Source organism: Prinia subflava, chromosome 8 (assembly GCF_021018805.1).
Source record: "Prinia subflava isolate CZ2003 ecotype Zambia chromosome 8, Cam_Psub_1.2, whole genome shotgun sequence".
Taxonomy (NCBI): domain Eukaryota; kingdom Metazoa; phylum Chordata; class Aves; order Passeriformes; family Cisticolidae; genus Prinia; species Prinia subflava.
Genome location: NC_086254.1, coordinates 7925565 through 8047460, shown reverse-complemented (window position 1 = coordinate 8047460; position 121896 = coordinate 7925565). Strand labels below are relative to the sequence as shown.

The 121896-nt window shown below is 44.6% G+C and overlaps 7 protein-coding genes across 16 annotated transcripts in view; 3 read left to right on the top strand and 4 right to left on the bottom strand.

Annotated features, from left to right (window-relative positions):
- Window positions 1-2460: 2460 nt before the first annotated feature.
- LHFPL7 (LHFPL tetraspan subfamily member 7) lies at window positions 2461-57441 on the top strand. The gene is made up of 3 exons (XM_063402774.1): window positions 2461-3198; window positions 13295-13433; window positions 56027-57441. Exons 1-3 carry the CDS (start codon window positions 2911-2913, stop codon window positions 56251-56253), a joined length of 654 nt encoding a protein of 217 aa, XP_063258844.1. The 5' UTR covers window positions 2461-2910; the 3' UTR covers window positions 56254-57441.
- A 2265-nt stretch (window positions 57442-59706) lies between these two features.
- Window positions 59707-63428, bottom strand: SPATA22 (spermatogenesis associated 22). Its single transcript, XM_063402266.1, has 8 exons — window positions 63386-63428; window positions 62841-62969; window positions 62062-62116; window positions 61835-61930; window positions 61119-61422; window positions 60671-60800; window positions 60227-60324; window positions 59707-59898 (listed from the first exon to the last, which is right to left on the bottom strand). Exons 1-8 carry the CDS (start codon window positions 63426-63428, stop codon window positions 59707-59709), a joined length of 1047 nt encoding a protein of 348 aa, XP_063258336.1.
- Window positions 63429-66183: 2755 nt separating this feature from the next.
- ASPA (aspartoacylase) lies at window positions 66184-72674 on the top strand. 3 transcript variants are annotated; one of them, XM_063402759.1, is made up of 6 exons: window positions 66184-66584; window positions 68435-68630; window positions 69794-69887; window positions 70300-70407; window positions 70978-71087; window positions 71603-72674. In XM_063402759.1, exons 1-6 carry the CDS (start codon window positions 66406-66408, stop codon window positions 71813-71815), a joined length of 900 nt encoding a protein of 299 aa, XP_063258829.1. In that variant the 5' UTR covers window positions 66184-66405; the 3' UTR covers window positions 71816-72674. The 3 variants fall into 3 exon arrangements, with proteins under 3 accessions (XP_063258829.1, XP_063258828.1, XP_063258827.1); XM_063402758.1 differs by having other exon boundaries at window positions 66189-66632; window positions 68438-68630; XM_063402757.1 differs by having other exon boundaries at window positions 66195-66632.
- Window positions 72675-72814: 140 nt separating this feature from the next.
- TRPV3 (transient receptor potential cation channel subfamily V member 3) lies at window positions 72815-91649 on the bottom strand. 2 transcript variants are annotated; one of them, XM_063402755.1, is made up of 18 exons: window positions 91246-91649; window positions 87254-87376; window positions 84738-84842; window positions 83104-83190; window positions 82260-82417; window positions 81797-81973; window positions 81472-81612; window positions 80997-81277; window positions 80206-80382; window positions 79405-79563; window positions 78985-79086; window positions 78364-78437; window positions 77586-77751; window positions 77045-77111; window positions 76456-76727; window positions 75959-76071; window positions 75297-75367; window positions 72815-74843 (listed from the first exon to the last, which is right to left on the bottom strand). In XM_063402755.1, the coding sequence occupies exons 2-18, from the start codon at window positions 87370-87372 to the stop codon at window positions 74749-74751; spliced, it is 2364 nt and encodes a 787-aa protein (XP_063258825.1). In that variant the 5' UTR covers window positions 87373-87376; window positions 91246-91649; the 3' UTR covers window positions 72815-74748. The 2 variants fall into 2 exon arrangements, with proteins under 2 accessions (XP_063258825.1, XP_063258826.1); XM_063402756.1 differs by having other exon boundaries at window positions 72815-73575.
- Window positions 91650-100557: 8908 nt separating this feature from the next.
- Window positions 100558-111314, bottom strand: TRPV1 (transient receptor potential cation channel subfamily V member 1). The gene is made up of 17 exons (XM_063402743.1): window positions 111208-111314; window positions 110538-110568; window positions 108719-109034; window positions 108019-108185; window positions 107577-107729; window positions 107079-107219; window positions 106330-106628; window positions 105547-105723; window positions 105176-105340; window positions 104802-104897; window positions 104427-104497; window positions 103868-104033; window positions 103076-103142; window positions 102347-102663; window positions 101686-101813; window positions 101315-101430; window positions 100558-100876 (listed from the first exon to the last, which is right to left on the bottom strand). Exons 3-17 carry the CDS (start codon window positions 109018-109020, stop codon window positions 100707-100709), a joined length of 2535 nt encoding a protein of 844 aa, XP_063258813.1. The 5' UTR covers window positions 109021-109034; window positions 110538-110568; window positions 111208-111314; the 3' UTR covers window positions 100558-100706.
- Window positions 111315-111372: 58 nt separating this feature from the next.
- SHPK (sedoheptulokinase) lies at window positions 111373-121180 on the bottom strand. Of its 5 annotated transcripts, XM_063402746.1 has the most exons (9): window positions 120969-121180; window positions 119647-119788; window positions 117222-117405; window positions 115928-116080; window positions 114748-114923; window positions 114439-114639; window positions 113339-113577; window positions 112585-112662; window positions 111374-111391 (listed from the first exon to the last, which is right to left on the bottom strand). In XM_063402746.1, the coding sequence occupies exons 1-9, from the start codon at window positions 121134-121136 to the stop codon at window positions 111389-111391; spliced, it is 1344 nt and encodes a 447-aa protein (XP_063258816.1). In that variant the 5' UTR covers window positions 121137-121180; the 3' UTR covers window positions 111374-111388. The 5 variants fall into 5 exon arrangements, with proteins under 5 accessions (XP_063258818.1, XP_063258816.1, XP_063258815.1 ...); XM_063402748.1 differs by lacking the exon at window positions 112585-112662 and having other exon boundaries at window positions 111373-111391; XM_063402745.1 differs by lacking the exon at window positions 111374-111391 and having other exon boundaries at window positions 111427-112662.
- A 327-nt stretch (window positions 121181-121507) lies between these two features.
- CTNS (cystinosin, lysosomal cystine transporter) overlaps window positions 121508-121896 on the top strand; it is a 6901-nt gene continuing 6512 nt past the window's right edge. Inside the window, exon 1 of one of the 3 annotated variants that reach the window (XM_063402750.1) lies at window positions 121508-121645. Coding sequence is in view for 1 of the 3 variants with exons in the window: in XM_063402752.1 (XP_063258822.1) it covers window positions 121528-121896 (369 nt within the window). In the remaining 2 variants the exon portion in view is untranslated. The other 2 variants (XM_063402752.1, XM_063402751.1) reach the window with 2 other exon arrangements.

The window sequence follows — 121896 nt, the reverse complement described above, 5'->3', positions numbered from 1 at the left end:
AACTATTCTATACGGTTTCTGCATAATGAAGGGAGTTATTTAATTGGCACATAACCTCAGAGACTGCTAATAGACGAAAACATTCCAAAGATGAGCAAATTGGAAAGGATGGGATGACTTAGGGAACACTAAATTAACATCTTCTGCCAAAAATTTTGCACCTAGTCCTCTTGGGTTTCAGGGTATACATGGCAGTTGAACAAGGATCCAATGATTTACACAAGAGTTTGATATGCATTACCTCCCCTGGGCTGAAATTTTCTCTCATTTTTGGGAATTCAGAAGAGCTGAAGCTCCAATCCAGAGCTGCTCACTCAATCTTGGATCTGAACTGGAAGTGTAAGTGACAGCAGGTGCTGGAATCTTTAGCAGAACATGACAGTTTAATTATCTGAGCAATCAGTTAAATATGACTTCAGGACATGGGTTGGCCAATGTCAGAGAAGCTGAGGGACTCCTCCCTAAATTAAAATATTCAAATAATAATAAAAAAAGCTGTTTAACTGCTTGATTATTCCCTCTCCACAGCTCAAAAAATAAGTAAACTTTAATATTTGAAAAGATCTGATTGGAATGATCATGTTTGGACAGATATAATAAAGCAGAACAAGACCACGATCCTGGGATTCTCTCTCATATATAGAATTCTCACTACTTTGAGAATACAAATACCAAAAATTATATGAGTAAGGACTTTAACAGCTGAGATCTTACTCTGGAATAAATGTCCTAAACACATCAGGAGTCAAAGATGTCTTTGCACAGAAACTCACAGCACCTTCAATTAGAGACTTTTGGTTTTCTGCTATTATTATTATTATTATTATTATTATTATTATTATTATTATTATTACTACTACTACTATTATTATTACTATTAATGGGAAAACAAGTGTCTGCATGCACAGACAAAATTCCTGGCAAATTTGGCTATGGCTGATCTCAGTCCATGAACCCTCATGGGAATGGGAAGACTGGTACCTGTGCTGAGCATTTCAAAGAAGGGAATTCTCCCACGTCCAAAATTAACTGCTTTTATTAAAACATTGCAATCCCTCCCTGTCTCCTTCCACTGAGCACATTCCCAGGGAGGGAGGTTTGCTCCTCTGTGCCTGGGCACAAGCAAGGGGTGAAGAGTCTCTGTCTGTTTCTCAGTGGGTGAGTTAAAACTGGAGGTTTGAAACGTAAAATTTGGCTTAAAAGGTAAAAAAAAGGTTCACTCCCAGCACCAAGAGCTGTGTTGGTGACCTGCTGTGCAGATGTGCTGGACAGCAGAGCTCTGGGAAGCAGCACTGAGCAGGAGAAAGCAGAAAATCCCCCCCTCCATGTCCTGAGCTCTTCCCAGCCCTGCCAGGGGCTGCTCCTGCAGGAACGGAGCCTTTTCTGCAGGGCTGTGGAGCCACTCGGGAATTATTCCGAATTAGAGAAAGCAAACGGGCTCGTTGGCACCTCCACTCTGCCCAGATGGCATCGCCAGGCTGTGTGGGGCTCACCTCAGATGACCTTTCTCCAATCCACAGTGTTTTCCCCAAGTTCTTGGCCATTTTGTAGCATCATAAATATCTGAAAAATATTATTCTAGTTTAACACCATCTTCTGTTTCTCTGTTCTTTATTCCCCACGTTTTGCTTTTCTAGACGCCTCAAGGAATACAAGAAGCGATGCAGCACATGACAGCAGCCGGGTATTTCTTCAAACCAGGGATATGGGCGATAAAACAAGGCTGAGTGTGATTTTACCCCTTCAGAACTTTCCTGAAGTCACAGGACGAGCGGCATCCGCGGCATTTCTAAATGCAGGACACAGGCACACCCCCCTGAAGCCAGAACGCTGCATCCAGACAGAGCCGCAGCGTTACCGGAGGCTTTGCCCGTGAGTTCAGCTGCAGGAGCGGATGATTCGCCTTCGCTGCCACAGCACTCCGGGCGCACACCAGGAGAGGGTGCCAAGCCCCCGGCTTCTGCTCCCGGGATCCGCACGGGCTTCCCAGGACTCGGAGCCCTCTCCAAGCCTAAAACACCAACCAACGCACCCTGCATCTAAAGAAAAACCTTCTTTTTTTTTTTTAACCAAAAGCTGCCTAGATGTCTTTAACTGTTCCAGCGCTACCGGCACTAAGTGCCCGAAACCTGCCGGAGGACATTAGCGCAGGATAAAGACCTTTTTTTTTGCTTTATTTTAAAGGGGAGCTAATTCTTTATGTGGCTGATGGACGTGGGACCGCTCGGGGAAACAGCTGAGCCCTTGGAGATCGAGAAAACCTGTCAGATCTGCGAGGCACAAACATAAGACATCAATCCGTGCTGCACAGGCACCGTGAGGTTCAGCAGGAATAAAACCTGATCCGTGAAGTTTTTAGCATGACTGTTATAAAAATCCATCTGCACTGGGAGGCGCAGCTTTTACACCTCAAGTAAGCGCAGGCTCCCGGGAAGCCGCTCTGCCTCCAGCACCTTGGAGAAACCTGCGGGATTAGAGGATAGCGCTGCCCGAATCCGGGACCTCCCTGCCACGGAGGGTTTAAATCCCCCGCGCGGTGCCACCCGCGGAATTCCCGCACCCCGCGCTCCCCACGCGTGTCTCCGTCCGGGAGAGCTGCGGGAGCGGAGCCGCAGCATCGCCGTCTGCGGGCACGGAGGAAGGCTTAGAAACACCGCCGAGAATTAACCGCAGGAACACCCCGACTCATTCGGGGCCGCTGCTCGGCCCGCAGCGGGCAGAGAACGGCGTGAAACGCCCCAAAGCGCGCAGGTGACCCCGCTCCCCCCGCCCGCCGCGGGTGTCGCAACCGCGCCCGTCCTCAGCCGCGCCCCGCGGGGCGGGCGGCGCAGGGAGCGCGCAGGGAGCGCGCAGGGCGCGGGCAGCGCTGCCGGCCCCGCGCCCGGCCCCGCCGGCCGCCCCGCGCCGCCGATGCTGTCGGTGCCGGTGCCGGTGGCGGGCGCGGGGGCGGCGCGGGGCGCGGGCTCCCTGCCCCGCCGGCGCACCATGTGCAGCGGCGTCGGCTGCTTCTGGGCGCTGCTGTCCGCCGGCCTCCTGGCCGCCTGCGCCGCCGCCTTCCTCTCGCCGGCCTGGCTGCTGCCGCCCGGCCGCGCCGCAGCCGGCTTCGGCTTGCTCTGGCGCTGCGCCGGGCCGCCCCGCGGCTGCCACGGCTCCGCCGGCCCCGGTGGCTTCGGAGACATCCCCTCCGGTTCCTGGCAGGTGAGCGCCTCCCCGCCGCGGCACCCCCCACCGCCTCTGCCGGGCTCCCCGGCATCCCCCGTCAGCTCCCCGACATCCCGCCTGCCCTTCCCTGGGCTCCCCGGCATCTCCCATCACCTCCCCGACATCACCCGTGTCTGCCCCTGGCTCGCCGGCATCCCTCATCACCTCTCCGGCATCCCCCCGCCTGCTTCGACCTCTCCGGTATCCCCCATCACTTCCCCCGCATCCTCCCCTTGCTTGCTTTGGGCTCCCCGGCGTCACCCCATCACCTCCTGGCATCCCTCCAGACCCGCTCCAGGCTCTCCAGAATGTCTCTGTCCTCCTCACGTCCCTAAGATCCTCCTGTCATCAGCCCAGCGTGCCTTGTCCTGTCTTCCAGCCCTGCTCCAGCATCCCTATCCCGCCCAGAGCATCCCAGGCATCCCCTGCATCCCCCGCGCTGCCCTCGAGCATCTCCTGCATCCCCGGTGCTCCCTCCAGCATCCCTCTCGTCCTCTGCGTCCCACCCGTCTGAGCATCTCCTCAGCACCCCTCGGGTATCCGGTGGTCCCTGAGGGGTCACGTCCCTCTTTGGGATGCTTGGCTGTTTTGGGGTGCTCCATGGAACCCCCGTGTGTTCAGTGCTCAGTGCGGGTCCCGGCCGTGGCCCCGGCAGTGCCGCGGGGCTGACCCGGCCTCCCCGCCCTGCCGGGGCCCCGATTCCCCGGGCAGGCTCCTGCTGGGTGTGCGGGAGGGACTCGGGGGAAGCTGGAGAGGTTTCTGTGCTTCACGGCGGGGCTCGGAGCATCATCCGCCGGCTGAGTTTGCAGGGAGGTGGCTGAAACTGCTGCTCCTGGGACACGTGGGTCCAGGAATCGAGCTGGATGTGGGGCACAGTGGCTGTCCTCCTGCCCGGCCACCCGGGGTGATGCCCTTGCCAGGTTTGGGGAAGGAAAGAGGCCCAGACCTCCCCGCTGGCCCCACGGGGCCCGGGGTTGCTGCGGTGTCCCGGGGTGACAAAGAGCCGCCCGCCGCACTGGGTGTGTACAGGGACCGCACAAAGCCCGGCCCCGGCATCCCACCGCCCGCTTGCCCCCGTCCTTTCTCCCTCCTCTCCCTTCATTCTGAGCTTCTTACCCCGAGGCTGTGAGTGTGAAATCCCTGCCTCTGCTCGGAACACGCGAGCTTGGACTCGCTCCAGGTCGCAGTGAGGGGATCCCCAAAGCGGGGCTGCATCCCCGGAGGTCGTGGCTGTGCCGGGCACAAAGGGTGTCAGCAGCTGGATTTCTCAGCCTGCCATGGAGCTGCGCTGTTATCTCTCCCAGGACACAAGGTCTGCGTGTGGTTGCTTAAATCCCCTCACGGTCCTTAAAACTGGCATTAGAGACAAATATTGTGAATTACAAAGAAAAGAACCAGCTGTATAAACTCCTTCCTATTTATATAAAAAGGTGCAAAAATGCTCTTGTTTCCATGGGCTGGCCTTTGTTCAGATGTTTTTGCAAATATGATGTAGATAAACACTTCCAAGTAATAACAAACTTTAAAGATAAGAACGAAGCTCAGCAATGACTCATTTGAACAAGCTTCAGCCTCTGAAAACACCGAGATCCAGAATATAATGTAGCACAAAGTCCCTGAGTTCCTGAGCTTGGGCTGAGAAAGAGATGAATAATCACAGCACCGAGGGGAGTTTGCAGGGCATTTTGGTGACACGTCCCTGTCACCTTTACTAATACCACCCAAATAATTAATGAACAACCAGTGCAGACTCTCAGAGGAGAGTGCTCACTTGCCAGCTTTGCCATGATGAGGGGGAGAATACCTGTTGTGATGGTTGTTTGATGGGCTGGAATATAATAAAATAGTCCTGACAGCTTTGCTGAGGCTGGCGACAGCTTTGGCGTTCTTGCATGAGCAGCCTCCGAGCGCGCACGCCTCGGTGCTCAGCACGGGGGGAGCCGAGTGCTGGGAACCCTGTCCACGAGTTCAAGCAGGAGATTTCTCTCCGTCTTGGAGACATGGGGAAATCGCGGCCCTTTTTTCTTTGCTTTCAGAGCCGTGACACTCATTTCCAATCTTTCCAGCGATCTGATGGGCAGCTCTCTCTTTAAATGAAAGCCGAACGTGGACAGGAATCTGGGAGCTCCTGAAAAGAGCCTCCAGCGTTTGCTGAAGTGCAGTTTGCTGGTAGCAGGGTGGGAGCTGGAGCTGCCGGGGGCAAAGGGACCTAAAGCTGATGAGGGGCTCGGGAGCTCTTCTAGAGCAGAGCTGGTGGCACATCTGGGGATGCTGAGCACACTGGGGAGGGTGCTGAGTACACTGAGGAGGGTGCTGAGCACACTGAGGATGCTGAGCACACTGGGGAGGGTGCTGAGCACACTGGGGAGGGTGCTGAGCACACTGAGGAGGGTGCTGAGCACACTGAGGAGGGTGCTGAGCACACTGAGGAGGATGCTGAGTACACTGAGGAGGGTGCTGAGCACACTGGGGAGGGTGCTGAGTACACTGAGGAGGGTGCTGAGCACACTGGGGAGGGCGCTGAGTACACTGAGGATGCTGAGCACACTGGGGAGGGCGCTGAGCACACTGAGGATGCTGAGCACACTGAGGAGGATGCTGAGCACACTGAGGAGGATGCTGAGCACACTGAGGATGCTGAGCACTCTGAGGAGGGTGCTGAGCACTCTGAGGAGGGTGCTGAGCACCCTGGGGACGGTGCTCACCGCAGCCGGGATGTCCATCCCGGGGGAACACTGCTCCTTTTGTTCCTGGGTGCAGGCTCGGTGCTGTCCGGTGTTCCCCGCTCCAATGTGCCGATTTGTTGAAGGGGTGGGGAGAGCGTTCAGTCCTGCAAATGATCGTTAATGCCAGTTGTGTGTGCACTTGGGGGATTATGTTAATCATGCTACAAATGATGCTTTGAATCATGTCTGGAGGTTAATTAACATGCCTTTCTTCTCTTAAGAGGGCCTTCATGTCTGCTTAGAGTTGCTGGCTTTTTTCTGCTTCCTTTCATAATTACTTTGCAGCTCTCTAATATCACGGGTACCTTTAATTTAACCCTGTCAGTGCTGCTGGGGCTTTGCACTGAGCTCAGCACCATGATAGTTATTTGATGGGGTGGATTATAATAAATATCCCTGATGGCTGCAGATGTTGTGGACAGGAGACCTTGCAGGAGCTGATGGAAACTGGAGAGGATTTGGCTGGAGCCAGAGAGGAGAAAGGATGGTGATGGTGATATTGCCCAGCCAATTTGTGAGTGAGGCCCTTGGGATCTGTTGTAGGATGAGTTGGAGCTGTGAGGGCTGGAGAGGGACATTCAAGTTGTGCAGGATCCCTGGGGAGAGGGAATTGCTCTTGGGAGGCCAGATAGAAAAAACAGGAGAACTTTTGAGCTGTGAGTGGTTTCATTGCATCTCACGACTTTCTTTTCTTTTTCCTGGTGCCAGATCACTGTGTACGTGCAAAATAGTGCTTCATCCTCAGCTAATTTATTTTCTCTTTCAGTGGGAGCATTTGGCTCATGGGTTCCTGTCTCAGTGCTGCACTTCCGAAGCTACTGCTGCCACATTTCAAATTTCTATTTTTATTTTTCCAGATAGTCTCCAATTATTTTCAGGCTTTGCCAAGCATGTAATCTAAAATAACAAAGAAGCTGATCAGCCCATGATATTCAGGTTAAAACCACAGGCACTATTTGCCTATGGAGCCAGTGATGCCATGCTGGAGCAGAGCCCAAAATAACTTGCTCAGGACGGGGGAGGCTTTGCCCAACCCCAGCAGTTCCATGAGTGGGTCTTTCCTGGGTTTTAAAGCAGGACTTGAAAAGATTCAGCAAAGCTTAGTGACAGTGCACAATAAACCTGCTTACCCTTTTATTAAATCTTCATTGCTGGTTTCTCACTGCATCAGTTCAGCCCTGGGTCCCTGCTGTCACCTGGGGTTTGCCCACTGGGGCCGGGTTTGCAGAGTATTATACTGCAGCCCCAATCCCAGCCAAAAAGCACATGGGGTGCTCGTGGAGATGGGAAGAAATCTGTCACTCTGGAAAATCTGTCACTCCTCTTCTAGCACAGGCTCTGGAATTAGGGAGATGTGCATTGTGACCCAAGCAGGGACTCCTGTGTGTGCTGGCTCTCAGGCAGAGCCTGCTCTGCCTCCAGAGTTGTGTATGAGCCCAGCACATTAACTTGGGATTATCAGGAAATCAACTTTTAGCTCCTCATCCTAAGAACTTCCCAAGAGACCAGACTCTGCCTGCCAGTCCATTTGATTTTTAATTGCGCTTACACACCCTTGGCAGGGTTGTAAGCACTAAGTGTAAGGAATTCTTGACATCACCACCTTCATGCACATTACCCTAGAGCAGACTTTATCTGCTTTCAGCAGCCACCCAGAGTTTTCTGACCTACATTAAACAGGACTGAAAATACCTGGTGTTGGGGAAACCTGTAATTCCTGGGCTGTGGCTCCACATTTCAGTGCCCAAGTCACACACCAGCACCAAGACTCACTGACCTGCTCTCAGCTAAGCTGGGCTGAAAGAGGTGCTGAGACAGAACCAGCTTAAGGCTGGCCTGTGGGAGGTCAAATTGATTGAAAATGCAGGCAGGCTGCTCTCAGGATTAGTTCTGTCCCCTGCCCTCAGAGGGAGAGGGAAGCTGCTTTGCATGAACAAAGAGGTGGTGTCAGCCCGGGGCTGCGGGGCCAGGGGCTGGGCAGGGCCCGGGGCTCAGCTGAGCCGTGGCCACTCCTGGCAGTGCTGGTGAGGTCACACAGGGCCACCTGCCCACACACCCTCCTCAAAGAGCAAATCCTGACCCTGCGCCTCGGCAGGGGCATCCTCTGGGCACACCAGAGGCACTCTGGAACGAGCCTTGCATTTCCCCTCTGCAGGGCCCAGAGCAGAGTCTGGCACAGGCTGGCAGGGACATTTTGGCAGTGGGACATCCCCTCCATCCTCTTGAGGCTGCAAATCCCTCTCTGTCCGGGCTCCTCCTCTGGCTTTGTGAGGAAAAGCCAGATGGGCGAGCTGTGACCCGCGGGGCATTCCCTGGCCACGGCGACCAGCCCGGCTGGGCTGCCAGCGCCAGGAAAGGGCTTATCCCGGGGAAGGATAATGACAGAGTGAGGGGAAGGAGCGCTGAGCGGGTACCCAGCACACTGCACTGCTTGCTGCCTAATTAAAATTTCATTAAGTTGGTTCGAATCCCTTGATGGAGGTCACAGGCACACCATTGATGTGCTAATGTCTTACTTTCCCTCTTTTTTCTGTCTTTCACTACTATCCATCATCCTCTTAGATAAAGCAGTGCCATTAGGAACTGCTCTCCAGCATCCCCAGATGCAATGGCACCGAAAGAGAGACAGCCATAATTCATCAGACATATTATCTGTCTCTTATTTTCTCTCTAATTAAAAAAATGCCCCCCCCCCCAATTGAATCAGTTTGGGCATTAACCCCTCTGGTGTTCTGTTGAACATGCTGGTGAGCTGGGCATTGGAAAAGTTGCCTGGAAGGCCAGGCCTGGCTGAGCTTTGTTTTAGTGGAGGTGGAGCTGAATTTTGTGAGATACCCCCTGTGCATGTGGTGGTGTGGGCAGGTCCCCATTCACCAAATCCTGCATTTGAAGGGGAACAAATGAGGGCTGGAGCCTCTTTTGCATCCCAGCTCAGGGAATCGAGCCATCGGTGGCATCACACCCGGAGCTCTGCGTCCCTGCTGCTCTGGGGATGGGAGAGCAGCGGGCACTTCCCAGGGAAGAGCAGATAGGCAGGAGAAGCTCTCAGATGGTGCCCTAAGGAAGGGAATTGCCGGGAAGGAGAAGCCGAGGATGTGTGGGATCCTCTTCCTGGCCGTCGCTTTAATGCCGCCCAGATGGCGAATGTTTGTTTCTGTGCCTCGTGTGGGGGAAATACGGACGAGCTGCGAGGCTCCATCCGCCCACCCCGGCACGCAGCGCTCCCAGGTGGAGATTCCTGGCTCTTACCGAGATCCCCTGCCCGAGGAGGGGGAGAGGAGGCACCTGCCCACACCTGCATCGGCCTCCTGGGTGCTGCCAACATCCCTGCAAACCCCAAAGCTCAGGCCCCCACCCAGCACCTCCATCCAGCACTGATTTGGTTTTTTAACAAGGTTAAAAATCTTGGTGTCCGTTTAGTTTCTCCTCTGCGGGTGCAGCACGACTCAGTTTAACCCCAAAACATATTCCCATAAGGAAGATTTGATCCCACAGAGCTCTGATAGGAAAGGGTTGCATTTAAAAATGAAGATGGTTGGATTGATTTTGCCACCTCTTCTCTTACAGTTGACTTTGCAGTTTTTCTCCAGCTCATTTGGGGTTTCTTAGATATTTGCTCTCAACAGATACCCCCAAAAAGCCAGGCACACTGTGACCTTCACTTTCCTTTTCCCACTGAGCCTGTGGCTTTATTTCCCAGTTATTCAGGGCATTTATTTTCTGTCCCCATATCCAAAGATGCTGAAGCACCTGAGCAGGGCTGGAACAGCCCAGCAGTCTGTAACCTTGCCCTCAGCCTGCTGGTGGGTACCACAGACCCCATCCAGGATGGCAGCTGCTGGGGGTGGTCAAGTGCCAATTAATAAATTGCATTAATAAACTAATGTGCATCATGACCCAGTTCATAGTGATGGCAGGAGCTTTGCCAGGCTGGTTTATCTCTGCTGAACAAAACACCAGGTACTGTTTCTCAGCACTAAAACCTGGACTGCAGAGTTTCTTTTCCCTTCCTCCTTCCTGCTTTAATGCTGGGTTTCAAAGATGAGTTAACTTTTAAAAAGTTTTCATTAGAGATATTAAGGAATTCTTCCCAGGACGGCCATTATGTGACATTTTAATTTTGATTTTTCTGATGAATGAAACAACATCTTCAGCAGATTTACTGCTTAGTGAATGGCCCAGCCATGGCATGTGTCAGACCTGTAAAACACTAAAATAACAGGCAGGGGATTGTTGTTAATCGGAATTTATTACGCTACATAAAGGCATATTTACAGTCCCACCAGGGGACCATTAATTTGTTTGGGGATAAACAATTAATCTCCCCGGGAGTGGGAGCAGAAAATCTGACACGATTTTCTGTCTTTTCCCAGCGTGGCAGGGACAGGATTGCTCACAGCCTCCCTGGGGGCATCAGCAATGCCCGGGGATGGGCAGCCCTGCTCCTCCCTGGCAGGGTTTGCTCTGGGAGCTCTTTACTGGGATAAATGGGCTTTTTCCTGCCCTGCCTGAGCTGGGCTCTCAAGGCAGCCTCCCTGTTATTCCTCCCCACCCTGTCTATTTTTGGGTTTCAGCCTTTGCATCTGTTTCCTGCATCCTCTGCTTTCTGCTCAAGATGCAACAGGCGCAAACAGGGAGGAGAGAGGGAGGCACTGCACAGTGGCAAGGAGGGAATTTCAGCTGCTCCTCTTTGGTACCTTTGCCCCATGGACTTCTTCAAACTTCAGCCTCTCATTTCTCTTTGAAAGCAGCTTTTTGAATTTTGCAAGAGCAACTCCAGTACAGGGCAGGAGCACTTGGGATAATTCCCAGCTGAGGCCCTGGAAAGGTTATGACAAAAGCGAAATTTCTGTTTTCCAAGAGCACATGAAGTGTTTTGGCAGGTAATGCCAGCACACACCCAGCAGAATGTGGGTGCCAGGCAAAGGGCAGTGGTGTGCCCTTTTCTACTGTCACCTATCTGGGGACAGCTGTGCCCCTGCCACCCCTTCTGTCCCCAAGGGCTGCCTGGCAGCTGTTCAGTGGCTCAGCATTCCTGGCCCACATGGCAGAACCCAAACCTCACCATTTACCTTCACCTATTGCCCAGAGGAATTTTCTCACATTTATTCCCAACGAGACCTTTGTTCCCTCTGCCAAGGCCTGGCTGGATCTGGTGGGGTTTTGGCCACCCCTGTGCACATCAGGATGCTGCCAGCCCTGAGACCCCTCAGTCTGGTTGCCAAACCAAGCTCCCAAACCAGACCAGCTCTTCTGCCAGTTTACCACTCATGCACCCATCCTGTTTGTGCCTTTTTCCTGTCACTTTGTCCTGAAAAAGACTTTCACACTTCTCCATGGGGATTAACAGTCTGAGCAGCTCATCAGCTGTTTCCAGCAGGAACTGTGAGTTTTTAGGGGATTTGAGCTACTACAATTAAGGAGAACCTAGATCATTAAAAATAATATGCTTCACACAAGAGAGGAACCAGCCTGCTTCACAAGACCCCTTTCTGCTGAAAAATTCATTGCTCTAAATAATTAATGGTCCTTGCAAAGGAGGATGGTTTTGCTGGGCGGAAGGTGAAATGCAGACTCCAGGCAGAGGAATCCATTTTTTTTTTGTTATGAATCCAGATTTCCTGGCCATGCTGCTGCAGTGGGGGAGAAGGGCTGTGGCTGCTTTCCCCATGGGGCCCCAGGCTGGGATTGCAATGGGGTCATCCATCCCATCCCAAACCTATGGGTCCCTCCTGGTGTAGGGATGGGGCAGGGGACTCTGCTGGGGATGTCCCAACCTTGTATCTCAAGCTCTGAAGCAGCACTTGTCTGCTCAGTCTGCTCAGGTCCCAGTGGCTTGGAAGGCTCTGGAGAGGAGCAGATATCCCTGCTGGAGCAGCCTCTCCATTTCTCTGTTTGCACTGCTGCTCCTTTTGCATTGCACGTCAGGAATTCATTTATTGCTGGGACAGCATTTGCATTGCTCAGTGCATAAATAGGCTATAAATAAGATGCTGATTTCTAATCACTGCACAGCCCCAGGAGAAGCACTCACACCAGGGTGTCAGGTGCTGCCCATGCTGCCCTGGCCTGTCCCTCTGCAGCACCAGTGTGTCCCCATTGGAGCAGTGACAGGACCCTGCTGTGTCACCAGCACCAGCCAGTCCAGCTGCTCATAACTCAGCAGTCAGAAACAGAGGTAGATGCAGGGCAGTGCCAGCCCTGTGGGACAGCAGCACTAACAGGAGGGGGTTTTCAGCTGTTTGGATCCCCCATTGGCATCACAGGGTAAATCCAATCCCTCTTCCCCTGCTCAGCCTGCCTGTGCTTCCTGCAGAGTCATTTACAGGTAGCAGACTGTTTGTAACCTCTTTGGTGAGGGGAGGTAAATGGAAACCTGTACTGAGGGTTATTTCTGCAATAACCATGGCTGCTCAAAAGCTCAGATAGAGGGGAAAAAATAATAAAAAAAGGAAACTGTGCATTGCTAACCAGAATGTGTCACCAGGACAAGAGGGCTGGACAAGGGTGGAAGTGGGACCTGACCTCTCAGAGCAGCTCCCACACGGGTTATAAAAGCGAGGCTTTTCAGGGAGATGGGAGTGAGAGCTGCCTTGGAGCTGCGCTGCTTTAGGCGGGTGTTGCTGCAGGGTGACTCACCAGGGACAGCAGCATTCCCTGGAATGTGCTGGGGAATGACAGGAGAGCTGGGACCGAGGTGTCCTCCCGCTGTTTGAGGCTGCCAGGAGCTGGGTGCTGGGGGAGGAGGGCCCCTCCTCACTGCCCCTGCCGTGCCCCTGCCTGGGCTGGCACATCCCTGCTGTACAGAGTCCCACAGGCTGCCAGGGCCACCCCGCTGGCAGAAGCAATGGGGACAGGAACAGCAGCAGTGCAGTGACTGAACAGCTGTACCCAGGGGAGAGCTGGTTTGCCAGGAATTAGTGCTTTTCCCAGATTTTAGGCTGCTGGGGGTGGGAGCAGCCTGCCATGTCAGCAGAGCTGCAGTGAGAGCAGCAGTGGGATCCCCAAAATCCCTGCTCATTGCCAGGCCTGCTGAGGCAGGTGCTGTGATGAGATCCATGTCAGCACTCAGCAGAGGCACTGACACATCAGGGACATCTAATGGCACTTGTCTTAGGACGTGGCCCTTCATGCATGTCAGACACCTGAAATTGTCACTGTAGCCCCAGTGCCAGGAACCCCTGGGAGCAGGGGATGGCTGAACCTCGGGCTCAAGACTTAACTGTGGACTGAAGCAACAAAAGGTGGAAGGGAAAAGTTGGGAGAAGCTGCCCATGCCAGGGCTCCACTCCCCGCTTGCAGAGGGGGATTTCTGGGGGGCTGTGGTGCTGGGGTGACCTCTCTGACAGCCCCGTGTGTCCTTTCAGACCAGCGCCGTGCTGTGTGCGGGCGGCTGTGCCCTGCTGGCCCTCAGCTCCCTGCTGGCCATCGTCGCTGTCCTGCTGCCCGGCGGAGCCTGCGAGCGCCGAGTCTGCACCCTGGCTGGCTACATGCAGACAGCAGCAGGCAAGTGATGGGGCTTTGCTCTTTGGGCTGGGAAGAGGGGGTGTCCTTTCGTGGCAGCTTGGAGCTCAGCAGCAGGAGGAGCTCGCAAATCCTAAGCAAGGGTGGGAGAAAAGCAAGTGGCCCTTCTGTGATTGCCTCCTGCATTCGTCATAAAAGCTACTGAACATCACCTCCAAGCAGATACACAGCAGAGCCTGGGCTGCAGGTCCCACTCACTGCCCCCAGCTCAGGATGTTGGGTAGGGCAGGGGGCTGTGGGGGAGATCAGGCTTTCTGCTGGCAGGGTGCTGCTGCACCTCCTGGCATCCAGTGGGTGCTCCCTGTGAAGTGTCCAGTTCCATCTTTGTGGTTAAGCTTTTGGAAGGATTCCCTGAGCTTTGTGCCTGAGACAGGGGTTGCCCAGCCTGTCCTGTATCTCCCCCAGGCTCCCCAGGCAGCCCTGGGACGCTGCACCCACTTAAAATTCCATTGCAATGGCCTGTGCTTCTGCCTCGGGGGAGTGCTGTGCAGAGGGAGAGGGCAGGAAGCTGCACAAACCCCACCCGAGATTTGTCACCCCTGCAGGAGCCATGTCCCTGAATGTTGGACCAAACCTCCCCAGCTGGACACGAGCCATGACAGGAGATTAATGCCCGTTCGTGTCTGTGCCCGAGAATAAACTCCTTTCCTTGGAGAAATTCTCAGGGCCAGCCAGGCTTTGTTCTCTGCCTGGAAGCATTCAAGCTGCTTTGGGGGGAAATCCTGTTACACACTCTCCTCTCCAGGGCTCATCCCATGGGATCTGATTTAGGACAGATGGAGCAGGACAGATTTTAGCCATGGCTGCTCCAGCTCAGTCGGGCTGTGGGTCCACAGAGGCAGCTGCTTGTGCCTGTTCCCCTTCTCCCAGTCTGGAGATTCCCATCTCTGCTGGCTGGTGGCCCATGGGTCCCCTGGGTGAGGGACACAGGCTGGAGGAGCCCATGGCAGCAGATCTGGGTGCCTGGGGGTGACTCGGGGTGGCCTTGCAGGTGATCTCCCCTGCAGGCGATATTTGGGGTAGAAAAGGGTAACCCCACATTACCTTTGTCTGGGGGGTGGCACAGCTCTGTTGTGTCTGGAGCAGATAAAAAGCAAAGGATTAGGAGGAGTCCCTGGAAAGGAAACTGTGGCAGATAAATACAAATGAGGCGCTGCGAGGGGTTCTGGTAATATTGAACAGGCTGTAAATAAACTGTAGGCTCTAAGCGTTATTGACAAATGAAAATTTACTGGGGACGTTTGAGCAAGCTAATGGGTTGCTTTAAACCCTGGCATTGCCTGCTAAGCATTTTGTCTTGTGCTTTTTAATTTTGTGCACTGTGGATTAATTCCCATTCAGAGCCAGGCAGCCCTGAGTCAACAGAATTAAATGGTTTAATGTATTTGGATTCAGAAATGCTGCCCCTCCATAATTTCTCTCCTTGTTCCTCCCTCCCTCCCAAGGAGGAAGCTTTTCAATAGGAATCAGCTGCAGCGAGGTGACAGGGAGAGAAACTCCTCCCCAAAAATCACATTATCTCAGAGAAAAACAGGGATTTTAGGATAGATGAAATTATATGGGAGGGAAGGAAAGCAGAACAAGCCCAGGGGGTTTGGTGGAGTAGCTTTCTGATGGGGGTGGGGGGCAGCTCTGCCAGGGGGACCCCTTGAGATGCTGGCAGAGCAGTGGGGTTTTGTTTCTCTCAAATCCCAGGTTTCCAGGTCCCACAGTCACTTTTTCTATGTCTGACCAGACATTTTCCCACTGAAATCCAAATTTTGCTCTCATTTTCCCATTTCACAAAGCCAACTTGAGGTATTCTTTTAGAGCACCAAAGGTATGAGTAAATAAGCTTAATTCTATAAGACATTGAATCAGGAATCCAATGTCCTAATGAAGAGCCAGGTGCATTCAGCCAGGAACACAGAACACGCCAGGAAGTGCAGGAGCAGAGGGACCAGCAGAGCCAGAATCAGCCCCACAGGCTCTGCCCTGTCTCAGAGAGATGCCCTGAGCTGCACTCACATAAATCCAGGTGCAGAGGCCAAGGATTGATCCCTGAACCAGACAGGAGCCAATCCTGAGAGCAGCCCCACAGCAAGGGCAGCCAGGCTCAAGCTACAGCTTTAACACTTCCCTGCTGTACATTTGGAGAGCCAAGTTGTGCCTTTTGCAGCTCCAGAAGGGAGGAAGGTAAAAACCTCAGGCAGACAGAGCAGAGCACTAATTACAGATGCAGACAGGCCATCAGGGTTCAGGGCTGGGCTAATTGCCACCACACTTTGAAAACATGGGTCATGATGCCTGCACCCACTCCTCAGGAAGAAACCCGACAAACCAACATACCCACACAAATGACAAGAGGATGATCCCTAATGAAAGAGTTCATGAGCAACAGGGAGAGGAGGCAGGATAAAGGAACATTTGCTCAGGTCTCACACACTGCAAAGTCAAAGCTGCCCCAGAAAGATTAGACATGGGGCTCACTAAAATGAAATTTCTGGGGATCCTTTCTCCCAAACCTGCATGGCAGTGCCTCCAAAGAGACTGAGGTAGCCAAACTGACCCATTTATGTGTGGGGTGCCCCAGTCCTCAGCTGTGACCCATTGCTGTTGCTGGAGACTGGGGCTGACCCCAGGGACAGGGAGGGCAATTGGGGGCACAGCTGAAATCCTGCCAGTTGTCCTTCAGCAAAAGCCTCTTTGCTGAGGTTTTAAAAACGGGAGGTAATTCCAGGAAGAAATGTCTCCCACTGGAAGGGGCTGAAAGGGAAGGACAGGGAATGTTCTGCAGGGCTGATTGTGCCTGTCCAACCTCCCTGGTGGCTGCCAGGTGCTGGTCAGGGGCCCGTGGTTTAGAGCTGGACATCACAGTTCATCTCTGCAAGGCTCCCAGAGCAGTTTTGCAGTGACTGGCAGTGGGGAAGCTGCTGGCAGCTGCTGGCACAAGGCCATCACAGAGTGTCAGGCACTGGCTTCACCCACGGGACCTGTGGGTGACGCCCCGGGGAGCCCCAAGGCTCTGCTGTGAGCTGTCACAGCCTACACAATCCCCAGCAGTGTCACTGTCACTGTCACTCCTTCAGGAGTGTCCTGAACCTGGAGGAGCTGAGAGCCAGAGCAGCCTCTGACAGTTTCCAGCACGGACTGTGCTCCACGGCCCGGAGCATCCTCACTCCCATGGGAATGGCCTTCCCAGGGCAGTGAGGCTTGTGACTGATGAAAACTGAGATTGCAGCCGAGGCTGAGCAAATCAAAGAGAAAATCTGGGCAGATTTCTGCTTTGGGGGCTTGTGGGGCTAAGGGAAGGATTATGGGTGTGATCTAGGATTAGGCTGCTGGTGACCAGGCTCCAGCACTGAAGCTGCCTCCATCTGCTGCCTAGGAACAAGTCCTCACAGGCAGGATGAGCAGCCTCCCTCATCCCAAAAACCTCAATAAAGCCAGGACTGTGTTGGTTTTGGGAAGCTTTTCCCTGTGTGCTGTTCAGGGCTCTTGCTTTGCTGGCTGATCCAACCCAGCAGTGGCCCCACAGCTGCCGATGCTTTCCCTGGTCTCTGTGGCCTGGCAGGAGGAGGCTGCAGAGCCTGGCACCTCGGTGAGGGCACAGGAAGCCTTCAGGGAGTTTTGCTTTCACCCCACACTGCTCTCTGTCCCATCAACTCACTGCTCAAGACAAACCCAGTGCTGAGGGCAAATGATCCTGCCCTGCCTGTGCCTTTCTAAGGTTCTTTGGGTTTTAAAGAGCGATTTCCCAGCATCGCCACGACAGAATCAGAACAGTCACAAGACTCCTGCAAGACAGGCAGAAACCCACAGTTATGCAATTCCCTCATTTAGCCACACTGTAATCCCAGGTCTCACGGTAGTCCCAAGAGCTTCTTCCTGGAAAATTTGATCTCCTGTATTGTGCAGCCAAGATCTCTCTTACTGGCAGCAGCACGATGGCATCACAGAGATGGCCTCAGCTTTTGTCAGCTAAGCAGCAGAGCAAAATACAGGAGGCCTTGTCATTTTTGTCTGTTCTTTAGACTCTGATCACCCAGTAAGAACACAGAAAGAGGGAGAATTGTTCATTTTCAGATCAGTGTCAACCTTCTAAGTGTATAAAAATGGCTTGTGCCATTCCCAAGGGAGAGCAGCAGGATGGGTGGGAGGTTTGGGGCAGCCTGTGGGCAGCAGGATCACAGCAGGTCCCTGGCCAGGACGCTGTCCCAGTGTCACAATGTTATTTAGGAAGGCAGGACATGATCCTTCCCCCTCATTGCACCTCCCGTCCCTCCCTTCATCCCAGCCCACCTCTGGGATCGATGGTGCCCTGTTTCTCCCAGCTTGTGCAGGCTCTGAATGGCAAACAGCACCATCATCTGCATCCCTATTGATCCCTCAGACTCCTATTGATCGGCCTGGTGACACAGAGGTAATGTGTAATTAGTAACTCAGATAAAAACAGCACCAGGAGGGAGCTGCCTGGCAGCTCCCATCTTGGCCGGTGTGTCCATGGAGCAGCACACAGAGGGGTCGCGGCTGCCTGTGTTGAGTCACTGAAACTCTTCCCTTCCCTGCAGCCATCGCTCCCTGCGAGGTCTCGGGTCCCTCCCACCCTGCCCCTCGCCCAGAAATCCAGATTGGAATACTGGCCTGAGGAGGGCACCCTGCCGAGCATCCCTTCCCAACGCACTTGTGGCACGGGCGGCTGTGGGGATGCTGGAGAGCAGCGCCCAAGGGTGCTGCAGGACACGCTCCTGTCCTGGCTTCGGTGTCACAGCACACAGAGGGGCACAGCTGGAGCAGACACCTCCCCCAGGCAGGGCACAGTTTGGGGTTGGGATCGACACTAAAAATGTTCGGGAATGGCCAAGGAGAGGAGGGTGGGAGCCGTTCCCAGCCCGTGCAGCCCTGCCACCCCTCCCGCGGAGCCCGAGCGGGGCGGACCCGCTGCCGCCTCCCTGCCGGGCGCTCCTGCGGCTGCCGCAGCCCGGGAGCCCCATCCTGTTGACGCCGAGGGTTTTTGTCAGGAGACATCCTTGGGATTCGGAAGAGGAACTTGGCAGTGCAGGCAGGGGGGAGCAGCGCCCTGTTGTCCAGGCATTGCTTTGATTTTAAATCACCCTGAGTTTCCCTCATCCCTGTTTAAAAATAGCATCTTGGCTTTTATCGCAGAGCCCACGCCGTCCCTCTTCTTGTGGCAGTAGCTTCTTGAAAAACATGCTCAGTCCTGATGCAGTGACACTCCTGGATGTGTTCAATCATCAGAGCATCATTAAGAAAAGGTTGCCATAAAGCTCTTTCCCCATTTAGGAAAGGGTTCTCAAAACTTCAAGAGAAGATTCCAAAAATAAGCAAAGTCCGGTCTTCCTGCAAGGTGCAGCATAAAACCTGAGCCTGGATGTGTCCAGCTGCTGAATTGCAAGGGCAGCTTGTTTGTCTTTCTCTGGAAAGAGCAGTGCTCCCATCACAGCTGGGAGCAGCTGCAAGATCCTCCTCACTGCTCAGGGCCCCGCTGCCACCCTCACCCTCTCCCCTCCACATTTCACATCTTGTCCTTGCAATAGAGACAGCACTCACACCCTGGGAGCCCTGATTCTGCCCCTGGTGCAAGGCTTTTTCCACCCTGCTTTCTTTAATTACATTAGCAAAGTCAAAAAACTGCCTTTGGCACGTTATTATTCAGTCAGTGAACTCTCACTAATTCCTGACACAACTAATAAATATCTGAGGGTACGAGCTGGAGAGGGGCTCGGTCACAGCCCAGCCTGAGAAATGCTCACTCCACAGCCAGTACTGCTCAGGCCTGACTTACCTATGCTCTCATTTTGTTCATTTGCACTGATGCAAGTCCTCTTCTGTTACATTTTTTGCTAATTTCCTCCAGAATTCAGCTCAGTAAAAGCCACAACCATCCTGAGCCTTGGGCTGGTTTGTCCTGGAGCAAGGACTGCCCTGAACCCTGTGGAGATGCTGGGCACCAGCACCAAGCCCAGGTGTTGTTTTCCATCACTCTCTGTGTGCTTAAGAATTTGATGAACTCCTCTGTTAGAAGCAACAATTGACTTTTTTTCCATTTACCTCCCAGCTGGGAGGTGTTGCCTGGGAAGATGTTGCAGGGGGGGAAATGAACTTGTCAGATCTGCAGATCGACAGGCATGAAAGTGGAACCACAAACATCAGCTTCAGCCTTTCAGGAAATTTTTACTTCTGCTGAAACAGTAATTTCTCTGTGCTCACTCCAGCGCATACATTCCAGTGACAGATCATCTTGGTTTGAGAACAATTCCATGATTTTATTTCCAAAACCCAAGATCTTCCTCGGGGAGCCAGGCCATTAAACACAGCAGAGAAAGCAGAGGGGCTGGCAGCTCTCCTCACAGGCAGGCTCCCTGCCACAGGTTAAGTGCAGATCAGCCTTCCCCAGGGCTCCAGCTCGTTTCATGCAAGGTGCAGAGCTGCTGAAGGAGAAGGGGCCAGACCCTGGCTGTGCTGCAGAGCAGCTGAGCCCTGCTCCACCCCAGTGACAGACAGAGATTCATTTCCATCTGACACTTGGACAGGTTTCTTTGCTGGGTTCTCAGCGTGTGATTCTCTCCAGGTGGGTTTTGCCACTTGGCACAGAGCTGCTGCCTCGCTGCCTTTGCCCTCCTCCAGGCCAGGTCCCAGCAGCAGCAGCGTGCCTGGGCTGATGCCAGGAGCAGAGCATTTCTCAGTAGCCTCATTTAGAGAATAAACCAGCCATGTCCTTTCATTGGTTTCTTGGAGAGGGGTAATACATTTCCAGTGGCATCAGTGACAGAAGCAATATTCTTTCATTGCTATCATCAGAAAAGAGCAGCTTTATACTGCAAGAAAGAACTATTTCACTTGTACAAAACATATTTTTTATTCCCTTAAACCTGGGGAAATCCTTGTCATATTAATATGTGTCTGAATTGCTTCTCTTTCAACAGTTCTCCCAGGGATTTGAGCCTAGACCAGTTATTGCACTTGGATGAAGTAACAGCCCATAAAAAAGTGTATTCTGTAAATAATAACAGTGCTTTGTAATAAATGGAAACTACAAATAACAAGTGCCACTGGGACTCCAACACTGCTGCCCCTGAGGAAATACAAGCCCCAAGGAGCCCAGCACTGTGCCAGAGCCACGTGTTTCAGATGGGAAAATCCATATTTCATATGACTCCCTCTGCCTGTGGCTCTCCCCTCAGTTTACAGGCAGTTTGCTCCTTCTGCAATGCAGGACATTTACCTGGATTCTAACATTTTCAAGTCACCAGGGTGGAACTCGTGGGTGTTACCAGAAGGCTCCTCAAACCATGTCTTCCTTCTTGAATTTTTGGTGAGGGCTGGCTTTGATAATTAAACTTTCATGAAGTTTAATTGAGCTTGTTTAGAGAACCACTGCAGGAAAGGGTCCCCCTTCCCTTGCAAGTTCAGGTTGCGTAATAAACCAGATCCTGCAAAGCTGGAGAGCGTTTATCATTTAGCAGCTGTCATTAGTGGCTGCCCAGCCTGCTTGTGGCATGCCCACAGTGCTGGGAAGGATCACGTCCTCTTATCTCCTTGCTGTGTAATTACGTGTTCAGCTGAGGTTTCTTTCCACAAACAGTTTTTCTCCCATTCCCCCTCCTTGCTTAGCTCATGTCTGATGGCTGTTGCTGGGAAGATGGAGACAGATCCCTGCAACCCTCCTGCAGGGCCACCTAAATGTCCTCCTTGCTGTGGGGAGGGAGCTCAGAGCTGAATTTCATGCATCCTGAAGCAATTGTGTAGACACCGCATCATCTTTATTGACTCATCCATCTGCACTGAGCTCAGGGTGTAATGCTGAGAAAAAAGCCTCCCTGTCCTCTCTGATGCTGGCAGGGAGCTCAGCACTGTCAGATCAGTTTGCAGTTCAGTCTGCTCAGGGATGCATTTCAGGGAGCTTTGCTCAGCCCCAGTTCCCAGCCACCTCTGGCAATGCTGGACTGTTGGGCCTGTTGCTGATACCAATGTCAGCAGCATGGGGACAGTCCCTGGCCTTGGGGGGACATGTCACAGTTTGATGAGCAGGTTGGGTGCTGGCTGTAATTTAAAATGCATCTGAAAGTGGGGACAAGGACCTGTCAGGACACAGAGGAAGCCAGTGTATAGAGAAGCCATTACCCATCTGCCAACACCAACATCCTGCCCCAAAACTTAAATGTTGATATCAAACTTAGGGTGAAGCAGTGAGCCCCCCAATGCCTCAAAACCTGTTTTGCTGAGATTACATGAAGCTCATGTAGATCCACCTTGGAAGTCATTGCCTGGTTGGCCCAGCCTTGGTGAACAGTGATTTATCCAGTGATAAATCTGGGTGGCAGCTGCTCACTGTCTTTTGTGTCACAAATTGCCCAGGCAGTTAAAAACTGCTCTCTGTGCACCAGCTTTAGGAGCAGGGGTGCAAAGAGAGAGGATTTCCCAGAGAAAGGAGCAATGAAGATCTGACAAATGGGTCTTTCCAACACCTACAGTCCTGGCTGGCTGTGGGACACAGTCCCCCTTTGGTGGGACACGGGGCCTTTCAGTCCCGCTTTGCTGGCTCTGATTTGGCTCCAGTGTCCTGGATAACTGGGAGGTGGTGCTGGGGAGCCAGCCCTGGGAACAGCCACAGGAGCAGTGGCTCTGGGCCAGATCCACTTCCTTTTTGCACAGCCTGACAATGCAGGGAGTCTGGCAGAGGTCTCTGTCCTCCTGTGGGCACGTAGCACAGCTCCCAGGCGAGCTCTGCTTCGGAAATGTTTTGCTCTGCCTTCCTGTCTGAGCCTGTGCTGAGCCAGATTCCTTTGCTGGTAAGGAACAGATCTGCTCAGAGGAGAAATTTACCCTGCACCGAGTGTAAACACAGATGGAAACGTGCTGGAGCCCTTTTCAAAGTCAAGGGAGTAAATCTGTTTAAAAGGCTGAACATCTGGGGCAGTGAAAGGGCAGGTGGAGCATTAACCCCGGAAAGGACAGTGGGGCTAAGGCAGAGGACACAACAGGAGAAGTGTCTAATTGGAGAAATTACCCCAAAGAGAATAACAGAGAGGAGAAAGCCTCCTTTTTGGATCTTTTTAAAGACTCCTGAGTTCTTTGAGCCCTGTGAGTTGCACCCCAGGCACTTTGGATGGAGCAAGCAGGTCGGCTTTTCCCCTGGACTGATCTCATCTGCCTCCTCTAAGGCAGCATGTGAGGGATGCAGCCCCACGTGTCCTCCAGCAGCTGGGATTAAGCAGGATTTTACCCCTGGTTAGGCAGCTATTGCTGTGCTGCAGAAACCCTGGAAGGACAGACCTGGCACATTCACCCCAGTGGGAATCACCTTCAGGATGGTTTGATCAGCTCTTGTGCTCCAATCCAGTACATTTTCCATGTTCTACAGTAACAGCACTCCTGAACAAAGGCCTTGGTCCTGCAGGGCTTTATTCACTTGCCTAACCAAAGAGCTAAAAACATGGCTAAGCCTTGGATGGCTGAGAAAATGTGAAATTGGGTTCTCCTCCCAGCCATAACCTTGGCAGAAGCAGAGCTCTGGCTGCTAAAGCCCATGAAATGAACAGCCCCTGTTACTCCTGATAGGGGTATAAAATTATAATTACTGGAGGAGCAGTTTCTGATTCAGTGAAACAAGGATCTTCTCCTTTTTGATTGAATTACTCCGTGGTTATTCCTAGCAGACTGGAAGCAGATGGCAAGCTCTGGCCAGGCGTTTAACAGCCTGAGTTATGGCACAGAGGGGATGGAGCTGAGCTCCAACCTGCTGCTCCTGCCTTCCTGCTTGCCTTGGGTCCCCATCCTGGTATATTCCCCAGGAAAGGAGAGACTGGAGGCTGGGACAAGATGGTTTGCAGCAATGATGGAGATGTGCAGCGTGTCCAGTAGCAGAGGGCTCGTTTTGCAGCTCAGGTGGCAGCACAGAAATGCAAAAATATTGTTTCTGTAAATCCAGTGCTGCTTTGGCCCGGGTAGGCACATCTTGACAGCAGTCCCAGTGCACTGTGTCAGGAGCCTGTGGCTCTGGGAGGGGACAGCCACCCTTCTGTCACACAGGAAAGCTCCCCGTCCTTCCAGGCCCAGGAGGAGGAGGATGGACCAAGGCAGACAGGCCCTGGGCTGGGCTGGAACAAACACAGCTGTGTAATTCCTGCCTCACTGCTCCTCCTGCCCCCGTGTATCTTGAGCACATCAATAAAATCAAACAGGCTATTAGCAGCACGGGCTGTTATCAGCCATGGATGGGCACCAGGCAGCCATGCAACCTGCATGTTATGAAGTGCTGCTCCTGCTGCTGCTGGGGCTGCAGTGATCATCACATCTCCTCACAGCTGGGCACACCACAGCTTTTATGAGCTACCCTACATCGAAGGCCCTTTCTTTTTAAAGATAAATAAACATTTCTCTCCCTTTCTGTTTATTTAATGGCATAACAGCCAGCTGATCACTAGGTGAGACACCAATCTTGTTGCCGAGCTGTGCTTACTGCATTGTCTGTTTGATTATTTTTATTGAATAAGCAAATGTTCTCTCGGAGCTCTGAAGTCCTGATGAGGGAGACTCATTTTCTGCTGCTGTGATCTCTTTGTCACGGGTGGGTGATGTATGAAAAGGAATTGCAAATGGGTGTTTACAGCAAGCAGAGTCACAGAACAGCCCACTTCAATTTCTGCTATCTGTCGGAGGCTGTTGTTGGCCATGGTCAAAATTAATTAAGCAGGAAGGAAGAGAGCAGGGAGGCACTATGCATCCAGTCCTGACATTGAAATATTAATGGTGAGCTAATCAAGAAAGAGTATCTATGAATATCTAATCAGCTCACAGTTTGCAGTTTTACTGAAGCAGTGAACTTCTGGGCACAGCCCTTTGCAGGAGGTGTGGGGAGGGGAGGTGGGAGGGCTGCTCTGATCGCTCTATCTGGGAATAAACAAAGAGCTCCTGCCTGTGACAGGGGCTGAGGGACGTTTTCCTTCCACATCTCACATCCCTGCTGCCACTGGATGCTGTTGCATCCTTCCTGCTGTCACCCACAGCAGGCAGGCCAGAGTGTCCCAGAGTGTCCCAGTGCTGTGTCCCTCCCTCCCCAGTGCCAGAGGCCACGTGGAGGGCTCAGCTCCTCCAGGACTGAGCTGCAGCATCTGTCCACATCCAGGTCTTGGGAAAGGCTCAGAACATTGGGAAAAGGCTCAGAACGTTGTACCTTGGACACACAGCCTGGCCCTCTCCCTCCATGCCTGGTACAGGACCCCAGGGGAGGCAGCAGCTCTGTCCCTGTCTCTGCTGCCAGTGTGCTCCCAAGTGGAGTTTCCAAGCTTTTCACGGGCAAACAGGAGGTGATGTTTGTGCTGCAGGGCCAGGGTGCACTTCAGACCCCTCAAGCCCAGTGCCTGCTCAGCTGCTTTCTCCCACCCACCACACAAGCAGGGAAAAACAAGAGGAAACAATCCCGTGGCAAAGCTGGGCCGATTCCAATCAAAGCCACAAAGTAAATGTCGGCGTTGGGTGCCAGGAGTCGTCAAGCATCATTTCTTTCTTCAGTGTCAGTGTAATGAGGGCTGTGGCTTTGGAGATTTCTATTGCTGTGTTTCTGCAAACAGTTCCCTCCTCTAACCTCTTGGAAATTGGATTTTGTGGGGCTGAGCAGTTTGTGTGCAGCAGATAGCAGCAGGACTGATAAGCAGAAACCTGTTTACACACTCACTCTCATCTAATGCTATGACTGGGCAGGCGGCTGCCTAGATTATTTTTTTAATTTCTTTTCTTTTTTTTAAACACTATCAAATGTAATCTTTGTTGGCTGAATGTTTTGCTGCTTAACTGGGAGAAATCTGAACTAGGCAGTTTTAACATGTAACAAACATGAAAATGATGTGAGGAAAAGGATAAAGGTAATTAAGTAAATCTTAAATGGCACTCAGGAAGAATCAAGTGGTGATCAGGAGGGAATAGAAAACCTACAGTGTCCTGTGTGAGGTGATATTTCATGTGCTGCCAAGGGAATAGGGACTGGATACAACTCCAAATGCAGAAAGGAGGGAGTCCTGGCACGTCGCTCTGACAGCCACAGGAACTTTCTGGGAAAGGAAAAGCAAAGCAGATGGCATCAGTTGAGAATAGTGGAAGGTACCAGGGATGTCCAGGGAAATGATGGAGCCCTGTGGCTGCACCCATTGTCTGCGGGAGGGAGAAACCCCCTGACTGGGGTGTGTGGGTGCTGCAGTGCCCAGCTCCTGGGGCTGCTGGGGGAGCCAGCAGCAGGAATTCTCTCTCTGCAACGTGCTTCCCTCCACTGCTCCGGTATAACCCAAATCTGTCAGCCTTTAGGGCTTGCTGAGAAGGTCATCTGTGAGCATGGCTAATTATTTCAAGCAAAGCAGCAGGCTAATGCCACTAACCTGCTCCCAGGGACTGAGCTCTGCCCTGTGCCTCGGCTCCGTAGCTGCACACAAGCTGCAGGGAATTGGGGATGCATGGGGGTGTGTGCAAAGCTCATGGATATAAACAGATCCCACTGGCATGTACCTTGAGCACAGAGAGGGAAATTCACATTTTTCATAGCCGATTCATTCAGTTGTCATGAAAATGCTGCTCCAGCCAGAAGGCAGAATCTCTTCTTTCTGCCATTTAATTTTCTTTAATCTGCTCTTGACATTTATTGAAAGAAGTATTTTACCCACATCAAAGGCAAAGATTTCAAAACATCACATGGAAAAGAAACTGAAGGTCAATCCAAGTGAGGAGATGGTGGCTGACATGAGATGAAAGGCTCTGACTTCCACAAGGAAGGTCTGTGCAAAACACGAGGCCACGCTGGCCTGTGCTCTCAGGGCACTTCATTTGCACCCCTGGCAGGAGCTGCAGGTGCTGGGCTTTGTGTGTTGGACACCTCCAGCAATTCAAGCAAGGCTGTGCTTAATACAAACAGGTTCAAAAATAAAAGATGTCTTGATAACACGAGTTTTCAGAAGGCTCTTCATGGGGGTGAAGCATTTCCCGTGGCTCTGCCCAACGCTGGCCCAGCTCTCTTTGCCTGGGGCAGAGCTGGGCCCTCCTTTGCCTTCGCTCTCCATGAGGGAGTGGTGCTGCTTCTCACATCATTAACTGAGCCAAAACTCTTGAAAAACTGAACAAACTGCTGAAAGTGCATCCAGCAGAGGGGCCAAGCCTGCAAGATGCCTCTGGATGTGTGGAACATCCTGAATGCCAATACTGAAGAAAGATGTAAAACGTAAAAGATCCTCAGAAAACTTCATTTAGTTTTTAGTTCATTTTGCATGGATAGAGGTAACAAGCTGACAGAGGTTAATTTATAGCTTGGTTGTATGCTGATTGCAAAATACACATTTCCAGTCAGCCACCACGAGTAAATCACTTTCCCACTGGTTCTCTTGGCATATAAAAGAAATTTCTCCCTTCCCGACATTTAAAAAAAATCCTAATATGTTATACACTCCATGACTTTATAGCATCTTTAATATTTAAAAGGCTAGAATCTATAACCTCAACCTTTAACAAATGTACAGTAACGTGATAACAAATTTGCCTCGAACAGCTGCTATCTTGGTACCAACTGGCACGAGGAGGAGGGAAGTAATTGGCTTGTTTTCAGATAATTACCATAATTGTAGTGACACCATTTGGATCACATCTAACTGCGTTCCTGCTGCAAGTTGGATAATTTAATAATTGGCAGAATTTAGACTGACAGTAAAGGTAAAGTCAGCATATGGTGGGGAAGCAGCAGGCACCTCCCTGCACCTCTGGTACAGGCTCTGCTGTTGTTGCTGTAGAGTTCAGCAAAATCTTTTGGGTTTGCTGCTTCTCTCGAGCTCTGCAACGGGGCCACATCTTTGCTCCTTTTCTGATGCTTGCCACGATGAGACCACGTTTTGCACCTCTTGAACCTTTTGATTTGAGATCAATCAGTTCAGTCCACTCCTGCCCAAATTACTACTTCCTTTGTGCTCTGGAGTATTTTTAGCTGTCCTAGTTCTGCTGGGGGCTCATCAGCACTGAAAGGGGATTAAACCACGGTCAGGTGCTCCCAGAGCAGAAATGCCTTTCCCAGAGGGTGAGCCCAGGCTCCCCGGAGCAGGGCTCACTGCCCTGGCTGGGGCAGGGGAGGGAAGCTGCTCCTCCTGTGCCTTCCTGTCCGTGCTGCTCGTGGCCAGCGTGGAGGGGACTGAGCCCCTCCTGTGCCTGCGGTGCTGAGAGCTGCCAGCCCCAGCCCCAGGGGCTGCAAGGTAAGGCAGGAGTAGCTGAGGACACTGGGGAAAGACAAGGAGGCGTCAGCTCAGCTGGGCACTTCTGCCAGGAGCTGCCAAAGGAGCAGAGCCCTGAGCTCTGCCCTGCAGTGCCTGTCTGTGGCCCTGCCCTGCCTCGTTCTGCAGGGCAGAGCTGAGCACAGCTGACAACAACACTGAAGTGCCCACGGGCAGGGGGCTGCTGGAGCTTCTCCAGACCCCAGATGAGAGATGATCCTAGGGTGCATTTGCTTGTTTTGTGTAGCTCTTCTGCTTTCCCTGGGCTGAACCCAGACCCAGGAGTATTTTCCACAGGTCCCAGTGGGTGAGGGGACTGGGGATACACCCTCAGCTGAGGTCTGCAGTGGGATCCTGGGGGATCTGTCAGAGATGCTGGAGAGAACTTTGGCACAGAGCAGGGGAAGGGCTCATCTCTGACAGACCTCTCTGCCAGGATGAGGTTGGAATCTCCATCCCAGACTGGGCACACACCACCCTGGCACAGGAGGGAGGGAGGGGGGATGACTTAAAAGTAAATCCCCAGGTTGTGGTGGGTGGTCTCCAGTGCAGTGCTGGGAAGGAGTGGGAGTGTGTGCTGCACCAGGTCTGGGATGCCTGGGAGCAGCTGCTGATCCCCACACATCCCTTCTCCCTGCCCTGCACACAGAAACTGCAGGGTACCCGTTTCCCTGCAGCATTCCCTCCCCCTCTGTGATTTATTGCTGCCAGGAGGCTGTGCATGTGGAGGTGGCATAAATCTCACCCAAAAGAGAGCGAAGGAGGAAATTTGCATTCCCTTTCTCACTGGCATATTGAATGCAGCTTTCCAGTTCACTGCTGAAACCCTGGGCAGGTCCCAGGCTGAGGCACTTCCCTCAAGGTAAAACAGGGCCAGCACTGGGGCTTCCTTCCCTGCTGGAGGAGGCTCCCACAGCCAGCAAAGAGCAGCTCCTCCACTGCCCAATTATCCCCAGATTAATTTCCACCCACTCCTATTTATATTTTGTGGTACATAATTCTGTAGTGTTTGCAGGCTTCAAGCATTCATGTGCTCCCCTTGTGCTGATCTGCCAGCAGCCACAAACCCTTTCCCCATTCAGACCTTCCAGTCCCCCAGCTCATTCCTGTGTCTCACCCCCCTCCCTCCAAGTTGCTTCCATCCAGACTGACAGTCCCTGTGCTGGAGTTAAAATCCCCCAAGCTGCTGCTGGAGGCTACAGAAAGCAATTAGGGAGATTACAGTCAGAGCATGGTCATGCTGCTGCAAGGGTCTGGATGTCCTGTCACAAGCAGGCAGCCTGGACTAAGAGGCTTTCAAGTAACAGAGCATAAGCAAACAGAAAAGCCTGGCAGTTGTTGTCTCCAAGACTGCATTTTGCCTGGAAGTCCATCAGTGTTTTCCTGTGTCAACACTAAACTGGATACAGGGCAAAGCAAGAAATGCAGATGAGCAAGGTGGATATAACACATTAATCAGAGGCAGAAGTTGGAGGCAGTCTGCAAACCTCTGCTCCTGCAGGGGCTGACAGCTGTAAATAGCATATTGAAGCCATGGAGGAAGTAAAGAATTAATTACAGTGCCAAGACCCAATCCCACTTCCAGCCACAGGCAGCATTTATTAAGATCTCACTGAGGCAGGAAAGATTGAACAAGGGACTCAGGGGACTACGAAGGGGAAAAGAATTAATCAGTTTGTCTCAGGAGACTTGAGAAGTCAGATTAAATAAAAACTGGAAGTAAAATGAAAGGGGGAACAAGTTGGTTGGAAAGCTGGACCTGTTTGAAGGAGAAATTCTGGAGTCATAGCTGGGAGCAATCCCAGGGGCTCCAGTCACCCACTAAAGAAGCTGGAGAGCTTTAAGCACAAAGGCTGAAAGTTTGCCTTGACATTTTAATAAGTTTAAAAATGTCACTTTAGGCCTCTTCCTTCCTTTGCCCGGCAGAAGGAGGCCAGGAAAGGCATCCCCAGCTCTCCCAGCTCTGATCCTTGCTCCAGTGCATCACCAAGGAGCTCAGATTCCCCACATCCCAGGGGATGGATGTGGACCTGAGAGTTATTCCCCAGCCTGCTGAAACTCCCTGACAGCCAAGCAGGGCAGCAAGGGAAGCTGCACCCAGCTGAACAAATAGAAATCCAAATCCCAGAAGCAGCACCCTTATAGGAACATTTTTGTCCCTGCCCATTGTCAGCCCGGTGTTTTCCATCACAATAACATTCAGTTATTTATCTTCTAAAGTGTACAACATTTTCTTCCCCCTTTTGTGCTGTTGCTTTTCTGCCTGTCCCTCTGGGAAAGGTCACTGGGCTTCCACATTCCTGCTGTGTAATGAGCTGTGACAAACGCTGGTGGCCAGGCCGGGGTCACAGAGTTTTAGAGGGACTTGAGCAGCAACATCACAAGGAGGGAGCCTGTCCCCAGCTCATGAATGGGTGTCCCATTGCCCTCCGTGCAGCTCAGTGGCACAAACTCCCTGGAAGCCACATTAGAGACTTTTGTCTTATTCTTCCCCCTCAAAAATCCCAAGCCTGATATACCCAGACATAAAATAATCCTGTAATCAAGGTAAAGAGTGAATTGAGGAGCACACTTTGTCCTCCTTAGTAAGTTTTCAGGAAACAGGAAAGCATTCCTGCTTTTCTTGCATGTCCAGAAAGAAGCTGTTTTGAGAAAGCCCTTATGGAAATGCAAAGTGTATATCCTACAGCAAGGTTTCTTCAAACTCCAGCAGCTTTGATTCAGCAGGGAGACACCAAAGCCCTGCTTGTTGCAACAGAAACAGTTTCCAATAAAACTGCAGTTTAGAAAGTTCCTGACTTTATCACATCAGTCTCTTTCACAGAAGTACAGGTCTGTGCCTACTTTTTTAGCAAACTTCCAGATTACTGGAATATACTGATTACATAAAGCACAGACACTCCCTTAACAGCTGCATTGGGTAATAACCCCTAACATCAGAAAGCATCACAGCAGGATGGGGTTTGTCCCATGTTATACCAAGTAAAAAAAAAGGTATTTTCTGCTGATTCTATGGTGTTATTTCCTGGAAAAACCACTGAACACTGTTTGCTGGAGTTTAACATGCATGAATGATGGGAGGGAGGGATGTGCACTGCATTACAGCTCCTGTAATTTTGAAAGCTGGTGCTCTAAAGCTGTGTGTGCACCCCAACTCCCCAGTGTCCAGTGGAGGAACAGCAGTGGCTGTTCCTGCTCCCTCTGACCCACAGCACAGGCACCTCTCTGTGTGCAGCCAGCCCCTTTCCCTGACCTCAGACTGAAGGTGAACAAACCACCAAGCTGCAGGCAAGACCTAAAACACCCCACAAGTCACCAAAAGCAAAGATGTCTCTCTCCCAACCAGTGTGTAATGTTTCAAACCAAACCAGCCAAAGAACTGGATGTGGAACTGGTGCAGAAATAGATTCTCCTTCAGAAAATGAACAAAAAGGATGTTTGCTGGGGGATATAGATAAGACAGGAAATTAGAGGTAAAATCTGAAAGCTGGAGATGGAAGAGCCTCTCTGAAGCACCTGTGCCTCCCGGGGTCCCACGAGGCCCCAGTTTCAGTCTCTGGGCTGTGCAGTCCCTCCGTGTGCTCTTCAGAGCTGGTGCTGCCCAGTGACACCTCACACCTCCACTGTTAACTAACCCAGAAAAGACAAAACCTTCCCATCCCTTTCCAGTCAGCTTTTCCAACGTGGTGGTGGTGAAAGCCTTGATGCATCTCACTTTAATGTCCCAAGGGCTTATCGATGGATCCCAAAATTAGATCAGCAGACCCCAGCAGGCTCAGGAGTCTTAGCTAGGCTTGTTACCTTAATGAAATGCTAATTGCTGCTTCTGCAGACTAAAAAAGTGCCTTTGGTCCTACAGCAGCTTCAGTTAAGCAGTGTTAATTGCCAAAGCTAATTATGTTGCTGTTGCTCCTAGATACTGGTTCAGGTTAGGTCTGTAAACAATAAACCCATAGTCAGAGCCCTCGGTGCTTTCTGTGCAGGTGCTGGGCAGGGAGCAGGGGCCACATCCTGGGCTGATGCCACACACAGGGGACAGGGCAGGACCAGGGAGGTGACAACCTCTAACAAGAGACCTCACAGCAAATCTTATTCCTAAAATTTTTAGGATTTGCATTTTGAGAGAAAATACTAGGACAAAAAAGGCCCCAAAAAACCCCAATCTTTCCTCACTTCCATTAGTACAGGTTTGATTCATTTCTTTAACCAGCTGTCCTAAAAAAGCCATTTCTTCTGTGATGTAAGTGGAAGCCAAGGAGCAAACAGATTTGTGGTTCACCTTCCCAAGGAAAAAAATCCACTCCAAATGCCTTTTTGGTTGTACATCCCCCATCTGTTCCATTTATGAAATTCCCAGCTGAAAAGGTGCATTATGTCAATTAAACCACCAGAAATTTCCAAGATCTTTCTGAAAAACCATGAAGATAAAATATTTGCTGGTTAGAACAGCCTTGGATAATTGCTCCAAAGGGGTTTCACTTTGCCAGGCCCCTTGGAAACCATTGCTTTGGGACTGGAGGCAGAAACAGCTCTGTGTCAGCAGCTGTGCTGCCATTGCAAAAACCAGGATGGACCTTCCCTGGGACACTCCCAGGGCAAACAGCAACGGCCTGGGAGAGCCCCAAGGAAAATTCTCCTGAGTTTGGCAGTGCTGCTTTACTGCTCTGCTCCTTGTGCTGGACAGGAGCAAAACAAAGCAGGCAGTGCTATAGGTTGTTATTCCAGAAGGAACTTTACAGAATCCTGCTTAGGGAACGTGCAGTAAACCAGCTTTTATCCCAGATCCAATTAACAGCTGAGTTACGGGACTCAAGTGAAATAAAGGGCAGTGAATCTCCCAGACTATTTACATGATTTATTAGAGCACGGCTGTCTGCAGGAGCGGGCGGCCGCTTTATGTTTAATTTATGAGGACACGAGGGGGTGAGGGCTCAGTTCCCAAGCTGTTGGGGGGTTCCTACCCCAGCAGTGCTGAAATTCTCCTACAACAGAGGCACTGGCAGGTCCTCTTGCTGCAGCACTGCTGGCTGTTCGTGCCATGTCAGCCACGGCTTCCCGACCAGGCTTGGCAGAACTGCTGCTGGAAAAGCATCATTCATTTCCTCTCACTTCTTTGAAGGTTTATCTGGAGCGGAGAGCCAAAGCTCAGACATCCAGAGGGAAAAAAATAGATGAGTTCCCAGCCTTGCAGCTGAACTAGCAGCAAGGGGCAATGCATGTAGTGGGAGTTTCTGTAACGAGCATGGAGAAGTTGGGACTGGAGTTTTCTCATCTCCCTTTCTGAAACTTCCCCTTCTAAGCATCTTCCAGGCCAGAAGAGGAGATTTGAGCTGACAGCCTTGGAGGAGCTCCACCATTTGATGTTTGTATGTTTGTAGAGGAAGCACAGAAGGATTTTCAGTGACAGATGAAATCTGCAGTCCTTCTAACACACCAGCTAAAGAGATTTTGTCTCTTGAAAGCCAAACTAGAAGATGTTTGATACCAGGAAACTGAGTGTTGTGAGAAAATTAAAGTGTCCATGGTTTTCTCCCAGTGCAATCAGTATTCATGTAAAATAGCTGCTTTCCCTGTCTTACATAGCAATGCAGTAGTGAGACCAGCTGCTGTTTCATTTTTCCCCTTATTTTTCAGAAGTAGCTGATACACAGCCATAGGAAAATACAGTCACAAGTAATGTGACTTTCTCGAAGTGTCTGTTTTCAAGAAAAGTGTTTTTTCTGTGTGTGGTGGGCTGTTTTTAACACTTCAATGGTGTTCTGAATAGCTGTTAAGATGAGAGGCTCCTATGCCATGTTGTATCAGTATCACAAAATTGGGTGCTCCTGAGGGAAGGAGCCTAATTAGGATTATTATTTATTGCTAGAGCAGCCTTAGATTTGGCAAGTCCTCTCCCAGCAAGACTGTGTTCACTCCTAACATATGTTGTTTGGATCCATCATTTGAACTCAGAAGCTAAAAGTACTTTTTCTCTAATGGGTAGAGATGCAAGCTCTCCTCCCAGTCTCTCCAGGAGGTGGAAGGCTCTCCCGGGGGTTGCCTTTTTCTGTTAAGTGTTTCTCTAATGGGCTTGGAGAGAAGCAGCGCTGACACCGAGCAGAAGGAGCAGAAATCAAGAAGCAATATAAAGCTTCTGTTCCCAGCCACCTTCTCGGCTTCTCTGTTCACCTTATGCACTCAGGCTGATCTCTGTAAGAAAAGCAGGCAGCCGGTCTCCGGCAGGACTCCCCGGGCAGAGGCACTGCTGCTGCAGAGAGGGCTCAGCCAGGAGCTCCTTTCCATCCAGCCTGACCCAGGCTGCCAGCAGGGAAGCATTAGGGGCAAAATGTTTCCTCTGGCTCTTTTTCAAAAGCCTGGAACGGACACAGCCCATTTTACCATCATACTTTAGGAAGAAATCAGCAGTCAGCCCAGACCAAGTTCTAGAAAAGTCAGTGCAACATTTCAGGGTTTCGGTTTTACTGAGTTATCCAAAGGTTGGCAGCCAAGTAGCAAGTGTGAACAAACAGCCATTAACACTGTTGTTATTATTATTATTTACTGTCCTCAAGCATCCAGTACTGCGGGAGGGAGGAATAGGCTGGCACTTGTCCTCAGAAACCCACAGCTGAGATTTAGTCACAGCAAAACAAGAGCTCCTTCTATCTGCACCACACCTCCCTCCCCTCAGTCACAGTCCCGGGGAGGTCCCAGTTTGAGGACAGCGCTGTCACTGGCAGTAATTAAAGCCATAACACGAGGCACAGGTCTCTGCTGGGCTGTGCACGGGGCAGGGTTGAACCTGGCTCAGCCCCTCCTGGTGCTGAATTTCCCTGTGGTTTGTGTCACAGCAGGTCTGGTCAGCACATCCCTGGGCAATCACTGGGCTCAGACAGGTAGTGCCATGGGCTGGCATGGTCTGATGACTTGTGATCACCACTCCAGACTTTAATAGCCACGTACAATTTTGATAACCAGCAATTGCTTGACTCAGCTCCTCTTCCTCCCCCCCTCCAGGCACTCCCAGTTTGCTCCTGGGAGTTCGTGGCTCTTCTTCCCCATCAAGCTCCCCCCAGCCCTGCTGACAAACCCATCTTTAAAAACTGTGTCAGCTGCGAGGATGCAGATGGTCTCATTTGCATCAAACAACTTTTAAATTATCATTCAAATTAAATTAAATTGAAAATGCAATGAGCTGTTCCTGTAGAACTCCACGCACAAAGAAGAGTTAATGAAGGTCACATTTGTAACCAGTGAGGAACATTTAAACTGTATCATGCTTGGCATGGGATGCCATTAGAATAACATGCCTTTCTAAATAAGGATGAATTACTCTTAAAGGCCTTGTGCAGGGTTACAGGCTGCTCTTTGGGCCCTCTGTAGTTGAAAGAGGAAGGAGCAGAGCACCAGCAAAACTCGTTGGCCATGGGGGTGAGGCCCCAGGCACCAGCCTGGGCCATCAGGTCCTGCCTGCTCTCCTTGCCTGGAAGCAAAGCTGGGCACACCTGGAAAGGCCAGTGGAGCTCAGCCCAGGGAGCTGATTGAAAGATGCAATCCCCATGCCTCTGGCTGTAATTGCTTCATTTACACACACAGAACTGGGTGTCTTCTGCCTTGCTCTGTGTTTGCAGCCATTGAAAAACTGCCCTGTAATGGTTTGGGTGACATCCATCATCTTCACGGCTCTGTGTTGTCACAAGGGTGTCACAGAAATGAGCCATGCCCGGTTCTGTGTGCTGAGATGACAAATGTGACCTGTTTGGCTCCTTGGGAGGCTTCCCAGGGACCAGCTCCTGCTCTGATGCCAGGCTGGGCTCCAGTAAAACCCTGGGTGAGTGCAGGAGCTGAGCCCTTCACTGAGTGCCCTGAATCCAGGCAGCCACAGAGCAACAACCTGAGCGAGCCAACACAAAGCAGAAATTTGTATTTATTCTTCTTTCCCTCTCCTTTGCACGATCCTGCACCTTATCTGCACCTGCTGCAGGCCACATCACGTGTTTCATCTCAGGAGATGAAGCAGCATTTTGTATAGGGAAGTAAACAGCAACATCCCAAATGCTCCTTAGCAACAAAGCTCTGGTTTTTACACGGGCTCTGCTCCACACTCAGGTGCAAAGTCAGATGCTGAGAGATCAGAGAAACCTGTGAAATGGAGAGTAATAATTGGCACAATTTTTGTCATCTGCAAAGGCTTAAGAGCTGTTGGTTCACTACAGCAGTAGCCTGCTGTCTCAGAGAAGAGCTAACACCTGCCATCAAAAGGGGACTGAAGTGCTTTGCTTTAAATAGCTATCGAGGGTTTAGTTGCTTTGAAGTGACTGAGTGCATCCAAAATCTTAGAAAGCAACTGTTCTGAAATCCACCCATCCCCATTTCTGCCATTATAACAAAAGCAGTCAAGTCACAGCTGAGTGCAGCTTATAATTCCTTTCAGGAGGAATCAGCAGGTTCAGTTTCTGAGCTGAGGACACTGGGTTGGCCCTGTCTGCAGAACATTCAGCAATGTTCAGCCTGTGCTTACTCTGAGCAGAGCATTGCTTAAATGTTTTTCCTAAAATCTCATAACAGTTGTAAATCTGAGGAAAACCCTTCTGATCCCTGTGGATGATGGTCTAATTTGTTATCAGCACAGCTGAGAACAAAATCTGGACCTGAGTGTTCTACTCAAAGCAAGCTTTTGTGTGATGACATCTGAGAAATTGCAACAACTGGAATTAAACTATTTTACATAATCCATTCATAAGACAGAGCTCATAAATAATAGTAGGAAAACAAAATGTCAAGCCAAACTGATTTTTAAAAAAAGCTTGAAAGCTGCCTTACAAATGAGTGGCACAATAGTAGCTCAGCAGTGAATGGTGATTTACTCTCTGCTTTGTAAACCAATTTATTTATCAATAGCTGGAGTTCAAAGATTATGCAAAAGTTAACAAAGTCAAGGATATTTGACTACCAAGAATGTGTCACACTGCTGCCTGTATGGATTCAACAAAGGAATTTAAGGCTTTGTCTTCTTCCTGATAACTGCAGAACAGCTCTGCAAGAGATGAAGACTGAGCCTGGCCACTGAGTTCTCCTGCACAGCATCCAAGTAAGAGGAGCCTTGGCACTGTCAGTTCATTTTCTCCTCAGAATCTCCACGGGCAGGGAATTTTCCCTCTTAAGATGTTCCATCAGAAACTGCTGATGCAGAATCCATCAAATGCATTAAAAGTCCATTAGGTCTGTAAGGCTGCTGTTTGTTTTCCTGTGTTGTCTGAAGAATTTGGAAGGCCACAAGCTGTACGTTGCCTGTGGCAGATTAGCCTGTGCTGGCAGGCTGTGTGCTCTGGCTGAATATCCTGTGTGCAGTAGGGATGTGTGGCCTCAAGAGATGAGGGGATGCAAGGTCCTTTCAATCTGCCTGTGCCACACAGAAACAACAGCAGTGGGAGACACTGCAAATGAAGCCCAAGAAGTTTAGCCCAAAATAACCACATCATTTTGCATCAAATGATTCTGTCTGAGATATTTGCTCTTTAGTCAGTTCTGAACTGCACATTCTTCCCTAAAGCTGCATCAACAGGTGACACTTTGCTCAAATTATAGCTAGATCTTCATTAAAGTCTGCTGATGGTACTGAAAATCCACATAGGATAAATGTCCTGGAGCATTTCATAAACTTGTATTAATTCATCAGTTCTAACTTACATGCAAAGGATAATTTCAGGTAACACCCTGAAATAGTTATTTCTAAGATAACACAAGGCACAACAATTTTGTGCAGCCCAGGATGATCCAGGGGATTTAGGCAGGGCAGGCTGACAGAGACACAGAATTAATCTTTGCAAACTGATGTCAAGCCAAGTGGGAAGTTTCAGCCAAAGCTTGTTCCAACAAGTGACGTGCAGTGATTCTGATGAATCCTCACGACACCCTGTTGAGAATTGGTGATGTTGTATAAACATGCAGCATCTTGGAGTCTTGCAGAGAGCAGGGATGCACCTGGCACAGCACAGAGGTCAGAGCTGAGTGTCTGAGACGCTCGTCTGGTTTGTTGCAGCCTCCTGGGAAATTTGTTTGGGTTTGGTTAACTTGACTTTTAAATGTAGGCATCCTACGGAAGGAAACTTCCCTGAATGACAAGTCTGATGTAGTTTAACAAAACCATTTTTGAAATGCAGAGCTCCAAACGTGATTAAAATGCAGGTTTTCCAATGTATATTTCATCAAGGCTAACCATGAACAATCCTTTTTAAGTATTTCCTTTGATGGCTGGCTGTTTATTTGGATTCAGTGAATGCAGGTTTGGTGAAAGGGGGTGTCAAACAGGTCAAGAGGCGAGACGGACACTGTGCCCTGGAAATTCAAGCTTTTATTATCTGGTCTCCACGGGATTTCCTTTCCTACATGGAAAAATGTGTGGTAATGCCATAGCAACAACAAAGGAACAAACGTAGCAGGACATGTCTCTGCTGTTTAAGGCTTAGTAGACTGGATTTTGTAAATGACTGCATTTCCAGAACGGTTATTTTGCTTAGAATAATATAAACAATGAGAAGCTGAACTAAAGGCATAAGAAATAAGGATGAACAGCTTTCCATCTTCTCCTTGAGGATTTTGTCTGTAAGGCAAAAGGAGCCTCATAAATATTAAGGACGAGTTGAAAAATCCTCATTTTAATTTTAAACTGATTCCTCTTCCTCATCTCCTACCACACTTACAAAGGATTCATCCTTAAGCCCCACGATAAACTCCTCACCCTGTGTGGGTAAGCACAGATGCAGAATCCTGCACGTATTCTCTGCCAGCCAGTTCCCACAGACAAAATCTGCTGCCTGCTTGTTAGGCAGGGAGGCTTTGCTGAAGGATTCAGGGTTAAATGGCCCTTGGGGACTGGGATGTCCGTGGAGATTCACAAAACGGGAAGAGAGGGCAGCACTTTAAGGATGGGCAGCTCCTGGTGTGGAGGTCCTGCTCCCAGATGATCCTGCTCCCTTGCCCTGTGTGCCAGCAGGACACACAGCAAGGCCATAATGCACTTTTTTCCCTAGGGATTTGCTCTAGGATGCCACAGGAATGCATGGCTCACCACCAGCTCTCTTGAAGCCCCATGCAAACAGCAGATCAATATGATTTATCAAAATCAGTTTATAATCACGACACTGATCTGTCAGTCAGCAGCCCCAGAGGAAAGTTTTTGCAGCCCTCCCAGACCCTTTAAGATCCTTGACATCAAATGTGAGGCTTTCTGAGCTGCCTGCTGGCCTTTGCTGTGACCTTGCTCTCACAAGTCATTATTCTGCACACAGTGGGCCCCGACAGCAGAGCCCATCAGCACCTGCCATGGAAGGGCTCTTGGCTAGAAACTCCCAGCCTGGCTGTTGTATTTCAAACCAGCTCTTTATCACAGGAGACCAAAGCCACACCAAGAAAAGATCTAAGGAGGTGTCTGTAAGAAAGAAAAAAATCCCCCCATTTTGCCCATTTTCAGGACAAATGGGTAACTATAACCACCTTTCATGGTTATTCTGTTTTTGCTGGAGTAGATCTCAGCCTGGGTTGCAGTGCCTTCATTGGCAAATCTGCTTTCCATACCCATCACAGGCTCTAAAAAACTGCACCTCTGACCTCAGGCTCTGCCCACTCACCCACTTTCATCCTGCCTCTGATTTCACTGAGTGTCTTTAAAAGGAGTAGCCAAAGTTGGGCAGTGTCCAGAGCCATCAAAAAACCTAATGGGGAGAGGTCCCAGCACACCTCAGTAATTAACATGAGCACAACTGACAAACACACTGATAGGGCTTCATCCAAAAAGCTCCTTCATAAATAAGAGCTGCCCTAATTATATGAATTCTCTAATAGTTCAATACATGCTGAAATCGTTTCAGTAGGCAGAAAAAGACATATCATGAGATTAATACTTAAACAGATTGGAAACATCTGGCTTTGGAAAGTGGATTGGTTAGACAGCAGCTTTTGCAGGGCTTTGCAGGGTTATTTTCCCCTTCGGATTAATCTGCTCGACTACAGAATAAGTATTTTTCTGACCTGCCAGCAGAGACAATATTAATAGTTTCTAATTCTTTAGTCAGCAGAACAGTGGGGTGAAAGCATGCTTGGGATTGGCTAGAGTGGAGTCTTTATGATCCTCCAGCACCCCTTTAAATTCTCCTTCTGTCACTTGCAACAAAACAGGCACTTTTTGGTATGGAAAACACATGGCACACAAAGCAAAAGGAAAAATAAGCCTGCCACCTCTAAAGGCAGAGCTGCACTCAGATTTATGGGGTTGTGGCTAACGAACAGAATAACAGCTGATGTCTTTTTATGGGTGATTGGGAAAAAGGAAATGTATTTCATATACCATTATGTACTATTACACAATGGTTAGTCATCTCAAAGAGGTATTAGATGGACTTTTTTTTCATTAAAATGCCATTAACAATTGAAATGGGTGGGAGGAGCCATTGGCTTGGTAGTGGTAAATGACCTGATCACAGGTGAGTAATAATAATTGTGCATCAGCAATGATCAGTGCCAGCTTGACAGATAGCTCAGCTTTGACCAGTAATATTTGGCATCAAACCTCATTTCTATGCACCCAGCTTCCTGCATTCTATCTTTATCACCCAGTGCATTTTCTTTTCTGAGAGCAGGCTGATTGCTACTAATCTCCCAGCCTGTAACCTAATGCTCTCTCTTTAAATGAAGTCCCCATATTGTTGATAAAGAGTCATTGTGTTCGCTTATCTCCCTCCTCTCCAGAAGTGATAGCAGCAAATCTGACTTCTCAATTAACCTGTGCTGAATTAGAATCTTTATGATCAAATTGGTGGTTGTCATTTTTGGGGTTTTCTTTGGGTTTTTTTGTTTTGGTTTTTTGTTTTGTTTTGGTTTGGTTTTTTTTGAATCTGGACTGCTTGAAACTCAGAGGGAATTAGGATTTGTGTATCTCACCAGAGCCTCTTTCTGTGTGTCAGATTGCTGTGGTGTACACAGATGAGAAGCCATTTTCCTGTCATTCTTACAAATTGCTTCTCTTCCTGAAATTTTCGAAGGAGGAATGAACGTGGCATTGTGTTGCAGGGAAAGCAACAGAAATGAGATCATTTACCCCATGGAAAAATAATGGATGTTCCACAGATGTAGCAAGCGAAGGAGAGTACGGCATAGATCTGCCTGTGAGACAGCAGCCAGACCCTCTACAAATTCATTACAATTATTACTTCAAATGTATTTTTCTAGGATGCAATGTTACACACTGGCATGTGGGAATGAAGACATTCAAAACTCAGTATATTTATGTTGTCTGTATATTTTCCAAACCGTTCTTTTCAGATTAAAGTAATCTGTGGCTCGCAGATGCCACATCCCATATGGGAATCTCATCAAAGGTTGGGGAAAAATTGAATGAGTCAAGAGAGGCAAGAATTTCCAACCAAGCTGGGGGAAGAGGCTCATGGGCTGCTGGGCTGGGAGCACTTCCAGCCCTCCAGCCTTGACACTGCACCATCATCCTGGGCTTTCCTTTGCTCTGCTACACAGGGATCTCTGCTGCAGGGACATCCTTCTGCTCCCATGGCAGCTTTAGAAAGCCTGGTGTTGGAAACTGTCTTCCCTGAATGTCTTAAAGCAGGGCTTAACCTGGCTTGCTCAAATTCCTTGGCGTTTGACATAGATAAACCAAGGTTAATTACAGAATGTTTAATTAGAGACTGTATCTAAGATCATCAAAATGTCTCCTACTTTAAAAAGCACGTAAATCTCATTAAAACATGGATACCTAAGAAAAGAGATTTAAGAGGCTAAATGAAAGCCCTGTCATTACTGCTTCATTTCCTTGCTGCTGCTTGAGTTTTGACGGGAAGGGCACTGGCAGATGATCCTACCCTGATTAATACAGTTCCGTTGAAGATTTCACCTATAATTATCCCCTGTAGGAACACAAGGACCTGGCCAGGTTTAAATCAGCATGCCTCAGATATCTCCTTTATTCACCACGTAGATACTTCAAATATTTTTCTTGTTCAAACAGGGATGTGTAGCTGTAGTTCTTCTAGACTCTGTTTACCTGCTCTGACACAGAGAGGTTGGTACCAATCAAATTTTCCATCTCTCCACTCCAGATTAAAGCACAAATCAAAACTGATGCCATAAAATAAAAACTGGTACAATGCAAAAGTTGTGCCAGAGCACACACTTGCACTGACTCCCATGCAAGATGTCCTGTAAAACTCCAGCTCAGGAGTGCAGACTTTTCCTGAGAATACTCCTTTGCCAAAGATTTCAACAAATGCTTTTCCTCTTTCCATCCAATATTTATGTTTTCCTTGTTAAATTCTGTTTAAATCCCCATTATTTCAGGACAATCTTGTAATGTTTGTGCAGTATTTCAGAGCACCTCTCAGTTTTAAAAGACATTAATCTATGATAGTATAAATAAGAGGCATTTTTAGGGAAGTCCTTGAGTCATTTTGCTGTAATGACAGCAGGGCTCATTGAACAGCTGCAGCTCCTGCCCAGCCTGGGGACGTTTGCAGTGCCTGCAGTTTGTGACAGCCCCAGCGTGACCCTGGAGCACAGCAGGGACAGCAGGGGATGGAAATCGGATTGCAGAAGGAGCAGAGAGTCAGAGAGCAGCGCGGGCACTGCCGCGGGTTCTCCCTCAGCTCCCGCCCCTGGGCTGTGCTCAGCAGGGTGACACTGTCCGGGCATGGCAGCCACGGGCACTGCACGGAAATGCCACAGCTTTGTCCAGGGTCTCCCAAGCACTGCTGGGGTGGCAGCACCTTCCACAGGGGCACATTCAGCTCTGTGTTTCAGCTGTGCTGGTTTGGGGAGTTTATCTCACCTGGCTGTCAGGGGCAGGGAGATCAGACTTGCTGTGAGGGGCCCTGTCCTCCTCCTGCTGGGGATGCTCACCGCTGAGAGAAGCCCCCCAAGCACTTGTTCAGTGTGGTGAAAGTTCAACTGCTTATGCTACAGAAACAAAATATTCCAGTGAATACATCCAGGCACACTGGGGTTTGATTAGAACTTCGTAATTTGCCACTGGACAATCTGGAGCGGGAATTTGTTTGCATTTCACAAAGTCCAAGGGGTTATATCCTCCCTGAGTCACCGAGCACAGGTGAACTTTTATAAAATATTGTTCCGTCAGCCTTCCACCGTGTGTGTACAGAATACCAAGCTCCCAGGCTGCTGAATTAAAGCTGTAAATTTGAGCTGTCAAAGCCAAAAGATGTTGGAGCAGGCAGCAGGTACCTTTATGACATTTCCTTATTACAAGCACTGAGATGCAATTGTTCATGGAGGGCATTAAATCAAATTGTGGACGGAAGCTGTGACAGAAACCCCCCAGGTTCCTGCCTTACCACAGGCACTGCAAAGTACTCACAATTAACCTGCATGGCTGGAGAGCTGCAGAGGGGAGATGCTTTTCTTGTGGATGGATTTTGCCATCCCAAATGTAACTGTGCACTGTGACACAGACCAGTTGTAATTACCTTAATGAACTGAAGCCCGTGGAGCAGCTATTCCATCAGGGACAGCATCTCCTGCACTGCCCCCTTGGCAGTGGTGCTCCACTGAGCTGCATCCTCCTGAAATGGCTTCAGGCTTGGAGGAGCAACCACTTTGTTCAGAGACACAGGAGAAGGAGGATGGATTGATAAAATTAATGATGCCAGCAGGGTACCCCTGTGCTGAGCAGGTTCTTTGGCTGTTGGTTGTCTCTTACATGACCTGCAGTAGATCAGCAGGGGCAGTGACCCTGGCAGGAGCTCCTCTGTCTCCACTGAGTGAAAGGTTTGGGGTGGACACGTCCCTGGGGACAGCAGAGCTCAACCTGAGCTGTCAGAGCCATTCAGCCAGGCCGTGGCTTCCCTTAGAGCAGTTTACAGAGCTTTGTTGTTGATTGTTTCACTCATTGCTTCTTTGTAGTCCATCAAATTTAATTCTGTCCGTGGATGCAGTAATTACACATTCCTGGTTTTATGAAGGGCTAATAGACCACCTAAGGCTTTGTGTAAATTAGTTAATGTTTCCTCCTGCAATGCTGCTGTTTGTCCTGCGTGGTGCTGGCAGGTGCAAAATGTTCCTTGCAGAAGCATATGGAGAATCACTGAGGTACAGCAAATGCTTATGGGCTTTCCAAGGACAGGGTTAAAGGATTGTGTTCTTTATGATATACATGAGCACAGGGTTTATTTTTTATTTCTTCTGTAGCCTGAAATGCCCTAAAATTGCTGCTGAGAAAGCAGATACCTCAGAGAAAAAATATTCTTATAAGGGACATGGAGGCAAAAATAATAATTTTAGGAGGTGCTTAAGCCAAATGGGAATGGTGACAGTGAGCAAACAGCATAAAAGGAGCATGGAATATTGGCTGGTTTGCACTGGAACACAAACTTGTGGAGCAAAGTTTTTAGGCTGGCTGCATAAAAATTAAGGATTCTTAGGGAAAGATAAACTGGTGTTTTCAGATATTAATCTAGTAGTCACACTGCAAGAGAATTGTGGTTCTTTGGCGATATCTGGGGCTAAACCCTGGCCTAAGGAGGTCTGGGCAACATTTCTGTTGACTCGGTACATGCAGGATTTCATTCTAATTCTTTAACTGTTTTTATTTCCTGTAAATAATCCCGCCTTGAGCTGAGGAACATTTTTAAGTGAGGGTTTATTCCTCAGCGCTTAACTGTAATACATTAATAAATCAGTAGCCAAACTAAATAACTACTGGTTTTTGATTATATTTCAGCCTTCTCATTTATTTCTGGTCTTCCTCTTCCTCATGTTATGCTGAAAACCAGTCCAAAATCCATTTTCTGGCAATTCTGAGATGCCCATAAGAAGGGTAACAGATACTCAGCTCTCCACCAAGCAATCCCTGCCTGTGTTCAGGCAGTTGTGAAGGCAAAAGCACAGCATTAGTTCAGCTTTAGTTCCCTTTCTGCTGATCCCATGAAATTGAAAAAGCAAGGGGAAAAATACCAAAAGATCCCATCCCATTTTCTCCAGTTTAAAGCAGTAACTATCATGTTATGCAAAAGCCTGAGGTAAGCCTCAAAGCTGGATCTCTTACATGGCAATTTCCTTGAAGAGTTGTTGGATCACATTTTTGTAAGGGTTTCTTCTACACACGAATATTTTATTGCATCTGTTTATCCCAGTAACCTGGAATTCATTTATCTGACAAAGATATTTCCACAATGAGCTTCCAAACACACAGAGGAAAAATATGACACATCTGCTTTTAGTTTGTCCTTTCTGTGGCTAATTTAAAAATGAACACTGAGGGAAATACGTGTCAGGCACAGAGGATTCACCTCATTACTAGCAGACTTCCAACTCAGAATAGAAAATAAAATCTGAAATAAAGATTTTAAATGACACTGCAAACTTCTAGATGACAACAGCTGTGCCAAACCACAGAATCAAGATAGCTCTGATAGAGTGGGGGAAGGATTGCAATCAGTAGCAGCTTCTGGGGTACTGAAAAACAGGCAGGGATTGAGATCAGCTGGTGAAAAATCCTTTCAATTTTCCAACTTGTTCCCAAGTCTCCTGCACAGTGATCAGATACAGCAGCTGAGGCCTCGTGTGCTCTCCTGAACTGTCTAAGCAAGCAGCAGAAATGTCTTAATTTGGGAGCTCAGTGCATTTAGAGTCTCTAAAATGGATGTGGGGCCTCTTTCTGCCTTTATCAGACAAACCCCTAATGGAACTGGGACAAGAGAAGTGCTGCTGTGTCCTGGGCTGTGCTGAGACATGGGGGGTTATTTCTTAGAGGGAAAATGAGTTAAATGAATGGAAACTTTTGGCCCTTGATGGCTGATGTGTGCACTTAGGGCTCATCATTTGCCCTGCCCAGATGCACATCACTTCTGCCAGAACAAATGAGTATTTTCCTGATTAATCAGGAGCCCTCAGGGAACTGCTCTTTCTGTACATATATTATGATCATTAAGGAGCCTGACTGCCCTGTTCTTGTTGCAGGCTGTGGGAAATGCAAAGCAAATTGTGCAAACTGTGCTCTCTTTATTGGACACATTTCTCTGTATCTCTTGCACTAATGGTGTAATTCAGTATCCTGAGATGACAAATGATGTATTTAAGTTCATTTTCCCATGCTGCCCCATAAATGTTATTAACTCAAACATTTAAATGCAGGAAGATGGAGCTGCTGTGGGGTTTTTTGGCAGTCCTGAAGGAAGCCCCTTCAGCTGATAAAAAAGAAAAGAAAGAGATTCTGATTTGCAGTTTCTTTACATAAAAATGTATTCAGGGAAATATTGGCATCTTATCACTACAGTTGGGGTCTTAAGTAGTTCATTTATTAAGAAAGTACAATGTTTATTTAAGCATTTCAGCTCCCTTAAAAAAGAAAATCTAGAAAATAAATAAAGTTCAATGTCAAAAAATCCACAGCAGAACTATTCTTCTATTAATAAAACAATGGGAATAATACAGATGTCCTTGAGAGTAGCTCTTTCTTGCAGAGATAAGGTGGTGATTAATGGGAAATTTGTTCTTGCCAGAGGTGGCTTTCAACAGTAAGTAAATAAATAGTAGGATCCCATTCTTGCAGTCTACCTACCATAAATATTATTAATCTGGTAATAGGAAGCTGTAATCCTGCTGGCCATTCAGAGGTTAAGATTCTGAAAACACCCTTGCCCCTAAGGTTATTTTGTTGATGATGTCATTTATATAATGCCACAGGAAAAAAAAAGAATGGCATGGCAACCAATTCAATTCAGTTTTAAAATAATTTCCAGAATAGAATGCTTATTTCTGAAGGTGTCACTGGTCAGAATCAGCTAAAGAGTGTAGCCTCAAGGAATGGAAGAGCCTTTATGAAGCTGGGTTTTAAACCTGAGGGAGTGCTGGAGCAAATTAATGTGGGTTATGTCCAGTGGCCCAGGTGCTGCAGCAGCTGGAGCCCCCTAAGCACTCAGTGGGAAGCAGGACATTGCCAAAAGGCACCAACCTCCTGCAGTTCCCCTTAGCCTGGAGTTACATGCACAGAGACAGAGGATTTCCAATAAAACCTAAACCAGAGATAGGAAAAACCCCTCCTCCACATAGACATTCAATTGTCTGCATGGTTTATTTATGAATTTTGAATTTCATGGGCCAAATTTATTAACTAAGTTATTCTGTCAAGAAATATAAATGATGATCATTTGTTAGCTGCACTTCTTGAATAACGGTATCAAAGTGTAATAAAATTATTGAGGGGATTTATTAACCTGATGAAGTAACTCATTAAATCCTTCAAATGCATTAATGAAGGAGGAAGTGGGGGCCTTTTGGTATAATTGGAGATGGGAAATTGCACAGCTGGGCCAACCTGATAAGAAGGCTCAGATATCCAAAAACACTTTGATTTAGCTGGTAAATTTGGGGCATTTCTATCACTACGCTGGATTTCAACATGAGTTTTCTAATCTGGGTAGCTCTGCATCAGAACACAACTATTTATATTTTGTTTTACTACTTTCTTCTAGAAGCTTTGGACTAAATTAAGCTCTTGTGTGAGACATGGCTGGGGTTCTCTAAGGCTGATCTGTCTGCTGCTAACTGAGGGTGGCTGGACAGGCACAACCAGCCCAGGACAGTTCTGACCAGGTTTTAAGAGGACGTTGCTCAAAGTTGCTGTGTAAGACTTGGTTAAAGAGCACAGGGGTCAAACAAGGCTGAAGTTAAACCATCAGAGGTGCTGTGCTGATTCATTTGCACAAACAGCCATCAGTGACAGCAAACCTTGCTCAGGGAAAAAAACCAGCTGGATATTAGAAGAGGGTGGGAGAGAATGGATCAGAGTGCCCCTGAGGATCAGTGCTGGATCACTGCTGCATTTCCAGGCAGCTTTCAGTGAAGCAGCAGTTGCTATCCCGTTTCTGCAGAGAGCATCTGGCTCGAGCCAGAGCTGACTCCATTTATGATGTTTTAAAACCACTGAATGGGTACCTGCACTGTTCCAGTGTGCAGCACTAAATCTCCCAAGCACTCAGGGAGCACTGCCGGAGGTGCTGCTGGAACCCACCTCAGCAGGGCAGGGGCTGCACGTGGCTGCAGCTGTGCAGCACCTGGGCTGTGGAGAGGAGCTCTGGAGCAGACAATGATTTCCAACATTGCTCGTGGTGTGGCTGATTTATGGTGGGCTGGAATCAGCAGCATGAAATGAGGGTTGTTACAGAACTGTTCTTTATGATCAGGGGGTGGCACGTGAGCTTCTGCTGACTGATGACATTCACAGGACTAGGACATCTGAGAAACAGAAAACTCTGCTTTCAACCCCCTGTCAAGCAGTTTTTATGAGGAGATTTGAAAACATGCAATTTGTGTCTTCCTGGTAGTTCCTATGCCCTGGGAAAACTGAAGCTGGTCTTTGTAGCTTAAATCAATTAGGAGAGGGACGCAGGATGTCTTTTTTGTTTTCGGCATGTATTTTTCATGGTTGCATTCCAGATAAAACACTGTTGTGTCAGGGATTCTAATCACCTTTCAGCCATATATGTAAAATACATGTCTCTGAAAGAGGTAATGAATGTGATATCCCCGAGGCTTGGAGACTGCTGGGATGTGAAGTGCAGCTGTAATGAAGGGAGACGTGGGCATTATTCTCAGACCTCCCACCACCACTGCCAGTGTGAGAGACAAGGTAGAGAATGGGCAAAGTCAAAATAAATTCACTGTATAACGCTTTACAATAAGGTCACCTCTGGTGGAAGGCTGGTATTTAATGGCCACCAGCTTCATTATAAATCTGTTTTCATCAGTGTCTGCTCTGCTTAAATTGTGAGTCTTGGGAGAGGTGAAAAGATTGATTTAAAACAGACCTGTGGGCTGAGCAGGTGGGGAGGAGAAGGGAGCAAATATGTCATGTGGAATCATGACATTTCAGGTGATCTACACATCACTGCCTGTCTTTTGGACCTCAGCCCCTGTTCTAAATAGCAATTTAAGAACTTGGATTTGACAGGCAGAGCAGGAGCCAAGACCTGCTGCAGGCTGGGCAGCGTCTCCCCTTCCCAGGTGAGCTGGCTCCAAAGGACAGACAATAAAAATGAGTTTGTTCCCTCCCTCCTCCAGCTGCACGTGGACCAGGGCTGACACTGTTCCTTTTGCTAGGGAATGCATCAGATGCTCGGTGGAAGCTGCTCTTGTTCTCAGCCAAAAGATCACAAGAAAAAGCATTAATTTAAATTTTCACTCATCAGTTTCATTCCCCGCTCGTGCTGAAGAACGTAGCAGTTTTGGCAAGGATAGGTTAATTAAGAAGAGAAGCAGAGTGTTTGCCACCCTGATTTCTATTTGTAGAAATGTGCATTGCTTAGAAAATGTGTACCATGTTATGTTTACCTAAAATAGAACAACTGAAATATGCACTTTTTATTAGCACTTCTTAACTGTTGAATAAAATGTGACACAAAGATAAGGGAGCACAGGCACGATACATTCTGAACATGCTGCTCTCAGCTAAAGAATCCAACACTTAAATATGTCAATATTACATTATTAGTCTGCTCCTGTGTTTGCTGCTCTGAGAGAGATGAAGTGAGCATGACTTAAATAATTTCCTCAAAAAATAAATAGAAAATCTATGTAATTATTGAAGCAGTACAAAAGAAGAAAATCATAATGGTTTCCAAATGAGAATGCATCTGACAGTCCTCATTTTTTAGCTCTCTGACTCTTGTAAAATTTCATGTAGCACACTGCTATTTTGAGAAACATTAGCTCTTGTCTCTCTTTTACAGTGTGCTAAAGAGGCTGTATTTCTCCTAACCTTGCAGATGACAAAATGCACTCCTTCACCACAGTCTACACAGTGCTAGATCATTTCAGGCTTCTCAAGTAAATGACACGCAACTCTATAACTGTGTGATTAGGCCCATAGATTACCAGATTACAGCCATAAATCTTCACCACGGCTACCACTCACTTGGCAGAAATAGTCAAGTTTCATCATTTGTTCTCATGTAGAAAACACGCTGTGAAATGCAGCCTCAAAGGTCACCGGGATGGCATTTCCTTTTGTGGCCCTTAATAAACTTGCAGCTAATGCAGTAATTACCAAGCCCAATTACCTCTGTGATGGCTTCAGAGAATTCCTTTTCCAAAGTCTGGATAGTCAGATTCCACTCCCTTCGGTTAATAAGTAAGATAGATTCAGCTATCCCTACAATTGTTAGGCATTTCTGAAACAGGCTATTTGTAGAATGAGGGAGTTGTGCCAACAGAACCTGAGTGGGGTATTTTAGTGGCACTAAAAGGATTTGTGTAAAAAAGGTGCATAGACACCCTTATTTTAGTGCTAGCTTTATTTAAAATAAAGTGTTCCTACTCTACCTCAGCTAAATCCAAATAAACTGAAATGGAAAACATTTTGACATACACATATTTCCCCATAATTTTGTATGTACATACATAAAAATACAACCTCCTGTATCTGATGCAGTTCCCTATCTTGTGAGCTGGAGTCACAGACTCAGCATTTCTTTAAACACAGAGTTTGGAGACATTGCACAAACGAACCCATTCCCTTTGTTAGCTACAAAGGGCTTTGACAAGCTACACAGCTCTCGTTATAACTACATTTATATTACAGCTGCTGAGTGCTAACTTGTGAGTTGCACTATTTAGAAAAGCCAGAAAAGGAACTGCTATAATCTACTCCTTTGGCACCAGTCCAGCACTGATAGCAGCTCCTCAAATCACAACATGTTTGACTGAAATGATGCCAGTGGAACAATTCTTTACAAAAAGAGCTAAAGTGTGCTATGTTAGAAGTGGCTGTGCCATTATTAGGAGTTCCAGCTCTTTATTCACTTACAAAGGAAGACAGCTACATCTTTATACCAAGCATATGGGCATTATTATCCATTTTCCTGCTATTCCTTTTGGTTTCCTTGGAGGGAATAATTGCTAGGGCTGCTTCCAAGGGTTTGAACTCCAGGTACCTGACATGCACCTGCCACGAGTTCAGCAGAGCAGAATGGCATTTAACAGTGTCCCTGCTTGCCCCATCCTCCAAAGTTCAGCTGTTGTAACAGTGGGATTTTAGTCTGGTTGTTTTTATCTTTGAGAGGTCACTTTCCTGTTTGTTTTATTTATATGTAATAGGCATTTAAAACGATGCCTGCTAATTTTAGATATATTTCAGCTCTCCCCAAATTACTCTGGGTAATTCCTGCTTTCCTGAAGTAGTCCAAAGGAAATCACTAATTTTCAGATAAGCCCAGAATTCCATCTTATTTCTATTTGAACACTGATGTGCAGCTATCACTGACAAAACCCTTGGATCCTACTCAGCACTGTTTTCAAGGGATAGATATGGAAGAGAAATACAGGTACCACATTTTTGTACAAGGGAATTGATCCACAATACCCCAAATGGAGAAACCCTTCAGGAATGCTACAAAAACATTTGCTTGGGAGAGTGCTGGGAAGGATTGGGTGCAGGGAGCCAGGGCAGTAGGACAAGAGGGGATTTTTGGAAGATGCCTGCCTGTGTTTCTGGCTGCCAGGTTTTCCTGTTTGCTGTTTGTATTTCTGGCTTGGTGTTAGGCTGTCTGTGGCTTTTGATCAGCACCTGCTTCCTCATTTAAGAACATGTAAGTAAAATCACATAAACATAAAGAAAAGCTGTAGAGCAGGTAATAAAATCATTAAGTGAATCAAATGTATGAACCTGAGAGGAATTGTGTTATTCCAAGTCAACTGATTGTGCGTAGGAAGAACTGCCAGGCTTAATAAGAGAGATAATGGATTATATGTAAGAGGAAACTTTGTGATGAGATGAGTGAAAATTGCTTTGGTAGATTAAGCTCTGTCAATAAAAATCTTCCAAGATGTAAGACTGTGACAATCTGTAATAGGGTTGGAATAATACCCTTGCTTGCCTGTGTTTCAACCCTAATTCCAATGATTGTCTGATATGTCCCCCAAGCTTGCAATTAATCCATCATTGTCACAAGCATCAGGAATATAATACACTCCTAAAGTAAGCAAATTAAATTTCTAAGACAAACTAATCTTCTTACAGCACGTAATTTCAGGAAGAGATTTCATGCACACAGCATATTTCACAACTACACATCACCTAAACATATTAACAAACACAATAAAATAAAACAGGGGTTTTTTGTTCTCTGTGAGCCACCTTTGGATTTCCATCCATTCCAACATTAGTATGGAAGGACAAACATAAGCTCAGCCCAGTTTAAATGTTCCTGCTTCACAATACAGAAAACGATTCAATTCCTGTGTTTCAGATGTTGGAGACTCCATCAGTCTTGCCAAAAGAAGTGGAATGGAAATAGCCTTTTTTGTCATGGTGTCTAAGAGTGTTGTACATTGGTGCCCTCTGCACACACTCCAGAGAACTGCATTGCTTTGCCTTGGTCTAAGATCAACCTCAAATGGTGTGAGAGATTTAAATAATTAAACAGTTGTACAGGAGCTTAATGAAATGAATAAACCATTGCAATGACAAAGAGTTATATATTATTAATTTTAAAATAGCAGAAAATGCAGTTTTTCCCAACTACAAATGTCATTGATTGAGTTTTTTCACCAACAATTTACATTTTTTCCTACGAAAATCTCTGTTTTCTCTAAAAAGAAATGTCCTCCTTTCAAACAATACCTTATTCCTATTAAAGTTATGTTATTTAAAAACCTACTTTTTAAAAATAGAACCAGACCTTGGTTAGCAAACCCTTCAGAGAAGAAACTGCCATTTACCATCTGGCTGTAGGACACCAGAGAAGCAAAGAGGATGAGGGTGAGGCTGTAACTGTTTGGGATTAGAAAGTGGAAATAAAATATGACTTACTGGTGAACGAATGTGCTTGGCCTTGTCTCTGGGCTGCCATCAGCAGTGGCTGTGAGTTACTGCAGGGCTCAGCTGGGGAGAAGCCAGCAATGACAAAAAGAACAAACACCTGTGTGGCACACAATAAAAAAAGAGCACTTTTTAACCAGACTTCATCGCTGATGGGAGATTAATCGAATTAAAAAAAGAACACCACTATGCATTTTGCCAGCAAGTCCCCTCACAGCCCGGGGCTTCCTGCTGCAGAACAGACCCAAATCCCTTGTCTGGCCTCACCCCGTGTGTGACAGCGGGACCGCCCCGCGCAGAGCGGTGAGATGCGCTCGCCGCTGTGCGCTGACACCTTTGAGAGTGATGTTTGTTGTTGGAAAGCCGAGCAGAGGCGTGAGTGCTACACGAGGAGCCGAAATGGAGCCCCACGGTTTCTTTGTGTGCTGTCCCAGCTCGCTGTGCTGCTGACAGACAGCACCATTAAGCAGTCATTAGCACCGTGCCTGAAAGCTCGGCTTGTGCCGATAATAACGGGGCTATTCAATATTTGGAGCCTTTGTAAGAAAGAGGGCACCTAAATGAGAATAATGAGGTCACTCTATGACATGCCTGAGGATATGAAACCATGGGTAACTTTTTAGCCCGTTTGATATGTGAACATATACATTCAGCTGTGACGGATTATTTCTAGCCTTGGAAAAAAAAATAAAGCTGCTTCCATTAAATCACACCACGCAACATCAGCACCAAGTGGTAATCAAAACACTGTAAAACACAGCCTTCAAAACAATACTGTGTAACCCAGTCAAAAGGAAAACATCTATGGAACAGATACGTGAAACAGAGCAAGGGGTTGAGACAGTGTTAGAAAAGCAGTGAAATTTAACCGTTAGGAAAGCATTTTATGACCGAAAGGATTGTTTCCAATTCTGCATGTATTTTCATCGAATGAGATGCCATTTTGGCTCTGAAAAGATGAACAAGCTGAAATTTTAATTTTAGCCCTTCCTCTTGCTTAGAGCCGTGGCTGTTTCTTGTAAACCTGGCTCACTTTCCCAACATCTCACAGGTTTTGCACCCCGGGGCTATTTCCAGATTCCCGGGGCAGTGGAGCAGCCTGGGTTGCAGCAGGGCTGTGCTGAGCAGCCCCTGTGCACCACAGGCTCTTGGGCAGCCCCTGGTCCACGTCCCACAATTGCACAGGTCCAGGGATTAACAGGGTTTAGTTCATGGTTTTCATTGCTGTTTAAAAGTCTCCCTTTTTTTTGAGTTACTTCCCATGTTCCCGCCACCAGAGGAGGTGCTCTGGGATTTTGCTGAGTGTGCAAGAGTGTCATGTGGCTCTCTGGGGAAAGCTCAGTGACTTTACTGAACAAGAAGACAGAATCATGGAATGGTTTGGGTTGGAAGTGACCTGTAAAGGTTCCCCTGGAGCAAACAGGGGTGTCTGCAACTAGCTAAGATTGCTCAGACCCTGCTCAACCTGACCTTGGGTGCTTCCAGGGATGGGCAGCCCATGCTGGTGATTTACCACACTCATCAGGAAAGATTTCTTCTTTCTATCTACTCTGAATCTACCCTGTTTTAATTTAAAACTATCACACCTTGTCCTTGTCTGGTTTAGCTTCATTTTTCCTGTCTTTTCATTCTATATTGTTTTTAGGGGTGTCACACACGTGCAGTTAGGGAGATCTGCATTACAGAACTTGGTATTCAGCTCCAGCGTGTCTGGTTGCTGTCAGGCCCTAAATGCAGGGACACAGCAGCCGAAATCTCAGATCCTGCTGCAGGATCAGGAATTGTGAGCCTGGCTCGGGATGCTGCTGGTGCCGGGAAGGAGTTTTCCCTTAGTGGTTCTTGTAGCAGCACCTTTCACCCACCTTGTGCTGTGCAAGAGGAAAAGGCCACAGCAACCACTGCAAAAATATCCCTGAGGTTTAAAGGAAAGAGGGTGGCTGCTGGAGCAGGTGGAACTCTGGGCTCTCAGCGTTCTGCCTCTTGGCAGGCAGCTTCTCTTTGTACCCATGTGAGATACCCAGAGGGGAACAGACTTTGCTGCTGCTCCACTTTCTCTCCTTTTAATTTCCATTTTCTTCATCTTATTGTTTTCTACAAGGGATTAACTCAGCTGTTCCATTTGGACTAGCAGGAAAGGTTTAATTCAAATTATTCAGGGACTTGTCAGGCTGTGTGTTAAACTTTTTGACTTCATCTAGCCCTCAAGCTCATTAAAGCGTTTTTTAATTAAAAAAGATTAATGAGTGATTGCCCTTTTTTAGTGGATACTTTTAAGATTAAGCCTCTCCAATATTATAATTGGAGTAATATGCATGTGCCCTACCTGAAAGGCAATCACAAACACAGAGAACAGCATGTAGTGTTTGTTTTATACTCCTAATGTTTCATTAGATGTTTGCTGGTTATGAATTATCTATCAGCTCAAACATAACTCTTAATTCTGGTTGCTTCTTGAATCACTACCCTGAATTTGAACAAAACAATGTCCTGGAAAAAGGGGAAGAGAGGAAAAGGGACTGCTCCATGGTATCTTTTTAGTACATAAAATAAAGCCTGTTAAAATAGAGGTTTTAAATACAGTGGTAATTGATTAGCAGAAGGGATAGAAAAGAAAATACGGTTTCTCAGTGCTCTGTCAAACAAAAGTTGTAACCCCTCACGCCAGCCTGGCTCAGCCCTCTTCTCTTCCAAGGTGGGCAGAATCAGGTTCCAAGAGCTGCTCCTGGAGGATTTTAATGCATCTTTATCTTACTCATGAGTTATATCTTGGGCAGTCTCATTTTCAAAGTTGGAAAAGTGGCTCTGCTCTTGATTCAATTACCTGCATATGTGGATATTTGAATATCCATGGATTCCTTAAAGACTAAAATCTGGGAAGTTCTATTAAAAGCCAGTGCAGGGTAACTGTCAGGAGGCAAGCCTGGATTTCCAATGTCAAGAGACATAAAATAAATAAATAATCAGAAGATAAATGGTGTTTTTCAGTTGTTCAAATGCAGGATGTTTTAAACAATTTGGGTTGGTATTAATGAGTCTCACATCATCAGAACCTCATCAGCAGAATCTGAAAAACTGTATTTGAACTCTTTCATTGGAAGTTTCTATTTGGCAGAACAAAGTAATTGTTTGTCTCAAGCACAAAAATGCTGTTGAGAAGAAAGTGAAGCTGCTTTGGAATCTGCCAACTTAGGAATTCTTCTCCTCTGGATTCCATTGTATCTGAACCACCTTACTTTTTACATGGCTCCTAATTTGGATCACAGCGTTTCTGAAGTTATTTAATGGCAAGAGTTCTCATGAAAAAAATCCCAACTTGCTGCCTTGTGACACCACTGCTGTCCATAAGAGGTAATTATGAAAAGGAGGATAATGAGCCAATCACAAGGGGGTTTTATGAGCTATGACTTTTTCCATTGATTTTAATATAATATATATATTTGCCTTGCTAAAATAAGGATTCTTTTTTTCCAAAGGAATTAATGTTTGATAATAACTGGTGTGTATTTTTTTCTCCTCTCTAGTGTTCATAATGGCTTCTGGGCTTTTGGTTTACCCTTTTGGTTTCAACTCTGCTACTGTGAAGAGATTCTGTGAGAACTCAGACATCTACTATGCAGGAGACTGCCAGATTGGATGGGGGTACATGCTGGCAATTGTTGGGGTCATGTTGTCTGTCTTTTTACCATTCTTTGCAAAATATGCACCAAAAGAGCACATATCTCCAACTCCAATACCTACTATTTTATAGTATTTGATTACTGTTTAAGAACAGAACATTCCTGTCTACAGTAATGGGCAGAAATTCTTAAAGCACTTCCAGCTGGCTGTGTTGCTAAAGAGAGGAGAGGAGATGGGGAAGAGAAGGTCAGATTGACAAAGACCAAAAGTGCATTGAAAGTCTTCCGTAAGCACGAGAGCAGCGAACGCTCTGGAATTGGAATGGGATCAATCTGCAGCCTTTACACTGCTCTAAACAGATAATGGCATCATGCCTTAGACAAAACAAAAATCAGTTTATCCTCGAAACATCTGTCTACCTCCCAGTTTCTTTGGTGTCTCAAAATTGTGAGTCTTAAAGGCTTCGATTCACTTTTGATATATTGTGAAATGTCAGAACTTTTACGAACCCGGTAACTTTAAAATCAATAATGATATTTTGTTACAATTATTTTGATTAGTGAAAAAAGCACCTACTAGTAGCCACAGCCTAAAATTAAGATTGATAGCTAAAAAGAATTGTATACAAGAAAAAAGTTTCTTTTTAATCTATATATATTAGCAACACCTGCATATTGTAAGTTCTGGGCACAGTTTTTACTTCTGCTCTAATTGCCAAGATACAGAGCCATCTTCATGAAGTCTTGGGTAAAATTGAAATTTCTTTTTTTCCGAGACCTCCAACCACTTCCAAAGGCTTCATGATGATTTAATATTTTAACAAAAGGGAAAAAAAAACCCCCTAAGAATTTGTTTTCAGTATTTCTTAAATTATAATTCTAGGTAGACTTTAACAAAATGTTTTGAACTATGACAACTGTAGATTTTGGGTTTTGTTGTTTAAGGCTGAAAATTAAAAAAAAATATCTCTGTTTACAAAAATGTCTGTGCCCAACGTCCTTCTCTGTAGTGATCATACAAGCCAGAATGAACTAATTCCAGTGGTTCCATTGCAATTCAGAGTCCAGACTGTAAAACAAAAAAGTGAAATGCTATTGAACGCGACTAGCAAAAATCGGATGCTGTGTCAGAATTACAATGGCCATATTTCATTAGTCTGTATGGAAATTTTGTGAGGTCTGATTTCCACAATAGCACTGAATTCATTATTATCAAGCATTGAAATAAGTGCACTTGATTGCCTTAAGCAAAAGAAACATTGGGTTCTAATCTCACACCACTGTTGTGTTTTGCATTTAAAATAAAAATTTAATTCTAATTCTATTCTCATCTTTTATTTTCTATTATTTATTAAAAAGAAAAATCACATAGATTATATTTAATTCAGAGCTGTACTTCTTAGTTTTGTATTTTGGCACAAACAAGGTGATCAAATTTATTATTCTTCACTTAGCTGAGTCCAACTGAGTTGTGAATTTTTATTTTTTTTAATGGAAGGGGTACATGAAGGGACAGACAGAGACATGTTGAGGATGTAGACGAAAATGCAAACAGAACAATCACTGTGTTATTTTAATATACATCAAAGACTTGTGCAGTCTTGTTTACATTCCTCACCCTTCTAAACTTCAGTGGAACGTTGCATTGTTTTCCAAAATAATTGTCCTGTTGCTACATTTCCATGCACTCTAAAAGCAAATTCTGCATACAAATTTAGCAAGTTCTGAAAATACAGATTCCAATGCAGAATTAAGTGCACTGAGAAAGAGAGCATGAGTACTCTGCACTTTTGCTCACAGGGACTGGGAAATTAAATCTTCCAAATATTTAACAGAATAGGTTGAAGGAATGCCCTAAAGTAAGAAGAATAAACTTCAGTCACTTCTGTATATTAATGTGCTTTTCAGTGATGTCTTACACTTTTTTTAATGAATGGCTGAGATTGATAATTTTCATGTAAGAGTCAGAAAAGTGAGGAATAACAAACAACATGCAAAAAGAAAATAATCACCACAAAGTAGAGAGACAGAGATGCAGGCTTTTCTTTCCTAACCAACCTGTGCCTTTACACTAGAACCATTATACAAGACAGGATCAATATGGTCAAGGAAAAAAATCACCCAACAACTGAAAAATGTTGAGTAGTGTGTATAAACTGTATTGAGTAGGGTTTTTTCTGTTTTGTGTAATGTTTACGACTGTTCACTTAATGTTTCACTAGAAAAAGTGATTTGTTAGTGTCAACTAGAAACTTCTTTTGCAAAGATCTAAACACTTCCTGAAAAGTAAAAATATTTTAGATTTTTATTAACAGCCATAACACACCTAGTAGACAAAGGACCCATTCCTGTCATTACTTATTAACCTAAGTTCACATGTGCAGAACTGGAAGCATCAATCACTTAAGTGGAATCAGTTTTAAATTATTGTTACAGCAGAGCCTCACAATTCACAACACTGCTGTACCAACTCTTTTACTTAAAGCTCAGCTTCTGTTGTGCAAATCCTCAGTCTCTGCATCCTACAACATTCTGCACCTTTTGAGTCAAGCTAATGCTTCCAGGTGGAGCTTCCTTTAACATTTTGTAACATTTAAAGGGAATCAAACACGTGTACATGACCTGTACAGCTGCACTGGCACATCCCTCCTTGCAGCCTGCAGGCTCTGAGCCCGCCTCACACCGAGGGTGTGACCGTCATTCCAGCGATCCTGGCAGATCCTGGTAAAGCCCCAGGTGAGATCCTTCAGTCTCACCTGCTGCTGGCAATGCCTGTGCTCACACTGACAGATCACTTTTTAAATAAAGACTGTCTGCGCGTTAAACTGTGTAAAAGCGTTTTCCTGTTACAATTTGCTGGACCAGGTTCAAGTTTTATTCTAAATATATAATTTTTTAAGTGTAACTAAAAGCTGTATTTTCCATTAATGTGTTTCTGCGTTGACTAGCTGGCTCCTTTTTAGAATATTAACTGTTTTCTGTATTTGACTTGTTGGATACAATATTTCAATTATTTTAAATGTGAAATTTCCAATTGCCAACACTGTATAATAAAATAATTTCAAAAAATCCCCGTACTGTTTGCTATTTTCTTGACAACCCTTTTGTTTTGCAATTCCCAAGAGATCTGCTACAAAGCTTCTGAAGTAGGGGAAAAGGAAATAGGAACAGCAGGAATAATCTATGGAAGTTAATGTTTGAAGGCCAAGGCACATAAACATGTACATGGTCCATCACTCATGAAAGATGTTACTATGGCAAAGGCAAGGAAGTTCTGTGTTCAAATAATTCTTTCTTTTCTACTTCCTCTGTGTCCTTGGGAATCTTCCTACAGCTTCAGGGTCTGTTGTTATTTTATACAGGTATTGTGCTGATTATTTATTTTAAAATAAAACCATGAATCATGTAACACATAAATGGGAACTCAATGAACACCACACAGCATTTGTTGGATAACACAGCATAGTGATATTTTCAAATGTTTAACCAAATTTTCACTGGTAGTTTTGGCAAATGTTGTAGTATGTCCAGCCTTTGTGGGTGACAATTAATTAAAACTGGGATTTGGACAACCATTTTGACTTTTACATTTCATTCATAGTTTTTACAAATGCTGTCATCTCAACATCTGCAATTTTAACAAAGTCTTGGAAAGTGTTCTGTTCCTGAGCAGTTGCTGGTCTTACAGAGACGCACTTGAAAATGTTCCTTTTTGCATCGTAGGTCCCCATGCACCTGTGCACTCGACCTCTAATGAGTCGTGGAAGCTCACGGTCCTTCATCAAAGCATAATAAGCACATCAAACAATTAGATCACCTCACATGAAAGCCTTCCACATGGCTGCTTTCTGAGGGCTGCATCCAACAAAGACCTTTACATCAGCTTTGTTGCTGTTACCAACTACTTAAACTCAAAGTCTCTCCTGTTTTTCTGAAACAGAAGTCTGAGGATGCCTGAGCAGTGACTGTGGCTCTAAATTGGGAACAATACAGTACAAACATTCAGCCTGCCTTTTGCACAGTAAATTTCTGTTTCCTTTTTGCATTCATACAAAGGACTGGAGCTAGTGGTGACTGTGTTATGTGTGGGCACGGAATACTCACAATTTCATAGAACACGCACGGCAGGGTCTCCTTTCCATCTCTCAGAAGGAAGTTCTTTGCCCCATATGCTCCAGGTGTGACTGCAGAATCCAGTGTGCCTGTCCCATTAAGCAACAATTAATATTCCAAGATTAATTACATTAAAAATGATTGTAAAACTGTACCACTCTACAGAAGATACCTACTAAACAGGAAAATGTATTCTAACACATTCTAAAAACAAAGACAGGAAAGAAACAGGATGGAAACACTTGATGTTGGAGGGTGACTGAACTGTTAATTTTGTACCTGTTTCAGTCACCTTTGATAGCTGAACAGAAGGGAAATTAGATGGCGTCCATGCCATTATTCTGTGACTTTAAGTATTTCAGCTATTGAAAATTCTCTCTTATTGTTCTCCTAGCATTATTATCAGATTATATTATTATAATCTACTCTGCTTACCTAAAACTTCAAATAACAGTGGAGTTTTATAGGCATACTGGCTCCAGTGCCTCACACTTTGAATGACTGCAGACAGGATTCGCAAAGAATTCTTTTTTACTTTAGTTTTTGCTTGAGATGATGAAATTTCCTTTCAGATGAAGACAAAAGCTTAAGTTAGACATACACACTTGCAGTTTTAAAGGGCACATAGGCATTTATGTATTATGTTAAATAGGAAATAATTACATAAAATTAGAGCATTTGTTCAGAATATACAAACAACTCCCTGCCAGTTTACTGAGGATTTTAGGTTATTACAGTATGAAAATCTCCATTCTAAATTTCCAGAAACTCCACGTTTTACTAAGGCAACTTGGGCAGATTAAAACCTCATCTTCCATCAATTCCCTTTCTTTACTGCTTTCTTCACTGTGTCTTTCCTATTAACCCTGCCCATAAGTTTTACCTGACTTTTATCTCCTGGGACACAACCAGATTGGTTCTCATTCATTATATTTTGCTGAGTATTGTAGTTAAATTTATATGCTGGGCTATGATCCTGCAGACTTCTTGCCACAGTGTTGGCTTTCAGTGGCCACTGTCCTTTGGATGTGTCAGTTTTGATGAGCTGGGGTGGGTTACGACTGTCAGGCTGTTTTTGCTGCTGGGCAGTTTTCAAACTGCTTGAAAAGTTCTCAAACTTTCGAGAAGTTCCATGAACAGATCTTGAATTTGCTGTGCTACCTAAAGGAGTGTATTCATTTCTGTTCCTGCAATACAACAATTCAGTATCACAGTACCTCTTCTGATTACTCATATATATGATTAAAGTATATAAAAGAAATCCATAAATTATTGTTTTAGCTTTAAATACCTCCAGACTCACTTGAGCTTACACCAAATTTATCCATATAGAGGGCAGTGGTTACACCTGTGCCTAAATCCATGTGCCTTCAACAGGCCTTAAAACTCTGCTCAGTTATTGTCCTGCCCGGTGTAAGGGATCTTTTCTGACCCAAAATTCACATATTTTCATAACTCTACAATAAAATAAACAAGGTTTCCTCTGAGAGTGATCTTAAAAGGGTTTCTTTGAATACTACAGGCATACGGGAAAATGTGAGATGCATTTTCACATAAGAACAAAAAGGAAGAATAATAGACATGAAAGGCTTCACCAACCTGCAGGCAGACAAGTTTTTTCCAGCGTTTGCTAAATTAAACTTTGATGCATTTGGTGGTTTCATAAGGGAAGGAGCCATCGGATGTTCAGCTTGGCTTTCAAAGACAAGTTTATAGTATCAGTGACACAGCAACAGCTTTATTGTAAGGCACACATGGATTGTTCATGGAACAATTCACAGCCAAATAAAATAAAAAAAGCAACAAATAAGTTGCTTTTTGCATACCCACTGTTCTCTGCTTTCTGCAGTTCATCCACTTCTGAGCTTGCAGTTCCCCAGCCTAATTTTCAAAAGACAAAGGATTGAAAATGGATAAAAATGGAAAAGACTGAAAGGCAATGAGTCTTTGTAGGCCTCCAACTCTGCTTAATGTCCCACAAACAGGCTCACATAGGAAGGAGGAAGAAAAAAGAAAAAGGGAATGTGATCCTTTGATATTTGTAATTATAAGACAACTTCTAACAAGTAGGTTGCTTCTCTAGACAATGGTGCAGTTACAAACATTAGACTTATAAGCTACAGAGACTTTATTGTAAGAAAACTTCTAAACTTTATTACAAGTAAAACATAATGAAAGCACTAAAAGCAGAATTCTGCACTGTTCTTTCCAAGCCCAATTTGAAGAACAGAAGTTCCTTTCTGAACTACAAGAAAGACATCTTACAAATGTTTCTTCTTGTAACACAGGACTTGAATGTTGATTGAAATCAACCGAAAACAAAAGGTCAGTTTCTAGAGACTCTATTTAAATGCCAGTGCTACTTCATTCTCGTCACACAAAGAGTCAAACTCCCTCTAGGCAAGAAATATAAAAAGCTCAATTGTACAGAGGAGAAAGAAATTTCCTGGAGGACAATTTTTACATAATGAACTTTTCAGAAATAGATATAAAGGATGGATATAGTTCTTGATAAAGACAATGTCTGATTTCATAGAATACAATCAGGAAGTTAGGACTTATTTGGATTTAGAGGCAGTAAAAAACTAAAATACATCTTATTTACCGAATGATGAGGGAGAGAAGTCATAACTACGAGTTCCAGAACCAGTACCTGGTTCACTTTTAATTGGATTTGAAGTGAGGGGCTGTCTAGTTCTTTTCTTCTGATTGAACAGGGGTACAGGCAGACAACCTAAAATTAAAATTTAAGTAATGCTACATATTAATAGCAAAAGGATACACAAACCACACTTGAAACATGTAAATAAAATAACTTAAATATTTTACATTACACATAGGAATTACATTTCATAAACATGTAACAGACTATTCCCTCACAGAATTTATATTCCCAGCCCTCTGTCCTGCACATAATCCCATGAATGAAGCCTTTCCCTGAGTGACCAGTTCTATAAATCCATCTAAAATCTTGCCCTGTGCAGCAATAAACAGGTAACCCATGCAAGTCCACTCAGGAAATGGGGATTTAGGGCCAAACACTGAATACCCTCTATGAATACTACATACATAAATGTATTATATGTATTTTATGTGTATACAAAAGCATAATGAGGTGTGAACAGGAGGGCGCATAACAAGGGCTGGTACCTGCTGTGCTGCGAACCGAGGTGTCAGCTAAATTCCTTTTCATTTCTTTGCTGAATCTTAACAGGCAGCAGTGTATTGATTACTCCAAATTTGCTGTATGGAAGTCAGATGAAAAAAGCCAACTAATTAATGCTGCAAAAACATACAAATTTCACGTGATTTTATGGCAGTTTCTCATAACACTGAAGCTCCAGTGACTGGCATAATTTCAAACACAAGCCCTAAAACACAGAAGCAGCTGTACCGAATTCAGAAGATCCACAGGCGCACGCCTAAGATGCAACAGCTCTTTGCAGAGTCCCCTGAGGGAGTGGGCTGAGGGTCAGGGTTGTGTTGAGAATCAGCGCTTACCGGGCTGAGGGTAACCCTGAGGGATGGGGCTGAGTGTCAGCCCTGAGTGTCAGCCCTGAGTGTCAGCCCTGAGGGTCGCGGCTGAGGGTCGGGGCTGTCTTGAGGGTCAGCGCTTACCGGGCTGAGGGACAGCCCTGAGGGACAGCCCTGAGGGTCGGGGCTGTCTTGAGGGTCAGCGCTTACCGGGCTGAGGGACAGCCCTGAGGGACAGCCCTAAGGGTCGGGGCTTTCTTGAGGGTCAGCGTTTTCCGGGCTGAGGGACAGCCCTGAGGGACAGCCCTGAGGCGAAGCCCTGAGGCGAAGCCCGCCTAAAATAACGGACACTCGCCCGCGCGCTCGCCCCTCAGGCGATGTGAAAATGGCGGGAAGGTGAAGCCCCGTTCGCACCCTCTGAGGGCACAGCGGGAGCGGCCGGGTCCGGCTGGGAGACAAAAGAGCTTTTTAATCACCCCCTCGGTGGGATTTCATTAATTGCCCCCCGAGGAACCGGTGCAGTGTCACCCTCAGAGAACCCGGGGCAGGAGCTGAATCTCCAGAAGTGCGTGGATGCAAAGTGTCTGTAAATAAAACTTATGGCATTCTTCAGCCAGTTTGTCTATTCAGCTGTTCTGGCTTTTACACATGGCTGGTTCCTGTTTAAAATCTGAGTGCTTGGCACGATTGGATCTTGTCCTGTTTTAGTAAACCTTTTTCTTCAGAAGTGCTCCCAAATATCTGTATGCAGCACATCAAACCAATCTGGATTCTTACTAAACTAAATATCCCACATCCTTTTTCAGAGTGTGAGTATTGGCAAAGCAAAGGAATGAGGGATGGTTCCCAGTGTTTAACCCTGAAGAGCAAAAACTTTCCCTGTGAATTTCCATTCATTCCCAAACTGGTGGATCCTGGGACACCAGGAGTTAAAATGTTTGGATGGGAACTGCTCTAAGGGGATAAAAGAGCCTTCCATGGGTTTAGTTTCTAACCTCATGTTTGGAAATTCACTGTCTCTGTCCTAAAAACACTCTTGGGAGACAAACTTGTTGCATGTTAAGTAAGTGCACAGACGATCTCATTCAGTGCTTTGGAAAGAATTACAACCATTACAGTGCCAGCAGCAATAAAAGATAAACTATATGTTCCAGCCCCGCATGTTTGCATTTTGCTGTTTACTCTTCAAACTGCTGCTGTGTTTAAATTCAGCAAACCCAGATTCAGAGTGTGAACTGTGTTTTTGGGTGTTGTGTCACCATTCTGGCACCACCACTCAAGAGAGACGTGGGTCAAAGGACAGTACAGACTGTCCAGTGCTGTGAAATGCAACTTTACTGCTTTGTTTAATAAATTACTCATTCTGATTAAATATCTGACAGCTCCTAAGTACAGAGTAATACAGTTGAGTATTTAAGTAAACAGTCTCTCTGTATTAACTCACTGTAAGGTTCAGCAAAATCTGAATGCGTGAACCAAAACAAAGAGAGCAACTTCTGTAGAAATTATATTCCTGGCAGAACTATTCTAGATAAATCCCATGCTTAGCTTTTCCTAGACCTACAGTCTGTCAGCCTGGGATATAAAGCCTTTCAGGCACTGGCCAAATATCCTCTCAGTCGTTGGAGTATAATAATAAAAAGGAATTGTTCAATAAACCTTCTTTATTCTCTTGCGATCTTAATATTTATGTTTATATGATGAATATATATTCATATGCCAATTGCAAATATTTCTGTCATTTACAGCAATAAAGCTTATTTTTCTGTTAATAAGACCTTTCATTCTAAATGTTTTGATTCTCAGGATGGAAGTTACAGCTGCTCTTTGGCTTAAGCTTCAGAAGCCTTTCTGAATGCTTTTGGAAATGGAAGAAAAGTTGCTGACTAAAGTTTTTTGGGGAGAGAACAGAACTATTGTCCCATCGTGGTCTAGATCCGTTTCCTTTTTAATAAGAGACTGCAGAAGTTAGAGGGTTGTCCCTGGCAAAGTTGTTTCAATGTGTTAGAGGTCTGTGTAAGCAGATCCCCAGATAGAACTGGAGCCAGAACTCTGGGTAAGTCAGTCATGGATAAATTGCACTGTAATTTCAGCTCATGTTCCTTCTAATCAACCTTCTTAGGATTTCTCAAACAAAAAAATTTGTACAAGCCACGACGTGTTTTGAGGAACTTAGCTGTTCCTGGCTTTTTTTAGATGAAAATACTTGCTGTTTCAGCATTGTGTGCTGGACTAGAGCCAAGATACGAGTCTTACTTTGCTGATTTTGCTCACTTTAAATCATTCTGCCCTTATAAAATATAATACTTATATAATTTCAAACATACATGAGAATACCTGTTACACCTAGTTTGCAGTGCAAAAATGCCTGATATTTAAGTGTAAAAACAGTGGTTTTCTCTGCTTGTTAGTACAGGATTTCCTTATAGAGCATATATTATAAAGACTGCCCAGAGTCTTTAACTTTTGGACTGTGGAACTGTGCCATTAACAGCCTCGGAGATGTTACTAAATACGGAAACTGAAGGGGAGGCTCCTTAGGGAGGGAGGTTGGAAAATCCCGCCTCAAAACTGAGTTGAAAGCTGTTGGGAGAAATCCATTCACTTTCTTTTGCATCTGACCTAACCAGAAGAAAGACTCTGCTACTGGAAAGAATTTTTTTTTTTTCCTCCAGAGAGAAAAGTTTTCCCTGAGCATGAGTTCCCCGTGTGCTCGGGTGAGACGGGTCGGGCTCTTCGGGGGCACTCACGGCAATGAATTATCGGGGGTGCTCCTGGTCAGGCACTGGCAGCAGGATGGAGCCGAGATCCAGAGGCCAGGAGTGGAGGTGAAACCATTCCTCACCAACCCCAGAGCTGTGGAGAGGTGCACCAGGTACATTGACTGTGATCTCAACCGGGTTTTTGACCCCGAGAGCCTTGGGTAAGAGCAGCTGTGCTTTCTGTTCTTTTCCTTTTCTGGGTTTTAAAATTCTTTCCAGATTAAAATGTTAAAACACAAGGTCCCCTACTACTTTAACAGTGCAGTCACATAACTGAAATTACTGACCTTTAACCCAAAAAAAAGAACAATTTGCATGTGTTAACAGACTCACTTCTATTGCTGGTAAAATCAGTCTCAAACTGACATATTATCTTAAACATAATTTAAAATTAGTATTAGATGAGCTGCATTTGTGTGAATTGGAGTACCACTGTTGTGAGTCACAGTCATTATTTCTCATGTCTTGTGCAATTCAGTTTGGGAGCTCTTCTGAATACAATTAAACTTCCAAGGAATAGCAGATAAAAGCAATTAAACACAGACATTTGAGTATCTGAAAGAATGGCACAGAAATCAGGAAAGTGTGTTGAATTCCAGTTACATACAGTAAAACGTGAAAACTTGAAATTAGAAAAACTTGAAGTTAGACATAATCTATTCTAAGGCAAAAGCATAGCCAGAAAACCTCAATAATTTAACTGACTCATTTTAAAAGAAATAATGTCTATAATTACTGTAGATTTTATATTTTTAATAGGATTTGAGGTTTCTGTGCTTTTAAGACATCTATTTCAGAGGTGTACTTTGCTATGTGAACATTCTTGCAAACCAGGTAATTTTGTTTCAGAGTATCACAGAAAGGAATACTTATTGTATATATTTTGCAGGTAGTTATTCTTACCCTACACATCTTTCCATCTGGCTTTTCATCTTAGAATTTTGTTGTTGATTATTACATCTAAGATAAGCAGATGTTAACACATAAGCATTGAGGCCATTCTTTTAATTGTTTACTTAGGAAAAATATACCAAAATAAGAGGTTGTTTTGTTTGGTTTCAGCTGCTTTAAACACAGAACACTTGAAAAAACACCAGATTAAGACACCTGCAGGTTTCCTTCACATCTTAACCTCTATTTCTCAGTAAATACTATGAAGCTGCCTGTTCCTGTTACAACACTACTGAGTATTTGAAGTACCTTCCCCACGTCCCTTAAGTGTAGAACCTTCAAGATCACAATTATTTTACAAAATAAGAAAAAGGAGAGTGAAATCTTGATACTATTGAAAGCAATGGTGTAAATCTCATTGGCTTCAATAAAAATTATTAATTAATAGTTTTATGTGAAGAAATGTTGAATTTCAAAGGCAGAGCTAAACAATAAAAAAAAGGTGGATTATGTGACACAGACTCCTGAAATTACCAGTATTAAAACTTTGGAAGAACAGATTTGAGGGAGGAAAATCTTCACTGAGCTTAAAGAATTCCTAAAGGCATAGACTGTAAAACTCTGATCAGATTATGAAAAGACAAGAAATAAAACAAGTTAGGACAAACCTTGAGGGTGATGTCCAAGGCAAAACATCATGGACTGATGTCTGAATGGGATCTCCAGCAGGAGGTGGCTCCAGTCCTGGAAGTGCTCTACACTAAATTTTTAGTTTGTTTTATGCATAGAGGGAAATCTTGGGATATAAGGAGAAAGAAACCATTTCCAGCCAAATTTTAATTAAGTAATTCTAACACCCTTCTGCACAAGGCACAGAATAATAAGACAATTACTAGACAATCATACTTGCTTTCTTCAGCAAATTCAGCCAATTTTAAGTTTGGTAATTAAACAGGTGATTTCAACTCTGGTCAATTTTGAATTTAAAGTAAAAAGAAAAGGCTAATACATATTTTGTTGACTGTAAAGCCATGGAATGAGCTTACTAATTTCTTTGTGCTGATATTAACAGCAGGCCAGTGGTGGAAGATATTCCATATGAAGTGAGGAGGGCTCAGGAAATCAATCATATATTTGGTCCCAAAGGTAGTGATGATGCCTATGACCTTATTTTTGACCTTCACAACACCACTTCTAACATGGGTGGTACCATTATTCTTGAAAACTCCAGGGATGACTTTACAATTCAAATGGTTCATTATATCAAGGTAAAACTAATTTAAATGAACTATTAAAATAGATTATTAGTTGTAATGTTGTATTACTATATATTATTTTGTAGTATCTTTGAATATACTATTTTTTCTTCTGCAAAACTGTTTAAAATATTTCATTACTCATAGGATGATTTTTTTTAATCAGAAGCAATTATTAATTTGATTATAATGTCAGCTAATTCAGACTTAAACTCATCATATCTTCATGTATTAAAATGAGCATTATTAAGACTGATGGGCAATGAGGAATACTTAGAATAACATCTATGAAAATTAATGCAGTTTAATCTGCATTCACACTGATCTGTCAGGAATTTGGATAAATTTGGGTTACACATGCTAAATAGTTCAAAATTAATTTCATTAAATAAAGAGATGCAACAAATAATGGAAGTGGGTAATGACAATTTTCCCTTATCAGTGATGTGTCTTTAGAAGCTGTTTGATTCTGCTGTTCCTGAAGCAGATAAATTTTGGTGGAGTGAGGTTTGCAGAAGTGCTGCTTTATGCTTAACTAACTTAAATTCTGGTGACCTGCACAGTGACTGATGGAATCCAGGTTGGGCCAATGGTGTGGAATTTCAATATTTTTTTCCCTTTAGAAACAAGGTCTTTTCAAACTTTTTTTTTCTTATTACATGTATTCTTTTTAGATGCTTATAAAAATATATGAAGATCTAAAAATCTTTTGACTAAAATTATACAAAGAGTAATGGTGAGCAGTCATCAAGGAAGAAGCCTCAAGTAGCAAAAATGCGAATAAAAAAGATTAAAATGAGGCTTAATTCACAATCTGCTTCCCCATAAGAGAACTGGAGTCTAACCCCAGATAAAATAGTTGCAATCTGCTTTATGGTATTTCAGTTCTCACTTTTGGAGCCATGCTGAGGAGATTTTTTTCTCTGCTGGCAGTTCAAGACTAGAACTGTCCTCAGTTCTGGTTCAGCAGAGCTGCCTGGCATCAGTTAATGGAACAGACACCAACAAACACAGCTTTGTGCATTTTCTAAAGATGTCCTACTTCCTTGAGGGCCCTGAAATAAAGGCAACATATTGAAGACATTGTGTAAATCGCTTCTGCATCAGTAATCTTTTGTGGCACAACATTTTAAACCATTTTGCATGACAAAGGCGTTTTTAAACCATCTCCACAGAACGCTTTGGCTCCAGAACCTTGCCCTGTTCTGCTGATTGAACATCCCAGCCTGAAATATGCAACAACTCGGTCTGTGGCAAAACATCCTGTTGGTAAATATCAAATCTAAAGGCTCTTTCAATCCACCAGAGATGATTTTGAAATATGTCTGTTTTCAGATGTGTTCACTGCCTTATGCAGAGTGCTCTGAGCACCAGGAGCTGTTTGTCTGACAACATATTTACCAAAATGAATGCATGTGATTATCCATTCTTCTGAAGAGTTCTGATTTACACAGAGTTCTGCCTCACATAACACAGAAATCCTTGAACTCAATCAATCCACTTTTACAGAAAATATTTATAATACATGACAAGGACCTGCTTGCCTTAAACCCCACATAATTCTGTGCCTTAGACATTAAATACTGCCCCATCAGACATTTATTTTTGCTGTGCAGTGTAAGCAGGTGATGTGTGATGGTGACATTAAGTGACATTCATGATCTCCCTCATCTCCAAACAGGTGTCGAGGTGGGGCCCCAGCCACAAGGTGTTGCTAGAGCTGATGTTTTGGACAAAATGAGGAAGATTGTCAAACATGGCCTTGATTTTGTGCAACTTTTTAATGAAGGTAATGAGAGGATGCAGCATCCTGTGTCATGGCAGCAGACTATTTTTAAGAATAATTTAAAAAGTGGGTTGGGCTATAACATTTTAAACAGGTAAAAGGTAGGGGGTAGAATTAAAAAATTAAAGCCAGACCTGTTCACTACCTAAAATACACTCAGACAAAATAAGTGTCTTTAATTATTTAAGAGTATATTTTGTCAGTGGGCTGGGAGTTTTTGGAAATAGAAATAAAATAATACAGTTTTACACATCAGAGTTTCCATTATTGTGCTGGAATAGTAAAGATTAAATTCCACTGATACCACTCTGTGCTGTGCAACACTAGCAAACAGACCTTTCATTCATTTCCTCATCTACAAAATAGATCTTTTAAAGTAAAAAGTAGCATTTCAGTAGCAAATTTAGACTTGAACTTCACATGCCCCAATACATGACTGGACCATCTTTCTACAACTTGTCTTTGAGGGGACAACCTGATGATTTTTGCCATTCTGCAGAGAACAAATAATGCAATGTTCTTTTTAACAGGCAATTTTTCTTCTTGACATTAACTTTCATTTATTCTTTGTAGGCAAGGAATTTCCACCATGCACAATCGAGGTTTTTAAAATAATGGAGAAAGTAGATTATCCCAGGAATAAGAATGGTGAAATTACTGCAATAATTCATCCTAAACTGCAGGTAAATTCTAGAATAGTTTCCTTTTGTGACATTTTCTACTCATTCCTGTGTTGCTTCTGCTACATTGTTGTATATTTTAGTAATAAATATTTAAAATGCCAATATTGCCAATGGGTTTTATTGAATACTTTAGACCTCCCCTAGGGTTAAGTTCTCTCACTAAGGTCATACATTCATTATTTCAGGAATTGCCTTGGGAATCACTGAATCTAAAATCCCTACAAAGAAAAAGACAATAGGATAGCTTATGTTCTAAAATATAAACCCAATTTTGAATTCTTAAATGAGTGTCTGTTTTCAATCAATTGTGAGCATCTGCAGTTTCCTTCTCGTTCACTTTACCAGGGAATTCTGAAAATGAGGGCCACACACACAAAATTATGTATTAAGAGCAAAAGGAATTCTTTTAAAACCTTTTGCCATAAACTGAAGAAATGAGCATAATTAGCATAACTCAAGAATCACATAAAATATACAAATATACAAATATATTCTGTGTATTTTCTTTCCCTAAGGATCAAGACTGGCAGCCACTGAAGAATGGTGATCCTCTATTTTTGACTCTTGATGGAGAAGTCGTTCCATATCAGGGGAACTGTACAGTCTATCCAACATTTATTAATGAAGCTGCATATTATGAAAAGAAACAAGCTTTTGTAAAAACAGAGAAAATCAAACTCACTGCAAAACACCTCAGATTGTCAGTCTCAGAGCAGAGCACTTCCTAAGAGTTTGTTACAGATTTGTCATATGAAAAGTGAGTTTCTTTGTCAAGTCCAGGGTCATTCAGTAGTGACTTGTGGGATAAATAAATGCAGAATCTAATTTTAAATTGTAATTTAATTAACCTTGCTGAGCACTTTGAGACTTATTGTCATAATGCTGATTATGACTCTGTTTATTGTTCTAATACACTCCTATAGATGCAAAAAATTTATAAATATTTTTGTGAAGTTTTTATGAAGAAGCTCATCCACAGTACTACATTATATACAAAAATTACAGCTTTTCTACTTCATAACTCCAAACCTCACTAGCCAACACTTTTTACAGTGGGTTGATCATTGAAATTAATTCCTCAGGTAAATATGAAAAATGTGAGACAAAGGAAAAGCTGGGCAGGGAGAAACAGGGGGAGAGTGTGTATAATAAATGATATTATCTGCATATGTGACTGACCCCCACTGGGAAGTGGAAGCCTTGGGGTTTGTTTTGTTTTTATACTTACAAACATAAAAACAAGCTAAAAACAGGATTTCAGAGAAATAAACTCTAAAAAGCTTTACATTTCATTTTAGTGTATTTCACAATTAATTCAAGCTGCTTCTGATTTAAGGCAAGATTTAGGCAGTTATTCTGGTTTTGATGAAGAGCAGTGCACAAATCATACCTGAATATTCCAGAATGGAAATTAAGAAGAATTCCATATAGGGAGACTTGTTCTGTATCTGTATAGACAAAGCCTGTCATAACATCTTAAAAAGAGAAAAAAATGGGGTTTTAATTAATTTTCTGAAGTTGTTTTTTCCATGACAAGTTGGTGATTAACATTAAGAACTTTGCAAAAGGATACATTAACTATTTACTGAAAGATTAATTGTCCAGATAACTTTCATATTCTACCTTTGAAAAGTGATGTCATCCTCATTTACTACTAGATTTAAAGTATTTTTTCCTTGCCTTTGTGTAACTCCTATGGCAATAAAATAAAAACACAGGGCAGAATGTTGATTGAATGACAAGTTTTATTTCCTGAATTTAAATAAACATGGTATAAAAATCACAGAATTACCTGCTGTGGTCATTATTCAGAGTCCTTGGTCAAAGCCTGGAGACGGCACATGAGTCATGTGAGGTGGCCGAGCCCTGTGGCCACACAAGGAGGGCATTTCTCAGTGAGATCTTTTAGAAATAAACCCCAGCTCCTTCCTGAGTTCATCCACTCGGGTTTGTACCCGGGCAGGGCTCAGCACATCCTTGTAGGGTTTTTGTGCCTTCCCTGTTTCCCAGCCCGGAGCAGCCTCAGCACAGCACAGAGGTCTCGTTGTGTTCCCTCATGGCCCAGCCTGGCTCCCGAGTGTGTGAGAGGTATTTTTTTCCCTTTGTACAAAAACTGGCACTGAAAGGATCCAAGCAGACCTGTGCAGTCCTGAGGCAATGTCCTTCCTTGGCAGCAAAGATCAAAGCTTCCGAGCCTGTGGGGATTTTTCTTCTCATCCTCACATCTCCTTGTGAGAAAGCCAAACAGTGCCGAGGTGTGACGTGGTCTGTGGCACACAAATGTCCTTCCCCTCACACTCTGTGCCCTGCCAGAACACAGCTGAAGGTTCTTGTGGATCCAGGCCATGCTTGGAACCCCAGGACACGGCGTCCTGCAGGACCCACGCTCACCATCCCTGTAAATATCTTTGCATTATCCTTCCCACTGCAGGGTTCCCTCACGATCTCTTCTGTCTTAAGAAAGTCTTTTGGATCATTTTGCCCACAGCTGCAAAATCCAATGCAATTCTTATTATCATTCAAACACAGAACTGAGTTCCCCTGAGTCTCACCTAAAATAGCACCTTTAAAACAGGCACCACATGAATAATTCTGATGAAAAGCCATAACACTGGAGACACATGTTAATTGAAATTTAAAAATACACAGAACAAATGTTTCTCCTTTATACACACACATAAAATAGAAAACTAAAAATATAATTCATAGTACTTGGTCATCACAGGTAGTGAAATAAGAGCTACAGAAATGCATTAGAAGAGTCCTCTGAATAAAAAATAAGGTCTGGAATGGCATTGCATTGAACTAATTTTGTTCACCTTGGGAAGAAATACTGACTTCTGATTTTTCTGAAGTGGTTGAATGCAAAAATTAATTCAGAAGAACTTCCAGTGTGGTAACTTTTTATGTAGGAAGATGCAACAGCATGGAAAAAACCAAGGAGGAAAAGTAATGTTGTGACTGGAGCAAATATCCTCCATCAGGAATTATATTTCTGTCCTGTTATTTCATGGGGAGGCACAGATACACAGTAATAAATAAACAGCAATAAACTCCAATTCCACCCTGGGGACTGCACAGAGGAAAACAGATCAGGCAAAGCCACTGGGACCTGAGGAGGCTTTTTCCAACTTATGGGACCAAGCCTCAGTAACACTGACAGTCAGTGCAAAAGCTGCAAATGTACCCAGGACCTTGTTATTGCAAAATAACATACTTCATTTAGTCATCTTCAGAACTGAAATGCTTTGCTTTTCTCCACAACAAGAAGTTGGGTTTTTTTCAGTGTACAAAATGAGTTTCTCATGAGTTAGATTCCAAAACCCAGCAGATTGGGATCATGATGACCTTAATTTTCCACAAAAGGAAGAAATATCTCACATTTGACCTTTTTTATCCAGTTAAACATCTTGAGCCAAGTTTGAGGAGCATCAGGCAAACTTGGACAGCAACAGTCTGAGAGGCTCAGAACTGACCCAGTGAAATAATCCCATTTATTTCAGCTCAGCTGCTCTGAATAAATGGGTTCAAGCCATCAGACTGTGTCACTGAAAGTTTGTGTTCCAGCTGGCTACAGCTGTCCAAAACAGCCACAAAACTTTCAGCATCCACTGCTGATGCTTTCAACCTTCAGAAGAGCCACACGTCAAGCACAGCACAACTAAACAGAAGTTTCAGGCAAATCATCCATTTCTTCAAACGTATTCAGGGTGTTTTTGCTATTAGTCCTTGAATTATCTTGAATTTTGCTTGGATCTGCAAAAAAATGCATTGTAAACAGAACAGGATATGGTAGAAACTGTATAGGCAAGATCAGAGTTTTGCACCTTTTTCTTCCTGTTAAAAACATGTATTTATTTAAACAGCAAGCTCTCAGTTTGCTACCATATCTTCTACAGAAATTTTTCACCCCAGAGGGAGCTCATTTCTCAAGGACACTCCTGCCCTGGCAGCAGATGGATGTCTTGGATTTCCTGGCCAACATTTATGTCATCCAACATATATGTTACAAAACTTATTTGTCACCAACCCTCTCTCCAAGTCTTTAAAAGTAATTTAACACCTCTGCCATATTAACCATTAGCTTCTCTAGCAATAATGTGTGGCTTAACATAAGAGTTTATATTTTTAAAGGTATAAAACTGTATCAAAAAGCATTTCTAAGAAGGAAAGATCCTGCAAATAGGGTGCCATAAAATTCCACAGTACCTGTTGGCCCTGGATCTTCATTAATAAATGAAACATGGGTTTTCCACTCGGTCCATTTCACTTCATTAATCCTGTTTACATTGTACATAAATTGTGTTATCACCGTGCATTATCCCCCATCACTGCTCTTCCCCCTTTACTCCTTCCTGGGACTGTCACATTTTACCCCCTGCTTTGCTGGCACTAAAAGCCTGAATCTCTTCAGGCACTGTGTGAAGGTGAGAATAATACCAAGACCACTTCATAATTTCACACATTGTTAGTACAGTCTGGAAATATTTAAGTATTTTTCATTAAACAGCACAGTTCTTTAATATGGTAATCACCAATTACCAATCAACTTAACTGTGATTGCTTTTAAGCTGACATTCAAAGGAGTTATGATAAAGTGACATTTACTGCAAGCAGATTTGATGCTTCTACAGTAAAACACATGAAGATGAAAATCTGCTTTCTAACCAAACCATTGCCTACATAAAAATTCATACGTTTTCCCTTTTAAACAACTGGTTACAACTGAAAAACGAAACCCAAATTACACTTTTGTGCATCTAGCATAATTTTTAGAGATCATAGAAATATTTTAAAGATGCTTTTGAGGAGAAATAACCTTGAAGCAGCATAAAGACAGCAGAATTGATGGCACATTATTCCAACTTTACCTTAAACACACCCTGGTGTCATTTTCAGCCACTTTACACCGTTCTCCCAGCTGGAATTTTTTCCTCAGGCATTTTGGTAAGAATTTTTCAAATTCCAAAATAGTCCTGGCTCTCTATTGGCAGCAAATAGTCAAATAACTGTGGTTAGCCATGGTCTGATTTCACAGCATGCACAGTTTGCAGTTTATAACAGCTCAAGCCTCCACCCAGAGCCAACACCAAAACCAGCAAATCACTGCCAATTTGTGCAAATAGGGATTCAGATTCCTGGGAAAGCAGTGAAACACGTGGTCCTGTGACATATGCAGGGAAATGAAAGTCATGACAGTGCATGGGTTGGAAATCCAGGATTGTTAATTCCAAAGTCACTACAATTCTCTAATACTGGAATTATTTATTTCTATTATCCACATGCAAAAATCAAATGAGGATTATCTTTAGCATTTAACCTTTTGTGTCAGCATGAGGGTTTTAACCCAAGCACCTCCCAGACAAACCTGGAGTTTCCAGATGTGCTCGCTCTCCTTAGAAATATCCTCCACTGTCTCGCCCATTAATGCAATCAGCATGTTCAAGAGAAGAACAAAAGTCAGCACAACGAAAGTTATGAGGAGCAGGAGGAACAGGACAGGGTACTTGGAGTTCTGCTGGATCTCCAGGTCACCAAGTCCCAGGGTGAGCTTGAAAAGATCCATCAGGACAGGTCCCAGGCTGCTGTTGGAATGGCATTCCCCACCCTCCTGGCACGTCTCAATCAGAGCAGCGAGAGCTGAGAAGAAAGCACAAGGGAATTTTAGTCACAGTCATGATTTAGGAATACAGGATTTTATCCCAAAGAATTCAAACTGTTTGAGAGCCAGAGGTGCCCAGCCACAGAGAGCAGCCAGGTGACAGTTCCAGAAAGCAGGAGGAGCCCACATCCCAATGAAATTCCAGGATTTGAGACTGGCTCATCTGTTCACATCTAAACTTAACATCCAGAAGAAACCCCAACATGAGCTCTCATGAAAACAGGGTTCTTATTCATAATAATGCTACAATTCTTACTCACACAGAGCATCAGTGCTTTTCTCCAGTAATATTTACCTACGCCAAATCCCAGCAAAAACACGATATAGACAACTAAAAACTTTATCACATCTTGCAGGATGACCTGAAAATGGAATGAAACAGTTGACAGGAATTAAAATTCAGAACTAGCTCTGTGCATTTGAATTCTGCAGGGATACAGGTGAGGCACACACTAAAGCATCAGACTGCTTTCCTTGAGCAAACAAACCCAAAGGTCTGATTTTTTTATCTCAAGCCTGGCATGTTCTCTGAGAGTGACTAATTCTGTACAATACAGACATTACAGATCATGATGCAATTAAATTGCAGAACTACATTAGCTGGAAAAAACACAAGCTACTCACATATATAATGTAATAAAAATGGCAATATTAGGATAGAAACTAGTTCCTGCTTCTGAAGAGCAAAGAGTGTGTTCTGCTGAAATAATGCATAAAAACTGGAAATAATACATTTCAAAATAAACTATAAAATACATATAATTGCTGAATATACTTGATCTGGATTGTAGAACAATGGGGGATCATCAGGCAGGTAAAACAAAAGAAAAACTTGCCTTTTGAATCATCACACTGTAAATTCCCATGGACTGGAAACCTCTGGTGAAATAGAGCATATTGGCCCAGCCAAGGGCCATTGCCAAAACAAGACACACCAGGTGTTCTTTGTAGGAAAACAAGTACAAAAAGACAGAGAAGATCACAAGCAAAGCTTGTATAAAACTGTTAAGAAACAAACATATATGTAAAAGAGAAATTACTAGCACAAAACCAACAACAGAATGGAAAAACACGAAAACAAGATTTCTTTGCTCTTTAGGCCTAATTTGTAATTTCATGCTGCTTTTTTATTCTCCCCATGACATTGACATTATAGTTTAATGATAAAATAGGTCGGTGCAAGTGGTATAAGTACATTAACATATAAGGATTGTATTTATTAAAGCTTAATTTAGGTAAACTATTCTCCCCAAGACAGCTGCTCAATGCAGATTTTGTTGACAGAGACATTAAGAATCCTTACAATATCTTACAAGACATTTAATTGCAGCTTTAGCTTAATGAATTGATAGAATCATTACAGATTTTCCACTGGCAGGTGGGAAAAATCCACTCCATGCACATCAACCCTGATATTGTTACTGACAGTGCAACCAATAGTTTGTGTTACAGAAAATCTCCAAGTAAACTTACATCCATCCCTCTAACACTGATAATTTTGAGGGGGGAAAAAAGTGAATATCTGCTACAGGAGCACATTATCTGTGACCACAAGATAGAGAATTTTATATATAGTGGAAAATATTTTTATATATATATACATGTCAGACTTACAATGCAAAGTGGAACCAGGCATCAGAGAGAATTGACTGCAGGTCTGAGGGCCTGAGCAGGAAGATGGCCACACTCTGTGCAGGCAGAAACAGAAAATACAGGGTCATGGTGGAAGAGAAAACAGACCTCAAAATCTGTTTTTCAAAACAATTTAATTGGTGTTCTACACTAATCCATCTACTGCTAAGACGTGGTAACTTCTAGAATTAATTTTTTAATAGTACTGTAAATTCAAGGTTAAAATTCTGTCATCTCAGTTATTATTTAAGTTACTGTTTTTAATTACTTACAGTACATGGCAAAGTTATACCATGAGGGTTTTTTATTACAATTTGCAATTCTTTTGTCTTTAAGGCCAATAATTTGACAATACCGATATTATACAAATATCAGATCTCTGCATTGACAAATTGAAAAGTAAACATCCCTATATTTGTTTCACACTTGTACTCAAACATGCAACCAGGGTCATTCTGAATAAATGATTGTGCCAAAGATTTGAAAATCACACATATCAAAGATACTCCATGTGTATTCCAATATCAGCAGCAGCATATTCATAAATTTAGAGAAGTTCTTTACAAATTAGCTGTATATTTGTTACTAAAAAAAAGCACTTACCTCTTTTATGGCTAAAAATATTGCTCCTAACATAACCATCACCTGTCCTGACAACTGCAGCCACCCCACTCCTCGGGTCAGAGCCAGTGGATAAGGAGGAGCCTGCAGGACAAATCCAGAAGGAAAATCTCAGTTCCATCCCTGAAGGGTAAAAGGCAGAGCAACAAAAACCCCTCACACCTGTAAATCTCTGGGTTCACAATTTCCTCCCTTCCAGGGAGAATTTTCTTGATGTATTTGTATTTTAGGTCACTTCCACAAAATGCAAATCTGATGCTCCCACACTGATGTGGGAGAACGTGATCTCTCTGTACGCAGACATTCCAATATCTGGTCATGTGTAGCATTTTAAATAAATTCAGGAAACACTATTGCCTTTTAAATCACTAAAATTTGGTGAGATTCAGCTGCTGTACTCACCTCATTTTCATTAGGCCTGTGGTAAGAAACCAATGTTAATGTTACATTGTACAGGAAATAAAAACAGCAGGACATGAAGAACATGTGCCGAGCAAACTTCTTCCATTTCATCCTCAGGAGTGAGTTCAGAGGCTCCAAAGTCAGCATCTCGTGACGATTCTGAGGAGGAAAAAAAATTAACAATTAAATATTTCAACTTGCTGCCTGTAAGGAAACTGAATTTTAGGTGTCAATTTTGTGTATTTCATTCCATGCTATCCTTGCTGCTCTAGAAAAACCTCTGTGCTCAGGGCTGTGCCAGATCACTCTGAGATGGGACAAAGGGACAATTCCTTCTCCTCCTGGGATAAGCTGCCATTCCCAGCCTGGCGAATAATGACTGAGCTAAAACTCTCCTGTGAACTCCTGGTCTGCTCCCTATGGAAGTTTTGTGCCAGGATTTGAATTCAGTGAATGGAAAATCCTGGCCTTGTGAATCAAACACTCCTAAACACCTAAACTACAAACCTGTTAAGTAAAGTTTATTTGGTCTGATCAGCTTGGCCATATTTATGTTCCTAAGTCAAATTAATGCTTCAAATGTAGGAAAAGACACTCCCAAAATAACTAACCTGTGTTGCAGAATATGAATGCATGTTTGCTTTTATGCAGGGGCATAAAACTTATCTTTCTCCTGATACAAAAACTGAGAACCAAAAATTACTATTCATAATTAATTCAGTTGTTTGCAAGGCTGCCACATCTAAAATGGGGGTACTGCTAGAAAAAATGATATATTCTATATAAAAGTAGGCAACTTACACCAATATTTGTATTATAGACAATGATTTCCAGCACTGAGTTGTCAGCAGTGGTGTCCAGCTCTGTCAGATCATACAGAGAAGACTGAACAGGACCATAAGCCCAGTCTGTGAATTTTCTTGACAGGTTCCTGTTTGGCTTCTCTCTGATCTCCCTGCTCAGGATGTACTTCAGGATCTAAAACATGAACAGATCATTTGTCAGCAGCTGTGTTGTTCATGGGAAAGGAGAAAGCACATGAATATACCTGCCCAAATTCCCACCTTTTACCTGTAACATTTGGTACAGTTGTGCAATTTAATGTATTTGTAATTGTGTTACGCAGTGAGGGGTGCAGGGGGTGAAAAACCTCTGAGAAATAAGTTCAGTGGTTTTAATGCCTTCAGATTTTCTGTTAGAGATATTCTTCTAAAGGATGAAAGCACAATTTTCCATGTGTTCATTTATGCCTTCCTTGAACTGAATTACTTTCTAAATCATCCCATTGCCAATTCTCTACACTACAGTTGATTTATGCAAACCAAATTCTACAGCACTACAACAGAGCAGTTCTAGTGAGTTTTCTGAAATTGTTTGGTGGGAAGTGCAGAATTTCTGTACAGCAAAAGGCTGGTTCTAAATAGCTTGGGAGTTACAGAGAAACCTTGAAGCATAAAATCAACACTGCAGTGGAAACATTGTGTTTTGAACAAAATTAGCTCACCAAATACTGATACAAAACAGCACAACCAGTGTGGAAGGACATGGTCAGAGCACAAGTTTCTCTTAGATGCTACTGAAATCACACCCACCTCTAATTTCCCAGTTTTTGCAGCTAACTGCAGTGGTGTCAAACCCTCCTTATTCTTGGTTGTTTCCAGGTTCCTGTCTTTACTTTTCAGCAGAATCATGTCGTACATTCTGATCACAAAGTCGTTCTGTGTTCTGGAGTCCTCTGCCACGGTCACTAATGCATGGAGGATGTTGTTTCCTCTGGAATCCTGAGAGGAAATGTTGGTCCTGGCATTGTCCATTAACAGCTCAATTATGTCTGGCTGGTTGGTACATGCTGCTAAAGCCAGGGCAGTCTCACCTACAGAATCACAGAATGCAGCAAGTGGTCATGTTTGGTTTCAGGCATCCAAATCAGAATAGAAAATATTGTGTTAACCATCTTAATGTATGAAAGCACATTTATATATTGATTGCACTGGATTAAGCTCTTGTTTTGTGGAAGTTTGGGGTATTCCTTCTTAACTTTTCAAGAAATATCTCAATTCCACTTACCAAAATAAAAGCCTTCATGCTTGTGTTTGGGATTAAAGAAAATACCCTGGGCATGGGCATTGACATCAGCTCCTTTTTCTATGAGGCTCTGGGTGATCTCATACTGTCTCCTCTCAATGGCAATATTTAGAGCTGTCTGGCCTGAAAAAACAGACACAGGAATTTAGGGCTGAGTCTCTCAAGCACACTCTGAAACATTAATGATGCTTCAAAAAGGATGGCACCAGTGAAGATGAATAAAAGTTGGTTCGAGGGATTTAAACCATCATTATTTTAGGGAGGTTATGTTTAACCATATACCTGAAACTGCTATGGATGGCAATACCTTTATATGCCTCTTCTGTGTATGCTGCATTGATAAATCTCTCCAAAATGCCATTTTCCTCTGCAAAGGACAGGAGCATGTTCACTATCTCATTTGTGTTCTGGTTGATGTTCAGCAGAGCTTTCATCAGACACGTTTTGCCAGTGTCTGAAGCCGTGAACTTTTTCATCAGGTAATCTACAAGAGTGAATTTTGAGATCAGATCATCATTATTTATTAAACTTCTGTTCATTAGGGGTGAAACCTGTGGGATATAGATGAACACAAACTATTTGCCAAACCATTACTCCACCTTGTTTCACTTTGTTCTTGAGCACCGAGGCAACCTTGGTTTTTGCTGTCGGACATCCCGGTGCCGTAACTCCCAAATTCACAGGCAAATGAAGATATTTCCCTTTATTTAGGAAATAAAGCCATTTCCCTGAGCCAGCAGCAGCCCTCCCCAGGAGCCTGCAGAGCTCACCTGGCACGGGCAGGTTGGTGCAGGCGCTCGATCGCTCCCTCAGCTCCGCCAGCAGCCGCTGCAGCTCCTCCACGTTCCCCTCGGACACTGCTCGGAACAGGTTCCTCTTCAGCTTCTTCCTGGCACTCCTCAGCTCAGGGCCTTGGGATGTGTTAGCACTGAGTGGTGAGAGATCATCATGAAGCTGCTGGTGCAACTTATGCTGCTTTATTTTATTTTTTTTAAGAAGAGTGCAACCAAATACAATTATTCACCCCAGACCACACGAACTTGCCCTGCTTCCATGGACAGCCCAGAACATTTCTCACATTACTTATTTGAAGGTAAGTGAGATGTTGAGAGGGTGCTTTATTATAAACAGCACACTTTCCAAGTATTTTTTGTGTTTTTTTCAATTTATCCATTCTTTTAGAATAAAGGCTAAGGAACAGCTCTTTGCTCTGCTTGACTGCAGTGCTGAGGTTACCTGGTGCTGCTCTCTCAGCAGAAGGGAGTCTTTAACCTCACACCTTACACCACTTTCTGATCATTCTTTATTCAGGAAAAAGAATGATTCAACATTTCCCCCAAGCAGAAATACTCCATGCCTGACTGTGGTGTGTAGCTCCTGCTTTGCCATCTAAAAAACACCCATTATATATAAAGAAACCTCACACTAAATATGAAAATTGAGAGATTAGAGTTGTTTATTTCAACATTTAATTACTGAAGGATCAAAAAGGCATGCACACACATGACCTTTTTTTTTTTTCTTAAAACATGGCAGGAAAAATAAGTAATATCTACCCTACCACAGATTTAATCAGTTTAAAACGTGCTGAGAAATATCTGTGTCTCTACTCACCCACAGCTGTCAACATTAGGGCTGTATTCAGTGGCATCATCCTGAAGAGACTGTGGGGAATCCATGTCTTCCCCATTTCCAGATGCACTGCAGAGAAAGAAAAGCAAATGTGCCAAGATATTAGCAGGTATTTTGGCAAATTGCATGAAGAAACAGTCAATGGTAGGACAGAGTATCTACACTAGATCTTAAATTAGTCCAATTTGACATTGGCCTTTTAATTCTATCATTTTATCTCCCACACAGATTTTAAAAGGAGTGATAAAAATGAAGATATTCCCAGGATTTTATTATATTTTTAAAAAGACCACATTAGGAAAGCAATCTGCTTTGTGTTTTATTATATTATTTCACTACAGATCCTGAAACCGTGGGAACTTTTTTGTTTTTAATGATCACTGGTTTTTATGCAGCACCCTGAATGCTTGAAGCTTGCATTCTTCCTTTTCACAGGCTTAATTTGTCATCTGGCACAAAACAAGTGCTAAATCAGTGGCAGTAAGTGGGTTGCAAGTCCACAATGAAAGATTTACCTAAAGATTTACTACACGGAACACTGTAGGCAATTCAGGAGTGTTTTGTGGCTGACTTGAATGAAAGAAACTGAGAACTGGAGCCTAAATAGATATTTAGGTGATATATTTAAAGGATTTCAATGGCATTGATATTTTGTAATTTCTGTACATAATTTCCACGCAGTCCTAAAAGCAGATTTGACTTAGAAGAAATAGGATAAATGAGTTTTTTACTTGTATTTTTGTTTTCTTTAAGGTTCAGAGTGTATGAACTACCTCAGATTAATAATTTAGGGAACCTGAACTATTAATTATTGGCAAAACAGATGCATGGACAGCACTGCTCTGCAGGTATTCCCTTCCCTTTGAACTGAAGCTGGGAGCTCTGAGCCCGTTCTTATTCCATCTGTCTCTTCCCTGCAGAAAGCTGAGTAATGTGGTGACAAAGCACATGTGCAGGTCACTTCCTGAATGAGAGGGGCAAATTTGGACACCTCACCTCTGAAACCAAAATCAGCCCGTTCCTAAAAGCTGACCAGACATCCTCAGGCACAAAAACCTTTGGCTGTTCTGGACCTGCACCAGATTTGTGCCATATTTCCCTTACTCATAATTAGTGGCTGTTAGCACCCCACACATTTTTTTTTTAATTAAGTGTATTCTTCTCAGTCATAATTTTTCTCTATTCATTCGACATAAATGGCTGTTTTAAATATTTCAGATTCAGCATTTCAACGTTTGATTGTTAATGAGCAATGGAGGGAAGACGTCAGCAGGCAGCTGGGAACAGAGCTTGCTAAATTAGGCTGTGGTCTTCACACACCCAAATGAGAGCATGGAGTTTGTTCTAATGCATCATAAATAAGAGGCTAAGATTAAAAAAAAAATACTGATTTTAAATTTATTCAGATCTGAGGCCTGATTTATTCCATGGAAACGACAGCAGTAGATAAAACCAAAGATAAATCTCCAGTGAAGTTCTGTCTTTGAAGTGACCAAAAGCTATGAAAAGTCCTGTGAAATCCTGGCATTGAGGCCCAAGGAGAATTAAGGGGAAGCTGCTGGGAAGAAAATAGATATATTTTCAGCAGGACCATTTCTTGTGCATCTGTGACTTACCACGGGCGAATATTTGAATCCATGGGTTTGGAAAACACGGGGGGAGAGGTGTTATTGGGACTGGCATTGCTTTCAAAACCATCAATCTCCAGGAAAAAGTGGGAACTGTTGGAGACATTTAAAAAAATATCAGTGATAAAAGGCAAGCCCAACCATAAACCAAGAAAAGAACTATCAAGGGCAAGCTCAACACTTTCTCCTGGCATTAAACCTGAGCTGCAGCAGAGCTTATCTGCTTCCCCTGAGGGGATCCCAGCCTCCAGCCCGTGCCCAGCTCTTCCAGGCTGGCAGATGGGCACAATTCCCAAGGTATTTTTAGAACACATGGCATCAGCTCCTGACATGTGTGAGCAGCAATCTCTAAACCAGCCTTGCACCCAGCTCCTGTCACTGCCCAGCCACACAATTTTTTTGGTTTTTTAACCCCAGTCCCTTCTCTTCCAGTCAGGATGGATAATTTCAAACCCATTAGCAGTGATAGTGATTAAATCAGAAAGTTTGAAAGGTCACAGGTTCAGTGACATCAGGCATTTCTACCAGCCAGGGCTGAATGTGTCCTCTTGCCTGCATGGCATTTAAATGTTTTCCCTATAAATAATTAGATAAATATTTATAGTGAAAAGAAATAAAATTTGGAACAACACAGAAAAAGTGATGCAAAAAGAAAGATTTCACCTTTTAAAAGCCTGCAGAGTTGAGAGGCAAAGATCAATGGCTTGGTTTTACTGGATCTCAGTAAAACATTGCTACAGCTCACCACAGGCAGAGGAGTTTCAGTGGTGGATGCAGCAACTCCCACAGGGGCTGTTGTTCTGAAATTGCCTTAACATTTCTCAAATGTTGCAGCAGCCACCTGGAAAACCTTTCCAATTCACCTAATATTTATGGGTTTGTCCATAGGGCATTTTTTTCTAACTGCATCTTCCCAAAAAAAAATCTCGTTGAAGTGAAGTACTTGAATTGATGGTAAAATGCAGTGTATTATTAGGACACTACTGAATAAACTGCTGATATTTGTTAAAAATAGCAGTGTCTAGTTCATCTCATTTTCCAATGGCTCAATGATCCAGGTGTTAATTCTGGCATCCAGAATGCAGCAGCTGGGAAGGGAACCCTGCTTTGGGGGCTGACAGACCTCACCTCTCCTGGCTTGGGGGTGACCTGGGGATGTCATGGGGGGAAAAACCACCCCAAAAGCCACCGTGCAAAGCAGGGTGCCATCAAATATCCCGGTGCTGACGTGGCCTGCTGCTCTGCCCACAGCCATCCGCAGCTCTGACAGCCTCCTCCCCGCCTGCCCCTCCGATTTCCTGTGCTTAATTACAGACTTAGAGACCCAAATTCCAGGAGCTTCCAGCAGGGAATGCCGCTGTCTTTCAAGAAAGTGAATATTGCCAATACAGCTGAGAGGGAGAAATGCCACCCTGGGAGTGCAGCAGGCGCTGGTGGGGCAGCGGAGGGAGAGTTTGGAGGGAACAGGATGAAGCAGCACTGGAACATGTAATTAATGGGATATGTTCGAGCCCTGCATTAAAATCCACGTGATCTCGGTGATACAGGAATGCTGTCAGCCACACCCTGAGCTCTGGGCTGAGAGGTGGGAAAACCCCCAAGGTTACTGCTCCTGAGGCCACAATGAATGGGAGATAAGAGTTAAGTAATTGAGGGCTTGGCTTTGGCAGGATTCCCACAGCTCCACAATCTGCCGTGGAACTGCCCCTTTTTGAAGTGCTGGGTGTATCACGACCTGTTCAGACACCTCATCTCCCCCCACATGCCACCAGAGAGCTTCTCTTCTTGAATTTAATGACAAAAAGACAAATTGGACCACCCAGGCAGTGGATCTCAAATAACTAATGGCACCATTCCTGTGGAAAGTGATTCCTCTGATTATTGTGAATTATAAATGTCAGAACAGCCACAATTGGCCAGGTCTTTAGAGTTTCAGAAACTGCCATAATAACCAGTAATTATCCAGAATGAAAAGTTTATGAATGAAAATTCATGCTTGCTCTGCAGTAACTCAGTTGACTTCATAGTATCAGGCAGGAATTACAGCTTATATTTCCCCAATCATATTAAATACAATCCCTCAATCCCTTTATTAATTCTCTAATATCAATTATGAATGAAAGTGAATATTTTATGAAAGAGAAAAAAGGTCTCATTAATCAGACTAACGAAAAATAGAGTGAATTTAGGTTTCTGTTTGTGATAGGATTTTTCAAACCTCCTGCTCTCCTAGCCCCCTACCTCTCCATAATCTGTCACCATTCCATGTGAGGCCAAGTTTGAATTGCTCCCCTTTTTCAGGCCACCATTTCTTACATAAAACCTGGTGTGTTCTTCCATGTGATCTCTTTAAAAAAAGATCACTTTATACCAAACATTAACCATCCTTAGATTGGATTCTTGTGAGGTTGTACAGAACAAAGACGTTGGTGGTACTTCAGTGCAAAGATCTAAAGGAGATAAAGCAGGGAGTTTTAGTGGTTTAGACTGAGCTGGAGTCTTACCTTTTCTTGGTGGGAGTGCCTTCAGTCACCTTTTTCTCTTGCTGGTTTGCAGGGGGAATTCCAGGCTGGTTTGTTTTCTTGCCCATTAGTGGAACAATTTCGTTGTTATCTTTAATCATGTTTCTGCAGTAGAGAGACTTCAGTTACTTGACTCCTGTTCCTTTGAAGGAAGTGTGCTGACCAAATCGCCTGTTTACAGTCTCAACACAAATATTGATTCTTTTTTCCCCAAAGTTTCTCATTTTTCAGCTGCTAAGCACACACCCCCACCATTTCATGTGTCAGATCTGGAGGGTTATACACATGACTCATTAAATTTCAGTCTATGACAAGTGCCATTAAAAGTGGTACCAGGAGAACCATAAATTCAAGCCTGTGCCTAAATTAAACTGAAGGGAGCCTGTCAGTCCCAGTGACAGTGTGTTATTTAGAGAAACAGAAAGAGCACAATGACTTTTATAAGTAGCCCTGAAGTTGGGCATCTTTACAGTTAATCTGAGCAGTCTGCTCCTGACCAAGACAATTTCAGAAAAGTGGTAAATTCCAGGAAGATCTGTGCAACAGAAAACGACCAAAGGAAGGTTCCAGATGTGAAAAGAACAAAGAAAAATCCCTGAAAGCTCTCTCTGCATTGGAACAGCAGAAGCAGCAGACTGAAAATGATGCCCAAGGTGAGCTCTGCCAAATTATCACATGGATAACAGCCAGGATTTGTATTCTGGTTAATCACCATTAATCACCAGGATTTGTGTCCTGGTGATTTCCCAATGATTCCTCAGGAAAAACAAAAAACCCCCTTGATTCTGCTGGATGGAAATGACCCTGAGCACAGGACACAAAAGGATCCTGATGTGTGTTACCTGCCTAGGAACACCCACAGCAAGAATTCTGTAAGGAATAATGAATAACTATCCCCCAGTTTCTCAGTCTAATACTCAAGGGCATCATTTAAATGACCTAGGATAATTTGAAAGCAAGAGGGTGAATTCAGGATACATTAAAATTCACTGAAGGTAAACCCAGGAAGATTTATGAGTTCAGGGATCCATTCCCAAGGAAATCAGGGGAGCGGCCTCCACACCCAAGGACAAATGGTAAAAATACTTTGCCTGCAAAGTTTGAACAAAATCAACCACACATTTTTCCCCCCTCCTACTCCACTTTCCTTAATGTGACAAATGCACACACACAAACTTTCTGCTCCTGTCACAGTGCTGTCAGTGTGCCTTAGCACCAGGATTCCTTCATTATGGGAGTATCAAGATACAGAAAGCAGATTGTTCAGAGTGTTTGAGAAGACATGACACCTGGTGCAAGAGAGGAGCCAAGAATATCAAATACACTGGTATTTGAGTGAAAGTCTATTAATGCATAAACAACAAATGTTTAATTATGGCAATATTCAATCCCAAGTAGAGAGAACTGAGAATTTACAGGGTCCAAACACTCCTAAGTGCAGCTGTAATCTCTTGGCACTCTGTGGAATGGGAACTTGAAGCATTGGAAAGGACTCCTTACCTTGCAAAGGCTGGCTGAAGAAACAGGCATAAAATAAATTCTTATTGTGTTTTCTATCATTGGCAGGTGTGTTCGCACTAGGAAACATTCCTAGCTTGGATGAATTCCCCAAGAATTCATATCACAGCTTTCATAGAAATAATTTATAAAGGGAAAAATATTTTTACTTGCACAGAGAGTACACCACAGCTTTTAGTAAATGCAGAGAAGAGCTGAACCTGGAGATGACACAGTGGAGGTGGGAAGGAGGGGGTTTATCTGTGCCACTGGAAATTCCACTCATGTAGTCCCCAGAAAAATGTTGTGTCAGTGAATACACTGATAAACATTTATCTAAACACAGTTAAAACAAATTACTGTTGTCTTGCTTAGTTCATAAATAATTCTGCTATTTACTTCTTACCAAGTACTTAAAGAATACGAAGCAGTATGGGCAGACATCTCCCATCCCAAGGAAGAGGCAAATGGGATACTTGATATAAATCAAAGAGAACCATGGTGGTGATGGACATTAAATAGCTTCACAAAATAAAGGACTTTAAAGGAAGAGAATAGTTGGGAACAGATTAAAAAGTCCAAAAGTCAACAAAAGGAGTTGCCAAGTTGAGGAGGGCACAGCTGGGTGTGAAGTCAGAGGAGTGGGAGAGCAGAATGAAGAGCTGGAGGAATAAAGATCAAGGCTAAATTCCTAAATTCCTCTTGTTTGTGAGTGATGCTGGAGCTGCTCAGAGATGGCAACACCTTCCTGCAAGGGCAGCAGCTCAAAGCCCCATTTGCAGTCAGTTTTCACCACGGAGATTTCAGCAGTGACTCGAGAACAGGCTGCACCTCTGAGGAGAGGTGGGAAATAATCAGACATAGCACTGAAGTTGTGTTGGATGATGAAGGACTGCTGAAGCATCAGTGATGGAAGGAAGCAATTTGGGAAGGAAAAAGAGGACAGATTTCCTTAAGTACAGAGGGAGTACACTTTCAAAAGCACAGAGATGTGACTGTATCCCAGCCAAAAATCTATTTAAAATGAGCTCTCAGCCTGCCCAAGAAAATAACTGCAGGCACCACAGCAGAAGCACCTTGTTACAGTGCTGAGGTAGCGTCTGCTTCATTTTTAATCACAATTAATTCTGTGCTGAGATGAAAACTAAGCTGGGATTTCATCAGCAGCTTCCAGTGCACTATCATTTTCTGTAATCTCTGACAGATAGAGAAAAATAATGCAGCAGCCTGAAAAGTGTCAGATCTAAAGCAGTGTAGCTTACCTAACCTGGTACAGAGTGTTGTCTTTGGTTGCAACTATTTTCTACTCCCATTATCTCCTTAATTGTCACTTGCAGGCCACCAGAGAAGTGGCTTATTTGAAGTGGCCAGCAAGACAAAAACGCTGCATTGAGTTAGAGAATTAAGAATTACTTTGAGAGGGATCTGAGGAGTTGGTATCTGACCTCCAGTGTGCTGGGGGTAAGAAAAGGGAATTTATCTGTGCTGGTGAACGAAATTCTGCTGTTCCTACACATTATCACAGATTCACCTTCTGCTTATCTGAGAACAAGAAAAATCACACATATCTGTATCTTTGTACCTCAGCAGCAGTTTATATGATGTAGGTAAAGAGAGAATGCTACAAATCAGAAGAAACCCTCAGCTGTGATGTTGTGGCACAAAGGTCTCCCCTTCCCTGGGGGCAGAGGAGGGGGAGATTTCCAAGAGCTGTTTCATTCTCAGGCTCCTCGAACAGACCATGACACTTTCCAGCACCCACGACCTAATTCTTGCTGGCCCATAAAAAATAAATCCCCTCCCCAAGGGGAAAGCTGATAAAACTTCATTCTGACTTTTCTGCATTATTTATGAGTCATATCAGCAGAAAGTTACACTTGCTAGGAAGAGCTTCATCTTCCTTTAAGATTTTTAAACTTTTGAGGGGCATTCATAGAGTTCAGGTGCTACCAAAAACACTCTCCTTGGTGAGAAATTTTTACTTTCCTATGAGCATTTTTCCTAACAGAAATTTAAAAAAACCTCTGAAAAGCAACATTTTTCCCTGAGGAAAAATGATTTGAGATTATTTACCTGCCTATTTCTGAGTAAAACAAAAAGAAGAGTTTTTCTGAGTTGAGATAATTTATTCTATAATTTATATTTGACTTTCAGTGGTCACTACAGTAGCTGATACTTTTGTTGAAGATGATGAATGTACTGAAGTTCTGTTTGTATGATATTATATATGATATTTTGGATCCTCTTGGCACAGGAATTAGGAAGTGCAACAGTGTTCCAGGCTGACAAACACAAATTAAAAGAGGCCTGTCCTTCTTCACTCCTGAATGCCCAAGGAAATAGCGTGGCACAGCTCAGGAGAGCCATTCACAGGCCAGAAAAACGTTCTCTGCGTGAAGGACGGGTTTCACCTTTGTCTGTGGAAGATTTCCCTCTCTCCAGAAGCAGCACACCCCAAACAGCCCCGGAGCACTCACCCTGCTCACAACACCTCCATGTCGGCGTGGACGGATCCGGGCGGCGAAAACCAAAGCAAGGCCCCACTGACAACATCCAAAACTCAACTGCCAAAGGAGCAAAACCAAATTCAGGCTGCAGATTACCCTGAAAAGACAGAAACAGCCTGCTCCAGGCATGCGGAGTGCTCAGCCGGGAAGCAGAGCCGGGGAAGCGCCGAGGCAGCGCGGCCGCACGGGGTTTGCTCCATCTGAAATTAGGGAGCAGGGAGAAACTGGCCGGGCAACAACTCCTGGCTTCAGAGCTGCCAAAGTGGGATGACACACAGGCAATAATTACACACTGGAGTGTTACTAAAGCTGAGTTGCTCACAGGTGACTTCACGGCAGCAGTGGAGTATCTCAGGCCATCGCTGCTCTGCAGTTTACGCGCTGTTTGCAAAGGAAAATGGTCATGCACCTGCATTTGGGTTGTAAATTACACCTTCATGTCATGCTCTGTTTATTACACAGCATGGACCTACTCAAAGGCAGAAAGCAAAAACAAGGAAATGATCCTAAGTGCTCCAGCAAGCAAAAAGTTTTGCTGTTACTTCGAAATTTTACAAACTGCGATAGAAAATCTTGTATTTTCACACTGTTGTCAGGAAAAACGTGGTGGGTGTGTTTAAATTCTTCCCTACCTTTAAAGGTTTTTAATGAATATGTCCCCACAGGGGCTGTGGGAACACAACCAGTTGGGTTTCACATCCCTGTGACAGGCAATGGCTTTTCTCAGCTTTTCTACTTTGGAGCTGTTGAGCAATGGTGAATGCAGAATTCTGGTCTGGGACATACCAGAGGAGTGACCAGGAGTTCCTCTGCTCTTTTTACAGAGACTTTGCATTATCACCAGAAATAGGATGTGAAAAACTCGTATGTCTCTGCAGCCAGACCTGCAAGGTGTATTTACAGCTGCTGGTCGTGACTTAATTATTAGATGGGAGTTGAAGAGGAACTATGCAGGCAGCAAAACAGGAATCTTTTTTTCAGTAGTAGACAAAGGCAAAAAAAAGTCAAGTTTGGGTGGTGTTTTTTAGGTAGGGTGTAGATCAAAATTTGGAATTAGACCCAAAATATCTTTGGATACTACGACACAGACATTTTAATCCAAATACTATGGCACTTAAGTACATCTACAAGCTTAAGGTAAGCTCCTCCTGTTCATAAAGTATCTTTAAAAACAGGTCTGCTGGGTATTACATTTGCCTCAGAGCTGGTGTGAAATGCCAGGAGCACTTCACAGTTCCTGGTGATGAATCAACTCCCCAGGAGCTGTGTGGGGAAAGGGGCTGTGCCTGGGCTGGCTGGATTTGGCACCGGGGATCCCTCTTTGGTCGGAGGTGCTGAGCACACATCCAGCTCTCCCTGACACAAATCCCTGCTCTACTCCAAACCCTGTGCCAGGAAATGTTGCTCACATCTTGCCAAAGGCCTGAGCTAAACTGTGACAACCCAGAGGCAGCTGCTTTGATGGTCTTTTAGCTGCTGGTGTAAGAAGCTGGAATAAGGACTGGCCCCTGCCATCCCCTCCTGCCTGGGAGAGCAGCAGCTTGGTTCTCAACACAAACTGCAAGAAATTGTTTAATTGAAGTCCCTCTGAGGATGGAAATAGGCAAAGCCACATGAAATCTGGGTGAAGGTGCATTTGAGGACTCTTGCTTTACCTCTGATCAACCACAGTAACAGAAATCCTTTTGCTAAGGAGAGAAAATGATTTTGGCAGCAAGCAGGACTTTGAACTTGGAAAGCAGCTATATCTGCAAGCACCCAGATCTGTGTGGTTTAGCAGAACACAGGACCTAGCAGCAGGGTCTATTTATAATGTCGTGGCAGTTATCCAGAGAGGAAAAACTGGGACAAGCTGCAGCAAGAGAGGCAGAGCCCTGCTCCCAGCCTGCCCAGGGAAAGGTGCAGGGACTGCAGGAGCTGTGAGCAGCTCACACTCTGCAGTTCCACTCCCTCCTGCCTGCTGTGTCAGGGCAGCCTTGACCCCCTGGACCCTGGGGTGGCCTTTCCCCTGCAGCTCTCAGGTTTGGGGAGCAGGAGCCCTGCCTGTTTCTGGCTGATCTCCCTGAAAACAGAATTTTGGGGTGCTGTGAGCCTGAGCTGGGCTGTTGTGAGGACAGCCTCGAGAGGCAGGGCTACAGTCAGTCACATCTGTGCAAACATTTTCTTCCAGTTTTAATCATTAACCTGCTCAGCCTTTTTGTTCCTTGCTCCACCCTGATGTTTCTGACAAGGGCAGCATTTTTCAGGAGCCATGGAGGGTTTTGCAAGAGGCTCTGTCATGACCATGACCATTTAATAGAGTTTTACAGCAGTCACCAGGTGCTTCAGCTACTGAAGAGATGCCAGAAGGGTCAAGAACATTAATAACATGCATCCCCTATTAAAAATTACTTGAAATTTTCAGCTTTGGGCTGTCTGTGCAGCACAAATAAGCAGCAGAAGCCCTATGTGGCATTATTTTGTTTTCCTAGCAAGTGTTAGACTCAGTAGAAACCAAAATGAACAAGATGAAGGAAACCCCAGATGGGAGGGAATGAGCATTTGGAGATTTTCCATCTGACATCAGCAAGTCAGAGCTGCATTTGCTCTTCTGCTGATACAGGACACTATCCCAGGCCAACTCACATTAGAAGTTATTCAGATTTTTATCTTTAATTCTGTGGTTTTCAGTACCCCAACAGAGTCACTAAGGGGAAAAGCCACTACCTAAAAGCATTTTTGACCTTGGGTAACATCAAGAATAATTGTAAATTACTGACTGTCACCATTCCATTCCCCAAGCTCCTTAAAAATAATCCAAAATATGAGAATTAAAACACTGAGCATACCAGTAGCAGCCCACTTCCCCTGAGTCTTCCATGATTTTTCACTGTGATCTCCTCACCCCTCCCCTCAGAGTTAAACTTGTCCTGGGATCACCTCTCTGTGCTGCTACACAAAGAGCTTTTCACACCTCTCCAGACAACTGAGTAGCACTTGCAAATATTTGTACATTATGTTCATAAATTGCGAGATAAGAGGCTGATTTATGCAGCTGAACAGCAGGAAAATGAATTAGCCTGCAAGAGTGTGACTCTCACCTACCAGGAGACAGCCTTGTGGGAAGTCATTCCAGGAAAACACTGGGATATCACTCACCAGTTGGTGCAGTCTGGGCTGCAGGGACAACTCATCCTCTTTAGCAATGCTGTGATGCATTTTTGCATCCATGCCTGGAGAGCTGCTTCCCAAAGATCCCTGCCAGGAGGGAACAGTCCCCTGCTCAAGGGGGTGGAGAAGGGTTGCTGGAGCCTCCATCACAGATAAATTCCCTGTGCAGTTTAAACTTTTTCTCGGGAAAAAAAAATTGTTCTCTTAATTACTTCCTATTCTTCCAAACTACATTTCCTAGACCCAATTCCAGCTGCTGCCCTGAGAGTCCTGCTCAGCACAGTGAGCAGCTCCCCTCATGATATTCCTGTCTGTCCCTGATACTTTCTTTCTTTCTACAGCAGGGAAAAATAACATTATTATTCTGCATTTGAGCAGTGCCCTGCTGAATCTTAGCCAGGGCTCACATTAAAGGAACAGATGAGCAAAGCCTGATCCTACATCTCAGCTTCTACCCACTCCCCCCAACCTAAAAAGCCAAAGCTGCCTCCTCTCCTCCCTTATTAAACCCTCTCCCCATCTGCCAAAGTGCTCAGTTCCACCTGCATCTCCCTAATTCCCAAATCTGTGACCAATTCCCCATGCAGGGATGGGCTCAGTAATGACTAACTTGAAATAAGTGCAGTAAAAATTCACTTTATGGAAGTGGCATCAATATTTGACTCCGGGACACAGTTATCCCTTCTCTTGGCAAAGTGTCAGGGCTGCCTCAGCATGAGATAATGAGAAGCAATGGGAAGAATGAGTTTGTTACTTTTTTCCAGAGTGTTTTCCTGCATTTGTGCTGTTCTCAGTGTCCCCTGCCACTCCTGAGGCAAAAAGTAACAGCCCAAACCTTCAGAGTCCTTTGCCAGCCCTCCCTGTCCAGGAGTTTGGGCATCTTCAGCTGCAGCCCAGAGTTTCTGGTGACGCTGAGCAGCGCTGGGGAATGAGGCAACACGAAAATGCCTCAAGGAATGCACAGTGAGGAAAGCATGGCCCCACCTAAATGCTTTTTTTTTTCTTGCTCAAGTCTGTGCTGCCACTGCTTGACTCAAGTGGTTTTTGGAGGGTGAGCACCAAAACTGGGGAGGAACTTTCATGCCTTAAGAAATTCATGTTGAACTAATGGTTCAGTCATCTGATTTTTAAAAACCTCCCTTTTTAGAATGGAGACATTTTTTTATCTGTCTCATCCATCTAAATCTGGGGAATGGCTTATTTCCATTCCCCCTCCAAAGATCTGTTTAGACCTGTAAAAAACATGAGGGGAACAAAAATTCACCCAGATCCAGCAGTATATGAAATGCTCAGGAGCTATAACAAACTCAAGTCCCTGCAGGCCCCTTCCACTTTTTGTCGAGTTCCTTCTGGCAAATAAATGAAGCAGAATTGAAGGTGAACATCTACCAGCTGAAAGAAACCCTCAGATGCTTTGGATCCCCAAAACAAGAGCTCTAAACCCTGCAGCTCCCTCTCTGCTGCAGTCAGGAGGGCACTGGATAAATCTGCATCCATGGGCTGCTGTTTGAAACTTCCAGTGATTCCAAAGGGAATTCTTTGGGTGGACATGTGTCATATGTGCCCCAGCATCTTTTCAGGATACATTTTCCCTGCCTCAGTTTCAACCCATCATTCTAATTAAACCCTCATTTATTATGCAAATCACCTCCTCTCTCAGTTTTCAGTTATTCAGTGCATATTTCAGAAGCAGCTGTTTCTATCTGTCCTTGCAAATCATCCTCTAGAGAAAACTTTACCTTTTTCCAGCCCTAAACTCCAGTACCTGGTAATGAGGGGTGTTGTGTTCCTTGTGTGCTTCTCTTTGTCCATCAAACACCCCAGGTTTTCCCCCTTTGACTAACAGGAACTGAGGCTCCCTTTTCCCTGGGTGGTTCCTTATCCACATTCCCCTCTGGAAAAAGAGGAACTGCCTGGGTTAAACCTCCTCTGTCAGCTTGGAAAGAAGTGACTTGGACTTGTTGCCATGACTGGAAACTGCTCTTTCTGGCCCACTGAGTCAGACACTTCCTCCAGTTCCTGTCATTGGGAGCTGCTCCTGCTGCCTGACACAGCAATTCCACCTTTCATACCAACATCCAGGTGACTAAAATGTTGATTTTAGAGGCTGATTATAGCAATGATTGAGGAACACAGCTCTGGGTGGTGATGGAGCATGAAAAACCTCGATGATCTTGTGGATGTTGGCATCTCCTCCTGCCCACTCATGCCCTGTACACGGAAACAGGGATGTTACTGATGGAGACAGAGCCACAGCATCACCAGCACAGCAGGGGGAGAGAAGTCCAGAGAGCTCAGCTGGCTGATTTCCCCTCCTTCCCAGAGAAATAAGTGCTCCCCACTACATATTTTGAAGAGCAATATCTGCTGTAGGAGAAACTGGGTCCATATTTTCTGCAGAGTGAAAAGTAATCCCATCCTGCATGGTGTGGGTGATGGGAAGCACTCCAGAGCCCTGGAACCACACCAAGAAGACCCAGGGTGTCTGTGCTGCGTCTGGCAGCATCAATTAAATCCTCTTCCTCCCCAGGCCTGGTAAATCCACGCCTGTGCCCAATGGAGCAGACATGGAGACTTGTAAGAAGCATTTTTCACTGCAGGAGAGTTCTCTCTAAGGCCTGCAAGCTGGTCTCAAATACCTAAGACACTGCCTGAGATTTTTTGATGGAATTTTGTCAAGTTTGGAAGATTTACCATAACACTTTGAACAAAACCACTGTAAAATAAATCCCTGTTGATGGGATTGTGAAAACTTCAAGCCTCAGAAGCTGAGTGCACTGGCTTTATCCCTTAAAGCTGTGTGGCTGGCAGGATGCCCAATGTTTTGTGGCACAGCAGCACTGGCTGGGCACACCTTGTAGGGGTTTGAGTATTGAGTATTGGAGTTTAGAGGCCTCCAGCAAAGATCCTTGAGTCAGATATCCAGACCACAAGAGTGACAGAATGAGCTGCAGTTTGGCAAATAAATCTGATTGTGTGCATTAATTTGAGCAGAGGCAGCAAAACAGCACAGTGGCATCAGAGGGAGAGGGGCTGTCCCAGGGCAGGGGAACAGCAGCAGCCCCACACGTGGTGTGGGGACCCTCTTGTGAGCCCTGCTCTGCCACAAACCCCACTAAAATCTGCCTCAGATGGGATTAACATTCGTTTTTAATTAGGACAGGGGCTACTCAGACCGCAGGGCAGCTGTGGCAGAGGGCACATGAACAACAGGATGTGTGGCTCTGAAGTTTCCAGTGTGAGTTTTTCTCAATAATTCAGGAGCTGGAGTCTGAAAGGCACAGCAGCTCAGTCTCCATGGCTGACTCAACCACTTGCATCTCAGGTATGGAAATGCTGTCAATACTGAGATTGTGTTTTTGTTTTTCCTCGTGTTCATGGATCCCTTTTCACCTCCCAGGGAGGCTCAGCCCAGCTCACCCCTTCCTGCTATCTCCATCCCACACACATCTGCAGTCATTGCTAATTACAGCTGGCACCCTCTGACGGGAGGTGAACACATCAACACCCTCCGTTTCTCTTGCTCCAGTTCCACTGTGGTTATTGGGAGCTGGGGGTTATATATAAATATATTATATACAGTTGTCCAACCTGATTATCCCCTATTAGGTGTAGGCACAAATTAATGTAATTAATAACCCTGAGAAGACAGATTTTTATCACCTGCAAGCCTCAAAGAACAGCACAGGAGCCATGTGCTGCTTCTAACCCTGTTCAGTGTGAAATAATTACACAAATTTCAACTAAAAGACTTTTTCAAGACCTGCAAATTATGTCAAGGTGAGCAGAACCTCCACAAAACAACCCAAATAAAGATCATTTATTGCAAGGCCATGCTCAGTGCAGGTGTCAGCAGTAGGAACAGAAAGGTGCTGGTCCTGGCAGAGCCATTCCTAAAGGACAAACAATTCCTGGAGTCACTGCCAAGCTGAACCTCCCCATCTGTGAGAAATAAATCTGTGCCCATTGCAGGACCTGAAGTGATGATTTAACTGGAAATTCTGAGAGGCTGGTAATAACTCCCTCCAGAAAAGGGGGATAATTTTGTTTGCTTCCCAGAGAACATTAAGGGATTTTAGAAATGCAACCAAAAACCCCACCAGCACCACCCTATCCCACAAATACAGGGCATTTACATTCTTAACCACAGCAACATTCTGATGTATGTTTTCAGCCTGAATTTCAGCATTTCTGGTTTTAAGAAGTCCTTTGCAGTCTTTGTGATCTTTTTGGTGCAGGAAGGGACAGGAAGGCAGAGGTGTAGGATGTGTTCAGGTTACCCAGGCACTGATCAACCCTTCTGCACAGGCTCTTGATGTAAATCAGGGGGGATTTTAGGCAATGCATTGTCTCTACCCAGGCTGATAATTATGAAAAATGGATTTCTCCCAGGGAAAACAGAAATTTAATGAATGCTTTCCAGCTATATCATAATCCTGGTGTCCCTCCAAGCATAATTTTGCCATGGCACACAAAGCATGGAGACAACCAACCGTGTTTTTCTGGTCAGCTCCTTTCTATGCTTATTCTTAGTAGTTTAAATAAATTATTTCACTGTCTCAGCTTGTCTGGCCTACTCAGCTGTGCTTGTTTTACATGTGGGTTGTCTTTGCCATGTTCAGAGTGGAGCATAATGAAGGCTTGAGTGGCATCTAGAGACTGCTACCAAGGGTTTAGAGATATGAAACTGAATACACTTACTTTAAACATCTGTGCCTTCCTTGTCCACCACAAATATTAAGTTCTGATTATTTCCAGTTCAAATTCTGACTTTTTTCATGCAATTCTTTCAAATCCTTTGTCAGTTTTCTCTGGTTATACCCTACAAACTGTGTGAAAATAAAAATTACATTTGTGCTGAGTAATTTTAACCAAAGAAACAAGAATTATTAGTCCTCTAGATGGTGCTGCTATTTCAAATAAAGCAGCTGGGTGTTTGAAGATTTCCTTGAAATATATTCTGCCCCATGAGAAAGGACTACAGTGAGAAATCCTGACTCCAGTAAAAGAAGTGATGTCCCACAACCCAGAATTTCATCTCACAGGGCAGCCTCTATCCAAACACACTGACTGCTTCTCTTTAAAAGCAGGGGATGTCCCAGTATTTTAGTAAATGCAGCAAAATAACAAGATTTATTGATGAATATTATCTGTACTTCGGGTGCAGCCCCAGGAACAGCTGAAGGCCCTGGTCACACACCTGGCTGACTCAGGAGAGTTGTGTGTGCTCTCTCAGGGGGGTGCTAAAGGCTCTTAACTCCAACTGCTTTAGGGATATAAGGAAAAAAGGTAAAAACATTTAACTTTACCACAAATGCACTGTGGCCCAGAACTGAAATATGTGGCCAGCTGTCAAGAAAACAAATTTTCTTCTCCTTAGTTCCTCTATGCCCACTCACTTTTCAAGATGCCAAAGTTCCTTCTATTCTTTCCTCTTTTTCCAAGGCTCCCATCTGGATTTTCAGAACATCTGCCTATTTTCCCTCTGATATTTTTCCTGATTCTCTTTGTAAATCCAGCCAGATGGATTTTCAGCACTAGGATTTCTTCCTCCTTGCTGTCAAAGCCAAGAACAAAAACTTTCTAATTTCAATAATTTCAAGATTATTATTGTTGTACATTGTTATACATCTGACCTTTGAAACATATATTCTCTATAACCACTATCTCTTACTTTGTGCAAAGTTCATCTGTTATCTAAATAAATGTCAAATTTGGGATCTTGTTAAGCTTTTAGCTTCAGTAAAGTAACTGTGAATTTCTGGAGTTTGCTCAGACAGTGTAAAAGAAACATTTATTTCATTGATTTTGACTATTCAACCTTTAAAATTTCACAGAGTGTATTTGTTCTTGTGTTATGAGAAAATGATTTTGTATTCTTTCCATGTCCCCATTTATTTATCTGCTTGCCACAAAACTTTCCCCACAGGAACATCTCTCTGGGCCCTTGGTGACTTTTACTGCTCTTTTATGAGTGCTTTTCCAGTGTCATAATAATTTGGTTGGTTGGTTTTTGAGGCAGCAAAGCCACAAAATCAGGGCCTGTGCATGCGCACAAAATTAAGTGTTTAATACAAGAGACTCTAAAAGCAGACAGAAGGTTGCATTAACAATAACCATGAAGACATGAGCTTAAACAACAAATAGTTTATTCAGCACACTTAGTGAATCCTTGCACATGGTAATTCCCTAAGTCCTCTGACCTTTTTCCAGAAGTCCCTGCTCCTGTAAATGAAGTGTTTTATTGTCCTCTTTGTGAGGACCAGCACAGGCAACCAGAATTAGACTGACTTTGGAATTGACTCTTTCAACACCTCAGAATCTTCTGGCTCAAAATAAGGTTCCATAACAGGTTTTAATTTGACTTCTTCTGGCAGCTTGGGAGGCTCGTCTCTCCTCTTCTCTCCATCTTTTAGAAGTGGAACCAATGTTTTCCAGTGCCTCCCTGAAACTGAAAACGAAAGGAATGGTTAATTTTTTTCCCCCTCCATAGAAACAGAAGAAAATATACAAGTGGCTTGAACAGAAAGCTGATGAAACAAGAATAAAGAAGCAGGAAGAAAGGACTTTGTGGTTTTCTTCCCCATCCTGCTCCACATGTTTCCATATTTCAGCTGGCAAGTACTGACTGCACAGTTAACTGCTTTGGTGCTTGATGCTGGGCTCCCAAACTCTGGGGTTTGGGCTCTCCAAAGCAGCTCCTTGGTTTTTACTACAGAGAATCAAACTGTGAGCAATGAGCCCATTTCATCCTTTGCATTTTGTGCTGACTGAAAATGCCATCAACTCAGCCACTGCATTATCACTGACTGCCCTCTGTCAGCTGATCCACGCTGCTGCTATCAGCAGAGTGCAGCCCACACCAGTCTGGAGTCCCTGAGAGCCTCACCTCTGCCAGGCTTAAGAGAGAAACTGGGATTTCGTCTGAGGTCCCCAGAGTACCCAGGGTCTTCATTGATTATGCCCAGATTGGTGTTCCACGTGGACCAGTTCACTTCATCAACCCTGGGGAGACAACAACAAACCCAAGATCTATTCTAAGGATCACCACACAGCTCCAGGATCAGCTTATACCACAAACTGCCACATCCCAAGCCTCAGATCTGACCCAAAAACCAGATTAAACTGATCACTGCAGACACTATTAGTGCTTTATTCTTCAGAGTGCTCTAGGGGGAAAGTTCTGCTTCCCACCACCAGATACTGGTTGTTGTTTGTCTACAGAAGATTGTTGGCTTGATGCACAAACAAACAGATTACCTGAAGCACCACCTGTAATCATCTTGGCCATCAGGTGTGATCCCCACCAGGACCTGCTTCCCGGAGCGGAACGAGTGCCTCAGGCAGTTCAGGTAGCTGTTCTCAATGTCCAGGATTGTGATGGCTCTCTGCCAGGCGAGACAAAGCACAGCACTGAGGGGCTGCTGGGCAGACGCAAACAAATCCTCAATTCTGTCTTTGTTGTAAAAACCTTGAGTTTTTATCATTGTCAACATCTTAGAGCAGACATAACCCTTTGTTAATATGTCACTGAATTACTGCCCTGTGAATAAAACTATGAAGTTCCCTTTCTTACCTCAAACAAAATCTGATTCTGGTAAGGACTGGTTTCCCCTTTCAAAATCTCTCTCTTCATAGTCTGATTGAGATTTTCCATCATACAAAGCCCAAATAATTTTGTTCAATTACAAAAACACTCCTTTTCTTACATTCTGAACATCTGTGGAACACTGGGAAAGTCTGCTTAAGCAAAACATCAAATATACATGGAAAAGGAACTCATAAATTTTTTAGGGCTGTTTAGGTGAATCAGAAAGAAGCAGTGATCTGTTATTTAGACAGCTCCTAAGATCCTCCCTGAAATCTCTTATGGTTCCCCACACCTTTTATTTTAGACAGCAGCCTCACAGAACCAACACACCTGGAGTTTCCAGATGCTCTTGCTCTCCTGTGCGATTTTGTTGACAGTCTCCCCCATCAGTGCAATGAGCATGTTGAGCAGGAGGATGTAGGTGAGGATGACGTAGAGCACCAGCAGGATGACAAACACAGACTTGAACCTGTAATTCTCTGTGAACTCCAGGTCCCCCATGCCGATGGTGAACTTGAAGAGCTCCAGGCAGGTGTAGTAGAGGCTGTTGTAGGAGGTGCGGCCTCGTTTCACGTGGCAGCACCGGGAATAGTCAGAGATATTTGTGTCCTGCCCCTCGTTGTCATCTTCAATCAACGTCACCACAGCTGGGACAAAAGGAGAATGACATTCACACGATGGAAGCACAGTTTGAGATCATAACTTCATTGCAAGCAACGGAAACGTGCAGAAAGGTGACACACGTTCCCTCCACGGCACATTGACCCCAGGGAAATTGCCCTATAAAATATCCCCCAGAACTGACACCCTCTTAGAGCAGGTGCTGGCTCAGTTTTCTCCACATAGAAAAGGATGACTGGTTTTCTATCCAGCTTTGCAACTCAGGGATGAAAAGCTGCATGAAATTACTACAAATAATCATTATTCTGAAGAGATTTGGGTTTTTAATTAGGTTAATTTGTTAGTTGTTAGTTGGGAACAAAAAGCCTAAGCAAGTCAAAAATAAAATTTTCCGAGATTCTTTAAGGTAACAAAAGGTAATTCCAAGTAGAATATTACCTGTAGAAAATCCCAAGAGGAATACGAGATAGACAAACATGAAGCGACATAAATCTCTAAGGATCATCTGTAACACAGAAACAGATGAAAAGATTTTAAAACTTGAATGTAAACTGCACCAAAACTGGCAGAAAATACTGCTTTGGCTCAAGAATGCATTTCCTCTGAGCTGTTCATGCATTAAACTGCTGTTTATCCTGCTGAGATAATAAACTTTAATACAGAAAACATGTTTCTCTCATTCATGCAACAATTTACACACAAATGCAACACATGCACATGGGAACAGTTTCCTCTTTGTGAGTACAAACCACACAAAGGCAGGTGCATCTTTCTTCCCCTCTTGGGCTGGCTGGCTACATCACCGAGAGCTTTATTAGCTATCTTAGCCTCTTAGCTAATTGCTCTGTTTGGCAATATTTTATCTGTACCTGGAGAAATTTCCAGCTGGTAGAAAGCTGGGCCATCTCACACCAGAGCAGCCTGCACTGTTCTCAGCCTCCTTACATCCATTCTTACTCAATTATTGTTATTTTGAAGCATGGCAGGTAATAAAAATAAAAATAATAATCATCATCATCATCCTATCAAGACTGCCATAAAACATCCAGGTGAGGAGCAGGGGGTTTTCTACATCACTTAAATTTTATCACTTCACTCAGAAGATAATAACAAAGGCTAGCAGAGTCCTAAGAGAGGCAGACACAGCCAGGTGTGCCCTGGAAATGGGGGTGTTGGCAGAAGTTCCTGCTCTGAGGCTCTGCTGCCTCCTGAGCCGCTCCCTGCACTGACCTTGGCGATCATGACGGAGTAAATCCCCATCTGCTGGAAGCCCCGGGTGTAGTAGAGCATGTTGGCCCAGCCCAGGGCCAAGGAGAACACCATGGAGGCCACGTAGAGCTCCTGGCCACAGAAGTACAGCACCACAGAGCTCAGGAGGAGCAAGGAGTGGACAAAGCTGCAAGATAAGAGTGGTGTGAATGCAGAGGGCTGAGCTGGGAACAGAGCAGAAGAAGGGATTGTCCAGCTGGGAAGAGAAAGGGCCTTGGAGAGGCAAAGCTCCCACAGCAATGGGAGGATTTCTGCATAAACAATGCATAAATCCCACTTGGAGATCTATTCCTAACTCTGCTGCATGACACACTGAGCATTCAGACATTTAATTTGCTTTACCTCCACAGGAAGTCACTGATCCAGACCCCTTTGTTCAATGATATCCACTGGGAACTCTGTTGCAAAGGCCCAGGGAATTACAGCAAAGCTCCTATTACAGGTGGCTTCAGCCTCAACTACAGATCCCACACACTCATCTGTCTCAGGCTGTGATGCAACCAAAGAGATTGGAGCTTACAAAAGAACCTCACTGTAGCCATCAACTACCAGTGTCCTGAGCGATGGGCGCCTCTGCACGAAATACTGGATCTGAAAAGAAAAGGGAACAAAGACCAGGTTTGCATCAACGAAATATTAAGTACCCCCTGTGAATTAATTAACTAAGCACTGATCCCTGTATCAGGGAGCTGGTACCCATAAAACACCTCACAAAAACAGCTCAAAACCAACACTGGTGCAAGATCTAGGGAGGACTCTTCCAGTAAGATCAGGTCTAGGAAAATGATCTGTAGCTCTTGACTAAAACATGGATCATCTAAGCAGCCAATGCTAACGAATAGGGAAAGCTTGTTTGATTCTCTCCTACAAATTTGAAAATTTTTAAATATCTTACCCCTCTGAAAAAAAAATAGAGGCCTCCCAGTACACTCAGGATCTCTCCAGTTACTCGAAAATATTCCCCAGTGCTGTAACCAAAGGTGAAGGGAGGCTGTAGGAGACAGGAAAACAGGTATGTTCAGCAGAACTGGAGACAGGAAAGACCTGGCCTTGGCAGCAGCTGGAAGCAACTCCATTTCTGGGGGAACAGGGAGTGGTTAAGTTTCTCAATGTGCTGCAGCAAGACCGGGGAGCAAGCAGGGTCAAATCTCTCTCGTGCCTTCAGGAAAGGAGAAAATTTGGATGCTAAGGGCACGCATTCAAATGGGAGGTGAATTTGGGATATCATGCAATGGGTGGCTCCCCTCACACGTGACAGGAATAATTTACCTTTTCATTCTTCTGTACAGGTCTGTAGTAAGCAGCTGCAGTGAGGATGGTGATGTGCATGGTGTAGACAAAGAAGTTGAAGTAAAACAAGTGCTTGACAAACCGGTCCCACTTGTCTTGCAGCAGCCTGTTAAGGGGTTCCACCAGCAGCATCTCGTGACGGTTCTGTGCAGGAGAAAAAGGAGAATTTTGCTAGGACCAGAATATACTGGACTTTGAGAAGAAAACATATTATATAAATCTTCTTCAGCAAATGATCCCTCTGGTTCCCTTAAGCTCAGGGTGGGAGGTTGCTGTTCCATGGAAATGAGGGAAAAGATGCTCTGTGTGGAACATGAAGCTCTCCCCAGCCAAGGAGGTGCAGTACTCACTGGTGTCTCACTGCTGTAGGCAAGGATCTCCAGCACTGAGTTTTTCTCACAGGTGTCTATACAGGACAGGTCATAAAGAGAGGAGTGCACAGGTCCATAGGCCCATTCAGTGAACTTCCTGGACAAGTGTCTGCACTCGGGGTCTTTGATCTCCCGTCTGAGGATGTAAGCGAAAATCTAATTGCAAAAGAACAATACAACCAACGTTTCAGTGCTGATGGACTCCCATTCCTCAGCCTCTCCACATCTCATCAGGAAGGGTGATTTCTCCCTAGTTCAACTGAGCTGAAGCCAACAAACTGGAGCACTGCAGAGATCACAGTCTGAAATAAACACAGTTAATTTCTTCCCTGTGTGATGGGAGATGGGAAATACAAACACCTCTTACAACCTGGCATTATCTGTTTCAAAACTGCAAGAGAAAAGCAGAGATGTTACAGAGTGACATCTCTGAGCACAGTCACTTTGAATAGGGACAGCCAGAAGAGGAGTTACATCAGCCAGTCAAAAGTAAAAGAGCTCCAGTGGTTGGTTCAAGTGATATCAGGGACCCCCTTTCTGTTTCCTCTGGGGCTGCCTTGCACACCAGTGTTGTGTCACTAACACCAGCTGGGCACAGACACACTCACACTTTGTAGCCTTCAAGGACTGTGCAGTTAAACTGCAGCATTAGTTCCTCTTAACTAGAAGGCCTCAAAAATGAAGTCCTAAATGCATAAATGTTTTACACTTTCTCTCTATGTGATACAGCAAAGGGACAGTCAAACACCTTTGTTCACCTACCCCTATCTTCCCTGTTTTGGCTGCCAGAGTTAAAGGAGTCAGCCCTTTCTTGTTGGTGAGTTCTTCCAGCTTGAGGATGGGATTAATTTTGGCACCAAGGATCAATATGTTATTATACATCTTGGTCACAAACTTGGTGTTATCCTTGGTGTTATCTGCGATCTCCACCAGCGTGTGCAGGACCATGTTGCCCATGGAGTCCTCAGCAGTGATGTTGGCTGCCTGGTAGGGATTCTCCAGGAGGAATTTCACAATGCAGAGCTGGTTGGTGCAGGCAGCCAGGGACAAAGGCAACTCTCCTATGGCAAGGAATGAGAAGGAGTGGTCAGAAATCCCACTACTAGAGGTGCACAAACAGAAACATCACACTGTTTTCATCCTTCACATGAGAAAAGATTCATTTCTCTGTCTGGAACAGCACCAATTCTTGGGATAGCTGTTAAAATAGGTTTTCTTTGGTTTAACTACATGACAGAAACACAGCTGCTTAAAAAACCCTGCCAGGAGAGGAGCAGGTTACAAAGGACCCAGTGCACAGAGAACAAAGGAAAGCTGACACACTGAACACCATCAGCTACCAGCTGTGCTTTATAAGCTCAGTCTTTGGGAGGAAATATTTGGCCTGAAGGTGGAACAGCCCATCTGGTACATCTGAGCCTCCAGTCCCACATAAACAGGATTATTTAACAGCTTGCACTTGGGATGCTGCTAGAACAACTCAATAAAGACCATACTGTGCTCAGTCCTACCAAAATAAAAGCCAGATTTCCCTTTGATTTTCCTGAAGAACTCCCCACAGGCTCTGGCATGAACATCTGCTCCATTCTGGACCAGCAGCTTCACCAGGTACATGTTCCTTCTCTCAATGGCAATGTGAAGAGCAGTCTGGCCTACAGAGACACCCATCAGACAGAAATCCTCAGCATGTGGTACAGACTGAGAGCTTTCAGCACTGCAATTCCCTCAGCTCCCTGTAAGATGCTGGAACTGAGAGCTCTGCAGGCTAAAAAGCTCTAGAACTGAACAGGAAAAGAACACACAAACAGCAAATGCAAGTCATTAAATCACTGCATATCAAAAATGGCAGAATACTGCACCTAACAGGGCACAGCACAAATGCAGATTGTCAATCACACATCTGAACTCTGGGGTGCATAAGGCTTCATGCACAAGACTCTGGGAGCCCTGCCTGACCCCTTTTCAGTCTGAGCGCTCCAAGCATTCACTGCAGCAGCTGCTTCTCTTACCCTTGTAGTAGTTGTCAGTATATTCTGCATTAACAAACTCTTTCAGAGTTCCAGTTTTCCTTGCAATATCCAGCAGCAAGGGAATGGTATCATTTTTCCCATCATGTAGATTCAGCATAGCTTTCAGTAAACAGGTTTTGCCAGTTTCAGGCTCTGTAAAACAAAAAATTGCAGGTATATAGAAGTGATTCCAAACCCACCATCTATACCCAGGCAAGCAGGAATTAATGAGGCTCTTTTCAAAAGACAAGAAACCTCATTTAGTGTTTCACAGAAAACTTCAGCTCCTGTAACCTTCCAATCAATGATTTGCTCAATCAATAGGGCTCTTAAACGACCTCCTGCAGACATGTAACATAACTATCTTTTTTATTTTCAACTCAGGAGCATTACTGGAAGAAGAAGAAGAGGGCAACTCAAGGTATGTGATACTCAAGGGTACCTTTGAACTCCTCATCAGTGAGATGCTTGAAGGTTCTATTAAGGTAGAGTAGCAGGTCACTGAGGTCCTTTGTGTTGCCTTGGGCTACAGCATCAAAGATCCTTCTGCGGTCATAAAATTTGAAAGCTTTTTCTGAGCAGCCTGTGATGGAATCTGTAGACAGGAGCCTAACAAGGAGAAATGTCAGTTACCCAAAGTCAGATATTTAGCAGGCTTTTTATCAATACCAGAACACTGTTCTTCATTTGCTCATGTGAAGCAGTGAACACTGCAGATTAGAATAAGTACATCTGCAAAGACTGAAAGAACAAAGTCTGCAAGCAACTCTCCTGATAAAATTACGATTCTGTTGCTGAAAAGCTGAGAACAAGTCTTCAAAGAGGCATTGAAGTTTGGCAGTGTAACTGCAGGCCTGAGCTAGGCAATCCCTTGTTCTCACTCTGAGTTATGTCCATTCACTGAGCAGCCTCAAGCAAGTGAAATGAGGCCTACTGCCAATTTTGGGCATAACATCCACAGAGACACAGATTTTTAGAGATGCCAAGACACAACAGTTATTGTCACTTTCAGTTGCATCACTCCTTAATTTGGCACAGAAAACTGCAAAAATGCTCATGCTCAAGTGGAGAGAACAAATGCTGCTCTAAGAACCACGGCCTGCAGTTCTCAAACTACTCATTACAACCAAATCCCAACTTACTTGTGAAGTTTGCCCCTCTCCAGATTGACGTGGAATTTGATGAGAGAAGGTGCCATCAGGTGATCCATCTGGCAGAAGGAGTCCATGGGAGCCATGTCCTTGTCACTGTCCCCCATCACAAAGCGGCCCCGTCTTGCAAAAATGTTGCTTTTGGGTGGCTGCACCTTGGTGCTGGGTGGGCCCTGGGGGTTGTCAGCGGTTTCCTGGACAGAGTCCTCCCCATCCGTGTGTTCATCTGTCACCTCAGATTCCTCCATGTCAAAACTGCCAAATTTCTTCATCTTCCCAAGAATGGAGGACATGATGAGCCAGCAGCCTGTGAGGAAGGACACGAACACCTCAAGTCAGCACTTACAGAGCCATGAGCTCCCTTTTGCCTGGGAATGTTTTCTAGAAACAGCAGGGAGTGGGTTGGTTGCTCTCATCCCAGAAATGAGGCAGATGGACACATTCTCACTGTGTCCACAGCCAGAACAGCTTAGTAGGTCTTTAACTCGATTCCATTTGTTCCTGTTTCACTGGCCTTACCCATTCCAGAATGGAGAAAGCAAAGCAGAGCATCCCAGAGCTTCCTGTCCATCCCACTGCAGAGCTGAGCCTCAGCTACCTGTGCTCAAAACCAGTGCCTCATCCTCCAGTCATTGGTAAGGCCTGAACAATCTCAAACCCCAACAATCTCTGCTTTTCTTCTCTACTTTCTGACTGGTTTGTGCCACAAACCACTCTCACGATTCTATCAGGGACTGGAAGAAGCCCTGCTTGTGCCATAACCCGATCCCCAGGATGCTGAGCACAGAGGGCTTCCTGCACCCAGGAAAATTATCCCTGAAGCGTTTTGCCAGAGTTATGGCAGTGCCTGATGGAAATTGGTGTGTGATCCTCGGGAGATGAGCATCACCTCATGAGGCACGGAAACAGAGAGGGAGAGGTTACCACAGATAAGATGTGACTGCAACAACCACACGGCTGATCTGGGCTGATTCACAACCACACAGAACCTGACACAAGCAACAAACACAGAACCAGAGAATGGTTTGGGTGGGGAGAGACCTTAAAGCCCGTCTCATTCCACCCCTCTGCCATGGGCAGGGACACCTTCCACTATCCCAGGTTGCTCCAAGCCCTGTCCAACCTGGCCTTGGACACTTCCAGGGATGGGGCAGCCCCAGCTGCTCTGGCCTCCCTCTGCCAGGGCCCCTCCACCCTCACAGGGAACACACTCTGCTAAAGTAGAACAGGCTGCCTTTTTTTTTTTTGGTTGGTTTCTTAACAACCCATTTTAATCAGACAAATATTGTCTTTGAATGCAAAATATCCTGGAATTCCAGCAGTGGAGACAGGAACAGATCATATCTGAACTGCTGCACAGCTGGCTTAGAGATACGCTCTGAAATCCTGCATTGCTTGGAAATGGTACAGCTTTGAGCACAGGAATGGCACTAAATCTTTAAAAAGCCACAAATTATAAACCACATTAGAGTGGTCAGTAATTTTCTCTGGACAGTCAGTGTGGAAACAACATGATGAACACGCTTCAAGGTTGTTTCTCTTTACAAAAGAAACAATCTGAGGGTTGTGTGCAAACCTGCATTAAAAAGCTGGATTCTAGTTCTGTGGGAATAATTCATATTTACATCAAGGGTCACGTTTTTCTGTGAAAGCAGGACAGGAAAGAAAATTTTGTCATTTGCATTTGCTATAATTTTGTACAATATACACGTCAAGAAGACCTCGATTTGCACACTTGCACATGGAGGGTTACTGGAAGCAAAGCAGCATAGCAGATAAAATACTAATGACTGCAATTTAACTTGCTCACCTTTCAAGTTCTTTGTCTCCTTAGAATCACTCTGAAAGAATAATATAAAATCTTATGAACTTAATTGTCCTATAAATAAGAAATGAAAATATTTCTATTTAGAACAAGATACTAAAATTACAGTAGTACTATTAGTACAGTGGAAAAGGAATAAAAACAGTTCTATACAATATAGAAAAACTGCAGTGGGAATATAGTAATGTATAATTTTAAATTTTTGTCTTATTTAAACTCATGTGGATTGAGCCAAAAACATCAGGGAGTGGCTACAGAACACACAATCACTTATTTTCCACAGAATAAATCTAAATATGCAGAATAGGCTCAATCTGTCTCCCTGGCAATTGCTCAAACCTACATTATACATGCTTTCCTTTCTAAACCCTGCTGGCAATATATTTGATAATAAAGATAAAGCTGCATTTCTTCATGAGTATGAATTTGCAAGGGAAAAAACCTTCATAAATCTGTGGAAGGATTATCAAAAAACCCAATAAGCATTACCTAGTTTAAAAAATGCACAACATACTCGAACTCTTTGAAACCCATGTACACAGAAGTTTGATACAATAAATAAGGAAATACTTTGGATGGAATGCCCTACTACATCACAAATAATAGAATTTAAAAATAACCAACCACGCTATTGAAATATACATGCAGAACTTACAAATATTGAGAAAAATCCTGTCTTCTGAAAAACAGTCCAGGCTCAGTAAACACCCACTGATCCACAGGAATTTGGTGCCAGGTATTCCTCCTCCAAGGTGCCCGGACTGCAAAGCCCTCAGAGTTTGCTTCTCCACTTCATTTGTCTGCAAAATGTGATGATTTTTAGAACCAAGGGAAGTTCACTGGAAAAACAGAGAATAGAGCAATAAGATAATTAAGAACAATTCTGGAACCAGAAGCATCAGTGGCTTCTATTCCCAGAGGTTTAGCAAAGCTCTTTACAAGAATTGCAGTAAGTTGCTGTTGTTTTTCCCTCCCCTTTAATTGCATTTAGTAATGGATATTCTTCTCCAGATTTCCTCTTCGTAAATACACTCAAGTTTGCAAAAAAAACCAAAAACCCCAGCATCCAAACCACCAGACAGCAATTGTTTCTGGGGGTCACAGCTTCATTTCTTGAATTTCAATTCAATTTACAAAACTTTGCAAAATATGCCACAATCACCTTTCTGGACACCTTTCTTGGGTGGCTGATTTAAAGATAAATATTTTAACTATAAGCTGATTCAGAACAGAGTTGAGGAAGAACCAGTAAGTCCTAAAGCCTTTTTATTGTTTCATGTTCTTCCCATGCTTTATTTAAATTATATATATGTCTGTAACAGTCAGCCTCTAAATATTAATGTTATGAGGAAAAAAACCCCAATTTATCTAATCCAGGATGGATCTAACACCCTCAAAAATTCAAAGCTGTGTCATATGTTGCTAAATATATAATTTACAGATCTTTCTGACAAACATTAGTCTAGAGTAACAGATTTTCCAGAGGCTGTTAGGCTGGGAGCAACCCCCCAGCTTCCCTTTTAAGTAGAATTTTTGTAGTAGATTTTGAGTAGAATATGAAATTATTCAATGAAATTATCTGTCTTTGTTTTGCAAAAAGTGGCTGTCTCCCTAGTCCTCCATGAATACATAAATCTATCCATGAATATATAAAAGAATTATATATCTGCCTACTTAATAGCAAACTAATTATACTCCTTAGATCTGTGGTACTCAGAGTAACGAGGCTGTTTATTAATGCATAAATATAGATTACCAATAGCCAGGTCCTCAGCAGCATCCAAAATGCTGCAAAGGCTTTTGATGCTACAGAACCATCACCTCTTTCCTGTTATTCAATAAAAATAAAAGCAGACCTGCTGATAAAAATTATAATCATGCAAGAGGGAAAACAACATAAATTCAGACTTTTCCTAGCACCTTTAGTCTACATTTTCTTTGTAACATGCCAACAATTCCCTAAACATGACATGGACTGGAAATGAAGCCATCTCTGTAATTAAGATCTCAGAACTCAGCACAGCTTTCTCACCATAAAAATGTCAGTCCTGATGTTGCTAATGAGCAAGAGAGGAATCCATGTCCATATTCCAGTGGAAACAGGTGTTTCCTAGGAATGAAACTATTCAGATAACATCAAACACTTTACTTGCTTCCCAACCTCGTTTGAGCAGAAGAAACATACATGTAGACAGAAAAGTATAAATTTTTTAACATTAAAATAAAGATTTTAAGAAGGAAGAAATTCTAAGTGCATAACACTTAGATAAAACTTGGGATAAAACTTGGAAATTTTAAGGGAGTGCACAAAAGCATCAGAACAAGTCCCAGTCCTTTCCAACATGTTTCCTACCAGGAAAATGAGCCTCATATAAAACGTCTTTTTATGCAGGAAGTTAATGGATCTTTCCCAGTCACTCAGATAAATTTAATGTGATAATTACTTCTCATTTCACAAATGGGAATGACAGAGCAACAAAATGTGCAGACCAGGAGAAGTAGACATTAAATGCTGGGGTTTTGTCCCACTGTAATGAGTGAGAGTGCATGTGAAATAAAGTGAAAAAAACCCCACTGTAGAGTCAGGAAAAAACCAGAAGCTGCATCTCAGACCATTCCAAATAATGACTTTATTTACTATGCAACATCACCATAGCTGCCCCCACAGCAGCATCCACATCCTTCCCATAAACCACAGGGAATGGAAAAATCCTCTCCACTTCCTGCCTCAGCACCTCGTTCCTGGCGAGGGCGCTGCCGCTGCCCAGGACCCTCCTGACCCCCACCTCCTGCAGGTGCTGCACAGGGAACATGGAGCAGAGATTCTCCACCAGGCCACGGCACAGGGCTCTGGTGACGTGGCCCAGGGACAGCTCCGAGGCACCGATGCTGCTCACTGAAGCCAGCAGCTCAGGGAGGTGTCTCTCTCCAAACACGGTTGGGTGCACTGAGAGCTTGCTGTGCTTCTGGGCCAAGGCTGCTTGGATTATCCTTGGGTAGATGGAGGATTCCTGGACCTGAAATCCTGCAGGTGGGAAATATCTTGTTACCAATTGGAAAGGGTCTGGTGTACCTCACATGTGGACACTTACAATGGACACTGATGCACCTGCTCAGCAAAATACTGGATATCTTTTTCTGTGCCCCAAAAGTAATTGTGTGTCCAAGATTAGGAACCATGATTCTCCCATCCAATTGTATTCAGAATGTAAAATACCAGAAACCTTTTTCTGATTACAGCAACTGCCTTTCCTGACAATAACAGCTACTCCTCCTTGCCTGTACTGTGCTAAGTTCCACAAAACAATGTCTTTAAAGGGGTATTTTAGTATCTTCAGCAGGGTTCAGCTTCAGTGGCTGGATTCCATGTGAATTCAATATTCACCTCGAGTGAAATGAAAGAACAATTTCAGAGCTTATTTCTGTAGTGCAAAACCCAAGAGATTATTAAAAAACCTGGCAATGCCATGCTTAAAGCATTTAAAAGATATTCCATGAATTTGAGTCTTAAAATCCATTAGAGTGCTGCAAAATATGCACCAAAAGGACTCCTTTGGACTGCAGGAACACTAAATTAGAGGCTGTTGTCCTCAACTCTGCCAACCTTGCCTTTTGAAAATCAACCTGCACAAAATAATTCTGTTCTTGAAACAAAAGGAAAGCCTAGAGGGAATATGAATGTGGAGTCCAAGCATGACTGTCCCAGCATGTTCAAAAGCTTCAGCAGGAAATTCCAGAGATCTGGGAAGCATGACCCAGGAATTACATCCTTGTTCCCTTTATGTCATGATGGAACAGCTCTAAGGCTTGTTCCTCTGCCTCAGCTTCCTTTTACCTCGATGATGAACCTCAGTTTTGTGCTTCAGCTCTCCCTGTAATGACTTACCCAGCTCCTGTGCCCACTGTGCCACCATTCCCACAAACGTTGCAAGCACATTGCCTCCGTTGAGTGACGCTGCCACTGCCAAGTAGTCACCATTGAAGTAGGGAAAATAAGTGACAGCAGAGGAAGGATCTGGTGCCTCTGGGGGCTGGAAACCCAGGGGCATTGAGATGGTCAGCTGGGCAGAGGTGCTGATATTAAGAACTAAAACACATTAAAAAAAAAAAGGGAAAAAAAATTAATCAGTGTTTTACTAAGCTACCACAAAGGAGAACAATGAGAAAAACAAATTAGATACCAAAATGACCATACCTGCATCAGTCCTCTCGGACAGACAGGAATAAACAGAGCACTGGAAATCTCCCAGAGCAATTCCTACTTTTGCTCCTTTGGGTATCCCATGCCATGCACAGCTTGTCCTGCCTGCAATGCTGCCAGGGTCCCCCACCTCTGGAAGCAAGTGGACAGGAAAGCCAGATTTTTTCAGTCTGGAAGCAGAATAACATTATTGGAATAAAGCAGTTTGGGAATGTGTGGCATTGCTATAAAAACCTCTTTGAAGTCACAGATGAACCTAACCACATATTTGTGGCTGCTGGATTTATGGATGCTTTCACCTGTTTAGAAAGCCTTGTCTTGGACACGGCCAGCATTCCAGTCCAATGGGCTGGAAGAATAAATAGTTTTCCTTTCTATGCAATCTGGGTACCTGAGATTATACAGTACATGTTCAGCAAGTTTAACCTACTGATGTCATACAGACAAGCAGGTCCAGGGTGAAGGACAATCACAAAACCAGCAAAAAATCCAGCTAATTATCAAAGAACTTCAGTTGCCATGCAATTAGTAGTTCACAACAAAACCATGAAGAGTTAAGTCCAACAAACTCCTTACACAATCAGCTGCAGGTGCTGCAGCAACACCGCCACATTAGTAACAGTTCAGTCAGCAAAATGCAAATTTCTGTCACTCTTTCATACCTTGATGAGAAGATCTTGCACCTTGGAGTCCTGGCCTAACCTAAGCCCTGAAATATATAAGGCCTTAGCACTCAGCCCTGAAAGAGCAAATCATTAAAATAAATAAGTAAATAAATGAACTGATTCCTTCTAAGACTTTCTGTAGCTTAATAGCTCTTAAGTATTATCACAAGTAAGTTTTACAAGTCATGAAGCTCAGCTGAAAGAACTAGAGAGTGGTAATTGTTTACCAAGGCACAGGTAACACTGTGGCTGCACTTGTCCATCCCACCCCTCCACAGAATCACTGCTGAGTCTCAGCTCTGCTGCTTGTAGGTATTTTAAAAACATTGGGCCAGATTTTAGCAGATTTAAACAGAGTAAACTCTCAATAGCTCTCTAGTACAGGTCGCAGCTGATTGGGAATAACTTTCAATCCCTTTTTATGTGTAGCACAGAAACAGTCAGGGCCCAAAGAGGTGCTCACAGTGCCTGACACAAGCAGTGCACAAACCCCCCTGAATGGCACTCACATGTCAGAATTCCAGCTCTTGCTCCTGCAGTTAAAATATCCCCAGCTGGCAGCATTTTGGACAGACATCAGTGGCTTCTTCAGGTCACACAACATGGCAACCACATAGTCCTGGATGGTGCCAGCTGCATCATAAGCCTTCAGAAAATCTGGACTTTTAAACAAAATGTTTGAAAAACAAAAAAAAAAAAGAGGGGTTTTTGCTTTAAGGCAGTGAGAGAAGATAACTTCAGACATGTGGGTCCATTTAAATATCTAACAGCCACCTCAGTATCAATCTGCATTTTATTGGTTTGGTTTGGTTTTTTAGATGGAATTTTTTACCCAAGCTGCAGCAATACTTCTCTCCAGATGGAAGATGAAGAGAGGGCAGCTTTAAGGAATGGGCAGTCTAGGTTCAAAAACACAGCATGAAAAAATTACCAGGAAAGCAATAATTATTTGTGTGAAATAAAACAGCATTGTTGATCCTGGAGCATTACCGAAAAATAGGTAAATTGCCATTTGCTCTGGGATCCAGAAATTATATGAATGGAAATGTACCAAATGTGAAGCAAAACAAAGCAGCAGGACTCATAACTTCTGCAGCTCTAAAGATCACACCATGCTCCACACATCTGCTGGGCACACAGTGGGAAGAAACAAGATCTAATAAAATTTTCCCCATTTATTGAACCTGAACTCATTGCACAGGAAGAGACTGGCTCTTTGAGAAAGATGAAACTGAAGAGCAAGTCTTGCTGATGCCAAGTCATAAGTGAAAAATTATATCCTCTGCAAACATGCCACAACAAAGCAGAGCATTTGTGTCACCTCATGAGGATGTCTCAGTGTCTGAGGAAGGAAGGAACTGAAATTAATTTAGAGACTCTGTTTTAGCATCTGGCAGCAACCAGACCAAGCAATTCTGTTACTGTTTTAGGCATGTCTGTACTTTCCACAAAGCAGCACAAGGCAAAATGACAGTGTTCAAACTGCATTAGCAGAGCTCCTCTGAGCAGTATTACAGACTAGAATTATTCTCTGATACTTTAAAGCTTCTGTTCCTATATGGTCAAAAGCTTCTCCTTTTATGAGAGATCTGTAGTATTTTACGACGTCAGAGATTCTTGCATGCTTAATTGCATATAGCTTATATTAAATACTGCCATTTTAAATATTCTTTGACTACTTAATTAAGATTATGATTACAGAGAAGCGCAGCCCCTCAGCCTATAGCAGCATTAACGTGCCACAAGAATACTAATTGTCACATAAATTTGAGATGAGAAACAGCCTTTTGAGCAGCAATGTACCTGTTCTTTAAATACCAGAAGACTGTGGCACATCCAAATCCTGTTGCCAGGCTCACGTGTGAGTGGGGCAGAGGAAGGGAAGCGAGGAAGGTGGGGCTGCAGCGGCCGTCCTGCCAGGTGACCAGGGGGCTGACCTGGTCTGCCTCAAAGGCAGGGCCTGTGCCACCCTCTGACCATTTGCAACCTGCAAACAAAACACAATCCAAGAAATGCAGTGACTCCCTTCAGCACAGCCTGCCTGGCATTCCTCTTTTCTGGACACACCTGATAATTTGTTAAATGTATCAGAAACAGAGACTGTAATCAAATTAGTCTTGGTTTTCAGCCCTGGGTAACATCATAATGCAAATCACCCTTTGTAGCACAGAGAACAGAACAGTATCCAAAGCCTTCCTTCTCTTGAAGAGAGATATTAAAGATACAACTTAAAGAACAGGTGAGCCTCAAAAACCCCACCCACTGTCTGCTATGGCAGTTGAGGAGCTGGCATGGCAGCTCTCACACAAAAACCTCAGCTGGGATGTGCCACATCAGCACCTGGAGAGTGCTGCTGTCCAGGATGGACAGACAAAGCTGCATCAGCTTGGGAGCCAAAGCAACGAGAAATCTGGATCTGTCAGTATTTAGCAGTGGACTGCAAAGCACTAAAGAGCAAAACCCTCATGTACACACAACAAAGCTTCACCGAAGGTAGGAGAGGGTTTAATTCAGAGTTTAGTTCAGTTTCCCAGTCTAGCACATTCCTTTTGAGCAGAGAACACCACGCCTCTGAGGAAAGCTTCCCCTTCTCTCACTGAAGAGGAGAGGCTGGGCTCAAGCAGTGTTTGCCAGCACATTCCAGGGCACTGCTCTGACCTCTCCCAGGCCATCCCTGGACACAGGGCAGGGACAGGACAGGTCACTCTGGAACTGAGGCAAACTCTTGGGGTTTGGCCAGGGAGCAGAGAGTCAAGAGAAGAGACTGAGCTGCCTGACTCACTAAAAACTGTAATTCTAGGGTTGGATAGTCACACTCACACAGTAAAAAGTAGCCCTGAAGGCTGGGAGGTGCCATGAGAAACATGCAAAATAAAACATATACTTTTTCTTGTTCCCTCAATTCCCTATTCTATCAAATCTGATAGAACTGAATTTCCAGTTGGCTTGCTTTTCTAGTTTTAAATGGATTTTAGGAAGTATTATTTGTCATAAATCTAACTCTAAAGGATGCCATTAAAATTTTTATTTGTGTCCCAAAGGTCCTGAATTCACTTAGCCCACTCAAAACAGATGAGAGCAAACACCCTCTTCCACTGGATAGAAATGAAACTAAAGTGGCATGTGGCTTTAGGACATAAAATATTTACCAATATGACATAAGAATCTGTGCCTATGAATACATAAGGCTTTGCTATGCAGCTCCTGGGACAGCTGGAAAGCAACTACAGCTCCTTCAGTCCATCTGCCTTTGGACTTCTTTCTTTCTAATCATTTTTAGTATTTAATGTAAAATTACAGCCAGTAGTGAATAGTACAGTGCCTCTTCAAGCAATTAAGACACTGACAACTTCTGATAGGCAGTGACCAGCACTTTTGGGAAATCTGCTCTGTGGTTTACAATAAATCTTTACTTAATCTGCATAACTCCTGTCATAATAAAACTTGTATAATTGTCCAGATGAGCACATTACAGGGTTAAGTGAAAGACATGGACCCACACTCTGGAAGCCTTAGACTTCAGTAGGTTTATAAGGCATTAGCCAAGATAATCCATCCCTATCTCACAGGGCTGGCAGTCCAAGGCCTGGATTCTTCAAATATCCTCACTATCACAAGGATTATCTGAGTATTTGCACAACCAAGCCCCACATGACTACCTCACTGCAGCTGACTTTGTTTCTGAGGTCTTGGCAAGCAGCTGAGCATCCACAATCCTGACCACAGTCCTTTCTCAGCTCCTACTAACAGAAGCATAAGCAACAAAATGAATGTAACATGACAGTCTATGTGTTACTTGCTAGGAAAAAAAAAAGTCTTGGGATTTTTTGGGGAAAAAAACAGAGTTATTGAGATACTGGACAGCATCGAGGTAAGGGTTTTATGAGGTGAATAAAATATTCCTGCAAGTCATTCACACGATGCAGAAGTTCTTTCAAATGGCAGCAGATAGCATGATAGCAGATAGCCACAAATATGTTATTCCTCCTTAATATTAATAATTGTGCTGACTCTGCAGGGATGTCATTAGGCTAAATCCTTTATCTTTAACTATAGTGGCTGAAATTTCAGTAAAAAATGCAAAATTCCCGTAAGAGGTCTTGTGTTAATTCTGTTTCAGAGAAGACCAAAGTGGTGCAGCAGTTTAATCACAGAATCACTTCCCTGTTACAATTTAATTTTCTGCATCACAACACTCTGAGCAGGAATGTTAAAGAATGAATGTTACCTTTATCACTTTTCCAAAACACAACCCCATGCATTTGTCCAGAAACACCAATGTGGGTGACTTGCTGAAGCTGCTGCTGAGGCAGAGTAGCAAGGCATTCATTCAATGCTCTTAGGATTTTCTGGACATCCTGCTCCATTCCCTGCAACCACAAAACATTATCCTGAGCATGAAGCCATTAGGATTCACTCAGTGCATTTATTAAACAAGGCTGCTTTAGTCAGAATTGAAGGACAGAATGCATTTAGTTCAATAGCATTTATTAAAGTAATATTTACTACTAAACTGTAAAAAAAAAAAAAAAAAGAAAAATTGCAGAAAACGCCATAAAAACTAAAAATCAATCCCAGCAAGCTGAGCCTCTTAAACTGAAGGCCAAATAATTTTTAATTTCCTAAATAACCACACTCAACCATAACTTTTAAAAAAAATCCATGACCACTGACTACAAACTCTCATTAATTCACCTTATCTATGGCTCTTCATTTTTCTCACAAAAAAGAATTATCCACATGTTCTGATGGGTGTTCAGTCTCCCCTACCTCTTCCTAAAGCTCCTCTCTAATTACTCACTGATGATTTTGACGATGCTGATATTCCATTTCTGGATCCTCTATTCCTAGAACCACCCAGCAAACTGACCCAACTGTTCCCCAGGAGAAGCTTGTACACTTTCAAAGGCTCAGGTTACTTTCTGACAGACCAGAATGAATATTACAAAACTATTGCAACAGAGTCTACAAATAAATGTGAACTTTGTGCATAAGTACTTTAGGCTGCATAAATTGGAAGGAGAAGGGTTGGCCTGTTTCGTATCCTTGGTATCAGAAACGGTGCACATTTTTTATGATTCTCATTAATCTTTTTTTCCCTTCTTTTTTTAATTGACCAACACAATGGATGTAAAGATCTTTAACAGGAGTACTTGTTCCTGGTTATTTCCACGGGGAGTTCCCAGTTATGATTCCACCTCACACTAAAGTGCAAAATAAAATACTCTTCCAGTTGGCAAGTGGCTGCTGTTTCCTGCCTGGGAGTGTTAAAGATAAGGCGGTGGCTCACGGGAGAATAGTTTTAGAGTGTCTTAGGCAATTTTTCAAAACCTGGGTCCTTAAGTCGAGCAGCTCTGCTTGACTTCCTTGAACAGTGAGCAGGGGGTGTTTTAATTCTGCTTTTTGATATCCAGACACATGCTGCCAATCTAGGCACAAAAACAATCCAGGAATGCGACTGGACTCTGTCCAATGTACCAAACAACCCAGCCACCGCCAGGCAAAGCCGGTGTCCTGCAATTTCCCTCAGCACTCCCTGGCAGCCCTTACCTGCGGTGCAGCTCCCAGGCTATCGCTGTGTGCCTGCGTCTCCCTGGAGCAGCTCTGTGCCAGCGCCAGCCCTCGCTCTGTCCCTGTCACCAGCGCTGCCTTCACCGACGTCGTGCCCAGGTCGATGCCCAGCACACAGATGGGCCCAGGCCCGCCCGCCGCGGCCATGAGGGGATGGCTGTCACCTTGTTCACCGCGGACAGGCGGACCAACACCCACCACGCCGAGCCCCGCACGGCTGCCGGTGCCGCCCGAGCCCCGCACGGCTCCCGGTGCCGCCCGAGCCCCGCACGGCTCCCGGTGCCGCACCGCGGGCTCCGAAGGACCGGGCAGGAGCGCGACCTGGACTTCGCCCTCAGGCTAAAGGTGCCTCCCTGCCCTCAGCGCTGCCCGGCCACCAGCCCTCCACTGTGACAGTGACAAACCGCCCCTTCCCCAGCTAACCCACGCAGACTTAAACCACACTTTTTATCAAAACCAAACCACCGCGGCGCCGAGCCCGCCCTGTCCCTCCGCGCACAGCTCTGCCCCCTCACGGACCCGCTCCGCCACACCCAAGATGGCCCCCAGGGGCGGCCGCAGCGGCGCGGTGGGCGCTGGGCGGGGAGTCCACGGGAGATCGCCTCACGTGAGAGCTGAAAAGGGAAGAACCGGGACGGCGTCGGGAGCTGAAGGAGGTGGGTTCCCGCCCGCTCCCCGGGACCACCGCCTCGGCAGCGGCGCATTCCAAAGCGCCGTGTACCCCGCTCCACCGGGGCTCCTGAGGGGAAGGCGGCAGGACTACAAGTCCCAGAGTGCACCGCTGCGCGCCGCCAGCGGCGAGGGTCTGGCGGGGGCGCGGGGGCTGCCGAGATTTGTAGTCCCGCGCGTTGGGGTGGGGCGGGTCCGTCGCGGGAGCAGCGCTGAGGTAAAGATGTGCCCAGGGCGG

What these genes read in the sequence shown, in the direction of transcription:
- LHFPL7 (XM_063402774.1), top strand. Translation starts at nt 2,911, where the DNA reads ATGCTGTCGGTGCCGGTGCCGGTGGCGGGCGCGGGGGCGGCGCGGGGC. An exon ending in TCCCCTCCGGTTCCTGGCAG is followed by an intron (nt 3,199 to 13,294) that starts GTGAGCGCCTCC and finishes GTGTCCTTTCAG; the next exon opens with ACCAGCGCCGTGCTGTGTGC. An exon ending in CTACATGCAGACAGCAGCAG is followed by an intron (nt 13,434 to 56,026) that starts GCAAGTGATGGG and finishes TCTCCTCTCTAG; the next exon opens with TGTTCATAATGGCTTCTGGG.
- SPATA22 (XM_063402266.1), bottom strand. Translation starts at nt 63,428, where the DNA reads ATGAAAAGGAATTTAGCTGACACCTCGGTTCGCAGCACAGCAG. An exon ending in CTCGGTTCGCAGCACAGCAG is followed by an intron (nt 62,970 to 63,385) that starts GTACCAGCCCTT and finishes TTTTAATTTTAG; the next exon opens with GTTGTCTGCCTGTACCCCTG. An exon ending in CGTGCGTGTTCTATGAAATT is followed by an intron (nt 59,899 to 60,226) that starts GTGAGTATTCCG and finishes GCTTTGATGAAG; the next exon opens with GACCGTGAGCTTCCACGACT.
- ASPA (XM_063402757.1), top strand. Translation starts at nt 66,406, where the DNA reads ATGAGTTCCCCGTGTGCTCGGGTGAGACGGGTCGGGCTCTTCGGGGGC. An exon ending in TGTGCAACTTTTTAATGAAG is followed by an intron (nt 70,408 to 70,977) that starts GTAATGAGAGGA and finishes TATTCTTTGTAG; the next exon opens with GCAAGGAATTTCCACCATGC. An exon ending in TAATTCATCCTAAACTGCAG is followed by an intron (nt 71,088 to 71,602) that starts GTAAATTCTAGA and finishes TCTTTCCCTAAG; the next exon opens with GATCAAGACTGGCAGCCACT.
- TRPV3 (XM_063402755.1), bottom strand. Translation starts at nt 87,372, where the DNA reads ATGATTAAAGATAACAACGAAATTGTTCCACTAATGGGCAAGAAAACA. An exon ending in GATTCAAATATTCGCCCGTG is followed by an intron (nt 83,191 to 84,737) that starts GTAAGTCACAGA and finishes CTTTCTCTGCAG; the next exon opens with TGCATCTGGAAATGGGGAAG. An exon ending in AGCACATCTGGAAACTCCAG is followed by an intron (nt 76,072 to 76,455) that starts GTTTGTCTGGGA and finishes TGCTGCCAATAG; the next exon opens with AGAGCCAGGACTATTTTGGA.
- TRPV1 (XM_063402743.1), bottom strand. Translation starts at nt 109,020, where the DNA reads ATGTCCTCCATTCTTGGGAAGATGAAGAAATTTGGCAGTTTTGACATG. An exon ending in CCTACAGCAGTGAGACACCA is followed by an intron (nt 105,341 to 105,546) that starts GTGAGTACTGCA and finishes TCTCCTGCACAG; the next exon opens with AACCGTCACGAGATGCTGCT. An exon ending in CCTCTTGGGATTTTCTACAG is followed by an intron (nt 102,664 to 103,075) that starts GTAATATTCTAC and finishes CTTTTGTCCCAG; the next exon opens with CTGTGGTGACGTTGATTGAA.
- SHPK (XM_063402744.1), bottom strand. Translation starts at nt 121,136, where the DNA reads ATGGCCGCGGCGGGCGGGCCTGGGCCCATCTGTGTGCTGGGCATCGAC. An exon ending in AAGAGCTGGAATTCTGACAT is followed by an intron (nt 114,924 to 115,927) that starts GTGAGTGCCATT and finishes TTCTGCTTCCAG; the next exon opens with ACTGAAAAAATCTGGCTTTC. An exon ending in GTCCGAGAGGACTGATGCAG is followed by an intron (nt 114,640 to 114,747) that starts GTATGGTCATTT and finishes AATGTGTTTTAG; the next exon opens with TTCTTAATATCAGCACCTCT.